The following is a 144,179-nucleotide window of genomic DNA, read 5'->3' as shown; positions in this document are numbered from 1 at the left end:
GAGTGACTGCATTAATCGCATGGGATAAATAAAGTTTTTCCTTCTCCTCCTCCTTGGGGGAGCCGCTCTGTCAAAGAACCGCCTGGAGCCGAGAACTGCCGCTGAACTGAGCGGCTCCGGCTCCGGCTCCGCGAAGAGCGGCGCTCTTGAAAAGAGCGGCTCAGAAGATTCGAACTTACGGCTCAGAAGATCCGGCTGTTCTGACTGGGACTATCTGCTCACACGACCGGCGGAGCTGGAGGAATTTGGAAAATTAGCCCCACCTGGCCCGGCAGTGCAGTTGCTTTCCCACGCCGATAATAGACGGCGCAAAACTGTATCAGTGCAACAGGTAGAAATACCACGGGTGAAAGAGTATAAATATTTAGGAGTATGTCTGAACGACAGCGAATGTTACACGCACGCGCATGAGGCTCACCTTAACACGAAAGGAAGACGGAACGCGGCTATAATGAAGCACAGAGCCCTCTGGGGATACAACAAATATGAGGTGGTAAGGGGAGTCTAGAAATGGGTCATGGTATCGGGATTTACTTTCGGAAATTCGGTTCTGTGCATAAAACCAGAGACCCAAGCGAGCCTGAAGGTAAATCAGATGGCTGTAGGCGGATTGGCCCTAGGGGCCCACAGCAAAACTACAAACGAAGCTGTACAGGGAGATATGGGCTGGTCGTCTTTCGAGGCGAGGGAGGCGCCTCGAAAGGAGCGACTTCGAAAGGAGGAACGACTTGAGGAGCGACTTCGTGACATGGAGGACGAAAAATGGGCTGCGAGAGAGTTTAAGTACCTGTATATGAGGAGCATGGATACGCGGTGGAGACGGAGGACCAGACAGCTGACCAAGCGATACGGAAAGTGGGTAGGGGAAGGTGGGGTGTACACAACGGTTAAAGCAGGTAAAGGCAGCAGAGACGAGAAAGTGGGCGCAGAGATTGGAAGCGAAAAAACCGTGGAGACCTATAGGACAGAGAAACTAGAAATTAGGAAGGAAGGTTTCTATGGCAATACGAGAGGCAGTGCATTGCTCTCGCCCGGGGTGCATGAGAACCCGGGAATACACGAGTACCTGCAGTCAGCAGGATGAAACATGTGCATGCTGCGGCAGTAATCGGGAAACTATAGACCATATTATCAGGGGCTGCACAGAGATACGACCACCGCGGGGTGAGGGGGAAACGACGTTGGCGGAGGCTTTGGGATTTGGGGCGAGCGGGAACCTCAACTTCAAGGCAATAGAGGTGACGAAGAGGCGACTGGAATGGTGGTGGAGGAAAAGTAGGAAAGGGATGGGTACGCAGGCGGAGTAATCATACGGATACGAATTTAGAACAGCGGGGGAGAAAAAAAGGGGGGTGGGAGCGATGAGAGTTTAAAACAGGGGGGAGGGGGAGAGTGGGGGGAGAAGAAGCAAATTCATTAGGTTAGCTAGGAGAAGGGCAAGTAAGTGGAATAAAACAGGCAAGTCGGTTGCTGACAACCGACGCCCTGATTCAAAGGGAGTGCCACTAATCACCATCATCGTCATCAGAGCCGGCTCATTTGACCCTGCTCTTCGGCTCTTCGGCTCAGTTGGCTCTTCTTCCTCCATGGTTGGTTCTGCCACGGCCGTTCAGCCTGATGTATCCTGAGGAATCCCGTTCAGCCTGAGGAATCCCGGCAGCTTCGTGTCAACTCTTACTCCACCTCATATTTCGTAGCACGCAGGGAAGATTCCTGGGGTGTATGCTGGGGCGCTGTTTTTTGTTCTTGACGAAGTTCGCGTTGCACATGCGCGTTTCGCTGGGCACGGGCTGTCACAGGTCCCTACAGAAGCTAATCGAGGACTCGTACAGAGACAAGATCCCCGAGTGTAAACCACATTCCGACAAAACAGCAAAACAAACGTTTATGGCAAGAAGTCAATCGGCGTTTAAGGAGTATTCACATGAAGGAGAAATCCACCGTGTGGCTCCTAAGAGTGCGCCGCACCGCACCGTGTGGCTCCTAAGAGTGCGCCGGTAGCCGATCGCGGAGGCCACGGTTCCTCTATATTGGCGGTGAGCGCGACCACGGGCGGCGCTACGAAGCGTGTCTTCGTGACGTCGGCTTAGGGATCTCGCATTTGTCGTCTGCTTCACTGGGGCTCGCTCTCCCTGCTGTTTCTTTGCGCGCGGTTGACTTTTGACGCTTGTCCGCACCAGATTTTGCGTATGCGCAACTTCTTATCATAATAAAAGACTTAAAATCACATACACTAGCTGAAGGTGTGATATAAAGTATAGTTTTAGATACCGCTCCGGAAGAAACATTGCCGGCGTCGCCCCATTTCTGCGAAGCCGGTCCTGTGCGAAGAGCGAAGGGTCGGAGCTAGGCGTCAGCTTCTGTATCGAGCAACCTTAGAAAAAAGGGAACGGCGAGAGTCTAATAACCGACGACAGCGAAAATACAAGACCAGAAGAAATTCCCGACACAGACACTTCCACTCGTGATCTGGCGAGCCCGTTGCTATGACGACGAGAAACTTTCTTCGTGAGGCTTAACAGCTGAAAAATCACTAATCTATCTCAAAGACAAAAGCTGTTTTTATTAAAACTTTGGGTGATGGTTATAAGGGGCTAATTGAAGGCAAAATCAATTTCAGAACACGATATCGCACCTAGGGATTAGCGACGAAGCTGTTATCATTGTGAAGCTGGCGGGCAGGGCGCCGCAGTGTTGGTTAGCTCTGCGTACGGAAGCTACGTAAAGACCGCAACGTGGAAATTCGAATCTCACGTACGTCCGTAAGACTCACGGCGACCCTTTGCATTTTGAGCATGCGCACTCATCATCCGTAAAAGCTCTACGTACGTGAAGCTTCTACGTACGCGAAGCTAAAACTGTCTAATTTACCAAAACATGTTACCCTTTATTAGTGTCGTCTTCGGTACACAAGACAATGCCAGCCGCCAGATAAACGATTAATTAGGTGAAACTCCTAAAAATAGATAGAAGGGAGAGAAGAAAACACCTAAAAACATACACCCAAAAAGACAAACCAACTATGAAAAATTGCGAGGTCTCCCTATCAACACCGAAAACGAAAAACGAACTATGTAAAGTTGCGTGTTCTCCCTATCAGCTAATGCCAGGGCACGCGCCCCACGGGCGATTTGTGGAAAAGCTTTAAACGTTTAATTTTTATACCAGTTCATCTTACTCAACTGCATCAGCAATGGCTACGTTATAACTGAAACGCCAAGACGGTAGCATTGTTCACGAGGATGAGGATGCATTGTCGTTGGTACGAGAGCAACACTCTTTCGGCACCATGCATTCACAGATTAAATGGCAACACTGACGAGAGACGAGGCGATGAACACGAAGGGTCACTAAAAATGAAGTTGAAAAATGCGCTCACATCCATGCCCAAGCTCCTTGCGCGCGGAAAGTCACATGGTCAGGTGGCGACCAAGCTGCAAAGAGCGCATGCGCCAAGCCGGCAACGGCGACGGCTAGCGAACGTGGCCGTCGGGTGAGATCGGCCGTCGCAGGCCATGTGATGCGTTGGTAAGGTGGCTAGAATTAGCGTTGGTAAGGGTACGGCGCAGTTGCGGTCAAATGAAGGGAAAACTCGCCGTGACGGCGAAACGCCTTTACAATATTAGTAAAGCTGTGCTTTAAAATGCACTACCCCTTCGTCGAAAGGAAACGATGAGGAAACGCGAAGCTTTTAAAAATCAATTCCAACACCAAACCAAGCAACCCAGAAGCGAGCAGACCCATTTCTTATCGCGACGGTTCACTGCACTGCGATTGCGCTCTCCAGTGCTTTACTGACACGGACATTTCATGGCTTTCCGTAGCGTTTAACCAGTGGTCGTTTGACGGAAGAGTGCATTTTCTGACCCGCCGCGGTGGCTTAGCTAAGGCGTTCCGCTGCTGAGCACGAGGACGCGGCTTCGATTCCCGGCCGTGGCGGCCGCTTTTCTGATGGAGGCGAAAAGCAAAAACGCCCATGTGTACGAGATTTCGGCGCACGTTAAACATCCCCAAGTGGTCAAAATTAATCCGGAGCCCTCCACTACAGCGCGCTTCATCGCCTGCGTTGCGTCGGAGCGTTAAACCCTAAAATCATTCAATCCATGAAAGGCTACACTAAATAACATTGTAATGTTTTAATTTTGTACTAAGTGTGTAACGTTCGGCTGGAAGCATTTTATCTTTACGAGGAGGTGATATGTTCTCGCTTTTCCCCTATGCTGCATGCCCCTGGTGCCATCGCTTCTTACCCCGGGCTTCATAGCCCTCTTTTCTATCATCATCAATGTTGTCTCAGGCGCATCATGTTAGAATAAGGGTTCAGTAGTTCAGGTGCAGCGTTGTGGGGCTTTGTCCTTGTTAATGCCGATAACCAATCCACAGAGAACGAACCTATTCCTTTGTCTTCTGCACGAAGTCCAATAACGCCATGCTGGGCCCTTTCTTAAATATCCTGAAGTGGGTCATCGGAGGTTTGGCATTTTTTTTTCAGGCCGATAGGGGATTTTTCGCTTCGGGGAGACATGCAACGGAGGGCCATCGCACAAGAGGGCCAAGTACAAAAGCTCAGACGCCTGATGGAAGACTTCGGGCGTCTCAAAGATTCCTCGTCGGGAGAGGAAAGCACTGTAGCGCGATCATCGGTGCCAATCTACCGCGAGCAGTCAGAGACTAAGCCTTTCAGCAAAAGAGTGACGGCTCCGTGGAAACAAAACAAATGTTTACGAAGCAGGCGGAACGTGCAAGGAAGCCACGGCAGACGTACTGGTTTTCCTGGCATTCAGCATTTGTCCATTGCGTTTGTTTCCGCATGCCCAAGCAGCTTTTGACTTGCCAACGCCTGCAGCCTTCATAGAATTGTCGTAACACGTATTTCGTTAATGGCCTCGCTGAATCTAGCGAGCAAACTGCATTATTTACGAAAGCATGTTCAGTTAAAGCAACGAATACACTTCTTCGTCTGTTTCATAGTTAAGATTACAATCTTAAGCTTACGAGCGAATATATTTTGTTGAATTAGAACAGCTTACCAGCGTTGGAAGTCGAGGAGTGGCTCATGCTTCCACAAGCCATACACTCCTCGGGCGGTAGCATTTCGGCTGGCGTACCCGCAAATTTTCCCGCCATTTTTTCGCGGGGCTACCGTGGTTGCCAGACCAGGACTGCCCTCTGTTGATTAGCTCGCATCATCCGTAAAGGCCGCGGATCTGTCAGCCCGCTCTGGTTACAAACCCCTGCGCGCTCGCGCCGCGGGCTCGGGCTTGAACCCGGGGTTTTTTTTTTTCGCTTCGTCGCCACGGGAGGTACTACAAACGTTTGGGGCCCGTTAAGGCAGTCCGTAAAGGGGAGGCGAAAAAAAAACCCCGGGTTCGAGCCCGAGCCCGCGGCGCGAGCGCGCAGGGGTTTGTAACCAGAGCGGGCTGACAGATCCGCGGCCTTTACGGATGATGCGAGCTAATCAACAGAGGGCAGTCCTGGTCTGGCAACCACGGTAGCCCCGCGAAAAAATGGCGGGAAAATTTGCGGGTACGCCAGCCGAAATCCTCGGGCTGTTTTTTTTTTTTTTTTGTGCGTGGGAAAGAAGAAGAGATATTCAGTCCGTGTACTGCACGTATAGGAGACACGGCTCCCTTCAAAGACAATGATGGCAGAGTTTTTCTCGCCTATGCGTCGTGCTTGTACGATTCTGGCGTTCTTCCTGTAGAGTAAGGTGCGCGTTATGTCCTCGGCAGTCTCAACTTAGGATGTTTTGGATGTCCCTTCGAACCTATAAACCCCAATTCGTATGAGCTATCCCCAATTACAGCCAGTTATACGCCATGTTTTTGTTTTGCCTTCCCTCTAATTTGCCTATTGAAATCGAAATCGCTTGTATAAAATCACGCATCAATATGGGCCCATGCTAAATGGGGTCAGGTACATCGCGGTGCACTTTCGCTACCACGATGCCACCGTCGTTGCCTTTGCAACGACATAAAGGGTCGACGTTGAATCCTGGAATGTGCGCATCTGCATGAACCAAAAAAATTGTTATTGAAGACAATATCGTTAACATTTTTAATATCTGGTCTCTTTGAAACGCCGTTATAGTATTGCAAATGTTCTAGCGAACAGCCAAAAAATTGTTCAGATGGTCGGTTGCTCCACACAACAAGTGTAACGTACCAGGTTAGGGTGATGAAGAAGCTGGGCTGGTAAACTGGAACGAATAGTTAAGGCATGGCAACAGCCCAGAGCATCCCCAGAGTCCTTGAAGGACTCCGGTACCACGAAGGGCTCCCCCACCTCCCCCCCGGCCCCCTCTCCTCCTTCCCCTTTCCTTCTTCTGGCTACCTCTTTATACCGCTAACTAAAAAAATGGTCTGTCCAATTGCGCAACTGCAACTGCGCCTAATGTAACTTACGGCGATCATTATAAATTTAAAATAAAACATGAATAACCTCACACGTGTAACGCTTTTCCACTAGCCTAGAAAACGAAACAGAAACTAGTAAGAACCACAACTTCGCTATGAAGTAAATTCGTTTATTTATCCTACAAGGAGCCTGACTGACTATTGGCTCAATATAAATGAGCCTATGAACTAATCATTACCAAGTTGAAAAAAGAATGCATTTTTCCAGGATGGCTGTGCTGTGCCTTAACGTGACGTCACAAATTTTCTCGTGATGTTATCCTTTTTAAAGGCTGTCGCACAACCAAGTAAGGCAACCCAAGACGATGACTTCTGTCGGTCTCTGCATAATGCGCTTCTGTGTATGGCCACTCTACCTATCTCCTCGGGTAAATCCATATACCCGTCTACTTACGACCGCCGCAGAAATAAATTTTAACGGCTCTCCCGTCTATGTGTGTGTGTGTGTTTTTTTTTTTTTTTGACCTAAAGTTTCTTTTTAGGGGGTCTCTCGGCGGCTGGCGCACCCATTTGGAGGGATCAAACTTTCTGTAAAATTCTCAGAGTGGTTGTGCTTGGATTAAGCTCATTTGCTGGCCACGGGCGAACCTATAGATCAAGCGACGCGGCTCTGCTCCGAGACATAGTGCTCTTCAGGCGAGCAGCAGCCTTTCGATCTCTCGTTTGCGACAAAGCAATGAGCTGTGTTAGTCAACGCTGAGTATAAAACGTCGACCATCCGGTGAGATATGGTCTCCAGGCGGTCCTGAGTTGGCACTGTCTTATCCTGTAGTCCAGTAGACCTCGGTATACCTGCTAGCAGATAGCGTGACCGACAGGATCGCACGTACGTGCAGTCTCATCGACGTAAGTGTGTGTGCACGCCTTGACTTTCTATCCCCCTGCTAAGTCCTAGTGCACCCATGCCGCAGATCAAGTGCGCATCGCCAAACTATATGCCTTTTAAAACACTGAAATTTGTCGGACTGCATAGGCACGGCGTGAAATCGAAGCCTTCTGCAGAAGCAACCAAGGTAATGGCCTTCCATTCAGGATGCTGCAGTAAGGCGATCGCGACTTGCAGTAAGGGCAATGACCCTTCATGAGCGCCATCCTTTCAGAAGTGTGCGCTATAATCTTATCACCAGCATGTCTATTAGTAGCAAGGACTGGTGAGCATAGCATATGATGTCGAAAGGCTTCTCGTCGCACCACTTCCCGGGCCTTGCACGGCTGCTGATGAAAACGTAGCAATAGTCCACTCCACGGTGGAGCAAGAAAATTCGCCCCTGATGGTGACCACACCGTTCAACTTTGAAGCCCCTCTTTTTTTCTCTTTCCTCTGCTCCAAGTAATCGCTCTCCTCGATCTGACGTCGCTATCTTCACTGAGCGTTTGTCGTCTCCCTCTACACTTTCAGTCGTACTCACGTTACGTGTACGTTTCTCATCAGTCTCCAATAAGTTTGGCCATGCAGCGCAACAAATAGCTACATCCGTGACAACCCCCGCAACCAAGAGCTTCTTTTTTATCCTAACGCTGGCACACTTCGTCCCTGACTGGGCCATATTAACAACTCACTGCAGGTGCAAAAATCAAAGCCCCTTTTTTAAAGGAAAATGGTTGAATGCGAAGCTTTCATGCAAACTGAATCAGTCCAAAGACAACGACCACGCAACGAACCCAAGCGGCCCGATGCGATGCTTGGGTTCTATTGGGTGATTTGATTCGGGTCACGCAGCATTTCTTTGGTTCGTTGCGTAGTCGTTGGCTTTGGACTTTGATTCAGTTTGCATGGGAATAAGCTTGGGATAATGGGTGAGACAGAGAAAGCTTCGCTGTAAAACCTGATTCGGGAAATGCAGTGATGGCAGTTAATTTTTAGCACTGCATCAATTATCTTTCAGAAATATTCAAAGAATAGCTTAGTCCTTCTGCAACTCGTTCCCGACTACTGACAAAAAAGTTATTTTGTTATCCATCTCGCTAATAGTTTCTTTTTGTTACACAACACTTTTTGTTACTGTTGGCCTGGCATGCACCTGGAAACCCTTGAAGTTTATTGACGGAGGGTCCAACATGGGCGTAAAGTGAATTTTCTTCTATCCTAAGGGTTGAAAGGAAGAAATTAAGGCGAACCTTTCTATGGTTCTACTGGTTCTAGGTTTCTACAAGTTCGTCCATGAGCACCGAAAGAGCATTGCAGGGAAGCCAACTCCTTGATGATGATGAAAATTCAAAACGTTTGGAGAGGCTTTTTTTAGGGTCTCAAGAAAAAAAAACATCAAAGCCTCTTTCTTAAAGAAAGATCGTTGAACGTGAAGCCTTCTCCAATGTAAACTGAAGCAAAGTCAAAGTCCGAAGCCAAAGACCACGCAACAATCCCAAGAAATGCTGAGTGACCCCAATCGAATCACCTAATAGAACCAGAACATTGCCTCGGATCGCTCAGCATTTCTTCGGTTTGTTGCGTGGTCTTTGGCTTCGAACTTTGATTTAGTTTGCATGGGAGAAAGCTTCGCGTTCAACTCTCTTTCTTGAAGAGATGGACTTTTATTTTTATTGTCTATCTCCTGGTGGAACAGAATGCACCAGGCGTGAAGAGCAGATAATGAGGCGTGCGTGGTGTGCCCTTGCAATATTTTGCCGATGTTATAGTCTAAATCGTGAAGTAAAAACTAGCGTTCGATGATGAATGAATCATAAAATGGAAAAAAAGGTCCGCCAGCAGACGTTGTTTGTCGCACCTATGGCGGTCCCCGAGATTTTGTACACGTTGCATCCACTGGCACCAGAGCTCCCCCAATGCAAACAAATTTGAAATTGGTCCTGCATGTGTCGAACATTACATTCCAACCAAACAGTATATAAAACCGAAGTGGCAAAAGTATTTGTTCTGCAGTAAACAACATGCTTAGACAAGTGTACTTACGCGAAATCATCGGGCAGTACGATGTCGTATTTTCAAACAAAACGGCCACTTTTTTGGACTTAAGGAAAATATATTATTTGTACTTTCGAACCCAACATCTAGATACTCCATCCACTGCTGGACAATCGTAAAAGTACTCTCGCAACCTCATATGCCTAGTGAGATGGTCGGAGGTTTCGGAAAGTTGAAATTCATCAAAACTACCGGTTGCCAGGCCCTTTGACAGGGCATTTCATTGAGCTGGCGAGAGGTCAATGCTTGGAAGGTTTCGCACAGTTCTGGTGAGGTTTCTGTTTGTATTTACAGATGGCGGACAGGTAATACAGGCTCCATGGTTTACTTAATTATTCAGTTTCTTAATAGCGCTATATACCTTATCTGGGAAAATTTTGCGAACTTTTATTTGAGATATGGCGGAGACATTCTTTGATCCTTAGCTATGCAAAAGGTCCGACTCTCTTTCAGTTATCCTCTGACTGAGAATTTTATTTTCTTGGCAGATTGAATTGCATTCGTCTTGTAATGATTAGTAATACTTTCAGTTAATCGCGAGGAAGTATTACTAGGCACCTGCTCCAACTTTTTAATGCTGGACGGAGAGAGTTCGGCGGAGAGAGTTCGGCAGAGGTAGGTTTTAGTCTGACCCCTGGGGGCTAGAGAGGTGGTCAAGTGCAGCGAAATAGCGGAAACGCGCGAGTATTCGCCTTCCAGCAATCTGTCTTAACCTTATTAATTGTTTTAATACTGCAGGTGGAAGGCGGCGTTACCCCATTTTGTGGATCCTAGTCAGGTTTCGTTTTCGGAGGACACATTGGCTGGAATATTGAGGAGGTTCTACGGGAGCACATCATTTCCCAACTACTGGCGATGCCGAGTAGCTAATTTGAGTGTCATCATGGCTTACCTATATAGCACAGTGGCTTTACGAAACTAAACGTGCCAGATAGTCTTGGCATTTTCCACCTTGCACGTGCCATGTGCATGAGCGTATGTGTTTGTGTGCTCCCTTCATTTGCCCTCGAACATTTTTTTACCGTCCATTAGACCACCTTGTGATCCATTTCCCGTATCGCCAGAGGGGCCTACATGCATGATGTGTACTTTCTTTTGTTGAACATTTTTTTACCGTCCATTAGACCACCTTGTGATCCATTTCCCGTATCGCCAGAGGGACCTACATGCATGATGTGGACTTTCTTTTGTTGAACATTTTTTTACCGTCCATTAGACCACCTTGTGATCCATTTCCCTTATCCCCAGATGGACCTAAATGTATGATGTGTAGTTCCTTTCGTTGACTTGTATTGCCCGTATTATAATAACGATTGGATGTTTTAACTATGCGTAACACGTATTTTTCTGTCGATGCAATGCATAACGTAATTCAAGTTAGGCTGCTCTACAGAGGTTGCTTACGCACTAAACACAGTGGGGCTATACTTGTGACAAATACTCCTTTATTGTGGGCGGGCGGGAAGACTTCGAAGACGGGCACGCGTTGAGCGGCGAATGAATGAATGAATTTATTGTAAAGAAGGAAAGAAAAGAACACCAGCAGGCGTAGTTTGTCTCACCTAAGGGTGGACACCGGAGCACCTGCTGGTGTGGGGGGTGTGGGGAATGGGGAAAACAGTTGTGCAGGGAAGGGAGGATAGAGAGAAGGAGAGGTTACATATATACAAATATACAGATCTAACAGCACATATATGTACAATATATACAAGGTAAACACTAAAACACGAAGAAAAAAAACTAAAAAAAAACAAGAAAAGAAAAACAAAGCACCCCAACAAACAAGAAAAAAAAACAAAGCACCCACACACACACCGTTTAGTTTATGTGGGGAGTCCTGAGGCATCCAGGTAGGACCCCAGGGCCTCATGGACTCCGTCCCGCTCTCTGGCACTGCCTGGCGGCCACAGAAATTCTTCGAGGGGCCTAGCCCCTCCCCCGAAGGCGGCCAACAGTTCGGTCCTTCCTGCCACAAACTGGGGGCACTCCAGGACCAGATGTGGCAGGGTCTGGACAGCCGCCCGGCAGTGCTGGCACGACGGGTCATTGATGAGCGCTAGGCGGTGTTTTCGCTCGGCTGTCCACACGCACTCCACGCGTAGGCGCAGGACAGCCGAGCGTTGATGTCTGGGCATCTGTGTGGCCCGGACGGGTGGTGGGGCCTCTCCAGCGGCCAACCTTGGGTCCGGGTGCTGAGCCCGTACATGTCGCTGTATCAGCAGGCAGGCGTCATCCGCAGCTGCGTGGGCTGCCGTGGGCGAAAGGGGCAGCTCGTGGGCGTCGGCGGCCAGTTCGTCTGCCCTCTCGTTGCCCTCCAGCCCAATGTGGCCTGGCACCCACTGCAGCCGCATGCGAATCCCCCGCTGGGCCAGCCGTGCCACCTTGTCCCGCACGGCCCGCACCAGGAGGGAGCGCGGGTCGCCCTCCTGGATCCGAAGTAGGGCCACTCGAGAATCACACAGCAGGGCGCAGCGCTCGGGGGGTGTCTCCAGCTCCAGTAGAAGGTCCAGGCCAAGGATTACGCCCACCATTTCGGCCGTGGCGGATGATGCGGCGTAGTGCAGCCGGGCCTGCCTGGTGGCCTCCCCCAGCACTGCCGCTGCCGTGGCCGAACCCTGCTGCTGCCGCACGGAGCCATCCGTGTATACCATGGTGTGGTCCTCCAGGCCGCCCCACACGACGCCCCGAGCCAGCTGCAGCTGCCCGCAGTGCGACGTCCGCCGCTTGCTACGCAGGCCCGGGATGCCAATGTGCACGTCGGCCTCTAGGGCAGGGGGGCGGCTGGAGGGGGGCCTGCTTCCACGGGGCCACCACCTCCTCGTACAGGGTGAAGATGTGCCCCCTGCACGAGTGGCGGTGTGTTAGCAGCATCTGCAGCAGGAGGCTGCCTCCCTCAGCCCGCCGCAGCCGCTCAATGTGGCCCAGGGCGCGCTGGTCCGCCGTCATTTGGAGCGTCCATGCCCCCGCCTCAGCCAGCGTCTTCGCACACTGGGAATCTCGAGGCAGGCCAAGGCAGGTGCGGTCGCCCCTGCGGTGGTCGCCCTCCAGCTGCTGCCAGCTGGGCTTGCGCAGGGTGACCAATGGTAGCCCGTACATGGCCAGACCCACAGCCGCAGCATTGTAGAGCCGCAGGGCCATTCGCTGCGAGCAGCCGCGATCCCGGGCAGCCATCTTTCGCACGGCCGTGGTGGCCATCTGTGCCCTGGCTCGGAGCTCCCTGGTGGCCTGCCGGAAGTTGACGCAGTGGTCCAGTGTGAGCCCCAGGTACGTAGCGCACACTGGACTTCCAGCTGAGCTCCTCGCCATCGATGTGCAGGCACCTGGCCCTGCGACGGGACTGGGCATCCGGGTGGACCAGCATCACCTCTGTCTTGCTTGCTGACAGCTGCAGGCCAACATTGACCAGCTTGGCCCTCACCGCATCCAGGGCCGCCTGCAGCTCCAGCACACTGCTTCGGCAGCTCCTCTTGGGGCCCAGCACCCACAGGGCCACGTCGTCGGCATACACGGACATGTACACCCTGTGTTCCCCGCCTCTCGGCAGGCAGTCTGGTAGTGCCGCCATGACCAGGTTGAAGAGGAAGGGGCTGATGACGACTGAGCCCTGCAGGGTGCCCACGTCCACTGGCCGGGGCGCCGACAGGGCGCTGCCCACCTGCACCCGCGCCGTGCGGCCCGTCAAGAACGCCTCGACGAAACCCCGCAGCTTGCCCGTGATACCTGCCTCCTCCATGGCCAGGGAGATGGCAGGGTGCTGAGGTTGTCGAAGGCACCCTTGACGTCTAGCAGCACCAGGGCTGCCACCTGCCTGGTGGCCCGGGCATGCTCCAGTGCTGCCACCACGTCGGCAATGGAGTCCATCGCAGCCCTATGCCTCCGAAAGCCTGTGAGCTGCTCCGGGATGAACTCCTCCTCCGACGTGATGGCCTCCATCCTGCGCAAGGCCGCCCGCTCCAGCAGCTTGCAGCCACACGAGGTGAGGACAACGGGGCGGTAGGCCGTAACTGCCCCAAGACCACGGCCTGGCTTGGGGAGGGGCCGCAGGATGGTCAGCAGCCAATAGGGAGGCAGCCGCCCTGTCGCCCAGATGCGGTTGTAGGCTGCCAGAAGCCTCGCGAACCCCACCTCGTCCAGGTTGCGCAGCATCTGGTAGGTGAGGCCGTCAGCCCCTGGTGCTGACTTCCGCTTGCAGGAGCGCAGCGCCCCACGGAGTTCGGCCTCCGTGATGGGGGTGTCATTGAGGGGATGTCGTCCCTCTGACTCCTCCGGCGCTGCAACCACCTGCCCAGCCGCTACCTGGTGTGGCGGCAGGAAGTGCTCCGCAAAGAGCTCGGCCAGCTCCTCGTAGCTGGCGTTCCTCCTGATGGCCAGGGCTGCCAGGGGGTTGCGGTTACCACGGGGCTTGAGGACCGACTGGAAAATGCCCCAGAGGCGGCGGCAGCATGGGTCGGCCTCCGAGCTAACGCATAGCTCGGCCCAACGCATGCCTGCTGAGGCGGTTGGAGTGCCGTCGACAGGACGCGTCCACACGGCGGTATGCCGTCCAATCAGTCCTGGCTCCGGTGCGCTGCGCCTTCCTCTCAGCCCGGTTCCGCTCCGCTCGCAGCTGCAGCAGCTTTAGGTCTGGCGTGGTGGCATCCTTGGCAACGAATCAGCTCCGCGTGGCTCGCTTGGCGCAGCGAACCAGGCCCGCGAACAGCTCCTCTCCCTCCCCCAGGTCCTCCTCAGCAAAACTTGTTGCTGAGCTAGTTGGTACATATTTTAAGGAAGAAGAAAACGTGGCGCAAACTAGACGTAGACGAAAGAAACGAGGTAAGACATATACAGGCGCCAACTTCGAACTGTTTATTTGAAGCAAACCACGCGAAATTTATACAAGTCTTATCTAAGCAGAAACAACAACAACAACAACAACAACAACAACAACAAAACAAAAAAACCAAAAAATCAACCTAGGTATAATCATGTTAACAAGTGTAAAAGGTGGTGACAATGGTTAAAATGGATAAGTAGAACACTGCTGAAAGAATGACAACAAATCTACGTCAGCCTCAAGAGTAATCAAGATGGTCCAATAACGCGTGCGTGCAATCCAGGCGCAGACCAAACCGAAAAGAGGGAAGGACAGCTGCGCGTGCTAAACTACACGCTGTGGTTTAAAAATGACATTTCTTTTTCCCTTAACGCTAGTGACGGCGTGCTCACACACTTTTCGCCGGCTCTTTTGATAAAAACCGCCTCGATCACCTCCCTCTCCGTTTTGTTTCTTGCTCTCCTCAGAAAGGTCGTCTTATCCAGGAGTGGCTCACACCCACAGCGCTTGCAGTGGTCTGCAAGGTGCCCTCCCAAGTTGCTGCTGACGGCCAACCGGTGTTCTCTGGCACGTTCGTTGAAGCAACGTCCAGTCTGACCGATATACACCCTTTTGCATTTCAAGGGGATGCTGTAAATGACGTTGCTAACACACTCGGTGTATAGCGTGGCGTGCTTTATTGAGCATGACTCCAGTATCTTTTGCTTCAAATAAACAGTTGGAAGTTGGCGCCTGTATATGTCTTACCTCGTTTCTTTCGTCTACGTCAAGTTTGCGCCACGTTTTCTTCCTCGTCAGCAAGGCAGCGCCGGAAGTGGTCCCAGTGGGTGACATGGTGCCTTGTGGGTCGCCTGTCCGGCTTGCCGGTTGGTGCGATGTGCAGCGGGTAGCGGTCTGAGCCCCAGGTGCTGGGCTCCCGCCTCCAGGTGGCCTCGACCCCTGCTGACACCAGGCTGAGGTCAATGACCGTGGCAGTGGTATTGCCTCGCCTAAAGGTGCACCACCGGTGTTCAGCACAGTCAGGTTGAGGCGCAGCATGGTGTCCCACAGGTGTTCTCCGCATGTGTCAGTCCGGCCATCTCCCCACATAGTGTGATGTGCGTTGAAGTCACCACAGAGGAGATGCCGGGCTGCGCAGAGGGACACCAGCCGATCCAGGAGGCTCGAGTCCCAGTGTTGGTTGGGGCGCACGTACACACTGCACGCAGTCACGTCACCACCCGGCTCGAGCCGTAGCGTCACAGCCCCACACTCCTGCACAGTCGTTGTCACCGCACTGGTATCCAGCACCGCGTGCTGCACGTCGCTGCGCACAAACAGTGAAGCCCGCGAGGATCCTGGGGGGTGGGAGGGGTCACCGCACACCACAGCCGAGCACTGCTTGCCGTCACATGCCGTGGGACTATGGTAGCCCGTGTATCCCAGCAGCGTGAATTGCCATCACCCACACGCACATAGCTCTCCTGCAGAGTCACTGCATCGCGCGCGTGCTGCAGCAGGTACGCGCTCAGTTCCGCATGACGCGGGCGGAGCGCGTTTACATTCCACTGCAGCACAGTGGGCACCGGAGGCTGTTTGCGGCGGCTCCTAGCCATGATGGGGCTCGGGGAGTGGTCGTCCCTGCACGGCCTGGACGCACAGGGGTCGGAGGGGGTTGTCAGCAGGCAGAAGCTCTCCCACGCTTCGAAGGACAAGGTCTCGGTGTTCCCGCTGCTGCCGTAAACTCCACAGCCCTCGTCTCGGCCGTGCTGGGGGTGCCTGGCTGCTCTGCTGCTGCTGGGCTGGGGCGACTTGGCTGCCTTGCCGCAGCTGCTGCCGCCCGGGTTCTGGCTGCAGCTGCTGCTCCTCGGGTGCTGGTGCATCGATGTCGCCGGCGCGACAGGGGCGGCTTGAGCTGCGCGGCCGCCCGCACGGCCGCTCGAGCGTCCACGCGAGAGGTTGGCGCCTGCGCTAGTGCTAGGGCAGCACACACTCGGCGCTCTTCCTGCCAGCGCGGGCAGGAGCGGTCGAGCACGGTGTGGGGGCCCCCGCAGTTAGTGCAGAAAGGCTTCGCTGCCTTGCCCATTGCCATGAGGTGGGAGCCCCCGCATCGCCAGCCCCTTCTGTCGCGGTTGCAGCTCGCTGTTGCATGGTCAAGCCCACCGCACCTGTCACATTGCGGCGGTCGCGGTCGATACGGCCTCACCGGCCGGATAGGCCTCCTGCGCTGGAGTTTTGGCGACATGCAGCGCCCCTAGCGGCCAACGCCTCTGGGTAGTACAAAAGCAGACGACCCTCGCCGCCCTCCATGTGTTTTCAATTACAAGCCAGAGTGAAAGTTGGTTGTGGCGCTTTGTGGCGAGTTTAAATGACTGCATATTGTATGAAATAGCCCTTAAAGTAGTTGCAGAGGCTAAACAAAATAATATCCGCTAAAAGAAGCCGATTTGTCGGCTTTCTTTTAGCGAGCTTTCGCGATGGTCGCGGCGTGGGACAGTATCGCCAGGTCGGGTGGTTTTACTGTTTCACGGCAGTTACAGTTTTAAGAGCGAATGCTCTTTATAAGCGACCCCAAACCATCCACCGCCGGCGTCGGCGGCGGCGTCCGCAGTGCTCTTTAAAGAAAAAACAGCATCCGGCGCCAGGTTTCGATCCGAGGACTTTCCGGGCCGCAGCGCGACGCGCTACCGACCAAGCCACAGACGCGACGGTGATATCAGTGTTAGACGCGCCTTATATCTTTAACGCATTCAAACTACGTCGTCAGCGGCGTGCGTTGGCGACTCAGCGGCGTTATAGCGGCTTGATAACTGCGTGGTGTACACGTGATACTACAAACCCGATGGAAGAGAAGGCGGCGAGGCGGTGGGCTGCGGGGGCCGAGCGCAAGCGCCGCAAGCGGGCCGACAACCGTGCATTCGCACTTTCACATTCTCCCCCTCGGGGAAATGCGGGGGAATTTTTCTTCTTGCGTGCGGTCGACAAAGGAAAGTTCACGAGTAGTATAAACACGGAACGCTGCTCATCCTATATCCTGAGGTAACCGCAAAAGGTTGCTTCAGCGGGAGCATGCAAGCGAACGCAAGAATTGCGCAGCCGACTCAGCTGACACAGCTGGCCTGGCACCGCCTTTGAAACGAGTGGAAATTTTGTTTCGTATTTTCGCAAACTAAATTATTCTTGCGTAACGTTTTACGCCGCACGATTTACGAACTGGAGGGTACATGTATACTAGCGAGTAGGTGGGGCAATAGCGCCAAATAAACAAATTAAGCGCTATTAAAGGACGCAAAACATGCACCAAATCACACGTACGCCCGCTGCCTGCAGAGATGTGCACTTCTATAACACCACGTAACACAGCATAACATAACACAGCTGCATACACGGCGCGGGGCCCCGAATATTTACATACGATCATCACTGACTGTGTTGGTTTTCTAGCGCAGGGGTCGTCGAATCTGAACGCCGACACGCCAGTTTTGACTTCAAATGGAGTTAGACAGCGAGGCAAGAACAGAGAATTGGCGTCCTCCAGTTGAATTGCACCCCCATCTTCACACTTCGCCAGATTATTGTCAAATATTATTAGAAATTCGCTGATTTTTTTCTCTTTGCATTCAAAGCCCCCCTCCTCCCCTCCCCCCCCCCCCCCCTTCAGATTTTCCGTCCAGCCCTCCGCCGTGTCGGCTGCATGGAACTCGGCCATTGCTGACCCTCATTCTAGGCTATTAAGTGCGAACTGGGAATGTATACTGCAAGAGCGTAATTAAGTAAAGCGAGAGCAAACAAGGAAAGCGAGCGCCTCTTAGTTCGCCCGACCACTTTGTTTTACGGCCACTAATTTCGGAATCGCAAAACAGATTTCACGCTTCTGACGGTCGCGGCAATTAGTCACTGAGACACGCAACAAAACGGAAAGCTAACGCTGCACCGTGTATCCGTAACGGCGACGCAAACGAGCACTGTTTAATGAAAGTGCACGCATAGTGTGCAGGTACGCAAAAGAGCGGCGCACCGCAGCAGGCGAGCCTGCGGTCCGCCGGAATCGCTGGCTTTTTAAAGCGCGATCATCACCGATTGCGTCACTCGTCTTGGCTGTTTTTGAGAAGTCTCTGTCACCTAGAGTATTAGTTTAAACTAGAAATTTCACTTGGTACGACCATCGATCGGTGAACCTGCGAGTAGCAGACGCCGTCACGGTCCCGGCACTTTCGTTGGCGCTGTAAACGTGTTAAGCGCTGCAAAGCTTTTTCCCCTAATGCCAAGTTGATCGCTGAAATAGATCGGACGCGTCGGGGATGAACTGGTGACCACGTCGCAATAAAGAGAACTTGTGCCTGAAAAGAAGCTTAGCCCACCTGCATGCACGCCCCCAAACCAAGTATCGCGCGTTTTGCGGCTGTCAGGAACCTCAGAATTACCCAGAAAATTCCCCCGCATTTCCCCGAGGGGGAGAATGTGAAAGTGCGAATGCACGGTTGTCGGCCCGCTTGCGGCGCTTGCGCTCGGCCCCGGCAGCCCACCGCCTCGCCGCCTTCTCTTCCATCTCTTCCATCGGGTTTGTAGTATCACGTGTACACCACGCAGTTATCAAGCCGCTATAACGCCGCTGAGTCGCCAACGCACGCCGCTGACGACGTAGTTTGAATGCGTTAAAGATATAAGGCACGTTACTGACATTCTCAGCGTCGCGTCTGTGGCTTATTCGGTAGAGCGTCGGGCTGCGGCCCGCAAAGTCCTCGGATCGAAACCTGGCGCCGGATGCTGTTTCTTCTTTAAAGAGCACTGCGGACGCCGCCGCCGCCGACGCCGGCGGTGGATGGTTTGGGGTCGCTTATAAAGAGCATTCGCTCTTAATAATCGGGAGCGTCGAGCTCATTTTGCTTCTGTCAACACGGGATCCTATGGGACCCACGCAGCTTTGTACTACCCGGAAGTACTGCCCGGAAGCCGCTTGCGTAGCGCCCCCTGGGCAGCGCAGGAGGCGCAGATACAAGCTGGCCCCCTGCGTACGGCCGACTGCACCGGCACGGGCGTCTCAAGGCCGGATACGACTGCCTCGGCCGTGATCGTCGTGTCGTCGACCACAACGACGCCCGTGCTGCTTGACGACGGCTCACGGGGGCTCACCTCGATGCCACAGATGGTAGCAGTGGCCAAGAGAGTCCCCATGGCTTCCTGGGTGGCCGCGTCCGCTGCAACGACGTTCCGCCGGCCGTTCACCCGAACATCCAGCACACCAGGCTGCACAGTGAGCTGCCCAGCGATAACGTCGCGCGCCAGCTTCGCGAACGTAGCCCCGGACGCCTTCGGCCGAAAAAGGACAGTCCCGAGGGCTGTGGGGCGTGGGGGTAGCTTCGGCCCCTCGTTCCGAAGCCTTCGTGCCGCTTTCTTGCGTTTTGAAAGCGGCACCACCTCCTCCCAGGGCGCTTCGGAAGGGTGACTGCGTTTACCCACGGCCTGCTTCCGGCGCTGTGCGCCAGGCCAGGAGGCTGCGCTGCGAGCGCCTCCCCGCCTGGGCCGCTCACCATGCTTGTTGCATCGGGCGCAGCGCCACCGGTCGATCCACCCCCGCGCTCTCTTGATAAATTAAACGGTAACTTGAGCTAACACCTCGAAACAACTTAAGCGATGAATTCAAACTCGAACATTGAAAGGCAGCCGCGGCTAAAGAATTCTCTCCCTTTCTGTCCCGGTCTACTTCCGCTCACACGGAAAAGGAACGCTAAGGCTGTTCCAGCAGTAGCTGTAAAACGATTTAAAATTGTCTCTTCGCTGGCGCGTTTGTGCGTGTTGAACGACAGGCGTTTTCGCGGCTCGCTTGACCTTGCTGTTAGCAAAGCCTCGAGTTCGTGCACGATTCTACTGACAACACGGGCTGGGACCCTGTGGCAATAGGGCTGTCTCACAAAGCTAATTGAAGGTCTATTGATGTATCTTTATGAAGGCGTGGGCATTTCTTCCCTTTTTCTCGCTTTTTCACCTGATGCGCTCCACTTGCTCCGGTTTCCTGTTTGGCTGCCTTGCACTGGCTGCGTACTCCGTTTTACAAAGCACTGTGCAAGCGCTGGCGGTAGTCACGGGACCTGTCGAGACGGCGTAGAGACTGGTGGCGCGCCGCGCTTCGACTTGACATCACCCTGGCAACGTCGACACCGTTTCGATTGCAATTCTTTTTTCTCCAAAGCGACTGCCTCCGCGCGCTCTTTCAGCTGCGTGGGTGTCCGCTCTTCTATATTTCTTGTTCGCTTGACACATCGACGCAGCTCTGCGGCGCGACGCGAATTTTTTACCGAGATGCCCCATATATTGCTAGCGCAATAACATACACGACGCCGAACTCTGAGTTCCTCAACGGGCCTTAAGCCTGGGACCTCGAGAAGCGCGTGAGTACTACGAATAAGAAGTACATAACGCTTCATTCACGTCTCATTGGGTTGCAGTGTTCACTGGCGACGGAGGGAATGCCCAGGGCATCGCGATCTGGAGCCGGATAACAGAGAAGGCAGAAAGGCTGGCGAGGCGGCATGAGCTAAGGACGTCGGTCGTCACCAAGCTACCACCTCGGCCTGCTGTGACGGCTACGCGGGCGCTACTCGGCAGCCATCGCAGCAACCGGCGATTCGAGCTGCTCCTTGCGTCCAGGAACATTGCCTTGCAAAGGCCACGCACCTGAGGTAGTAATGTTAGGGGCTCGCAAGTTGCGCCGTCCTAATTGTTTTCAATGGTGAGATAACCGAGCACCTTATATGCTGGCGGACACTTTAGAAGCTGGAAACTGAAGAGTGTGATATTCTATTTTGAAAATAATAAGACTGCCTGGCTGACAAGGTAACAGCTACCGTATAAACCGGAATATAGGTCGAGTTTTTTTCCAAAAAAATCCGCGCAAAAGTCACCCCTCGTCTTATATAGCGGTCATTGGCAGAATGTAAATCGTTGTCTGGCAACAATGTGCAAGCGTAGTCCGTCGCCATCGCCATTCGTGTCGGACTGCTCTCTCGCACTATCAGGCCTTTATTTGATTTCGCTTTTCTCTAGTTTTTCGTCTTTTACTCGTCTATTGTGCCTGCGTGCGTACATTTCTGTACGTCTCTGTTCCGAGATGAGTGGCGGCAGTCGACGCCAGTTCACCGCGGCGTTTAAGCTGACGGCGATCGAGTCACCGAGCAGAATGGGAATATGGCGGTGCAACGCCAGTTCGGCGTTTCGGAGAAACGTGTGCGGTACTGGCGGAGCCAGAAAGCTAAGCTGTGTGCGTGCGACCCCCGAAACTGATCGTTCCGTGGACGTCAAGCGGTGCACCCCGAGTTGGAGAACAAAGTAGCGGACTTCGTCCGGGAACATCGCTCACGATCGCTCCGGAGGCCATGCGCGGACCGGCTCCGCGAACTGTACAATGAGTGGATAGCCGGCGACAACAAAAAGACCTATACGGGCCGGTTGCGATCGTGTCAAGCTGGGTGTCCTTCTCTGGGCAGTCGCTGACCGACGACATGGTTACACGAGCGTTCAGGAAGTGCTCCATCAGCAACGCGCCTGATGGCATGGAAGATGCAGTGCGAAGTAGTCATCCTCGGACGACTCTGAGAGCTCGGACGAGTGACTTCTGCAGGCATAGTGAGTGGCAGTGACAGACGGGCGTCGAAAATAAATATAGACATTGTGAGTGCGCTTCTGTGCGGAATTATTTTTTTGTCAACTTTTCCCACCTCAAGGTAGGGGGTCGACCTATATACCGGGTCGACCTATAATCCGGTTTATACGGTAGTTTGTATGGCTTCCGCTACTTCGAATTACATTTAACTTGTGTCGTGAAATGACGTTCCTATTTAATGTATTAATAACGTCGTTGTTATTCCTGATGGTGCAAACGAGAAAAGAACCAAGAAACGGCTGCTCAGTTCAGTGTTACTTAACTAAAAAAACGTCGTGAAAAAGTCAGCAATTTTGGGGATGCTTGTAGGCTATGTTGTAAACTGCGAGCTGTATTTGGGGAAAAAATGGTTGCAATTACACGCATTGCAAAAATATGCCGTATTTTTCCTTCGTCACAATTTATCCTAACGACGAATGGGCGAGTCCAAGGTAGGCAGTTCAACGAACCGCAATACCCGACTTACGATTTTGTGGAAAGACGTGATCTGCGCTGAGACATCCCAAAATTGAAAACCTCACGCTCGCAATTGTCCCAGCGCAGAGCATAATCTTTCTAGTAAAATATGTACTTTGCTTATTTTTATCGTAATGATTGCTAGAATATGGAAGCAGACCAACGTGGGTTTTTAGCACTTCTCGTTGGAGTAAAGCGCACGAGCTCTTTACCAAACCATAATTCTTGTTTGGGTTAACTTAAAAAATAAGGCATTGTTCGTAAATAGTAAAGTTAAACGGTGGGGAGCAATGTCACCGGTTTTAATCATTGAACTACGTCGGCTACTCCTTTTTTTTTCTCGAAAATGTACAGTGCCGTCCACTTTAGGTGCGAACACGGCGCAGCGTGGCCGCGCTCCGCGGAGCGCCAGCGCACAGGCCGCGGCCGCGCATCGAAGCTAAGTGGCGCAGGCGCATAGGGGCTTGTAGGCGGGGCTTCGTGTCGTCTGCTAGCGCGCGAGTGCGCCGCGCTTGCTTTGCAGTGCAGGGGCCCTATTCTCGACTGCACAAATTGCCGGCATTTCGCCCATGTTTTTTTGCGTAAGCACGACGTAAGCAATCAGTGACGTGCTGCACCTATAGCTATGACGACATGCAGTGTAATTTGACGAGTCACTCATAAAGATCGCTACCATGGTATCAAATCTTGTGCAAGAAAGATATAAAAACACTTGGCATGTACTATAAAAATTAAGACGGTAGCTGAGACTGACAATAAAAACACATTTATGGAGGTCAAATTTGGCGCCAACACCACAAGACGATCGAGTAACGTTGATCCAAAAGCGAGCGAAAGGCGGATGTCGAGCTAAAGAACATCACACAATTTTTTTACCGTATCTATTTATTTCTTTCAATCGCTTTTATTAACATAGCTGGGCTCTCTGCTTCAATGCAAGCTTTCTTGCGTTATCACCTTCCCTGCCGCCACCGCCGCCACGCCATCGTCTGCTGCTATGTTACAAGTTTATGGCGTGATCACAGAAAAACACAGCCGCGACCATCGCTTCTATGACAGATAGAGCAGCGAAGCGCTACTCCAGATAACCGCGGTGCGCACCGATGTCGCCGATTCACTCATTCGTCAAGCTCGACTGCAATCAGAGCTGTAATGAACTAAATAGTCCCTTTTCATTGTTATTTTTCTCTTAAGTTCGATCATGTGACCCAACAGCTTACTAGGACAAGTATGGACAAATGCCATGCATTGGGTTCTCTTTGTCATGGAGAGGCTTGCACTGCCCTCTTCTGTTGCGGTTACGCCAAACAAATAATTTTTATTTCATTGCCAAACATAAAAGCAAAATACTGCATGTTATTTGTATGTTCCATGATTGCTGACTTGGAAGCAGTTGAAACTATAATTTGTTTCGGTAGGAAACATGCTTTAAACAGCGCACATGCGAAACTGCGCCTGCTGCAAATTGCCGCACATTTCGCGGTGCCGTAAGCCGGGGCAATATTGTGCCCTATTTTGCTTGTATTTTGCGACAAAACCAGCCGCCATTTTCAAGCTGTTACGTAGCACTACGTCACTTTTACGCAGCCTGAAGTTGCCAATGCATGACGTAATCGTTCCCGCCAACTGTTTAAATTACGTCACGCCTTCTCAGCCAATCACAGAGGGGGTGTGTATTACAAGCAGTATAGTTGTTGAATAGCAAAGACAGGCTTACGTTGTCATGTCCGCTGCATTTAGTCTTGTTTTTCATTGCCGGCCAAGAATTATGCGCCTTTAGTAACGAGAAATAAGGCAAACTTTAGAACTGGTGTCCGTAGACGACATGAAACGTCAAAATGACGACAGCACACACAACCGCTTTGTCAACCGGAAGCACGCGACCAAAATTGAAAGCCAATCAGAAAAAACTTCCGGAAAATTGCCTGAATTGCCGGCAATTTGTGCAGTCGAGAATAGGGCCCCAGAACTCATAACTCGAGGCATGCTTGTAGCGTCTTGGAGCGCCGCGACTTGGTCGCGGGAAAGCGCACTTTCCTCACTGCGACACGTTGTGTAGTTCCTGCGTGCGACAACTGAGCGCTTCCTCTTTTCAGTTCCACGGCCCCAGTTCCAAACATTTCAGGACTGCCTCCTCTACAGCGTTCTCTACGAGAGATGCTGCAGAGGAGCACTCCGTAAAGTATCGGCCGCCAGGATTTATTTAATGTGCACTGGCATTACGCAGCACATGGGTGTCTGTGCACAGGGCCGGCCTTACTTCATTCGGCGCCCAGTGGGAACTGCTGCCAAGGCGCCTCCCCCCTCCTCCCCGCCCATCAAACTCATTTTTACAGCGAAGCTATCTATGGCTAGGATCCAGAAGACCGTCTCCGACAACGGAGTGACATGTAGACAAGAATACCACGCGAGCGTAGCGCCATTTTGCGGGTCCACTAAAATCCTGGAATCGTAATAGTACTGTGCGCCACACTTTCCGTGTAAACAATCATAAAAATAATAAGAACGCCCGAGGGCCTTCATATTCTGATACAACACCGCTTGTATTTCCCCTGAAGAATTGTTTTCTTAGCAATAATTTTGTGCTTAGAGGTTAAGACGACTTTATTGGCCTTTATTTGTAAGCTGGCTTTTCCACACTGTGAGTTGAACAGTGAAGCCCGTCCGTCTACGAAGGGAAACGGCTTTGGCTCCTGTTAAAAACGGCTATAACTCCTGTTTCATTGAAACTATCCCAAAATCAGTTATCTGACAACTAGCCGCTAAGACGGCTCTACCATTACGCGAAATTTTATTTGCGTTTCCAAATTACATATTTCACTGTGAAGTTGTAAATAATGGGGCATTCCCTTCTGCTGTCAATACGTTGGCTTCTATGGGTGGGAAACGGACAGCCCATGTTTTTCCGCCGGAATAAAACTCTACGCCGTCCAAGTTTCATTCAGGTTATTAAATAGGAAGTACGCTCTATCTCAAATTGCAGACAAACGTGTATTATTTTGTGCAGTCCTTGAACTACGCCCCGGTAAAATAATATTGTCGCTCACCTTGAGGCTTGGTACCACACCTACGCTGGGCATCCTTCATCACAGAGAGGAAGGACAGTGAATTTTTTTAATGGGAAAACTTTAGTTAGACCCATGACTTCCTGTCAAAAATCTAATGCGTTTTCCCATAGAGCGGTAGACCGACTAAATAGCTCGAATAAAAAAAAGTAAAAAAATGTCTTAGGGCCTTTATATTTTGGTATGACGGCTTACAATCCTACTGAAAAGATATCTTCTTTGCTAGGCATTTGTGTTTAAAGGTGAAGCCGACTTTTAAGGTATCGGTGTAAGTTTGGTTTTTGTAAGCTGGCTTGTTCTGCAGTGAAGCAAGGACACCTACGAAGGAAGTATGGTTACAGAAAACGGCTTTAACTCTTGTGTTGTCAAAAGTATCCCCAAACAAAATTACATGACAATTACCCGCTAAGGCAACCCTTGATGCGTCAAACCTGGCTTCTATTGTGTGAAAACGGTCACTTGAAAATGGCGGAAAAGGAACAGTTATGGATAAGAGAATAAATGTACCGATCGTGAAGAAGGAGCAGAATAGTATAAATCTTGTAAATCACGTATCGGTATACATTTACATTCACAGGTCACAGACCATGTACTTTTCAAGGGGACAATGCTGCTAAAATGCACAAACGAAAAGAAGCTTGCCAGTGAAAAAAAAAATTTCCATTACCCAGAATATGCCAGACAAATGCAGTTACTCATCAAGGAGCTTGCGCGCTCTAGCGAGGCCCCGATATTGACTGAATGATTGTCTGAGTTCATCTGACTGATTTTAAAACTTCTGTTGACTGTCTGATCTTAAGTTAAGCAACCCAGCGGTGTTAGAAGGAGGAACGAATACGGCGGGCATTAAAGTGAAACAAGTAGTGCTTTAGCTACCCTCAAATAACAGAAGCCGGAATATGATCACAAGTGATAAAGCGTCCTTTTTTTTCGTAGAATGCCCCGTAAAATTCAGTTTTCAGATAAATAAAGAGATATTCTTTTTGTCTCTCCTAAAATAAAACCAACCCAGCCTTTAAAACAATGTCCGACCACGGAAATGCGACCTCCCTTCCCTAAGTAGCCAGACGATTGTATGAAAATTTTTTTTCCGTATCCATGCACACAGTAACAACAGAAGTAAAAAAATCTATCTTTACTCAGAAATAAGATCAATTCAATTTTATGCGTCACTTTTTTCTGCCGTACGTTTCGGGCCGATAACTTCGCAACTAGGCGCCCTTTCAGCGAAGTTATATCCTTGTTTGAGCCTTTTGTTTAAATAAGTGTTGGAAGGCAACAGTTACCCTTGAGTTAGTTTTGTTAATACTGTCTGTCAAAGCCTCCTCATGTGGTTTCTCGGAAGTTCAATTCCACCTTCGCACCCTCGTTTTAAGTGTAAAATTATGGGTCGATGTTTCTCGGTAGAGAATTAAAAATTTGCGATTATTTGGACATAGGCGTTTTCTCCCCCACTTCAATGTGCACCGCCGTGGTCTCTTCTTTTGATGGACGGAACACAGAGCCGGGTGGAGAGATCAGGGGGAATATGGGGGGGAGGGGGGGGGATGGGGGGGAGTGGGCGGCGTTCAGTGCAGGTCGGCGCCCCCTATTCGCCGGCGCCCTGGGCTAAAGACCTGGTCGCCCACCCCTAAGACCGGCACTGCCTTCAACAATACATGCATTTAGCTGGGGCCGTGGAACTGAAAAGAGGAAGCGCTCAGTTGTACGCAGAAACTACACAACGTGCCGCAGTGAGCAAAGTGCGCTTTCCAGCAACGCGGTCGCGGCGCTCCAAGACGCTACAAGCATGCCGAGAGTTAGGCGGGCTTCACTGCAAAGCAAGCTTGGCGCACTCCTGCGCTAGCAGACGACACGACGCCGCGCCTACAAGCCCCTATGCGCCTGCGCCACTTAGCTTCGATGCGCGGCCGCGGCCTGTGCGCTGGCGCTCCGCGGAGCGCGGCCACGCTGCTCCGTGTTCGCACCTAAAGTGCACACTAAAAATTTTTACGCCCAAAAGGGTGCTTCAGCTTGTCGCCGCAGGAGCACCCTAAAAACTGAATATTTTACGCCCTTTAGGGTGCTTGGATTTTGTCGCCGCAGGAGCACCCTCTGTGAAGCACCCCAGAAGACAGGTGCCTTATAAACACCCTTGTCCGCCTAAAAGTATCCTAGGGTGCTACTTAGCACCCCAATCTGTAGGAGCATCTTCTGCAAAAGCACCCACCTAAAGGGGTACAAAACGGGTGCGTCATCCTCGGTTCACAGGTGCAGCAGGTGCGAGACCACATATTGCACAATATCACACACGATTATGGTATGAAACATTTGTGCTTTCCAAGCTCGGTTCTGTGAGACATTCCATTGAAGCTCAACATCAGCTGATAATTTCCTTGAACTTGTGTCACCGATTGTTAAAACATCAATTTAAAAAGTCAGGAGCCACATCTCAGTACAGTTATAACTTTAGAGGTAGTTGATTACCCAAAACTTCGTAAAAAACCAATTATATGTTCACTTTGCCGAACTGCAGTACACATCCTTCGAGATTCACTGCAGAGCCTAACCATGCTGTGCAGTGAAAGCAATTAGGTGTGCAACACTTCAACCACACAAAACTTCCTTGAACCTTAAAACCCTTGGCTTCTTAGTATTGCATCAAACTTCCAATCAAGGTAGCTACCTGCAATGTTTAGTGCCTTATTCTTGAGCTGAGCAGGAAGGTTCAATATCAAGGAAGACCAAATGCAAAATGTATAGTTTCCTCCGTAATGCGGCTCATAATATAGTTCCCTCCGTACTGCGGCTCATAATCTACTTATAAAAGTTGGGTACCCAAGCCATTTATTTTCGTTTGCATTATTGTTTTTGCTTTACGGAAAAATATTCATATGGTACAGCACTTGCAAGGTTTGGTGGTATTTGGAGTTTTATAAACATACCTTTAGACTAAATGACCCCACATAGCAATAACAAGAACTGCAAACATCACAGAACAATGCATACAAGTTCCCTGGTGAAGCCCATGGTTGAAATGTAATGCCATTGTTCAGAAAACATTATTTTATCATGAGGCTAGCTTGTACATGGTGCCTTGCATTATGTCCCTGCCGGTGGATGTGGGGTCATTTGTCACTGTTGCAAATGAAAAGCCAACAGCCAGGGCCCATTAGTTTTGGCTAGTATTACGAGGTGCCTCACGGTAAGCATTCTACGTCGATAGACTTTTTTAGAGTTGACTAGAACTGAAATCAGCAAAAGATTCTCTACAAAACATTCATTCTATCCGCAGCTTTAGGGTTTGCTAATTTCCATAGTTGGGTTTCTTCTGCCTTTCTTAACATTTTTCTTTTGATAAGAAGGTGCACAACCAAAAGCAAAAAGCTTTTCTGTAAACCTTTGGTAGCTATATAATTGTTACAAAATATTTTACTCTAAATATGGCAGCTTAAACTGAGAATATTTGCATTTAAAAACATTAAAATAAGTTTAAATTGATCATAAATTTTTAGCTGTTTTTACGCAAAACTGTACATGGGATATGAAGTGCACCACAAGGAGGGCTTTGGATTAGCTTTAGCAAATTTGGGACATTTAAGGTGCACTGAAATCTCTACACATGCGCTTTTTCACTTTCTGTATCCACCAGGAAAATGGCTGCCAATTTAGACAGCGATTCTAAATAGTAGTTGACGTGCATTTTAAAATAATCACAAACATTATAGCCACAAAATTAATTTTTACAAGTTGTAGACATTGCCCGTTACACCAGACATTGGACTACACTGTCAAGAGCTTTGACATCTACAATGACGTCTACAAAGCAGGCTTATACTGGTAGAATGTTTCATACCATAATTACTGTGTGTTCAGAGCTCACGTGTGAAGTATGGATACTGCTGCTTCAGCAAGAACCGAGGATGAGCACCCTTCCTGGTTCTGAAAAAAAATAACAGAGGAAATGCCTTAAGCAGGATTCTGAAACGGGGTTGAATGAAACAAGAATGAACAAGAAATTCTTTCAAAACATGTAAAGCAATGCAAACAAATATTTATTTCAACTTATTTCTACAAAAGACCACCTCATGAAGACTGGTGGTGGGGTATTGGCTCAAAAAAAAAAAAAGCAGAGAGCACTTATACAAATGCTACAGGGAGCTTTCGCAGCCAACAATTGTTTGAACACACCTAAACTAATCACTGTTCAACAAACTCATAAAAAATGTTTGAATGCATAAAAAACCAGTGGTAAACACAGGAAACAGTTAAAACAGAATGACGGCACAAGTTTGTCCCGTCGTTCTCTTCTGTGTCCTGGGTTTTCCTATGGTTTTTCATCCATTCAAACATGTACCAGCTAGCCCAGTCCAACACCTTGGTATCATAAAAATATGGATAGTCAATCCTTACACAAAGTTGAAAAAAAAAGAAAGTATAAAGTAGGTGACAAAATTAAAACGACAGCAAATTGGTTGGCTTTTAATTTTAAATGATAATATAAAAAATAATGGCATGAATGAAAGTGAGCAGCACGCGAAGTACCTTGTTGCTAGCCCGACATTCCACTTTGAAGCAAAATGTCCGCTTTCAACACTACACAGGCTAAACATGCAATGAGGCATTCCTTTAGGCACACAAAATATACCATAATTGTTAAAAAAGCTACGAATCAGTTGAAAAAACCTGACCATGACAAATTGGAATTAGTGACTAGATACAGTTTCAGAAATACACAGCGACATCATATAAAAATATATGGTTCCCATACAAAGATTGATCATAACAAAAATTCAGGACATTTATCAGACTGGCATCAATGTGCAAAGCAGCTTAATGAAGGAAGACGGTCTTCACTAAAAACATGTTAATATTGGGAGCTCATGTGCTTCCCTGCAAGTTGGGTGTGTAAACCCACTGACATCTTAACTAACCCGCCTGAATCATCACTTGATAGACATTGAGGAATTTTACGAATTGGTTTATTGTAGCCAGCTGTCTAGTTTATTTCCCTATTTTTCTTGGCATTTCGTGTCTAATTCTAAATTTGGTGACTAGATAGCTTTTACTATGGTCATGCACTGGTGACAACAAATATTTGATTTTACTTTAAAAAAATTTCAGTTTTGTTTTATTGCTCACCAGCCAACGATCTGAAATATCAGAGGTGCTTAAAACGTATGTTGGCATTTCCTTCCTGCAGTGTAGTACAAATAATCATGACTTTTACCATAATTTGTTCACAAATCGTAATATGTGGAAAGTATTCAGCTTAATGAAAATGTCATTTCAGAAGCATGCACAATCAACAAGGCCTCAATGACTCTCATGACGTGCTCCACTTGTTTCTGTCACAAATAACCTGAGTGCAGACACATTCCACCGAAGACGAAGGTAACATGCCCTCTTGGGTGATGAATATTTAAAAAGCCTTACGAGTAAATTTGCTGCTGAGCACGTGAAATTGTGGCATTAAAACAAAAGATCCCTCTGCGGCATCTTTCACTTGGAGGAGCGCTTGACCACAAACTTTGAGAAGCTGGAAAATGCTCCATGAACCGCTCCAGCCAGCAGAAACGATGCAGGACACAAGTTGGTAGGCGGACCGTTGGCATCCTGCGATTGTGAAGATATTTCTGTTTAGTAGATGCTCTTCTTTTTGTACCACTGTTTATTTCACCTTTAACAAGCAGCTGAACTCCTTAACGTTCGCATAATAAAATGCTGCAATGCGGAACAGTTAGCAGGGTTACCTCAATTTTGCTTTTCTACGAATTAACACAATGTAGGTAATCTGCACACAACTACAATCAAAGTACAATTTTCACCTACTTCACTGCTAACATCAGCGTTTGACTGCTCAAGCACAAATACAGGTTAGACATGTGAGCAATCTGCTAAACGTATCCCCACAAACTGAACAATCAGGCATCAGAAATCGGCAAGGAAGGAGGTATCACGTTTAAATGGCACTTTTTTTGTTCAAAACATAAACAACACCTGGAAGCTTGAAGCGTGAGAGGGGGTCTTTCACGCTGACAATGTCAGAACATAGCTTGCTAGTGGGCACCTGCACAATGTGCACAATGTGTTTCTTGAAAATGCGTGCGAAAGTTTGATTGATGTGTAAGACGAGAATTGCAGCACGTTTTGACACAGGCCTTGTGGACGCTTCTGCCTGCTAATGTCAATGTGGATTCTTGCTAGTCGCCCTCTTCGCTTCTTTCTGAATATAATGCTTTAGGCATTATATTCAGGACAACGACTGCATCAAAACGTGCAGCAATTACCTACGTCCCACACATCGGTGAAACTCTCGCACACATTTTCAAGACACGCAGTGCATACATTGTGCATGTGCCCACTAGCAAGCTGCGTTCTGACATTGTCAGCGTGAGAGACCCCCTCTCACGCTCCAAGCTTCCGGGTATTGTTTATTAGATTCCATGCGCTGAATGCAAATCAGTGTACATTGGCGAAACGGGCAATCTGCACAGAAGATTAATGCAGCACTGGAACGAAGTGAACAAGGGCCATGCAAAAACAAGTCCACTGGCAGAGCACCGTGAGAGGACGGGACACGTGGTCGACTGGAACAAGACAAAATTACTGACAACTGAGTGCAATCTATCTTCTCGATTACTGCTCGAGTCCCTCATTGTTCAGACGACGCCCAACATTATCAACATAATGGATGGCAATCTGCACCATATCTATGCAAACTCATTGCGCCGCGTAATGCCCAATATATAGCTTCGTTTTCCACGACATATGCTCACCGTGAACAAGCAACAAACCGTTAAATGGCTTTCTTGACTTGGTCAGTGACCTACGTTTCATCACTGCAATAATGCTTCTACCTGCCTACACGGCATTCCGTCAAACACTGGACTACACCACATGAGCCATTGGCGTTCTTAACCTGCACCAGAGTATATAACCTTTCACTACTGCTATGAGATAGACCCATAAACGCACTTCAATATGGCCTTTATATTTAGCTCTTGGAAACATTATGTATAATTTTACCTTTAAGTTGCACCTGCTACAGCAGCTGGTACTATACCAAAAACATGAAAAAAAAAAAACGGTGGTTTAACACGCCAAAGCTACACTTGGGATATGGGGAGCACTGTAGGGGAAGGCTTCGCATTAATTTTGACCATCTGGGTATTTTTGTGCGCATCGAAATCTCCAAACACGGGCGTCTTTACGTGTTGCCTCCATCTGAAAAGCGGCTACACCAAGCGGTATCTAACCGACATTCGCCTCCACAGCACACCACCCTAGCCACGGCAGTGGGTTAAACATATGAAATAAAGCGAGTTTTGGAGTGCAAATGAAAATATTAATCACACGTCTTATTTTCCCAATCGATGTACCTTTTGAAATCCACCATGCAATCCCCCCTCCCCTACCGGCCTACCAAAACACCTTTGTCTCAAGAGGTAATCAGGCTGTTGTTAATGAAGTAAGTATTTACAATCCGAGACTTGCCACCGTTAAAGTCATGCACTTTGTTTTAGAGATAAGCGACATTAGCCATTTGCAGCACCAGGAGTTAATTGTGCTAAGATCAGATTGAAAGCATTGACGGTAGTAGTTGAAAGAAATTGTGTGATAAATTACAACATCATCTGCAAATAGACTTACATGGGAGGATATGCAACATGGAAGATAGACCAAGCAACCTGCCTGGGGGGACAACAAAGTGGCACGAGCAAAAGAAGTATATAGTTATTAGAAGTAAACTGCATTTGAGAAGAATGAAAATCTTTTGCTCAAGTGAGGACATTAGGGTGAAGTTTGAGAAGTAGTCTGTGGTGTGCAATGCGATTGAATGCTTTAGAAAAATCGAGAAAAACTACCGCAGTTTGTAAGCCTGTGTCAATGGATCAATGTAGATCGTGAACAAATCCTGAAAGTTGTGTTTCTCAAGTAACCCTTGTGAAAACCGTGGTGATACTCGAATGTGATATTGTGATTTTATAAATAATTAGCGACCTGAGAGTGGATGAAATGTTTCCTGACCTTGCATATGGTGCTTGTTAGGGAAATTTAATGGTGAAGTACCGTCTCCTGATTTAAAGACTGGTGCTACCTCGACTATCTTCCAACCATTGAGATTAGTGCCTGTCATGAGAGACTGCTAAAAAAGCGCTGTCAGAATTCTACAGACTGCGGGATGTACTTTTCGGTATAGTATGATTATTACCAGTATGATCTGAAGTAGACCAGTTTGTATTGCAAGTTTAAAACCATATCGAAAGATCCTAAATGTTTGCTTGGCTTGATTACATACGAATACTTGCTTCAAAGTCAGTTCAATTTCTCTTCTTGCCCTTTAGTCGTCAGCCCCAGATTCTCTTCAATATCTCTGCTAAGCAATGACACGCTCCATACGCACAGCACTGCTTCATGAAAATGTTTCAAATAATCAGAGGCCACAGCACTGCTAACAGGTATACATCATGGCAAGTTCCACAACATGCAATAACTAACCTGAAAGTACATAATCGGTGGGTGCACCGATATGGCAGCAGTGCCTGGACCGATGTGTCGAGCAAATGCGTTGACTTCTGAACGGGTGGTCCAAGCGGCCAGATGATGGATGAATGACCATTCCTGGCGGCAAAGCGTACGGAGCACCAACGAAAGGCCAGGCAGTACTTGGGTACAGCAGGTGCAGTGTCGGTTGGCCAAGGGAGGCCCTGGCAAAGCCTTTGAAACTGGACTGGAAGGCAGCTGACCCAGGACAGCCAGCAGCAGCACCTGCAGGTGCATAATCTGTGAGTGTGCTGACACTTGTTGAAATACAAGAAGAGCACACACAAAGCACGAATGCTTACATCAAGTAGATTTTTAATCGTTTAAAGACAGTAACCTCCAAGGCACTAATAAGAACATTCCCGGAACACCCCAAGTGAAATTTAGGTCACAGTAAGAATGTATTTATTAGACCCGCAGGTACTGTGAGTGGGGTATGCATGATATATGCAAAGCTAGCTACTGAGCTAATTTGCATGGAACGCATGCTAGCAGCTCATCTGTATCCCTTGCTTTCAATCGGAACTGGTGTGTGATAGTTGAGGCTCCTCCATTTCAATGTCTGACTTGTATCTGCACGTTCAATTCTCCAATATAAATCGAGTTGAGTGAGTGCCTACAGCTTTTTTGTTAGTCTCTGTATGGCCTGCGGTTTTGCGAAAATGAGAACTTGCGAATTGGCTCAATTTTCTGCACTAATTTAAACAATACATATGCCTCCGATATCAAGCCCCAGACTTCACGAGAGCTACTCTGACAGAATCGGCAGGCGCCTCGTAGGCGTTGTGAAATCTCCCCCACTACCCCGAGACTATGCTAACTCCCTGCGAGGCCACATGCGCGCATTTCACCTTCAATTTGCACGTATGTGAATTCTATACCTCTATGAACTCTCAGACGGGCGTCGTCATATTCGTGCCGGACTCGTGAAACTCGGCAACGTAAATTACCGCACTCGCTCGCTGGCACGCGGCCCGAACTCTCTCACCGTTTCCGGCCCTTGCATACTATTTTCTCCACCTTGCACTTTGTAAATTCTCATGTTTAACTACACCTCGTGCGCCCTCATCTCTTGCCTGCTTTTCTTCCAGCACAACTCCGTCAGCACCCGGTCGACGCGTACGCTGTCGGGGCGCGTTGGCGAGCGAGTACGGCAATTTCGCTGTTGTCGAGCTTCACGAGAACAGCACACATATCGCGGCCCGAAGACCGCGAGGCGTACGGTCGCCGGTCTCGCGAGCGCAATAGCTGCGAAGCGCACTGCACGGAATTCGTGAAGGGGGGGGGGGGGGGGGGGGAGAGATTTCACAACACCTACGAGACGCCAGCCATGGAATCACGTGTACGCGTTTTCACATGCACTTCCAGGGAACCTCCTGTTCATGTTATTTCTTGGTATACCGCGGGTATTCACGAGGGAGGACTAATCACAGCGTTGTGCCACTCACGCGAAATTGCGACTGCGATCTGCAACCGTAAAGGCACTGTTTGAGAGACACATAAACAAACGCCCCGGTGTTAAAGAGCCTTGCGTGATGTGAAATTATTAGCAGCCGTGTACCATAGCGCGAGCATCGTAGCCAAGGTCTAGCTTCAGCGTAAATTGATGCTGACTTCTGCGGAAACGGTGGACTGGGCGCCAAACAAGTATACTAACTCACGTAGGCTCTCAGAGCAAACGAGATGGGGGTATAGCGAATTACTGACCCATAAACACCAGAACTCATTCCAACCAAATACAGAATAATAAAAAATGCGTACTTACCCGAGCAAAAACGATGTTTCCAACGTAAAATTCTCCTTCACTGTCGTCTTCATCTCGCGGACACACGAACACGCTTTGTTCTGATGCAATGTCATCCACTTTTGACGCGCAGTATTTTATCCGGCGATGATCGTTCTTCCGGGGTCCCCATGTTCAACACACGCGTAGGTTAGAAGGGTAGACATCACCCATAAAGCTTCTATAACTATGATTTAAGCTTGAAATAGATAAAACAGATTAAATCACGCCACCAACCACTCGGCACAAAACGCCATGAAAAAACACACACAAAAGTGAGAGATAGTTGCCATACTTCAAATGCAACACCTCTATGTTTGACGAAAATTGTGTTACTACTGTAATGTTGGTAATTATCTTTCTGCTTTCAAAGTCTGAAATGTGTTTATAACTTAAATTTAAGGTTTTTAAACACAAAAAGTGAATACACATAAAGTAATTGACATATATACTGATATTGTAAAGAGGTTTGACGTTTGTTTTGGTTTTGTTTTCACGGCGGGCTTCTCAAGAGAGAACGTGCGAGAAAACGAGCTACTTTGGGTTTAGGAAGAGGGCGGTAAATGTCGGCGTGATAGAAAGCAAGGAACAGGTGCTTACCCTGGTCGTTAAAAAAGGAGCTAATGAAACCCTCACGTAAAAAAAAAAGAAAAAAGAAAAAAAAAAACGTTCGACGAGGAATCGAACCATTGACCTACAAAACAGTAAACGGACGCGTTAACAAACAGCTATGTCGGCGGGCGTGTTCAAGGCGCCTAAAACAACTCTGTACTTACGTAAGTTGTCAACGAATATTGTTGCTTGTGTCTAGTCATCGCCTCCTTTAACGATGGTCTAGTTTATGCTGCATTTTTGAAATTCTGGCTGTCCTAACGCTTGTTTCTCACGCACCGGTCTTGCAGACGAGGCCGCATTGCTAGCGCTGCAAGCGATTGAGCCAAAGCTCCATTATTTGACTCAAGCAAAGCTATCGCAGTCAACCCGACCTTTTCTGCGCAAGCCACGGCAGCCACGAAATAAATGGAATGTGCCGTTAGAATTATGGCGTTGATAACGCTTGTTTGACCGGCACCGTCTTGCAGACAAGCAACGTCGCTCTAATACTACAAGCGATGTCACTCCTGGCATGTCAGGCGCATCAAACCCATCGTGTAAAACGACTGCTAACAGTGCGAAAACCTCTGAGTTCGTAACAAGTGGGGATTTGCGGTGGCGGCGACGTAATAGGTACAGCAAGCAGGTAGGCAGAACAGCAGCGTAGGGTTACAACCTTTCCCCGAAAAAAAAAACGGGCCTTCCGGGGGGGGAGGGGGGATTGTGTTGAAAAAAGACGTCATGTTTTTTAACATGCAGTGCCATTTATTGTAGTGTTTTCTTAGAGAGAAATCAACATAACGTTTGTACTGAAAGTGATTGAGAGCTTGGTTAATCGCTCTGCATGTGCTTCACTGAAAAGTAACCGCAATTGCTGACCGCGGCGGTAGAATTTCGTTATTTTGTTCTTCCCTTAGGTCCCCCTCCATCTGAGGCAGCGCGCTCGCCCGCGTATTTTCTCTGCTCGCGTGTCTTTGCGCGACACGTATTTATCGTCTTAGTTGTTGAATTGACGCTTATAAAACGCCAAAACGGGCATAATCACGGCACAAAAGCCAAAAAACCGGCTGATGACGACTGGTTTTAGATATGGACCGGCAACCGGCCCGCTGTTTAAAAAAACCGGTCGGGCCGGTCCAAAACCAGGAAGGTGGCAACCCTACGGAAGCGACGAGCGAAAATGATTTTACACGACCGCCCCCGTCGGCCTGCGCAAAAAAGGAAGATAGAACCCCTGCATACACGCCCTCGAAGAAAGCTGTACAGCCGATTCAATTTGTTGTGGACGAAGAGCAACCGAGGCTGCAGCCACAAACGATTGCGCTTGCCGTGGTATGAGCCAAAGCATATCTTCACATAGTTATGTTATCGTCCGTCTGACTGTTACTTACTGAAGGGAAAATTCAGAACACAAACGTTGACGTCTAGAGTCTATGCCAGACATAGACGCTGCTGTTTAGGCCCTAAAAACCACCTTCAGGGCGTCTGTCGGTTCTGTCTGATGGCGCGCTCGCGCCGCTGATTACGAACGAGGCGTCTGTTGGCGTTGACTTATCGTGTTGGCGAGCCGGTAAACGCCATCACGGTTAAACTCCCTGTTGGAAGACTACGCTGTTGGGACGATAGAGTGCCGACAGAGCTTCTTATTGGCCCCACAAACGCCATCAAGGTTAAACTCCCTGTTGGAAGACTAGGCTATTGGAACGATAGAGTGCCGACAGAACTTCGTATTGGCCCCACAGGCGTGCTGTGAGCCCAACAAGAAAGTCTTGTTGGAATTTTTGCCCGGGGCATAATAATACGGGAACAAATTCTTAGGTAAATTCGATTTCGTTGAGGACACCGATGCCTCGCGTAAAAGTTTTATTTATAGGACTACAAGAGGCATTTTGTAGCCTTTCCTTCCCGTGCACCCAGACATCGAAACGAACCTTGTGATACACTCGAAGCAGTAGATTAGTGCAGAGTGGAATTTAAACATTCAGCACGTTTTGTTCAATTTACGAACAGCAATTTTAGAGCCTTTCCCCTGGTCTATGTGGAGAGTTCATATTTATTCTCTCAACGGGCGGTGAAATAGTGCAATGTGCGGTTTAAACATTCAGCCTGTTTTTGTGGAATTTTGCATGCTTGCATTCACACACCGTTCTTTTAAGCACCCTAACGATAAGGTGCCGTGGTAACACCCCAATCGAGAAGAAATACTTTTTAGCACCCCTGTAACGGTCGTAGCACCCTATGAAACTGTTGATTACACCCCTGAATTTCGGCACCCTCGAGGTGGGGTGCCCTAGCAATATTTGGGTGCTTGAAAGGTGCAAAAAGGGTGCAAAATGTTCAGTACACCCTCCTTGCACCTTAAAGGGTGTAAAAATGTTAAGATTTACACCCCTTAATATGTGGCACCCTCATGATTGGGTGCCGGAGCAATGTTTTAGTCCTTAAAAGGTGCAAACAGGGTGCAAAATGTTGAGTGCACCCTTTTAGCACCTTTAAGGGTGTTAAAAAGTTTAGTGTGTGGACGGCCCTGTACATATTAGCTGATACCTTTACGGCACTTCGTCTTATCATTCGTTGATTGCGCAATGCCAATGAAGACACTAAACTACTCGCGTACACCTACATTGTAAGGTCAGAAGTTGAATATGCTGCAATAATTTGGGACCCTTATCAATCATACCTGACCAAGAAGACTTGAATCATTGCAATACAAGAGCGCCCGCTTCATACATTACGTCAATACGTACCACATTAGAGCATATTACAGGGATGAAAAGAAACCTCGGTCCTCAACTTTTAAAAACAAGGTCAAAATTTATCGGCTTATATTCTTTATAAACTTAACCGCCACCATGATCCATTCACTGCCTCAGGAATAAAGCCCGCCCAACACACATCTCCGCGTATCGACCACCCCGACAAAGTGAAGCCGGAATTTTCCCGTACGGGCCTTCTCCGGCTTTTCTTCCTGCATTCAACAATAAGTGGTTGAAACGCCCTTCCACAGCATGCTGCCACCGTCACAAACCCCGAGCCATTTTCCGAGGAAGTTGCAGAATTGTTTTTGTGAGTAACAAAAACTCGCTCATTGTTCAGCACTCACTCGGGGTTCGGGCGTTGGCGGTGCTGGGCCTCCGCCCTGGCAGCGGGCTTAGCTGCACCGGCCGACGAAGCGCACGGCCGTTTGCCTCACTCGCATTTCAGCACTCACTCCTGATGGCTGCAGTGCGCTGACGCAGCACTCACTCGAGGGTTCTCTCGACGGCAGCTACGCTGAGCCTCTGCGTCGGCGGCGCGAAGTGCGTATGAGGAATGGACCGCGTACTGCGTCTTAAGCGAACGCACATCACAGTCACGCGCACGCTCCCTCACGTTTTCGGCAAGCGTCGCGCCGTCGAACGGCTCGCGGGGGCGCAGCATACTTCCCCTCCCCAACCGCACACTATCGGAGAGCGCTGGCTTGCGCCGCCACGCCGAACCGCCCTCCCCTTGCAATTTCGCGACACTCTCCTCCTTTGCTTTCTATCACTCGTCGGTCTTGCCATCGTTCGCTCGGTGGGAAGACCGCTTTCTATCACTCGTCGGTCTTCCCATCGACGCCGACGCGGCTGAGCCTATATGGACGGGCGCCAAAGGGCTGCGCCCTAAAAAACGTACTATGTCCCGTCATTGGTATAGGGCTCCTGTGCTGCCCAGGTGGAGCTGCACGGCAGTAGGCCAAACCGACCTCCGGGTCGTACACGGGGGTCCCATAAGATCTTGTGTTGACACAAGCAAAATGAGCTTGATACTCCCGGTTGTTTTGCGACATTGCCTCCAGCCCATCCCCGGGCCGTCCGATCTCTTCCGGCCATCAACTTGGCACAAGGGAAAAAAGCGTTGCAGCGCTAAATATGTTTACAGCATCGAGGAAAGCGCTGCGGCGGCGACGGCGCTCTGCCCCTCACAGGTTCACCGATCGATGGTCGCATGAAGTAAAATTTGAAGTAGAAGCTTCGTGTTTAAACTAATACCAGAGTCCTTCAATGCCTTTCTGGTCATGAAACTTCGCCATCACGCTAAGGGAGAGCTTCGCACGCTGCCGCGCCGCGGCGCTGGTGTTGATCGGAGGGCAGCCGGAGGCGTGGTCAGAGCGCGTTTGGCAGGGAACGGATAACAGAGTAAGATAAAACATGCTGGCCGCCTTATCAGCAGTGCGCTTTCGCTTTACGTGTCGTGGGGCGCTCAAATGGACTTATCATTTTGTGAGTGGCGAAAAAATTTGGAGCGAACAGGCATGCTGCTACTGCGTTCCTGCCTGCCGGTCTGGCTAGAGCGCAGCGGCGGCCGCCCGATGCCCTCCGATCTGTAGTGGCGCCACTCGCGGTAGCCTTTGTACCCGTACGAAACTTGGCCGGGAGTTTCATGACCAGAGAAGCATTGAAGGACTCTGATAATACACTTGGTGACAAAGACTTTTTATAAACGGCCGATTAAAAAAAAAAAAAAAAACGAGTAACGCAATCGGCGACGATCGTGCGTAGAAATCAGTGAGACCGGCGGGCCGCAGGCTCGTCTGCTGCGGTGCGCCGCGCTATTACGCACCTGCGCACTTATGCATGCACTTTCATTAACCACTGCTGGGTTGCGTCGCCGTTAAGAATACGTAATGAAGAGTCAGCTTGCCTTTTTATTGTGTCATGGCTCAGTGACAAAATGCAGCGAGCGACAGAAGCATCAAATCTATTTCGTGATTCCGAAAGTAGGGGCTGTAAAACAAAGCGGTCGGGCGAACGTAGTGCTCGTTCTGTTTCATCGTCTGCTCTCACTTTATTTGACTACGCTCTTGTATCATGTATTCCAAGTCGCACTTAATAGAAAATTTTAAGGTGGAGGGCCGAGTTGCACAGCGGAGGGCTGGGCGGCAAATCGGGTGGGAGGGAGAGGGGGATTTGAAGGCAAAGAGAAAAATTCAGCGAATAGCCGATAATATTTGACAATAATCTGGCTAAGTGTGAAGATTGGGGCCAATGCAACAGGAAGCGATCAATCCGCTGTTCTTGGCACCCGTCTAGCCACATTTAAGATCAAAACTGTCGTGTCGGACTTGAGATAGTGACAGAGGGAGGGGTGGGGGTCCTAACGACGTGCTAGGGGCCGCATTATACTGCTCTGCGGTTCGCATGCGGCCCGTTGTCCTTAGGTTGCCGACCCCTGCACTATAGAAGATAACAAACACAGTCAGTGGCGATCGTACACTTTGGGGCCGCGCACCGCGTATTCGGCTGTGTTATATTATGTAAATATAGAAGCACAGATCTACGCAGGCAACGAACGTGCGATTTCGTGCTTGTTTCGCGTCCTTTAGTTGCGCTTAATTTGTTTATTTGATGATAATGCCTCACCTACCAGCAAGTATATACATGGACTCTGCCGTTCGTAAATCGTGCGGTGTAAAATGCTGCGTGAAAAACCATCTAGTTTGCGAAAATATAAAACAAAATTTCCACTCGTTTTCAAGGTGGTGCCGGGCTAGTGGTGTCAGCTGAGCTGGCTGCGCTGCTCGCGTCCGCTTGTATGCTCCCGCTGAAGCAACCTTTTGCAGTTACCTTCTGTGTTCTGTGCTACTTGCGAACTGTTCCTTCATCGACCATACGCAAAAAGAAAGAACGATAATTATCGTCAGGAAGTTGAACCACCGGACCTGGCGACACTGACGCACGTCGGGACAATCACGGCAGTTTGCTCAAAAGAAAGCCGATAAATCGACTTGTTTTAGCGGGTATTATTTTTGTTTATCCTATGCAACTACTTTCATGGATATTTTATTAGGTATGCTATCATTTAAAGGAGTACTGACACAAAAATTTGAAGACGAGATAACTTGGGAGATGGATTGGTGAGAACTCACATACATCATCTGAAAAATATCAGCAGCAAATACACCCTAGAACATATTTAAACTCAATCGCAACCAAACAGCCAGCGGAGGTCCTCGTGAGATCGACGTGTACTTGGATGGGGAGTAAATAAACAACATCCTAACACGTCACGAGTTGGTGTTGCCGCTTCCGCACTGCCGGCGTTTCTCGCCGGCTACCCGCTCCGTTCGGAGGTCGGTGCTTTTGCTCTCGAGCTACAAACGATACGACCGTTGGCGGCGGAGGCGCCAAGATTTCGTTGGCTCATATCGGGCAGCTCGCCGCGACTTAATTTCTTCAGCGGTTCCAGGCACTGTTTTTTATTGCGTTTTTATTACACTGGACGTGAAAACGCGCCTGGCGCATGACAGGCGAACTAAGGGAGCCTCGTATACCACCAACCAGCACGGTCGCTGTGCGGGCGCCGGCCGCGGCCGCGAAATGGCGCAGGCAGGCGCAGCTAGCACGAGTGATAGCTTGTTACCCCTCAACTAAATGTTACTCATGGCGCAAACAAACCTGGAGATACGAGAAAGAAGATAATGATGCAATGGCAAAAATTTAAAATTAGGCATTTAGGGTTGACTTAGGTAACGGTTCGTATGATAGTACCCACGCCACTGGAGTACCCACGCTATGGAGTGTTTGTGTCCAAGTTAATCGCTCGCCCACTTTTCCGTTCTCGTGTCACAACGACACGCTCGGGAATCCTCTGCAACTTTCCCACCTGATACATACCGGTTCTTATATCTTACAAAGCATTCATCATCTTTACTGAATTTTCTGGTTGGGGTAATCGAAGGGTGCTCCTGCCTAGCGACGGCTCATCCCGCTCCCGAGTCCTGTCTAACGCGGAGCGGAATCACGATCTGCTTTTTAGAGAGAGACCCTTTCGCGCATGCAGGAAGACGCCAAAAAGTTATTTCCCATGCAATTCTGCCGGCCGAATAAAATACTCCGGCTTCGCATTCTGTGTATCCGCCTCATGCTTCGTAAGGGTAAGGACTAGCTGTCTAAGGATTTGAAGGATTGTACTTACTCCGACAGGGCGCAATAAATTTGTAGCTTATCTACTTCACATATATATGTTGCCTTCTTAGCGAACGTTTAACGTGCCAGGTGAACTCTGATTCTATTTTTACGTTTCTTTCCAGCACTGTTTCGTCTGGACGGCTCATCGCTGACATCAAAGTCGTCGCAGCCGAAATGGATGTCATCACTTACCCACTTGACACTTTGCGTGCTTTCTGTTTATTTAAATCGCGCTTGCCTGTCCCACGCCGGTGACCTCTCTACTCGTGCAGGAGCATAGGCGTCACCAGGAGCAACTCTATGATTCCGCCGTATATTGAGCCTCTGCAGCGTCATTTTTTTTCTCTGCCCAATGTCAACGTTGGCGTGATCACGTTGGGGCAGCTTGCGCTCATTTCTAGCTGTGTGAACCTGCTGAGAGCACTGATGGCGCGACTTCGGTGGCATTTCATTATATCTCGGTTGTGCTATACAGTCGAACACGGATATATCGAACTCCAAGGGGATCGCGAAATAGTTCGATATATGAAAAATTCGATATAAAAAATATGGGCACTGAGACCTCACCTATGGCGGAAGATCACTTACCGATCGTCGCATTCAATAATGACAACTAATTTCGCACTCACGACACAACAGGACGCTTTTTTTCCGTGAAAAAAAAATCGCTGATCTTGGCCTGCTTCTTCGTCCTGGAAATGAAATTAAAGACGCTGGTCTCGATCTTTTCGAGGCTGCACAACTAGTTCTAATTTTCTAGTTCTAGTTCTAGTTCTAGCTCTAGTTCTAATTCTAACAATTATAGTTTTAGTTGTAGTTCTAACAACTAGTTTTAGTTCTAATTTTCTAATTCTAGAAAATTAGAATTAGAATTATAACAAACTAGAACTTTGAAGGTAACAATTCCAAGGCTCTCTGAACGGACTCCAACAAAGCGCTCGCGATTGTCATCTCCGAGAGAAACAGTGATCTCCGAAAGGTGCGGGACAACTCGCCAAACAGCAGCAACAGCAGCAAAATGCAAAAGAAGGAGGAGGCCGTCAGCGCCTTCGTTCCCTCTTCCCTTTCCCGAGACGACATCGGGGGAAGACAGACCCAGAGAGAGAGAAAAAAAAATCTTTTTCGGCAAGCCGGGAAACGTACGCAGCCGAAAAAAAAAGAACGTGTGCCGTCGGGGAATCCTTACCTCACACTGTCACATTTTCGGAGCGTTCGGGCTTGTGTGCCTAGAGAGATGTAGCATACCGGGCTCCGTTTGCTAACGCTACGGCGGCCGGTAGCGGGGCCGACTGGGCAAGCGCAAATTCGTTCCGGTAGGGGGGATTAGTTCCGTGAGCCAGTCTTCGCCATGCCCGCGCATTTCTCCACATCCCCCTCAACCTCAATCGGGGGTGCAGCGACCGCCGAAGAGCACCTTCCAGCTCGCGCGGCGTTCGATATACCCAATGTCGGGAAAAATACGGTTGAATATAAACGTACGAATTCCTATACTTTTACACAGAATTTTCAAGGGGATAATTTATGAGTTCGATATAGACAATAATTCGATATACCCGTGTTCGATATATCCGTGTTCGACTGTATTCCTTTTTGGGCAAAATACAGCGGTTTCTTGGGTAATTGTTCGGTCTCTTCTTCCGCAGCCGACACACCCCAGGTTAAGCTGAAACTGACAGCTAAATGACTTCAAGCGATTTTCAAAAAGCATTCACTATACTCTTTCTCATATCATTCCCTTCCTATGGATAAACGAGAGAGATAGAAAGAGAAGGAATTGCACTTGCGCAAGCCCGCCTAGATTCGCATCGGCATGACACGTCTATGCCCTTCCCTAGTAGCAGCTTTCCAAAACTATATACGAGTCCGACTATATAACAACTACATAAGAATCATATGTGCCGTCACCAAATGTGCCACAGTTATATAGATTAAAGAATGTTTCTCGTATGGTTTATTTTTGCTATTCTCGAATTCCTTACCTTTTGTTCATGCAAGTTGGCTAGCTGCTGGTTTCTGCTGTATTAAGGTGGACGCCGCAGGTTTTCTTGTTACATGGTCTTCCCCCATAAAAAGCCGTCAACAAAGCAATCGTTACACATGTGACCACGTAACTGAATTTATGGTTATATAACAATAAACAAAAAAATTAAATTCTACTACTCCTTTTAAGATACTACGTCCCCAATTGCTTTCTTTTTTTTTTTGTCTCAAGCATGCCTGACCTTCACAAAGCAAGGTAATACAGTCACAAAACAAAACAATGCCGTAAACTGCTCAACAATGTATTTTCATGCTTTTAGTAGGTTAGGGTATACATCCGCGTCAGCGAATTCGTCACAAACGCAACCTCCCCGGCCGATAATGAAATGGTGTAGTTCTTGGCAAATGTGTGTCAACTATAAGAAAAGTGTGGCTATGTCGATAACAAATAAGAAGTGTCCCCTTGTTTATAATTACACAGCTGATGGAAATATCCTAAATCGAGTAACCGAGTACAAGTATCTAGGCTTGCATATATGTAGCAACCTCCACTGGGATCGACATATCAACTACATAGCTAATAATGCAATGATGAAATTACATTTTTTGAGACGTTCTCTTCGATATTCGTCATATGACACTAAACTTTTAGCATACAAATCTCGTATCCAACCCATTCTTGATTATGGAAACATTATTTGGGATCCTTACACCAATGTCAATATCCATAAACTAGATAGAATCAAAAACAAGGCTGTCAGATTTATTTTCAATAAATACGGCCCAACGTCAGTCTCTGAATTGGTTGCCAAAGCCGGATTGAAACAAACATCAGAAAGGAATAGAATTGCCCGTTTGTTGTTCTTCTTTAAGATAGTTAATGGTCGGATAAATAGCACCACAGGTGAATACTTAAACTTCTCTACCGGTTATTCTACCAGACAACGTCACAAACACACTGTCGTTCCTTTCCAGCCCAAAAATAATGTTTTCAAGTATTCCTTTTTTCCGCGTACTGTCAAAGAATGGAATGAGCTCGACAGTAAAATTATTGAATCAACCAGTATTGAGGAACTTGAAAAATTGATATCTGCATAGCCATGCTTGCTTTTTTTTTTTTTTGCTTTGCATGTGAAATCTTTTCCATGTTGTTTGAAGTGCATTGTTCTGTGTTCTGACTTCGGTATTGTACTGTTGATTTTGTTCTTGTACCATGTACACCCCCTCTGCTATGGCCCCACGTTGGGGCTAGCAGTATTGCTAAATAAAACAAATAAAATAAATTGAACACGCAACTCCGCCCGCTGAAGCACAGTGCCTCAAAAATAGTTGTATAATTTTTCGCCTTAGGATATACTGTTGGGCGGTATCCGTGCAGTGCGTACTCTTTTTTTTCTCCGTAAACAGGGATACGTCACATTATAGGATTAAAGACAGACGTAACCCTGATGAAGTGTTCCCCGCCCGCTGGCGCACAGGAGACCTCCCAGCTCCCATGGGCCTCGGTAAGTTACAGCGCTGTCGGAGCATCAAGAAGACAGTCGAAGGCTCGAAGGCACAAGCGGCCTTCACCATTTCGAAATCGCCACTTCAAAATCGAGCACTGCAGTAGCGAGGCCACCCGTGCAGAATATAGGACTCTGCACGTTACTATAGCTGCTACGTTGGTGCGTGCGTGAACGATGGAAAGGTCGTGAACTGATCTGCCGCGCTTATCTCGAACAGCGCAGTATTTAGTTCGGCCGTCCAGCGTTACCACAAAAATACCAAGAAAAATAGAGCGCACGTGAGCGTGCGCCTGGTGAGGAGCGCCGCCGTCGCCAAGTACATTTACTCAGCCGCATCAACACAGGCTACGTGGAAGGTTGCGTTGAAGTCTAAGGCTACATGGAAGTCTGGAAGGTTGCACTAAATGACATTGTTGTAATGTTTCAATTTTGTATTAAGTGTGTAACGTTCGGCTCGAAGCATTTTATCTTTACGAGGAGGTGATATGTTCTCGCTTTTCCCTTATGCTGCATGCCCCTGGTGCCGTCGCTTCTTATCCCGGGCTTCATAGCCCTCTTTTCTATCATCATCAATGTTAGCTCAGATACCCGCATCATGTTAGAATAAGGGATCAGTCGTTCATTGTGGGGCTGAGTGCTTGTTACTGCCAATCGCAATCCACAGAGAACGAACCTATTCTTTTGTCTTGTGCACTAAGTTCAATAACGCCATGCTGAGCACTTTCTTAAATATCCTGAAGTTGGTCATCGGAGGTTTTGCAATTTTTTTAGACCAATAGGAGTTTTTCTCTCCGGGCCAACGCCCAAGAGGGCCAAGTACAAAAGCTCAGACGCCTTACTACTACCACTACCTATAAAACAAAATATAATTCGCTTTGTATTCACTTTAAAAATAATCACTATTCGCACACCCCTGCAAATAAGAGTTAACAAATTCAACGCAATGTTGTTTTGCTCACCTAGGAGAACAGAGCTGACCACTTGTGTGACGTTATTAACATTTTTTCCACCATATGGGAAAATATTTACCACTTCAAGGTGGCAAGAATATTTGAAGGAGTACTGAAATCATAAAAGGAAGATGTGAAAACCACAGTTTGAAGTAACAATGACACTAGATTTTATTTCATTTTGCTCATCTGTACAGGAAAAAAAATTAAAACAGGCAAGAACATGTGGCGACGACGACTCATGGAGTGTTAAAACCGTATGTTAAGGATATGTTACTATGTACAAATATGTGTATGAAGAAACTAACATCGGCTAAGTGTTCGTTGTCATCGTTAGAGCATTCTCTGGGGGCCTGAGTCATGTGTTCTAAGATTGACGTGACTCAGGACGGGTGGTACAACGTTTAGCGACATGACACGTACATGATATGCACATTCTACATGATGCATTCTCAGGCGACGGTAACAACAGTGAATAACAAATTTCAGTTTTCCAACATGACTACATGTGTAACAATGATTAATTTTTTTTTTCTCCTGCGGTAACTACATTCCTGTTGTATCTGTTCCCCACAAGTCTCCCATCAGCGTGAGTACAAAGCATGCCGCTTTCGTTACGTCACATCCTCAGTATATTTTACAAAACAAGCTCTCCCTCTAACAAGAAAATCATCTTAAAACAATTTAAGCCAATTTTTTAAAGGGAAAATAATGAAACCAAAGAAAATATGCAAATCTTTTGTTCTGCATTTATTCAAGTTTGGGCGTTAAAGATACTTTGTTATAGTTATATTATTACCGCCCAAAACTGAGTCAACCACAAATCACACCATAACTGCAGCGTATAAAAGCCTCTCTTGGGTATTTTACGACATTAGGCGAACTCCTATATGACTTAGTGCAGCTGAGTGAAGCGCTGGAAGTGATTGTCAATGGACATTGAAGCATTTCTAATGCCGCAGTCTTTTTACAATACTTCAAGTTTTACGGCTCACCCATTTTGTGCCGGCAAAAATGTTTTGATGTCGTAGCTACCGATTGTGGGCAAGACGTCTGGCAGGGCTCTGTAGTGCTGTATTCGCCTTAATTTTTATTTCAGAATGTGGCCGCTAGCCCCATTTTCATATTCCGACCAACAAATCAAAGAGTTGCAACCTGGCTGGCACCGTCTAACCTTGTAACAGCGCAGAATTGTACTGAAAGGGCTATCAGGCAACACTGATGGGATTTGAACTCACGTCCTGGCGGTTCGTTATAGGTATCGTTAGTCTGTTGTTTGATCTTTGAAGGTATCTCTTATCTCGCAGCATAAAAAATTGGGTTAGTTCGCTGTTGCCGTACTTCCAACGTCCCGCGCTACCGATCACCCTTGAAATGAAGCTCTTTTGTGCTGCGCTTTTCAGAAAGTGTTTTAGTTGTGGCGAGGTAAACCCTTGTGGATAGGAAGTACTTGCAATAGGGCCTTGTTAAAGAGAGGCGGCCACCAAAGTGCCAGATGCCACTTTCAGTTTGAGGTCACTTATAGTGGGAGCTGTGGCCGCAGCTGAGAATTTTTTATCGCAATGAGGCCGCCCATTAAACCTAGATGTCTGTTACAGCTGTGCGGAAGCTTCCTCATTTGCGGATTTTTTATGCATTCTATAAAGTCACTGTGTGAACGTGCACATGTGCACAAGCATAAAAATATGGGTGAAGGTATGGACAGTGGGAGCCAAAGGCATCTCCTAACAAGCGCCATGTCACATTTCCACTAGCAACACAGTCCCTGTGGCAATAGATTACTTAACAATATTTGCTGGCCTTCGCTGTTTTTGCAGTAGTTTCGAGGTCAAACCACGCACTGCAGACAAGCACCGCCATCCCAACCGAAAGCATGGTCACACAAGTGCACATTTACTGCAAGATGGAAACGTGTGAGGCATGAAATATTTGTAAATACTTGAGTTTGCGTGTGCTGACATTGGGTTCACAGCTGGCTTGAGCACGTGAGTGGCTTGCTCTGCTTTGTTACCAAATGAGTGACCAAATTCCGAGGCCTTCAGCGGCGTAACCGTTTCTATGGCCTTGTTGCAATGACTGAGTGCATGAACTTTAAATAAAATAATTTTCAGCCAATCAACGGCCACCAGACAACGCTTTTGTGATATTCTGCATAGTCGAGCAGTCCATGCAATACTGGAGGGTTGATATTGTTATGTGCAGCCTCCTGACAAGTACAGGGTGTGCAGAAAATATGACTGCAAGCGAAAGAAGCACATTCAATGTCTGCTGAATTTTACATACACACATAGTAGTTGATGCCCTATAAAGTGGTATTATCTACCTCTTAATGAATAATTAAATCTGCCCACAATCACCAACATTAACATCATTCTGAAGAGGAGGCATAAAGGCTGCCAGATCTAGGGCGATGCAGCCTGGCAAGCTAAGGGGCAGTCTTCTTGCGATAAATGAGTGTCCAGCATGTTCCCTGTTTGGAAGGAAGGTGCCTGCGTCCTGCTGCTCAATTGATAACATATATGCGGCAAAACTCGTCTTTGGGACTTTGTGTTCGAGTGGCAAGAATCCAAAAGTAAAGAGCCGTACTGTTTGTCTCCTCGAAAGTGACTGTGACTGAGTGAAAGTTGCATAATTGCATCTGAATGCCCTTGAAGAAGACTTGGAGTGAAGGGCGACCACAAAATGAAGTGTTGCCTCAGAGTCGCACCGCATTTAGATTTCATTTTGGGAAGAGCCCCATAAAATTATTTGCCTACAAGAAGAGTCGGGTATGAAAAGGGAGTTTTTAAGTAACAGAAATAATTTATCAATGCACATCTCTAAGCAATCCTGCATCCAAAACAAAACTAAGCATCCTATTGGTCTGCTTACATGTACAACCCTGCAAGCGTAGAGGTGTGACAACAGCGGGTAGCATTTCAAAGCTAAATTTACAGTAGGCAGGCTGGCACAAGTGCTATGGTGTGCGCCAAAGCAGAATTTATATGGAATATTTATGTTGGCTCTAGCTGCTGCTGTGATAATTCCAACCAACAACTCATCAGCAACAGATCAGCCGCTTAATGTAACTGTTTGTGATAACTGCATGTTATCGTCTTTGTGCCCTCATCTGTACATGGTAGGCGTCTCTTAAAGCTTCTACAAAACATGAAAAAAAACTTTCAGTGCATGTCTGGTCGCATTCAAACTGGCAGGATCCGCGCCTTTTTCCCCAACTTGCCAACGGAAGAGTCCAGTTGCAGTGTATTGTGGCAATGCCTCTGTAGGCCTACTCTTGGGGAACAATGGTTCCGTGCTAATTTTCAGCTGTCCATTGCTGCTCACATCCCTTGCAGCAATGGTGGAAAAAAGCCCACTGTCCTCTTTGAGTTGCAGGAAATATCCCAAGCAGTTAACCGTTCAGGGCATTGGCGTGGCACGAAACGTACAATGTACATAGGTGTTCTGCATGTTCGAGCTGAAGGGGTCATTGTCAGTAGAGTGTGGACCCTCCGCCAGACATGCGCGAGTTGTCCAGATCGGAGCTGGCGCGGAAGCTCTGGCTCTTCTTCTGGTTGTATAGCACAATGATGAGCACGATGACGGCCAGCGCCAGCGCAATGGCCACGGCCACCATGGTCCACGCCAGCGTCCGGTACAGCGGCTCTACATAGCCAGGCGGCGTGGACAGGGAGTCCGACCGTGAGCCGTCTGCTTCTCCACCCCGCTGACCCAACAGCGCAGGTGAAATGCCCGCCCAGAAGCGAGTCGCTTCCACTCGGTACTCGGGGCCCGACTGCAGTGACCGGCCGATGCGGTACGCCGATACGTTGCTGGGCGTTGCGCGCGGCCAAACCGGGTACTCGAAGTTTGGGTATTGAGGCGCCATGCTGCGTGGAGAGGCAAGTAAAACCGCCATTTATCAGTTGACACGGGACAACAGGAAAGTTTTAGTGCAGAATTTCAGTCGAGGTTATTTCTTTAGTGCGTCTTGTTTCATACTTACCAGTGAGCAAAGGTTGCATGTTATTCTTGCATTGCCACTGAGTTAAAGCGTCACCATGGATTTTAACGAAAAACTTCTTGCACTGAGATCTTAATGGTGCACTTCAAAAGTCCCCCTACCTCCTCTCAGACATTCGACACGCATCATGCTAAGTAGGGGATACGGGTGCGGACCATAGTAACTAAATGCAAGTCTACAATTTAGGATGAAATCCAGACTTCCCGTTTTACGCTGATTTTTATTTAAGCAAATAGCAATCACAGCTGATTGCTGGCAGCCTTTATACGCGTACATGTATTTGACTTTTGCATAGGAATGTGCACGTTCAATGTGCATGTGCACGTTTGTGTGCGTGTGTGCATGTCTAATACTAAGGGACATCATACATTTCCCTTAAAACCCTTTGTACGCTGCAAGTATTTTGCAGTCATATTCCTCAAAGTAAGGCACAAGACTAAAAGGGATTTGGCTTGCAAAGAGTGTGTGCTGTTGCTTGGAGAAATGTACACAAACCTATCACTTCCGTCCCTTATCTCACGCTGAATGCCGAAGAAGCGAGTGCTCAGTGCAGAACTGATTCGTCGAACAGCGCGGGCCAGGGGTTGGAAGATTCATGATTATACCCTCCGCCGGCAAATTTATTACTGTAGCCAATTTTCGAATTTTAGGACAGAAACAGCACTCCATGAGGTAAATAATGTTCCCATGTTGACGACGAAATCCATAAAAGTATTATCGTGTGTAGCACTGATCAGTGGCATGTGTGTCTGTGTAATGGGGTGGGGTGCATGCACTACATGACTACACCACTGCATGCCCGTCACAAAATGCATAAAGTGTAGGTGCTTATGCACTGTGCCGTGGCCGCCACTTTGTATTGGAGCACTGCTCTTAAGTGCCCATTTTCGCAGTTTAGCATAGGCGTTGGCGTAACCAAGTAAACGGGATGCAGAAGGGGGGAATAAAAGAGAGCACAGTGGAGATTTAATGACGCTGATAGCAAAGATAGTGCAAGAAGGAAAGCAGAGGATGATACAGCGGAAGCGTGAGTAGAAAAGCGAATTGTCGCACGAGACGTACTGTGCAGTGGTGACCCGATAAGAGAAGGCACCTGGTCAGTCTGCAGCGACTGCTGTGAAATGCACCCCCAGGTCACCCAAGCGATTCCTTTCACAAAAACCCGATTAGTGAGGTATGCTCGCACCACATTCCAGCCATGCTACCCACAGCATTCCCTTAATCATAAAAAAAAACTCCCAAGCATTTCCCCGAGGGTGAACATGGTTAAGTGCGAATGCACGGGTTGATGCTATGAGGGGGAGTAAAGTTAAAATCCGTTGGCATTCGCCCGTGAGCGCGCGCGAGCCGACCCACGGAGGTCTGGCAGTTTATCGCTGCATATATAGGGGGGTACGCCGCGCCGAGCCAGGTGGCTGAGAGAGGAGGCGAGCGCAAGGGGAGAGGGACAGCGGCGCACGGCAGCTGCAGCCGAGCGAGGGGGAGAGAGAGTGTGACGTCACGGTGGAGAGAGAGGCGCGCGGCAGCTGCTGGGGAGAGGAGGCGCGCTGTGACGTCATACCATGACGTCACGGCGCGAGGAGGCGAGGAGGCGGAGCGAGCGCGGTCACATGGTGAAGTGACGTCACCGCGCCGTTGCTACCGATGCTCCTCTCCGCTCCACGCCGTTGCTAGGGAGAGGAGGACTGCGGACGCCGCCGCCGCCGGCGGTGGAAGGTTTGGGGTCGCTTATAAAGTGCATTCGCACTTAATATAAAAAGGGTGATCTGTAACTGTATATTGATGCATGTCTCTCTCAATTTCTTTGCCTCAATATATCCCAAATTAAAAAAAACCTAAACATCTGTGCTCGAATTTCACATTAGGGAGAACTGTAGTTGTCGTTTTAAAATCATTTTCACGCAATCTTGGCAACTTGAGACAAAATGTTGAGAAGGTAGCAAAATTCGTGCCTTCTCGGCCGAAAAGGCAGGAGTAGTAGTGTAAGAAAAAAGGGAGAGGGGCAATACAGCCGGTAGCAAACCTGCAGCTGTGCAAGTAAAACGTTGCCAAAGGATGTGTTAGTCCAAAAGACAAAGGAGGCATCCAGCGACGTGCGGCACCAGCTACAAGCCATCTGTGGTACCAGAAAAGCGCAAACCTACTCAAAAAGCTTGGCAAGGCTAGTTTAGTTTGGCATCTCCCACTGCACGCACATAGTCTGTCGCCCATGGTACATTTTCTTGCAAGTATGACCACATTGCAACAGGGTTTTAAGTTCGATTAGCTTGCGCATATTTGAATCAAAACAGTGCACAGAACGGGGCGCAAGAAGCAGGATACATACTAGGACTGACAATAAAGTATGGAAACTTGAGATTCAATCCGCTGTGAATATAACTGAAAGGGTAAGAGCTCTGTGAGGAAACATGACGCATGGTATGTGGATTGCAAATGTGAAGCCATGCACAACATTCCGTTATGATGCGGGTGGTCCTATTACAGCAAAGCTGTCTATGGCTAGGATCCAGCAGATCGTCTCCGGTAACAGAGCGAAGAAAACAAGAATCGCTAGCGAGCGTAGCGCCATGTTGCGGAGCCCACTCAAACCCCCGGGATCGTAAAACTGCGCGCCACACCCCCGGTACATCGAAAAAAATAATACAAAATTAAAAAGGTCCTAGGGCCATCATATTTCAATACAAGACGCCTTATATTTCCTTAAAAAATTGGTGGCGATTACGATACTCCCTATTGCGATATTTGGGCGCAGCTGTTCGGGCAGCTCGTTCAGCAGCTGCTGCAGACGACGCAGTTCCACCAGTTGCGTCGATCATTGCTCAGTAGGAACTGGCTGAGAACGCATGTGCGCGTTCCACAACAGCCGCTGCAGATGCGCACGACTGGTTGCGTCACTCGCAGTTCAGCACTCACTCCTGATGGCTGCAGTGCGCTGGGGTTGCACTCACTCGTGGGTTCTCTCGACGGTGAGCCTCTGCGTCGGCGGCGCGAAGTGCGTCTCAGGAAGGGACCGCGAACTGCGTCTTAGGCCGGGTTCAGACTGTTGTCGCAGCTGTCGTAATATCTTTAAATAATGACGTCATTTGACGTCTCAGCCAATCGAACTGTGCGAAACGCCGTTTTTTACGTCCATAGCGCACGATACGGCTGTTACGTGCTATGCTCAATCGCAAATGCTCAATCGCAATGCTCAATCGTGCACCCCTTGGACTACGACCCAGTCAAAACTCACGTTGAGGCTCGGCCCCGCAGCTTTGCTGGTCATCCTTCTTCACAGAGCGGAAGGGCACTAAATTTTTTTAGTCATGCAAGCCACTGCTGTGATAAGGGAGTGTGCCTCCCGACTCAAATCAGACCCAAGGAGCACCGCTGGTCCACTGTCGCGCCCATTTCCGCCTCCGCGTGTAAAAGACCAGATTTTCAGCATTCCGGAGTGATCATAAGGTATGTTTAACAAAATAACACCCGATATAGCGAGGCTACAAAAGTCACAAAAGGGCACGTGGTATAGTGGGTACTACTTCTGGTGCACGGTGACATATCTAGTACCAGATAGGCCCCTCTAGCTTGTCTTAAAGGGGCCCTAAACAGGGTTCCAAAGGTTGAGATTTTACGTGCGCTATCGTTGGAGTACTATGCAAAGAACGTCCTGCCGCAAAAATGGTTTCAAAGCGTTCAGTATTAGCCGAGTTATCGTTCATTAAAAAGGGCCCGCAACAAGGCCTGGCGCATTTCCTCTTTCACCGCGCCTCCAAACCACTGTGGAAGCGGAGACGCCACCGACCAGGCGCAAGACCTGGTCGGTGACACCAAGAGAAACAGGGTTGCGTCGAGAAGAGCGCAGCCATTGGCTCCTCTCGGCGGTACGTCACACTTCTTGTAGCAGACGACGGTCGCGACGGCCAAGCTCCGCCTACTACATCCGCTACCGCTCAGCGGGGTCGGTCGGTGGCCGGCCCGCATCGAACGGCTCCTCGCGCCGGCCGTGCTCGCGTCGGCGAAAACGAGCGGAAACGAGCGTTTGAAGTCAAGATAGGGGGCTTCCAAACTCAACATGCTCGCTTACGATAACAATTGAAGATTGCCACCAAAGACTATAGCGGCTCGCTAGCGTTTCGGCATGCGGCGCTGTCGCGGTGAACTTGTCCCACCGAGGTCGGGGAAAAGGTTTAGCATCGCCGCAGTTATCCAGACACTGCTTTGCGAGGCCGTGACGACGACGATCCCCCGCGCAATCTTTCACTGCACTATCACCCCCTTTCACGTATTTGCAAACTGATTTTCAGCAATGGTCCCGCTCTGGCGGGCGGTGACAAGTTTTAGCTGCTGCGGTGTATGCCTATCGTGCATACACCGCACAATGGGCTGCTTGTCTACCGTGCAGGCAGATGCTTGCCGCGGTCGCGCGTGTAGCGGGCGTTTGTGCCCGCAGAGATGCTCCGTGTTTTTCAGCGTTATACCTTGTAAACGACGCGCTATGTCTACAAACTCGGCTAAGCTCGTGTAACGGATGACGGCGATCTACATTCGTTCGTGCCGTTCCGCCGGAGCAGGAGCTCCGTGCGACCGCGTTTTATCCCTGAGCCGGGTACGCTGATTGGCTACAGCATTTAACGGGGCCCACCAATAGCGCAGCCGTGCTGTTGAAAGCTTCGTGCGTCACGCGGGTGCGTCACAAGCGCTCTGTCGCTCGTCAGAGCGCGGCAGTGTGGCGGCAAGGAAGCGGTAGGTGTGCAAGGAAGAAAGAAGGCACCTTTGTTGCTGCTTTACGCAGAGGTGTAATATTTGGTATACATTGTCGTGAAGGGGTACTCTAGCGATTGCGCGATTAAAATGGCGACCTTCAGAAGCCTATTTAGGGCCCTTTAACATTTTACGCTTCGTTTTTTAGATGCGACGGCATCTCATTCACTCGCCTTGTCCCTCCATACGGCGTTGTCGTTGTCCGTCCACACCCCTACCCCATTCTCCTCGCCGCGCGAGCTGCGCTCTCCGCCGCTCACCCCCTCTCCTCTCCGATAGGGAACGCTCTCTCGCGAGGGGCATTGGATTGGATTCGATTAGATTGGCTTGGCTTGGCTTGGATTTGGTTTGGATTGGATTAAAGTGGATTGTGTTGGATTGTGTTGCGTCATAGCCGCGCCACGTTGCGTCATAGCCGCGGCAGGGGGTTCGCGGCACGTTTCACGCGATGGGAGAATCAACCTAACGGAAACAACAACGGAACCCCCTACGCGTCGCATCTACACAGGGGTTCCCGCGAGGGGAGGTGGGAGTAATTTTTTTATGTCACCTTGCTCCTAGTTCTGCTCTCGATTTTGGTATGGTGCCTTCGTATGTGCCACTCGCCTTCTTTGGTTTATATTATTTCCAATTTATATTCACCTGTAGACACTATAAGGGGCAATAAAGCCTACTAGATATGCAATGGCAGGTGGCCTAGTTGAGGCGATGAGAATGATGTAAGAAAAAGAGTAGACTCGTGTACGCATGAACAGCACACACAGCTAAATATGAAAGCATTCAGTACCCTAGCACATTTTTATATGCAGCTTTTAGGCGCCTGTTCCTGGCTTATGCGACATAGCGTGCAACCAACAGAAAGAAGTGAATGAAGAGCACAACGGCGCTTTAAAGTATGACAATAGCAAAGAGTAGTGGGGGAAATAACAATACTGTGATGAGGAAAGGCACGGGGGTAATGCCTGCAGGAAAGCAAACGAGGAGCGTGCGGTGGAGGTGGGTGAAAGTGATGCCACGTTCCGGCACTGTTTGTCGGTGGAAACTGCTGTGACACTTAGCCTGAGACGAAGCTCAGCGTGACGCATGTATTCCAGGGTCTCCACCCACAGAAGCAATCACGCAATACGCCTGCTTCTCCCCATCACACAAACCTTCTACCTGCGCAGTTCTTTTTGTGAAATAAGCAATGCAGTCAGTACAAATTCTTTGTCTGCCACAGCTGATAAATGCACTAGTTGCCCGAGAAGATACTAGCAGTGCCAGTGCCAGCATCTAGTTGTGCACAATACCAAAGCAAACACTCGGCAACATCTATAATTGTGTAAATACGCTTGTTCCTGTGAAATTGTCCCTGTCAAACTAAAGCATGTCCCTGTCAAACTATACGGCAAAATCAAATTATCTCTACGGCTGCGCTCAAAATTTGCATTACGAAGAATACAGGGTGGTCGGCCAATTTTTTTCCACAGTAAGTGTTTTCTCTCTGGCATAGGTGATTTTACTTCGTGGACAGATGAGAAGAGAATTTTATTAGTACTTAAAATATTTCTTTCGCTCCTTGTTAGTTTTCCGAGATTTAAAGCTGCATTTCATGTTTTCAAAGACATTCTCAGGGACAAATCAGCCTGATTTTTTTTACACACTATGCACTATCTATTTTGCAGGGTAGGTTGTAAATCATTAATGTCACGGAAGTGCGTTGTATTATTTTTTAGAAATACTATAATGGCCTATCTATGTTTTACATGCGCTCTTTTACCAAAGGCTTCAGCATGACAGTTTGGGAAAGGGAACCACTATTTTAGGAGCATCTCTTGCTATGTAGTACGCACCCGCTTTTAGCAAAGTCTGTCCAGAGGTTGATAAGTCTGCTGCTGACAAGGGAGTCGAGACTGGACAGTGGCCGGAGTCCGTCGGCCGTCACATCGAACAGGTAGATGAGCTCATCGCCATTCGACACGCCTGCAAACCATCAAACATGCAGAGACTGTTTTATTGCCTTACAATACAACTGCTTGAACAGGATTACCAATGTCCCCAGAAGAGTACTACAACATAAATACTGAAATAAATTATCAACATCAAGACACCTAATTCCAGTAAACACACTGAAATCTGTGTCGCACGGTTTGCCATATCCACCTGAGATATTCTTGTTCAGAACACTGTACAAAACTGTAGAAAGTGGAGGCCAGAATGGGCATACTTATTCATGCTATGTTGAAATCAGCTGCCTGTCGTTTCAGATTTCATTTGGGGGAGACTTCCCCCAAATGATCACTAGTGTCAAATCCTTAATGCGCCCGTCAAGATGAGTGAAAAGTTCTTCCAGCATATTTATATCAACAGGTCTATCAGGCTGCTGATAATTGACCCTAAAAATTTTAAAAATGGTACTGCCGAATATTTCAAATAAGGAGTTGTTAATTTCACGTGCACTTCAGTACAAGCAAGGAACCTATTTTACATCCCCTCCTTGAAGAAAGCTTTGCATTTCATTGGAATTAGCAAAATTAAAATCGACTGATTTCTGTGCGTGCGACTGACGTGTGATAAGCTCTAGCTTGCGTTGAGATGAAGGGTATGATGTTACCAGTGTAAATTATCAGTGGATGTCATTGGTAAAGTCATGGTAGGGATTCAGGTAAGAAGGATGGCTTCAATAAGCTGAGGTCGAAGCAAGTGAGGACCACTGGTGAGACCCACCTGTGCCGAAACCATGCTTAAACATAAGATTTTTTCGATCACCCACTCCTCGGAAAAATTTGGGTTAAACGTCGATAAAAATTGCCACAAGGGAAGTGGATACAAGTGGGGGCCATTAGTCTCGTCCTCCACCTTTCGCCAGTAGAATATTCGAAACCCTATACCCATCCACATTTTTGGTGTTTTGTTTCTGCCATCTTGGAAACTGCACAACGGGTAGGGCGTTCCAAAGCTAGATGTTTCATTGTCATTGTCTGTCCAAAAGCTCGTAGTTCATGTCCTATGCTAGTGTAGTCCGGTATGGGATATCTATATATGGTCATGGCGCTCAACATTTGGTAAACCGGGCCAATTCCATCCTTCGTGGTATTCTGAAGAGTGTTGCTTATGATCTCTCCCCCAAATCCTATGTGTCCAAAATCTTGTCATTGCCAGATTTCAATTCCATGCTGTTCGAAACTGTTGTCCTAAAACATTTTTGGTTAAGCCACTACAAAATTCCCTATGTGCCTGCTCGTTGCCTGAGAACAAAGAATCCTTATGTTACACCCCGCGGTAATACAAAATACGGCAGAAGACTCCGTAACTATTATGTCCCTGCAATGTTTAATTCACTCCCTCCCTGCATACAAGAAGTAAAAACGAAACGTAGTCTCAGAAAGGCTCTTACACACAATAATGCGTGATCGGAATCCTGTAATGTTTCCGAACTTTTATTTCACAGTTGTTTTCAAGCTAATTACTTGCTACTGATGGCTCTGTCGCTGTCTGCCAGGCACTGCCATTGAAGATACGTTAAAGATTGGTTTGCAGCCTGGAAAACAAAATGTAGAGACCACACGCAGACATCTGGCTGCTAGAGAAGCGCTACCTTTTTGCGCTTGCCACGAATGGGATTCCGTTTTCTAAAGTCGGGAATACCAATTCGGTTGTGCTTTAAGAGGTATTACAAAAGACGAAAGAAGCAACTGGTTCTGATAAATAGCGATTATAAAGTTCCTTCAGATTTCTCACAATTCTCAAACTTACTAAACTACCTAGTTTAAATCGCTATAAATGGGAATCACTAAGCTGACATGCCAAATTGTTTCGGTGTCTGCGCTTGTGTCGGGCGGTGGTGAAGCCCCGAGCTAGCTAATCAGGATGTCTAGGTTCCGCTGTCTCAGCCTTCGAAAGACGCTCCTCTCCGTTTTCTTTCCGCCGACGCACGGCCGGGCTGCAACAGTGGTGTTCGCCGCTGTAGCCCGGCCGTGCCCGACGCTGCTGCATTCGGGATGCCGCCCCGGCGAATTCCAGGTAACGGCGACCGCGTTCGATTCCCGGCCACGGCAGGCGCTTTTCTGGTGGAGGCGGAACGCAAAAACGCCCGTGTGTGCGAGATTTCGGCGCAAGTTAAAGATCCCCAGGTGGCCAAAATTAATCCGGAGCTCTCCACTACGGCGCGTCTATCGCCTGCGTTGCGTCGGCGCGTTAAACCCTACAATCAATCAATCAATCAATCAATCAATCAATCAATCAATCAATCAATCAATCAATCAATCAATCAATCAATCAATCAATCAATCAATCAATCAATCAATCAATCAATCAATCAATCTCTGGTTTCACTCTTTGTAGAGCCACGTGTGTGAACTCAAGTGACGTCGCTTGGGCAATTGCCATGGGTGTCGTTTACAGCTGTGCTTTCCAACCTCCTCCACAGCGTGGATTGAAGGCAATTTTTTTTTCTTAGAAGTTATTAAATGTTGAAATATATTTGGGCTTGTGGTAAAGCTAATGGTAGACGTTTGGAAAGCGTAAAAACCATTTTTAAAGTACAGTGCCATGTGAATGCATCATTCATTTCAACTATAAAGGATTTTTGCCACTCATAGTACATGCCTTTTCTTTAAAATCTACATATTAACTTTTCTGCCTCTTAAATGCGAAGTTCCTTTTGACAATCCGCGTTGGTACGAATAAACATAATGCTGATAACAAGATGAGCCTACCTTTTTCTGAAGTGTTCAGCCTACATTATGCTATAATATGATTCAGAAATTATTCCACACGAAGCCACAGAAAAGATCTTCAGTGTTCGTCTTTCAGTCATTAACAGTCAGCCATGTATAACTTAAGTGTTTGCACCTCTTCAGTGCGTGTTGTGATATTCATTCCATCTCACTCCATGTACTTCGTCTTCCTTGTTAAATGAGCACTGAAAATACCACACAATTTTCAGTCCAGCAACACATACTGATAATCACTAGCAAGAATGCTCACTACACGGAGTGTGGCGTGATTAGGTGATGGCCGGCCAGGTGTCCGCGTCACTCAACCCCACCTCGATAAAAAGACCGCACCACTTATGCCCGCCTTCTTATCCCTGCCTTGCGATTTGCTAGAAACACCGTATTTCTTCATTTAAATCGTTACACTATCCGAATGCTTTAAACTCGGCCAGTGACTCGGCAAGTAGGCCACATTTTTATTGAGGAGGGTTCAAGCGCAACACGCCCCCACCCCCCATGATAAACAGAGGTTAGTTCATGTGCTTTTTCCAAACAGTTGTCGGCAAATATCGCCGCTTGCAGGTCATGTGTCTCCTCTTTTTGCACTACTAGCTACCCAAACGTTTGGCCGGCAGACGTGAACACTTCTTTTTCCAACCTAAAAGCAGGCATCATAACTCCCTCCTGCTCCCCTCATGACAGCATAAATGGCAGAGTCGTTTGTTAATCATGCACACGCACCCAGGTCGTAGGACTGCCTCTGGAAGCCCAGGCGGGCGTCCAGCAAGCTGGTGTCTCCGCGGTACTCGAAGACGTACATGTATGTGGCCGCCTCGAACCTGGAGTACTTGGCTAGCGCTGCCTGGTTGCCCGCCACAAACATGGCATCCGTCGACATCTGCACCGCAACCAGGGCACTTTTTGAAAGGCAGGCTCGGTTTTGTGAAAAAATGTCCTGTATCGGCTTCGCTGCAGTGCACTTTATTGAAGAATGATCACGAAGAAAAGAGCAAAGTAGGCCAACAATGAAGGTCTGCATATGAGTATATCAAAAAGAAAAAAAAAACAGAAAGAATATGGCAACCACTGGGACGTTACGCAATGCAAGCAGAGCAGTTTGTAATGCGTGATTTCACAGTGCCGATCAAGTTTCTGAGTCGAATTGCCATTTGGGGCTTTCCTTATTCGTCAAATTACCTTCTTTGTAAGCAGAGAATTGTTAATAGGGGGCATTGAAAAGCAGAACATAGAAGTTTTTGTTTAGAGTGTACACCCCACTGGTTGCTCGAGCCCAATTAGCTGTTTCCACAGCCAAATAAAAGGTACAATTATCAAGGTTAACTCGACGCACATCAGGCAAGAAATCAGAAAATGAACAAAACGTTGATAAATGGGTTGTGGTAAGGCTACGGTATAGTAAACAGTGAAGCCACTAAAAAATTGCGTGCAACGTGATCGCTTTCGCAATGTGACTTGCGAGCCCGAGGCACCCATTTTGCGTTTGTCTTACCAACAAAGGCACACAATTTCTTCCTCAATAAGCCGCAGTAATGTTTTTTGTGGTGAAGCAACACAAGCTATTGGCACTTGAGATGGGTTTAGTTACTTCATTCTCAAACCCCGTATGCGTAGTTACATAAAAAGTTAGTGATAGAATAACGGTTCATTCGGAGGCGTAAAACCACATCAATTCATCAATTTTGTAGTAGATGCATGCACATAAACATGCAAAGGGAGGTAGCCCTTTGCATGCAAAGGAGGAAGCATATATTATACACTCAAAAACAGCCATGATGAAATAAACTGAAAACCAAGGCAAACTGGTGGTGATCACATGGAGAGGACACTGATGATGACAGGGATCGGAAGGGATCAGGCGACAATCACTCACACCCTCTGTTGTAATATAGTCATCCCATTGCCCGTGTGCTCCGTGGCATCAAATTTACAACAAAAATCAACATGAAAACATGGTAGAAGGCCTTTTCACTTCCATTCTGGTACTTGAAGCAGAATAATGCTTTCTCTCTGTGTCGAAGCCTGCTGCAGCTTTTTGCCGAAAAACATACAAACTACAACAAATAGCAAGTCATATTGAATAGTGTGAAGACAAAATTTGTTCATACCAACTTAAAAATGATGTAACAACATTACACCCATTAACCCTTGAGGTTAAACTCGATGTGGCAAGGCGTTCAACCAAGGCGGCAAGTTTTCATCTTTGTCACAAGCAAAAAAGAGTCGACATACGTTGATGAATGCTCTGATGACGGCGCTGGTGTCGAGCGGGTTCACGTCCCGGAAGTATGTTTCATCTACAGAATCCACCACGTCGGGCGGCGGCCGGCTGTAGCGTAGGGCACTGCTCAGAAACCGCGGCAGCAACTGGTCGCGCACGTACGTGGCACTGCGCGCTGACCGGTCCCGCAGGTACGCCGATAGAACTGCAAGGCAGGACAAGGGTCACATTTATACATCCAATAATGCAGGGACGCAGTGATGCACCATGATTGCTCAGGTATGTGCACTCTTTCAAGTTTGCCAGATGGCAGAGGACCTAACATAAACATAAATCCAAGGTAAATATACATTCGCTTACATTTAGCTAGCCATCTGAGTAATAACTGACAAAACTAGATTCGAATGTTTTGGTGTGTCACAATGGCTGTTTCCACTTACTGGGATTTCAACAGCAGCTTTTTTAGTCATCATACAATACATGTTGCCACAAAATGATTCAAGCTATTGCATTTCTGCCATCTTTGAAAGAGTCCCCAGCCTGCTGACAGTGTGCAAGCGTACTGCGGGAAAATGTATAACGTAAGTGGAACAGGTGGCACCAGCGAAACTAACAGCATTCAGTGGAGTTATAAGTTAATGAAGGGGTGTGCCAATAGGATGTACCAATAGAACATATTAAAATATAGTCTATTGATACGCTTGGACTTCAGCCAAAGTTCAGTCTTCCCTTTTCCATGCCGTTTTGTTTCAGGAAATCTCTTTAGGTCACATTCACATCAAAGGCAAAATATAAAATGAGTCATGTCGATCATGCGTTGAATGACAGCTTTTGCATATGCTATATCTGTGTCACTCTCTTAAAGATGATCATTCTCGACACGCCAACTATAGGCCGAAAGTGTGCAGGTTGTTTTACTAGTTCCTTGTGCTGCACTAGCTTGGCTTAACAGCACAAATGGCAGACCAAGCTGATTTCCCTGTAAAGTTCTACTTGATCGAATCCATGCGCCCTGCGCAGCTGCAGTTTACATCAGCCGATGAAAAAGACTAGCCGTGTCCCTTTGTAATGCATGTCACAGCGAAGATGCCATCTGCTCCCATTAACAAGAAGGCAGTCCACTTAGGGAGAAATTTTCATGGGCGAAATAACCGATAACCGACCCTTTTACACCAAACTGCTTCAACATCCCTGCAGCAGGGGGTTAATTGAAGGGAGTTGGGGCCAAACTTCCCCAGACACACCTACTCCCCGGTGTTGGCAGTGCACCCTGGACCATGTCTTTAGAGAAAAGATAAAAATAAGTTGGGATAATATAATAAAAAATAAGTCATATTGAAAACGCTATTTTAGGTGCCTAAATAGTCCTTATGAGTACCGGTGAAGTAGAAAAAAGAAACAGCTTCTTCGTGATGTTTTTCCTTCACGGCACAAAGTAGCACTTCGTGTTATATTTATTTTTTTAAGATGAAGTTGTAGACGTCATTCAATATTTTATACATTTGCAACAACTGTCTGAACTTTAATACCTGAATTTTCAGCCCGAGCTACGAAACAGTTTAGCAACAGAATCTCAAGTTATCTACCCGCCGCGGTGGCTCAGTGGCTAAGGCGTTGCGCTGCTGAGCACGAGGTAGCGGGTTCGATTCCCGACCGCGGCGGCCACTTTTCTGATGGAGGCGGAAAGCAAAAACGCCCGTGTGTGCGAGATTTCGGCGCACGTTAAAGATCCCCAGGTGGTCAAAATTAATCCGGAGCCCTCCACTACGGCACGCCTCATCGCCTGCGTTGCGTCAGCGCGTTAAACCCTAAAATCAAATCAAATCAAATCAAATCTCAAGTTATCTCAAGTTTTAAACATTGCTGGTATCAGAACGGCAATATACTTAATTAAATAAAACATAGAGGTATTCGTAAAATAGACACCGATTATTTGGCCGATTAAATACGGAAATGTTCTGCAGCAACAGGGCTAATTGAACATTCATGTTTGCGCTGTTCAGTGTGCACAAAGTGCGCCTTGTATTGTGCATGCAATCATTATCTGTGCATGTGCTGGAAGCATTACTTTCTTGCAAATCCCTGTATATCTGCTTCCCCACAATGCTTCGCAATGACCGATGACTGGAATCATTGACGAAATTTTAGCGAATGGCGGGGCAGATCTTGCGATCGAATTAAAAGAAATGGTATGAGCGGCAACTTTTCACAATGCAAAATATCCAGCTCGTATTACACAATGCCCTTGTGCAGACTTCATTTTGAGCCAAATTGTGTGCCGGGTCTCAACTTCCACTGAATTTTCGAAATTGATTGCAGCGATTGGTCATTTTTGCAGACCCCGAACCCGCCGGATCTTCCGGATACCACTGTGGCGTGAACAGGATTAAAATTATTAATGCAAAAGCCTTAGGTATCTCATCAAACACGAAAAGTGACAGCAGCCATAGTTGTCGTCATCGGCGTCAGCACAAATCGTACCAAAACGGCCGCCGCCGCAAAGAGAAAATAAAAAAATATTTGGGTGAAATTTGAAGCCGAGTCGTCAGTGCAGCAGCCAGGTGCTCTAACCACAGTGTCAAATCCGGTACCTAGGCAATATGGAACAAGATTTAGCCTGATGCGTGCAGCGTGACAGGTGCACGTGGTGGCACGTGCATAGACACAAACAGAGGAGAGCTCTTCCTGTGGGAAAGCTGGAGCGCGAAGTGTGGCTAGCCCGCCTGTCAAAGTAATTCATACCAAAAAATGAATAAAAAGAAGGAAGAGCTACAAATACGATGTAGCAAGTAAAGAAGTCTTTGATAATTGTCACGCTTTCACCTTCCAACCACGTAAGCGGAGTTGAGTGGCTGAGAAATTTTCTTATTCCTCCATAGTGAGACACACGTAACCCCCTTCCCTTTTCCCCCTCCCACCGCAACAGGCCTACTGCCGTCCTATTCATAATAAATTTTACAACAACAATCTAAAAACACAGAAACAACTCTTGCTGCTATGGCTGCGGCACACCTGTCTCACTAGATGTTTAGCATACAGTTACCGTGTGAATGTTATTTATATCGTTTTAACGTTGCAAAATGCCATGATCGCTGCGACTCAGTGGTACAAGTGTGCTTTAGCCTACCGTTTGCGTAGTCCGGCTTACCAGCCCTCATAACACAAGCCGACACTGCGAATTAGACTGAAAATAATCACAACAAATCATTGTTGCACAAAGTTAAGTGCTTTCATTTAAATGGCTTGAATATCTGGCTTTTCGGATTAGAAATTTACACAAGAACAATTCTCTTCTGAAAGTACATTGTATACATCTCCCCTAAAGCTGATAAAAAGAATGTTAAAAACGGTAACTAGAATTCATGCCCAGAATAAATATGTCGGCATAAAATGAGTAAAATACATTGTAAAGACAATGTAAATGAGTAAAGACAAGAACACTTCAAGAGCTTGGCAACTTATCTCAACTATTACGTAGATGAGGTGCACCACCAGTATGGGAGTTGGCCATCAGTGCAGCCGTTACTTCCTTTCCTTAATTTCCCCTCTTTCTCTATCCTTTGTAACACTTTTGCCGGCACTTAAAGCTTGACTTGTAGATACATGTCGTACAGTGGTTCTAGACGTCATGTATCTACCGCAACCCTAGTTTTAGATGCGACGGCATCTCATTCACTCGCCTTGTCCCTCCATACGGCGTTGTCGTTGTCCGTCCACACCCCTCCCCCATTCTCCTCGCCGCGCGAGCTGCGCTCTCCGCCGCTCACCCCCTCTCCTCTCCGATAGCGAACACTCTCTCGCGAGGGGCATTGGATTGGATTCGATTGGATTGGCTTGGCTTGGCTTGGATTTGGATTGGATTGGATTGGATTTGGATTGGATTGGATTAAAGTTGATTGTGTTGGATTGTGTTGCGTCATGGCCGCGCCACGCTGCGTCATAGCCGCGGCAGGGGGTTCACGACACGTTTCACGCGATGGGAGAATCAACCTAACGGAAACAACAACGGAACCCCCTATGCGTCGTATCTACACAGGGGTTCCCGCGAGGGGAGGTGGGAGCAATTTTTTGTCTCTGCACCATGCAGGTCAACCCACCGGGGAAGAAGAAAGCCGTCTCGTCTCGGTTCACGCCCGCTATGAGTGGCACCCGACGAAACTCGCCGCGCTCCAACAGTGCAGTCGGCTCATCTGGCAGGAAGGCTCCCTGTGGGTTGAACTTCTCCACCACTGGCGCCGTCCTCACAGGGAAGTCACCAAACAGCTGCATGCAGTGGACACACATCGTAAGCACGAGCCCATCAATGCTGTCTGGTCCCGCATGCATTGGACAAGATGATTTTTTTTTATTTCATAGGAACCAGGTTCCTATTTAAAGCTTCCAATATTATACGAGTTTTTACTTTGCAGGAAGTGCCATCAATACAAACGTATGGTCTCTACTGTTGCCTCGTATATGGCTACCTCTTCTGCTTTCATTGGACTGTACTGTGCAGTGGCTACTACAATTGTTGACCATGACTGAAGAAAAACCAGCTTATCAACATTATTTTATTACACCTGACCAAATACAGCCCAAAAAGGCGTGTCTGAAGCTGCCAATGTCAGAGTTAACACAGAGAAGGGGCAACAACATTTTCAGTGGGGGTGTATGAAGTGCCTCGAAGCCATTTGTGTCTGTGCGATAACAAGATGTTTAACTTTATGACTTCAATAAGCCTAGTTTAGTCAGTTTGTAGCCCACAAAAGTTCTGCTGGTTATCTACATTATCAACATTCGCCTGCAGCAGAGGTGTACGTTTTTGCTAACACCAGCCGCGGTGGCTCAGTGGCTAAGGCGTTGTGCTGCTGAGCACGAGGGCGCAGGTTCGATTTCCGGCCGCGGCGGCCGCTTCTCTGATGGAGGTGAAAAGCAAAAACGCCCGTGTTTACAAGATTTCCGCGCACCTTAAAGATCCCCAGGTAGACAAAATTAATCTGGAGCCCTACACTACGGCGCGCGCCGTCACCTGCGTTGCGTCGGCGCGTTGAGCCCTACCATCAATCAATCAATCAGTTTTTGCTTAGTTGACACGCTGCACAAACTTCCCACGTCTAGAGCAGTCTGGAACACACTTGAAATCTTCTTGCCCAGAGAATTAAAATACAAATATGTACTTTGAGACAGTTTTCCGGGGCACTTTTGATAAACACACCTATTCCATAAATAAATGAAAATCGAACAGAACTAAAATGCGATGTCTTTTTCTGTCCTTCCATTTCAGTCCAATTAATAAAATAACATGTGCGCGGCGAAATATTAGCTTGCCTCATTAAATTGGCAAATGCACATTCTAGCAGGCATGATGCGTATTGTTGCTTCTGTATTGTATAGCTGAACTGCAATCATTGTATTACTTGTTCTGAGCACCCTTGGCCTTATGAAGGCCTGGGATTGACCAATGTTTTTTTGGCCTAACCCTGTATCAACAAAAGCAAAAGTAAAAGAAGCAGTGCAGAGCACTAATCCCTTGTGAGGGCTGTTGTGCAAACAATATACAGGGCCAAGAGGAAAAAACAACTTGTTAACTTCTATGCTTCGCTAATCGAGGGTGTGCAGGCTGCAACAGAGCCTTGTCATTCATCACCATGCCAAGTATCGGACATGCCCTTGTGTCGTACACATTCTTTTTACCTGGAATCGAATCCAAGTGACCTAGATATATAAGTGTACAGTAGCATTGTGTGTGTGTATGTGTGAATGTCACTGTGCATAAAATATTAATGAAACTACCTTTACAGTGTTTGTGCACTCCCACGTCTTTACATTTGTCGAGGTGTTTACTTAGTTGTGATTGGTTTTTCTTGCTCAGTTCTACGCCCTCTTATCATGCTTTCACATTTGTGGTCGCTGTTGCGTAGCGCTTTGTATCCAACTCCTGCCTCAGAAGGGGCTGAATATGTAGAAATAAAATAGGTATACAAAAATTAGGATACGTGGCAGTTTACGAGCTCTTTCTGCACTGTGGGCGCTTGCTTTGAAAGCGGCCTTATTCACACCTTGCTCTCCTGCTGTATACGCAGGAGCTCGCTGCTGGGCGTCTGCATGAGGCAGTCGATGAGTGCAAACGAGGGCCCGTCGGCAGGGCATCCTGCACCCTGGGCCACGATGCGCTTGAACTGCACCGGCTCAGGCTCCACGCTCCAGTCACTCAGCGGGCTGCCACTCTCGACGATGGCGCGCTCAAACAGCCCTGGGTGAGGACACCAATAGCCTCCATCGTCAAACACAGCCATGCGAAGGGGAAATAGATTAAGGTAATCCTCAGAAACCCAAGTTTAGCCAAAAATGCACAACCCTGCTATAAAAGAACACTGTTCAATGACACGTAAAAATATTAGTAGGTCCGAAACTGTGACTTCTTAAATTAGTTCGAGCAAAGGTCAAAGCGTAGACGTTTCGTTTATTTGGAAATAGGGCTTTTAGGGGCGAAGCCCCTTAGGGGCTGGAGCTGTTGGCGTCTCCTGTCATCATCGTCGTCGTCATCGTCGTTTTAATCGTCATTCGTCGCATGTAGTCACGGTACTAAAACACCGAGACACTCGTTTACACCTCGCGCTGGAGCGCTTCGTAACGCGTACTAAAAAAAAAACACCGGGACACTCATTTACGCCTCACGGTAGACAATTTCGTGCTTCAAGGACAGAATACTTTTACAGCAAAGCTGTATACCTGTACCCCCCAACGGTTTCATCTCCGTTGGCAAAAACACCAAGCCGTCAAAAATACACTTATACACTGCATGCTTCGCCCCTCAGCAGGTTTCACGTTAGGGGAGATGGCCCGAGATTTTTTTCTTTCTACCTGTGCCTGCATGACAAAATGTATTCTGTGCCTAACAGTTAGCAGCACCTAAGATGCCGTTTCTCTGCACATCCGGCAGCATAAGCGTGGAGTCTGTCAATCAGCCTAGAGTACCAATGGGCAACAAAGCTTTCTCCAGACAAAGAGACGAAACACAGTGAGCGAAGGTGAAAGGGTGTTCTCGTCATGATGAAAGCAACATTGGCTTATATGAAAGTAAGACTGCTTCCATTTATAAGACAATATGAAGGAGTGTTGAAGATAGACACCGTGTACTTTCAGCTCAACCAACAAGCCTACCTCACCACCCTACTTAATTCTACGTTGAGCTTGCCCAGAACGAAGTAAAACAGGATAGCTGTTGCAAAGCACGCTCAATTACATTCTCAGCACGGACTTTTTTACAAAAATGTAGCTGATAGACCAAATCAACCAGATGGTTAATTCTTTCACTCATTGACACTGCTCCTCTTATTGTTCAGGCAATTGTCAGTTTGTCGCACACGTGATATCTACAAGGTAGGAAAACAGAACGTCATTGTTCAAGAACAAGCAAAGAAATAAAGTAGTTAGTTCTACACTGGAACGCTGAGTTCATGCTGGCTGAATGAGAAGGTATAGGATGTGGCCTTCTCCACCACGCTACATCCTATGAAAGGTGACTTTAATGTAGAACTTAGTAGCGTTGCCACATTGGCTTCAGCTGTAAGAGACAGCTGACCTGGACACATGCTTCTAACTAAAGTGGCGATAGGGCGATCATGTTCTTGCATACGCTGACGACTGTACTGCCGTCTGACCAGTGCCATGACTGTTGCTGTACCTGCTAGTGTCCCTGAGCAATGATGCTGTGTTACAATCAAGTGAACAATGCGGTAGCCTAGCCTGGAAGTAGGTGGCCGTAGCTACTTACGTGCGATGTGGTAGGCCCCACCTTGGGCACTTCCATCAATCGTTCATGCAAAGGGTATAGTATATTGATATTATGAAGTGGTTTTTTAACGATTTGCATTAGCCCTGGAGACACTAGCCGTGCATACATGCCATGTACTGGACCCATCGCTAGCACATTTAAATTGTAACGATGGTAGCCATTAAGATGACCCAGTTCCTCTTTACGGTTGTCTATAGATTTGCGCCCACTCGCAGTTTTCCTCACCACCATCCATTAAACCGCTGAGAATAGAATCTCCATCTGAGATCCATAGCCCAATCTTTACCAAATTTTTACCTCCTGGAACGGCTTTGGTAAAACAATTTTACCAAGGCGTAGGGACTCCCCTATGCTGTTAATTCTGTAAGAGCAAAACGTTAAACTTATTGGCACAGCAGTTTTTGGCGCCCATCTCTACAAATTGCCGCAGAAGAGCGGTGAAGAGGCCTCGCATCGCCTCCGTACCTCCCATCAAGTGCAGATGGATGAACAAGGCTTCAAGCCATGATGAAACAACGGGAGCTGCCTCAATAACATGCTCTTGCACTTTTACTTTAAAAATTATTTATTAAAAGTTCCTTCTAAAGGTGATCTGCAGCTTCCTCTATCGTGAATAGGACGTTGTGACGTTAGCGGTATGTTTTCGCAACCGGCCTCCGCCCCCCAGCATACAGGGTGGCATGGTATAGCAGCCCGTACCTTGGCTTAGAGGCGAGAGGATGTGCAGGAAGACACTGACGGCACCCGAGCCCTGGCCGAAAAGCGTCACCTGTGCCGGATCACCGCCGAAGTTGGGAATGTTTTCGCGCACCCACTTGAGCGCAAGGTTTTGGTCCAGCAGGCCCAGGTTGCCCGGACACACGCTGTCACCCGTGCTCAGGAAGCCTGCGTGGGCAGCATGGGGGAGGGCATGTACGAGTTGGTGCCTCGCTGCTTGGGCTTGAAAGGACACAAGTTGCCTAGAGTCCACAAAAATTTAGCCTGTGTATTTGAATTTTAATAAAGGCAAGTTTTATTTTCAGTGATATTTATTTCACACACCTTATATTCCACATTCAACTGTTATCAAAACACTTCCCTGAGCTGTTTCCAGTTTTTGACAATTCCTAGTTTACTCCGCTCAGTCTGCTACTGCCCTGTGGGCACAGGCACTCCAACACCAACGTGTCAATCCAGTCTGTATGGACTGGCCGGGCCCATTGGCCCATTTTTAGCCGCGCTTAATGTCCAAAACATCACACAGGTGGCCTGTAAAGGGCGCACCACTGCATACAAAGTGTTACTGCGGTGAAGCATATTAACGACCACTTCTGAGATATCCCCGCCAGTTTTGGCTATGACTGTGTGGCCTCGGAACAGTCCCCTCACGTCGCTCGAATTAGTCATACAAGTATGCAGGTGGTTCGACAGCGTGATCGTTCACATGAGAGCAGCAGTACTATATGTTTGGAATGATGCCAAAACAATTTCCCCCCGATTGTTCCATCTATGGGATAGCTGTATCACGTGAAGGGGGGCATTCTAAGGTGGAATTGGTAGATTCACGTCTCCCTCAGCATCTAGACCCGTGTATACACTCTAAACAATTTTCATGAGGCTGCTTCCCCACAGTAAATTTAAAGGACTTGTCCATACATCTAAAAAGGCCAAGTAGGCCAATGACGACACTTAGCATAAGATATGATGCAAAATATCTGGTCTGTGGTGTGGCATTGCACAATGCAAGAATGGCACTTTGCGTTGCACGATCACATATTTTAACTCTAATCTTATGTCGGGCTTCGTCATACGCGAGATTTCCTCCCCTGCACGCACCAATTGGTAATTCAGGTACACTGCGGCAAAGCAGAGTATGGAACCTTTTAGATGCGACGCATCTCTTGCTCTGAGGCATGACCCTCCTGCGTCGGCGTCAGCATCGGCGGCGTCCGCACGCCACCTGTGCATGCGCGACTCTCCTCCGCTCTTCTCTCCGACAGCTGTGCGCAACACTCTCACTCCGTCTCATTATCATAAACAACAGCTGCGTGCGCGCGCTTCGCTCCGCTCCCGTCGCGCAAGTGCGCGCATGCGCGACTCTCCTCCGCTGTCTCCTCTCCTTCAGGCGCTGTGAATATAAAGCGGGTAGCGCGCTGCGGCGGTTCAGTCAGCGCTCGCTCTCGTTCGACTTCGCGTCACAACACGTTTCACCCGATTTAGAGAATCAACCCAACGGAAACACCAATTGAACCCCCCGAAGCGTCGCATCACACCAGGGTTCCCTCGCGGGTAGATGGGCGTAATTTTTTTTAATGCAGAGCATTTCTTTAACTCGCACTGTCACCCGTCGTCCCTCGGCGTTGTCCGCTCTCAACAACAGGTGCGGGCGCGCATGCGCGTGCTCCGGCGCTGAAAGAGGCGTTGCAGCAGCAGGTGCTACCTCCTTTCCCTCTACTGCACGCGCTAAGGCAGCGGCGAAGCGTCAGCGTCGAGCGGCCGATCCCGAGCGTCGAGAACGAGAGGCCGCCGCCAGTCGTCAGCGTCGAGCTGCGGATCCATCGAATAGAGAGCGAGACACGACTTCGAAACGTCAGCGGCGAGCGGCGAGCGGCGGACCCCGCGTTACGAGAACGAGATGCCGCGGTCGGCCTTGCTGACGTAGTCCACGACGTACGCCGCGCACGCGTAGGGGCCAAGGATGATCTGCAGGTCCATGTTGGAGTCGAGAACCCTTCCGATCCACGGGTTGAACGCGTTCACGCGCTTCTCGGCGGGGGTCCTCGCGTGAAGCACGCACGGACGCGACGCGCCAGCCCGCAGAATCTCCGAGTACTCCTCCCCGGACCGCACGTCGAAGGCGCGCAGGAACTCGTCCAAGCTCGCAAACTCCCCATGCTCCAACGCCTCGTGCATTTCGTCGTACTTGGCCTTCAAGCGCCGTCGACGCACCCGTACGACAACAACTACAACTACCACCGCCAACTACCACATCCTACGCCACATGGCCACCCCCAATGCTCTGCATTTACTCGTGTCCCTCGCGCGGGGGCATGCGACGGGGGCACTTTTTTTTAGAATCTCTGGAACCCACTCTCTAAGCACAGCACTAAAACAGCAGAGATGGGACCTCGCAAAAGACCTCCGCCTACCGAAAAGATCCAATCAAGGAGTAGCGCCCACTATGCAGCACAAATGAAAGATGCTATACGCCACTTCAAGTGGTTTTAAACATTCGCTTAAAAAAACAGTGCCTCAAAATTTAAACGATGGTGCCAAAAAGGTGCTAAAAGACGTAAACAGATGTCCAACATAAAACAATGTTCTTCAATTTCCTACTATAACCACCCTAGAAAAATTCAGCCATTTTCCCCCCTGCTTTTCATCACTGGAGCGCGGGGTGCGTTTGAAATGGATTTGATGGCACGCACCGAGGATTCCAAGCCTGTAGTTGAGAGTGACGACGACGACATCCTTGTCAACGAGCTTCTGTGGCCCGTATTGGCTGGCCGCCCCCGTCTCGAAGTTTCCGCCGTGCACAAACACCATGACCGGGTAGCTTGTCGTCTGGCCATTCTGGAACATGCGCACCCATTCAGTGAGCGCAGTGTTGGCAAGCATAATTAAGTGCACTAGAATTATGACAATGTCTTTCATGATCGTTGGTTTTGAAATCCTAGGTAGTTGCCATACCATATTTGCACGATTCTAACGCGCCCCTGATAGTAACGTGCAGGTAAGCTTAGATACAAAAATTTTAAAAATATTGGCTGGCGATTACGGTAGCCCCTAATGCGAAATTTGTGCGCTCGATATACTCTGGAGTGATCTCACGAAGTGATCGTTCGATATACTCGATATACTCGCGTTGTCTCATGGCGCGTCGCCACGGGGGACCATGCCTCGCGCCTCTCGCAATACTTTCATCATCCGCTTTCCTGCTCGTTTTATCTTCGGTGGCCTCTTCGTTCTTTAGGCTATCTTGTAGCGAGTCTCCGCCGGAAAGAATACCGAGTTTTAGCATAGGCATAGCGGGTAGCGGCTAGCGGAGGCTCACGCTACGGCGGCGGGTTATCGGGACCCGACTACGCATGCGCGTGCGGGGAGTGCGAGACGGTTGCCCTTCAGCGAAGCGAATGCGCGGACATGGCGAGGGCCGGCCCGCGGAACTAATCTACGCTACCGGAATGAATCTACAAGTACCCAGTCGAGTCCCGGTACCCGCCGCCGTAGCGTTAGCGGACGCTACCCGCTACGCTAACACTAGAGAGTAGGCAGTTTTAGCATATCGTTACCGTGTTTGCGTTACCGTTTACCGTGTTACCGGAAGCCGCTGGCGATGGTGAAGCCTGTGCCGGTAAGTTACCGATCGCGGTAACTCTCGCACTGCGCAGTCGACTCCCGCAAACACGGTAAACGGTAACGTAAACGCGGTAACGATATGTTAAAACTCTCTAGTTTTAGCATACCGGATACCGTCCGCTAACGCTACGGCGGCGGGTAGCGGGGCCCGTCTGGGAAGGTGAAAATTCGTTCCGGTGGGGGGATTAGTTCCGCCGGCCGGCCCTCGCCATGCCCGCGCCTTCTCTCCACTGAGGGGCAACCTCCTCGCCCTCCCCGCGCGCGCATGCGTGGTCGGGTCCCGGTAACCCGCCACCATAGCGTGAGCCTCCGCTAGCCGCTATGCTAAAACTCGCGCCGACTCGGCGCACCGCTCTCTCCCCCCCCCCCTTACACTTCGCCATACTTCCCTCCTTTTCCCTACTCGTTCTATCTTGTTTGGTTTGTCTTCGGTGTCTTCTTCTTTCGCTCGGTTACGACGAGGTACGACGTCGCCGTGAAACCACAGGAGCGGGCGCCTAAGTGCCGCGCACTAAGAATTTGACGCCGATTCTACCGCGATGATGTAAGAGACATGACAGCACGTTCCTGGCAGAAGACATTTTATTTGACGTACGTAACTGTGGCATTAATTTTTTTTTGTGCTTCATAAACTTGTGTATCCAGCTCCTGCGAGCATAAACACAAAAGCGTGGAACTTTGAAAGCCGATTTCGGTTTTGATCAGTCATGCGCACGCAAATGTTAAGCCTACTTTTAGCGAAAAACGGTGTTCCTTAAAGTCGTGCAATTACGGTAAATTACGCAGTCCGGTAGGTTAATATGCAAACAATTATTTTGGAGTAAAGGAAAAAACCAAAGGGAATTTCGTATTTTTAGTGCGACAATCTCTCGAATAAACAAGAAATGAGAAAACTCGTATTTGCTAACTTGGATGCTCTTAACAATTTTGCAAGAAGTGTTGGTCTTTTATTTCACAGGTAATTAAACCAAACGTCAGTGTCCCCCTATGCATTAAATACCTGTGCATTTAGACCTCGCCTCACCAGGTGATCTCCCTACCAAGGCTGAATTTCGATTTTGCGGTCTAAGTATTGCGACACCCAGTGGTGGGATTTTACTGACCACCGGCAGCCTGAAGGCCAGACAGAAGACAGTTCACCCTTGCAAGCAGATTTGACGTGTGGGGTAGGATTTATGCGTACCCTGTATCCCGGCGTGTAGATGTTGAGGAACAGGCAGTCCTCGTTGCCGGCAATCCTTCCGCGATAGTCGAACTGCGGGCATGCCGACCGGAATGCAGTGGCATCCAGCACTGAGCTCCAGCCAGGATGGATCACTGGAGGCTGCACGAGAGTGCGTCACACAAGGTGAGGTACACATTTGCCTGGGTCAAAATGGGTACGCAGATACCCTGAGCACACGGTGACATTTTGTTTCCGTTTGTACTGCTTGACTACTACTCAACATCACAGCGAGAAAGAGCGAGTTTATGTAGCTAATTTCAGTCATGTCTGTATGCAGCCAGTTTAGTGCAAACCGGCCAACAGGATACTCCCCTCCCTGTTTTTGTTACTATTTGGGGCCATGATAAGCACTCTCATGTTTTCCTTCGTGCCTGGAAGTACTGCTTTAGTTATCGTCAGCATGTAACGGCGCTCCATGATTTTTTCGTCAGAGCGGATACCTTTTTTACTCTGTGCCTTGCTTTTGTCGCTACTTTGTTTAAGGCGGCAATCGAATTGTTTTACATCTGCAACTGAAAGAAAGTCGACCAACAGCAGCTGGTCCTGTGACGTCACATAAGCGCACGAAGAATAACTGGGCATTGAAGAACATGATGAAAGGAGAAAAATCTTTTTACTGAGTTTCGGAGTTGTTAACGTGCGCAGAGAAGTCACATTTTGCTTGGATATCTCATGGCCACCTGATCTAACGACTGCGCATGTTTATTTACCGTGGTATAAGAGCATTTCAGATGTTGAATAAATTGTTGTAGGGACCCTTTAATATGCTTTATGCGATTCAGCAACCCAACCGGAGCACTTGATATTTTGACATTTTCTGCTATACTCTGCAAACAGCAGTACAGCCACACATAGACGTTTGTGCTATTCTAACCTATTAAATAAAGATCATTTTTCTTAATCTTATTCTTTTGTGTTGGCACAAAAGATTAACCTTTGGAAAGCGCGTATATTTAGCGTTGTAGCCTATGTCACAACTCCAAGGCAAGAGAATAAAAAATGAGCCACTTCTTTTGAGGGAATTCTTTACAGGTTGTAACTTGCACCACTAAAGCAGCATTGCAATGCGGGGAAGTAATTGCCTTGGAGGCAATAAACGTAGGAATTTTCCATGCCACGAAGGCTGAGTGATCAAGGCAGTTTAGTGTTGTTAATGAAGCTGCGGGTTCAACTCCTGTTCTCTGCGGCTCTACTTATGGCGTAGACGTGGGTAACATGGCACTGTAATTCCCACAAGTTGTCGCAACGAAAGAAATATTATTGTATATATTCAGTCTGCAAATGCCTGGGAGACTGCAAACATGTTTGTTATATCTGGTACGCTGTGAAACAACTTCGACTTCTGGTCAAACACAAATGCATGCAGCATACGATGTTCCGCAAACTGTTAGCTGATGGAAATAAGTTTCCACACTTGCACCTTTACAACACAACTACTTGTGCAATATAATACGAATAGTGAGGGGTGCAACAAATACCCACATCATCCCATTCGCTGCAAACGGGTTATTTTCTAGGACAACAGTTCAGGCAGAAGAACACCAGACAAAAGCAACTGAAAATTTTGTGCAAATGTTCTAGTACGCACCTTAAGCGAGAAAGTAAAATATTTGCAACTGTTTTCGAAGAACAGCTCTAAAACGTTCTGGCCGAGACTGGCATGTTTAAAGGGGCCACGAAGACAAAATGCAAGTTTCGTTCATTCGAAAGATTGCCTCGTTAGAACAACACTTTAACGCGAACTTCACCAAAAAATAAGCTGTACAATTAAGAAAATAGAGACTAGGCAGTTCATTTCCCGCACTGAACTCATGACGTATAATGGGCCGCTCGTTGCAAGTGGCTGAGGCCGGCACAATCCTACGCATATTAAACAAGGATTATAAGCTTGCAGAACCAGCTATTTGCGCTTAAATTAAGTGCACATCCTTTTATAGCAGTGAGAATGGTGGGGTAAACAATGAAAGTTACGAACTAACTCATAAGCATAGATGCACCAGGGCGTAAACGGCGCACACTATACCACCCGGAGCCGTACGGCACCGCCCGAAGCTGTAGTACAGCCGTTGGGCGCGTTGGGCTTGTCCGACACGAGACTGGCCGAAAATGCCCTTTCAAAATCAGTTTGTTTTCATTTTTGCAACAAAAACATGATTTCTGACGCGCGTTTGCATCACCAGGGTGTGGAAAAGGGGCGGGTCATCGCGCGTCACTGCTACCAAAGAAGAAGGAGCGCCTCTCGTAATCACTCTGCATCAGCGTTTGGTTTTTGTTATCAGGGCCCGAATGGTGAATTAAAAGATGATTTGGAATCATCAGGTTTGAACTCTGACAGTAATAATCCCTGAAATCGGTCGCAGATATCTACCAGTGCCTGTTTGCAGAGCTACTTTATGAGTTTAGGCAGTTTTGTTGCCTTTGCGCGCGTTTTTCTAAGTCGTGCTGTAGTTCTACTTACCACGGGACCATTTACAAACAGTTTACAACAGTTTCGGTTTCGTTTCTGCATCGCGGAACTCATAATTGCCGCTAGTACGCAGTTACCAAACTTCAAGTTCATCTGCCATGGCACCTTCAGCGTCCGCTACTGATCCTAAAAAAAAAGCACGCCGCTCCTGATTTAATCCCACGCTAACCCAATTTCTGCGACAATAACTTCCCATTCAAGTCAAAAGATAACACCCAGTCACCAGATATCAGTTGCGACAAAGAGAACGCTTCAAACCGGTCATGCACACCGTCAGCTGTTCGCCGGCCAGTTTCGTTTCCGTACGGGGGTATCTGCGGAGGTCTAGCATTGCTCCTTAGTGGCACTGTCTATTCGGACGGAGTCTTCAATAAGTTTTGTACTGTTTTTTTTTTTTTCAGAACTGTTAGGTAGCGCTGAAATGCAGGAGGCTTGTAGTGTTGTACTTTTTTATCGTGCAACAGCCACTCGGTGACAGCTTTCAGGGCACGGTTCTAGCGCATCGCACCTCATTCCTGCAAGCAGGGCTACAACAGCGAGTAAAAAGGTGATAATAAACCGAAACTTTTGACGTATAACTGACAGTGAACGTCAACAAGCATCAACCACCGAGTTTCGTTTTCAACTCCATGCAGGTTTTTCCGCATCGTGTTCTTGTCCCGAACGCTGTGCTGGCCGTAAATGCAAATTCAATCATTGACAAGAGGTTTTTACGTGCGTGTGGACCAATTGGTGCCTCTGATAATGTCAAACCGCCAGTTGTCTTCCAGTGAACCACCAAAAATTGCGCATTTTGAAATGAAGGTTGGGCTTCACTGCATAGCACGGGACGAACGCGTGCGAACGTATTTTTTATATCTGACGAACCTTTCCGCGCCAGTCAACATTTTTTTTGTAATGTGTTTTAGAAATGTCTCCCTAAAAAAATTTGTATTATGAATTTTTCTTTCTACGATTGGTGTGTTATGCGCATCTCCTTGTTTATCATTTTCTACGACGACTTGACAAAAATGTTGATTTTGATTTTTTTTCGCAACTATGATAAATAAAATTTTTTTAAAAACTGGTCTTGTTGGAAAAGGCGTTAAATTATGTGCATTTTAAGTCGCGAAAATGAGCGCCTAACCAATATGTTTAGCAGAAAAAAAAAAGTTTTCTCAGGCTCCTAAAAATCGGTCAATTTTCCGGGGTAACGAGTTAAGTGAGCGCTGATACGCTGCCATTGTTTGGAGCGATTATAGGTGTTCAAGGCTAAAAAAACATGTTTTTAATTCACGTGTTACTGAAAATCCATCATAAGTTTCCCAAGCCACAATGCAGAGCTTCAAGAAAAAAACTGAAGTTATCGCTGACACAAATGCGACCCTCAAGGGAACCATTGTAGAACTCCCAGCTAATAATATACATGTACACTCATACGCAAGTGGACACTATCGAAGGACAACTCACGGAAATAGTGTCCTTCTGCTGGAGTAAGCTAGCATGCCTTTGTTGTTGTTGCTGTTGTTGTTTAATATTGCAGAATGATCTCGCCTGAGGACATCTGTGATCTTTTCCGCGCCATGCAGCAGACTACAATCACGGATATGACAATTGCTTAAATTTAGTTATTAACGTGATAATCCCGCGAAAATAAGCGAACGTGGACGAAACGTTTGCTTATACATGTTTCATCCGTCTATTGCGTCCCGCATCAGCGACTGCTCTAGAAACTACGCAGATAAAAAGGATACATAAGTGTGACAAGTGGCTTGTAACAGTAAGATTGCATAGCCTGAGACGCGAATATCCCACTCTTGGCAGCATAAGTTGCTTAATAACGAGAAACTCCTCGGAACAGGGCCGGGCTTACCTCATTTGGCGCCCTTTGTGCATTGCTGGCTTCCCCACATTGCCTGTTCTGCAGTGAAGCATGGCAATCTACGGAGGGAGTGTGATTACAGAAAAGGGCTCTGATTGATTGATTATGAGGTTTAAATGCGCCGACACTACACAGACAATGAAGCGCGCCGTAGTGGAGGGCTCTGGATGAATTCTGACCTCATAGAAAACGGCTCTAACTCTTGTGTTATCAAAAGTATCCCGAAACAAATTACATGACAATTACCCGCTAAAACGGCTCTACGCGCGTGAAGCCGGGCTTCCATTGTGCTAAAGGGGTCAGTTGAGAATCGCGAAAAAGAAACCGTTGTGGATACGACAATAGATGCATCGATCGTGAAGAAGGAATGCAACAGTATATCTATCTCATAAATCACGGATCGGTATACATTTAGACCGTTCGTAGACGCGTTTACTTAGTGCGCAAAGAATCGGCGCATTCGCGCGTCTCTCAATTTTCTTTAAGAAGGCATGTTATATATTTTATAATTACCTTTTTTGCGATTGATTCTTTTCGCTTTTTAAGGAGGATGTCTAATCATAAAACACAATTGTCTTTGACAGTTCATTCACGCGAGCTATGTATTTCGTTGGCTGAAGCCTGCAACGCGGACCGCGAATCGATCGATTGATTAACGCGCCGACGCTACGCAGGCAATGAGGCGCTCCGTAGTGGAGGGCTCCGGATGCATTTTGACCACCTGGGGATCTTTAACGTGCGCCGAAATCTCGAACACACGAGCGTTGTTGCTTTTCGCCTCCATCAGAAAAGCGGTCGCCGCGGCTGGGAATCGAGCCCCCTACCTTGTGCTCAGCAGCACAACACCATAGCCACCGAGGGGGACCGCGAATCAATGTTAGGTTCTCATTCCTGACGCCGTCTGAAGCCAGATACGTCACAAACCATGCACATTTCAAGCAGATAATTCTGCTTAAAATGCCGAAATGAAAAGAGTCTTGCAGTAAAAAGAAGGTTATATTAACCAAAATGCCAGACTACTGCAGTTATCCGCCAAGGAGCTAGCGCGCACTAGCGAAGCCCCAATATTGTCTGATTAACTGTATGATTTGTTCTGTTTTATTTTAAACCTTCTGTTGACTGTCTGATTTTAAGCCTTTATAAGCAATGAACGAGTGTTAGAGGCACGAATATGACGGGCATTAAATCGAAACAAGCAGTGCTATCGCTACTCTCAAATAGCAGGAGCCGGAATAAGATCTCCCTACTGACGGGACCGATAAAGCATCTTTTTGTTTTTGTTTTTTTTGTAGAATACGCCCGTAAAATAAGGGATTTTTCTACAGTACCACGTATACGCGCGCCTCCTCATTGGTTGAACATGCTGTGCAGTGGACCAGACAGACACGGAAACCTCGCCGAAATGCGGAAGGGGGGTTAGTACTAAAGAACTAAAACAGCAGGTGCTCTAGCTCCAGGCAGACACCTCAGGTAACATAATGACTCAGGGCAAAGTTTCAGCATTAAACTTGATGACATTTTAGCGGGGGCATCTTTTGGCTATTACATAGAAAACGCACCTGTAATATTTTTATAATCGTGAATATATTCGGTGATGTATAAAAGTGTCTCAGCTGTGGTCTGGGGTGAAGAAAGTTTGGCGCACCACTTTTCCTCACACACATGGGCAAAAGTCTAGCGGGGCCAAATGATCCTTGTCAATATGAGCACAACCTCCTTAAGTAATGTTATAGACCACGTGAAGTTTGTCAGGAGAGGTAAGGTCTGTTAGCCTAATGCGAAAATTAGGCTTTCTCGTGTACGTTAAATGGAATTCTTCAGTCTCTTCTGTTTCTCCTTAAAACTTTCAACGCACACCAGTAAGTTTAGCCTTTCCGTCTTTAAAAAACAGCTCTGCTTAGAAATGTGCGTAAGAGGAGATAGCTGTAGCCACGGGTTGGCGTAATAAAGTTTTTGTTAAGTTTTTGTTCATGAACTTCGCCTTCCACGGGGTGAAGTTCATGACACCAGCCTCTGCTCGATAATTAAAGGTTTATTCTCCTCCTCTCTTTTAAAATAATACCAACCCTGGCTTTAAAATAATGCCACACCCTGGAAACGCGACCTCTCTCTTTCCGAAGTAGCCAGACCATTGTACGAAATTTTTTCCACATCCATGCACAGAAACAATAGCATAAAAAAATCTTTCTTTGCTCAAAAATCAAATTAGTCCAATTTTGTGCCTCGCCTTACTTTTTGGGCCGATAACTTCGCGACAAGGCGCACTTGCAGCGTAAGTGTCAGGAAGCCAAAAGTTGCACTTGAGTAAGTTTTGTGAATACGATCGCCCGAAGCCTCAGGGTGGTTTCTCGGAAGGCCAATTCCACCTTTGCACCCTCGCTTCGGGTGCGAAATTTGGGTGGGATTATTTGGACATAGCGTTTTCTCCCCCACTTGAAAGTTAACCGCCGAAGTTTTTTTTTTTTTTTTTTTGCTGGACGCAAGACAGATCCGAGTGTAGGGAACAAGGAGGGAGAGGGGGAGGGGGGGCGGGGGGGAGCGTTGAGTGCAGGTCGGCGCCCCTTTTTCGCCGGCGTCCCGTCTGGTCACACACCCCTAAGATTGCCACTGCTCCGGAATCACTCAGTAGCATAGTTTTCTGTACTATGACTAGCACTCTAAAAAATGTTTGCCCGTCTGCTTGGCCACAATGTGCATTAATGACCAGTTGCTGCCCTCAAGGGACAACATTTCGTGCATAACGCTTCGCTTCATTTGGTCCGACTCACAAGTGGGATCTGCGCTGTTATATCACGCTATGCAAATCGTCATTCCTGCATTGCGCAATGTCACAGCATGGACCCGAATTATCTAGTCAGATGTAACACTGCGCCTCGGAATTTATCCATTTTGGCCATCCGATCATGATATATAGTCGGTTCAGTGCACTGCAGGGAAACAGGCACGCGGACATTTAGGGTGTGGGGCATCACCAATTGTGAATGGCTGGGTGAGATTGGTGGAACCTGCATATTTAGGCATTTTTCTGAAAATAGCGCTAAAGTAAGAGAATGTTTGAGCAGAAATTTTGTATCTGGCAACTTTAGTTGAAGAGATATTTTAAAAATGGCCGCGCATCTGCTCCTTTCGTTGCAAATGTCGCCGAAAGACGGTAGTCGACTGGCACCCCTGCCAAGTAAAGGCCTCCCTTGTCTTTCCCGCTCAGCTCTCATACTGTTCCTCTCCCGTCTCGTTCCACCCAAGATAACATGCTAGAGGTTTGCTCAAGTCAATTTAAATTTACCGCGTTCCACTGCTCCAAGTCGGGTGTCTCGATGCCAGCGCTCCCGTACGGCGGAGACGCGCGTGAATTGAGGCACTTTACTACAACGTTCATAGCACCACGTTGCGCTACTCCACGAGCGTTCCAAGCGGAACGTGTATCCCACCTAATGGCACCTTTCGTTGCTATTGCCATTTGATTTCTTAAATACCACCAGGAGGTAGCGCTGGCAACAGCAGGCGACGGTTTTCTGGCGTTGATGTAGTATTTCATTTGCTATCGCAAAAACCAAGCATTTATGAATTTTTTAATAAAGTAACACTGCAAATATCACTTATGTATTGATTTGCTGTCTTATATTTGCTTAATGTCTTGTTCTTGTTCAACAATGTTGACGAGTACGAACACTGACACCGGACTTAGACGTTTAGATTTGGCTGTGAGCATATAAGGCTATTGCGCAGCATTCGCTTCACTTTGGCCGGCTGGCTGAATCGAGTCACAGACAAACAGACAGACAGACAGACAGACCAAAATTTCAGCGACTAAATACCCAAGAAATACTATCGTCTTTAAAAATCAAAGCAGTTCCACTCAACGTGAAATCTAACAAGTGCGGAGCAGTAATTGGCCAGCAGAGCTGTGGCACCCTGTCTGGACTAGTTTCAATGTCAGCCTGGCGTTGATACAGAAAGTAGTGAAGAGAGGGCTCGGCGACCCCTCAAAAGGCCCATAAAGAGATACTGGATTGAGCTTTTCATTAATTTGTGGTAATTAATGCGTTAATTCATTATTTTTTCTAATATTATATTATTGTGCACGTTTTCGCGGCCAGGCAACGGCAACGCAATGGGACTGACATCGGCTTCATAACGCGATGGAACCAGCTTCTATCCTGACCCGAAGGAGGGGTGATCTTTCCGAAGCCTCTGTACGGGTGCGTGACGCCGCGTGACTGTGGTGGCCAGATACCGTGACCCTGGACGAGCAACGACGACAAGCCGGGTCCTTCAAGTTCTCGCGCTTTAGGGGGCGACTGCTGGCCGTCCACTCCTGACATGTAGACGCTCGAGTCATGGCCCGAGGGTTAAAAATAGGGTCCCCTTCACCCCGAGTTGCTGGAGTGGCGCTGGCTACACCCCCCCCCCCCCCCCCCCCAAGTGTAGGAAATTTACCTTAACTTAAATACCCTAGAAAGTGGAGGGAAGCACAGCCACGCCGGTAGCGTAGTGGTTACCTCACCAGACAGAGTGAAAATGGTATTTTTAAAATTAGGCGCTGAGATTTACGTGAAGACCACCTATACAGTGAGTTTATGCGCTCAGGGGGACACAGAATGAGGTGGTAAATATTGATGTCGGTGGCTTAAAACTAAAATTGAATCATTAACTTTTTAGTGACCGCAGTAAGCTGGCATGCTTGTATTCAGAATAAGTTATACGCAACCGTTTTTCACGCGGTTTCATTTGGCATGATTTTTTTTTTAGCGCAAACGTACTCCGAGATATCGAACTGCGAAGTTTAATTGCCGTTCCCATGATTACGCATGCTAGACACTGAAGACCGGCGCAAAGCTCCTCCCCTTTGTTCTGTGTTTCGATAGCGGTTCCGAGTACTGCAGGTTCCGATTACGCCAGCCGAGACTGAAAGGGTGCAAGTTATCACTTTTGTCTATGCCTGCACCCGTTGTCCAACTAAACACCGTACACAGCAGGCACGTCACAAAAGGGAGGAGCCTTGCGCCGGACCTTACCCTCTTGCATGCGTAATCATGCGAACGGCAATTAAACTTCGCTGTTCGATATCTGGGACTACCCATGCACTAAAAGAATTTTGCCAAATGAACCTGATTGCGTGTAAGTTTTCAATGCAAACATGCCAGCTTAGTGCAGCCACTAAACAGTTAATTATTCAATTCTAGTTAATTAAGCCGCCGACATCAATTACTACCACCTCATTCTGCGTGTTCATGGCGCATGACCCCTCTGTAGACATGGTCTTCACGTACATCTAAGTGCCTAATTTTTAAAAATCCTGTCGACTTAACTGTGATTTCCCTGTATATATATATATATATATATATATATATATATATATATATATATATATATATATATATATATATATATATATATATATATATATATATATATCCGAATGGGAAATGAGGGGTTCGTTGAATTAATACAGAAATAAGGGATAAGGGTAGTCAGTCAAGAAAGCCAAGGAAAGCAAAGGGGAAAATGTCGTAGGTTAATTTATTATCACTGAAACAGATACAGTTTTTCGAAAGATAGAAAGAAAGTGGAGAAAAAAATCTCCGCCGGGTGGGATCCAAATCCACGACCTCCAGAATACACGTCTGGTGCGATGACCACTACGCTACCGGCGGGGCTGTCCTCCCCTCCACTTTCTCGGGTATTTATGTTAAGGTAATTGTTTCCTGTGCTTGGGGGTGGTAGCCAGCGCCACTCCGACTACTCGTGGTGAAGGGGACCTTCTTATTAACTCCCGGGCCGTGACTCGAGCGTCTACGACATGTCGAGAGCGGTCGACCAGCGTTGAACCTTCTTAAGCCAACTATGGCACCAAGACCGCCAGAACAGGGACCCTCGCTATTCATGTAGCAAATCAGAATGGGAAATGAGGGGCTCGTTGAATTAATACAGAAATAAGGGTAGGCAGCCAGAAATTCAAGGAAAGCAAAGGGGAAAATGTCGCAGGTGAATTTAATATCACTGAAACAGATGCAGCTTTTTGAAAGAAAGGAAGTTGAGAAAAAAAGACCCGCTGTGTGGGACCCAGGTGTATTTCTCCACTTTTTTTCTTTCCTTGAAAAAAACTATCTGTTTCAGCGATAATAAATTAAGCCACACACACACACACACACACACACACACACACACACACACACACACACACACACACACACACACACACACACACACACACACACACACACACACACACACACACACACACACACACACACACACACACACATATATATATATATATATATATATATATATATATATATATATATATATATATATATGCGTGCGTAACGGGCGATGTAAACGTGGCTACAGTAACTAACATAGCACATCAAAACAGGCGTGGATAACTTCATGCGAAGCCAATTTGCATGAGTCAGACAAACGATGCCACACCAGTGGCTGTTGTACACTTTACTTCTGACATTGCGAAATCTACCAAGCAGCTGGACTGGTTATTGCGCATCATTTATAAGGGAAAAATTCGGACTCGCCTGCTACAACGACCCCATTCAGCCAATCACGCGATAGTCTTGATCAAAAATGCAGCGAAAGTGCTCGCAGAACACATCACGGTGCACCACAGCGACCACAAAGCGCTTGGCACTACGATCCCTATAAAGCAGTCAAGCATTAGATTAACCCATCAATAGTTGTGTAGTGAAAGTTTCGACCGCTTCGCTGGGAGTCCAGTTTCGCAGGTCCGGGAGAGCGGGCGACTCAACTTTTTTTCCGCTTTGTTCTCTGGGCATTTCTACGAAGGCGCCACGTCATTATATGAGAGAGCAGTAGCGCAAACGTTACATTCTGGAATGCCGCTTTCCGATGACACACGGCTGGCGGGTTTCCAAGTCGTGTTGAGGCGTGGCCGCGTCTTAGCGAGCAAATAAGAACGCTGCCTGAAAGGGCTGACGGGGAGCTTCAAAGACCGTGAGGTGCTTCTCTTTGTCCGGGTGACATCATTCACAGAGGTCGTAGTAATGTTTCGCGCTCCCGCTGCCCGTTTGAAGAACATCGCACCGTGTTTTCAAGGGCGCGACTCTTCACGTTGCTTGGGATAAGAAGTAACTGAGGAAGATTTACAAATAAAATGATTCCAGCTGCGTTTATAACCCCGCGTTCCCGAACAGCGTTAAAAAAGTGATCCACTCTCAGCCCTGTAGACATGGATACGCCGACGTTTCCCGCCCCGTGTCCACAGCTGACACCGCAACACAGCGGTAACCCATGCATGGCTGGGTCACTAAAGGGTAATTGGTGAGTCACTTGAAATTAGTGTGACTTGGTCACCAGTGAATCACCAGTAATTTGTAGGGAATGGGTTATTGGTTGGTTTCTGCTGCGTCGTCACTGCAGGGGCTCACCAACAATGACCCTCGGTTGAGTCACGAGTTGTCTCTCGTAGGTAATTGGCAAGGTAATTCACCAAAGAGCTTCAGTAACGCACCAGTTACTGCTGCAATTGCTTTTCTGATTTATTCGGGAGACTGACAGACAGACAGACAGACAGACAGACAGACAGACAGACAGACAGACAGACAGACAGACAGACAGACAGACAGACAGACAGACAGACTTGAAAGAGCAAACGCGGGGGATAGTATTGTAATCTCAAGAACACGTAACCGAGAATGCTTAATGAAACGAAAGAAAATGATGTCTCTGCGCAGGTAAATGGCTGCCTGCATTACCCTGTGATCGTACGCCAATCATGCGGCGGTGCACGAAACTCGATCGCCGGCCGAAAGGCGAAAATGAGCGCCCCGCTCTAGCCAAGCGAGTGCCTTGGTTCGGCCGCCAATGCTTGACTCACGATCCTGCGAAACATCAGCGGTTTCCGCAGGTGGGCCGCGCGCTCCCAGCTCCGTATCGATCACAGCTGTACAGTCGTCAAAACTGTTAACGACAACAAATAAAGAGGTGCCAGCGTATGCATAGAGAGGCAGCTTGCGATAGCGCTCGGGCTGCTAAGACAAGCTGGCGCATGCGCTGAAGCACCCGAGTGCACTAGGGCAGCATAGTGAGTGCAGATAACCAGGCGCCAAAAATGCGGCTGTAGCTATCGTGAGCTTCCACTCTGTGCGTAGGCAGGCACCTCGTGTTTTGTTGTTGTTAACAGTTTTGACGGCTGTACGCTCTGTAAACATGGTTTCTTCCGCAGCTGAATGATGGCACCTCGAACTGGGAAAAAAACAATTAGTATCGCCTTCTTCTCTCTGTTTTCTTTCGTGTTCACGCCGCTTTCCCCGCAGGAGTCGGCCTTCGAGACTTCACATGATCGGTCTCGCCGTGCTTGGGACGTTGTCACGGAACAAACAGGTGGAAAGGGCAAACATAACGTCACGCGTAACAGCGCGTGTCGCGGAAGGATGCGCGCCCTTCTTTATTCGCTTGCTTCAGTGACCCCGGCTGTCTTGCCTAGAGTGCTCGAAGAAACGAATGGGCGTGGTTTCAAGCTTTGGTAAAGCACCCACATTTCCATGGTGCGCCCTCAGTGATGACTGGCTCTGCTGAGGAATTTGCTGCTGAACACAGAGTTTGAATCCCGTTCTGGGCAGCTGGTTTTCCCCCGCGGAGGTGAAAATAGAAATCACCCGTGTGCACGGCATTTCCACTGGCGTTGAAGAGCCTTAGAAGTGTAAATTATTTCGTCACCCTCCGAGGGGTACCACATGATCCAGGTATGCCTTCGGAGGGCAAGACCCCAATTAAGAAGCTTAATTTCTGTATTTGCTGCTGAATTCACATGTCTCCACAATGCGTTACGTCTACACGCCTCCAACTGCGGTGAACACCTGTTTGCCGAAGTTATTGAGAACCATCGGTTTACTTGTAATATAGTGCGGGGGCTACGTTAAATATCGTGTTGTTTAAAAATTGTTTCAAATTAGATGCATTTTTGTTCTTGCTCTTCATTTGAATTTTTTTTTTCAACGCCAACAATTCAGGTCATCCCAGCGCCCTTTCCCGGTTAAACCAGGCACGTCCCTCCCCCATATCTCTCTCTCTCTCTCTCTCTCTCTCTCTCTCTCTCTCTCTCTCTCTCTCTCTCTCTCTCTCTCTCTCTCTCTCTCTCTCTCTCTCTCTCTCTCTCTCTCTCTCTCTCTCTCTCTCTCTCTCTCATTTCGTGTGTCGTAATTACGCGTCAATAACGCACGAAAAAAAACATCAATACCTAGAATCAGAGAAAGATAAGAGAATCAACAGACATTTAACGACGGATATTTTTTTTTTTTTCAATTTAACTTGTGTCGTCACAAGTTAGAAAGGTTGACTGGTGGGTCATTTTCAACTATTCTGTACTAAGCAGTATTTTCTTACATGCTTGAAGGCGCGTGGTCAATTCTGAAGTTGTGATAGACCTAAAGACATAAAAACTTCATGACCGGGCGGTAATTGTTACCTTTCCGGTAATGGTATTCTCAGACCACAGGCACCTGATCATTATCCGTCATTTCCTGTATGTTGGCGTCGCAAAATTACCGTGGTGACTTTTGCAGGAACATTATTCTCTCGTTGAAAAACATGCATTTCGTCCTAGGTGTTCGCAATGGCACGAAATGGAATTAAAGTAGCTCCGGTGTGCTGCCCAAATATGCATCGGCCGATTTCCCGTGCCTCAGGCATTGAATAAAACAGCTGGCATTCGCAGGTTATTGGATAAAAATACAAATTAAATGTTTATGAATATTACAACGCAATGTAGGTTGCCAGAACCTACCAGAACAACGCAATGTAGGTCGCGCGTGAGTGAGTGAGTGAGTGAGTGAGTGAGTGAGTGAGTGAGTGAGTGAGTGAGTGAGTGAGTGAGTGAGTGAGTGAGTGAGTGAGTGAGTGAGTGAGTGAGTGAGTGAGTGAGTGAGTGAGTGAGTGAGCTCCGTAGGTAAGCTCATATCCGTGAAGACAAAAATATTCGTGAAGACAGTGTGGGCAGCCCACACTGTCTTTCACGGATATTTTTCTATGTTCTCGCAATTTTTATTGTGCAAGGCGAAAATCCGCATCTTTAAAACCTTCTAAATATCTGAGTGAGAAATTTATTAATATTTTCCCAAGTATCTTTGTCTTTCTGCTCACTTAAAGCTATACATATTGTATCCCTCAACGCCATAGTGGTTAAGTTATCTAATTTTTTTTTCTCTCACTGCACAAGGAAGGTGGGCAAAAAAAAAAAAAAAACAATGGCTTTACACCCGCCCCCTACCATTCCTCCACGTTCAGTGTTTCGAAGCAGCCGCCTTGTTAATGCTATCGAGGCTCTTGTACATCGAACGAGAGGTGGAAAAATGACCGCCAAATTATGTTGTTGCAACCCATTTAGCAGGTCACTGCTTACTGTCCATAGTATAGTTTTAAGGGGCTATAACTTCCGCTTCGCATGCATAAATGTACTACGCTTTCGAAGAAAGTTTAGAGCTAACTCGGAATCAGCAGGGCAACCCCCTCTTGTGTTTGAGGTTGGGGTGAGTGAGGTCGAGTTGGAGGTGAGGCCTATATTGTTCAACCGATGGCACAGTGAGCTTACCTAAGCAGACCACCGATACAAAGCAGAGCCGAAGTAGAGAAAAATAGCTTGAGTTAGCGTTGAGACCCACCCCCCTCCTGACCCCAAAAAAAGGTGTAAGGGTGGGGGAGAGGGACAAAAAAATTTCCCCACCTCGGCTCCATTAATGTTTAACGCGCTCCCCGGAGGTGGACGGATGCACTGAGCCCCGGATTGACATCGCGAGCTGCTTACGCATGCGCACAGCGGGAGTCCCTCGACGGCGTTGGCGGGCGCTGGCTGCATGCGCGCCCATGCGGTATCCGCGGCGGCCCCTTTTGTCGCGCGCCGGGCCCGGCGGCCGGCGCATCCGCCCCGTTGTGCGCGCCGGGCATCCTCGACTTGGCTCGTCTTCCGGAAGGCTTTGTGGGGCCCAAAACGCGAGCTTTTGCCTCAAATGCCTGCGGGGCCGTACGCAGCTTTCCCTCCCCCGCGCACCTCGGGGCGTACGGATGCGACACGGCCGCGACTTGTTTGTGCGTGCGTGCGTGCGTGCGTGTGTGCACGGCTGCGGGGCGGCGCCGACCACTGGAGAAAATAAAGATGGGAAAAGCGCGCGAAGACCTTGCGCGTGGTCGAAGGACAGTCCCTCCCTGCACGCGCATGGATGTGTGCGAAAACGCGCCAGTGATCGACACAAGTGCGTGCGGCCGCCCAGATGGCGACCTCGCGTCTGGTGTGTGAGCGTCCTCACTCAGTCGTTCGTCGCCTCATGGGGTCGCCATGATTTCGAGACAATTTCAACAGCAAAAACAACCAGACTGCGCAACTTTAGAAGTGGTGTAAGGTGGTGGGTCGTGTCCCTTCTGAATATCAAGTCCGTGACCTGACACGATGTTGGGAAAGAGATGGGGAGAAAAACGCCTTCGTCTTCTTTCCTTCGACGAGATTCCTTCCCTGTCCATGCTGCGTCCACGCCATCAGTCTTACTCACGTAGTTAGAACTACTCCGGCGATTTTTTTTACTATAATTATACGAAGGTGCATTTCTCGATCGTGTGAATGGTGTCGGCTACAGCGAAGTGAAGTGGTGGCGATTATTATCGTAAATGCGTGTGAGATACGAAGGTGACACCCCCCTCCCCCCCTCTGCCCTACAATAAAAAAAAGAGAGAAGAACGGCACCAACGAGAACTGGAGTGAAGGAAATATTAAGACGTATACAGTCAAACCTGGATATAACGAAGTCGACAAAAATTCGCAAATTTTCGGTAAATGCAGGTTTTCGTTATATGCAAGTTTCGTGTTAGGGCCTCCCCTGAATGAAGCAGTAACGAAACCAAAATGCTAGACATCAGTGATGGTGAACTCACCCTTGAAGGATTTCCTTCACAATGAAAAACTGCGTGATTTGTGCCTGCTGCTTTCCCACGAGCTTAGTCATGTCCACGTCTGCCGGCGACACAGGACTCCACCAGGTTAATCGTGGTGTTCCACAAGGAGGAGTACTGAGCCCCACCCTCTTTAATATTGCCCTAATCGGTCTCGTGGACGAAATGCCTGAAGTCGTCAGAGTCACTATGTACGCTGACGATATCTGCATCTGGACTTCTGGTGTAACTCGACCGCAGCTGCGAGCCCGTTTACAGCGAGCCGCAACAACGACGTCTCGGTATTTGTGCCGTCAAGGCCTGAGTTTAGCGCCAGAAAAATGCGCCGTTCTTGCATTCACCAGAAAGTCGATGCTCCGGTATCCTATCATTATTGAGGGGACACTGATACCTTACGTCACGCACCACATATTTTTGGGAGTGACTGTAGACCGCGGTCTGTCGTGGACGAAACACATAGCCTCGTTGAAGGCTAAACTTGCAAGCCTAGTACATGTTCTTCGCTTCGTGGCGGGGATGAGGTGGGGTCCATCTGAGAGCGCTCTTCTCCAGTTGTACCGGAGCCTGTTTTTGGGGCATCTTCGTTACAGCCTGCCAGCCATTTCAAACCTGCGAACTTCTTCCCGGCGCACATTGGAGGGTTTGCAAGCACAAGCCCTCAGAATATGCTTGGGGCTACCACGATGTACCTCTACTGTGGGCACAATTGCCGAGGCACGTGTTTTTCCAATGGATGCACTTCTTTTGGGCGAACCCCTTCGAGTCTACCTTAGATGCTTCACAAGGCATGAACACCATCCATTATCGGCTCTTCCTACTACATGTTCGAGAAGTAGTTTTGCGGCAGCCATTTTGCAACACCAACATAAGATCCCATCAGGTTTCGCCCCAATGGTGGTTTCCCAGAATCCTCTGTGGGTACTATCAAAACCATCAATTTACCTTTCCATCCCGGGAATTGGGAAGAAGTCCTCTTTGCCATCAATAGCCCTCAAACAGTTGACTCTAGCGTTCTTGACAGACAAGTACGCCGGAACTGTACATGTATATACTGATGGCTCTGTGACTGCATCCCGGTCCACCGCGGCTGTGGTAATTCCAAGCTTATGCGTTGCCCGAGGATTCACACTAGACCACAAGACAACTTCTACTGCCACTGAGTTGGTTGCCCTACGGGAGGCGATTCGTTTAGTCTCCCGTGAATCACCTCAAGCTTGGACCCTGTTTTGTGATTCCAAGCCAGCACTCCAGGTCCTCAACGGAGTTACGAGGCAAGGACCTTATTATGCCCTTGCTGCGGAAGTACTCGAATTATGCTCATTGGCACTGCAACAAGGACATGTCCTCACCATTCAGTGGGTACCAGGCCACTGCGGGCTAGCTGGTAACGACTGGGCTGACCAGGAGGCGAAGAAGGTTTCTGCAAATGCAGATGTTGTACGTCTGCCCTTCGCAAGGACGGACACGACCGCCCTTCTGTTTACCATTCTCCGCCACGCCTCGGCGAATCACTGGTCCCATCCTGACAATCGTCATAGAAGATTACACCGCCTGGACCCCGACTGCAAGTTTCGGTTACCTCCTGGTATTCAGCGAAACTACGCCACGCTGTTTCACCGACTACGGCTTGGCGTAGCCTTTACCCGTCGCTACAAGCACTTCATTGGCTTTACGAGTGACCCCGACTGTGAGACATGCCATGTACCAGAGACTATTTCGCATGTTCTCTGCCACTGTCCACGCTATGCGCAACCTCGAGAACAATTAGTGAGAACATTGGCCCGTTTGGACTGTCGTGTGGTGTCGGAGGAAGTGCTGCTGGGACCTTGGCCAGACGCGAAGCGTTCCTACAGTGCATTTAAAGCTGTGCTGACATTTCTGCGCAGCAGCGGCCTCTCAGAGATATTGTAGTTGAGGCCCGTCCGACTTAACTTTAACACATACACCGTATCGTTATAGGCATCTTCTATACATAGCCCTTCATTTATTTCTCCGCCATCTTCATCTCTCTCATCCTCTATCCACAATCTTTCCTCCACTTTCCCTTCCCACACACAGAATAGCTGGCCAGATATACTACCGTCAGGCCGACCTTTCTGTGTTTATTTCATTTCAATAAAATTCCTCTCTCTCCAACACGACACTCCAAAGAAACAAGGTCACTTACAGGTGTATTCACAAACGTAACATAAGTGCCCCTTTTGCGTTTTCACACTTTTCGGTGCATCAACCCGTTTCAAGGACCAAAGTTATACTGTAAGGGCGCCTTTTCGCGAACTTGATGGTCTTTGCCGCACTCAAATTTGTTGAGCGGGTGCTAGCTGGGATACTGTACTGGGCGGCGACGTTCTTCTTTCTCGCCGCAGGAGACCGCATTTAAAGCTGCAAGTTTGTCTTCAAAAGACAAAACTTTTCGTTTTCCGGCACCACTCATCACCGACGAACCGACTCCACAAAAAGCGGCGGAGACGCCAGACTACATGTGCACGCCAGCAGGCAGGCCTAACATCGATTTAATCGACACCGCGATCAACTGGAAACGCGCGGTATGCGCTGCTAAATTAGTGCATTTCTCCAGCCTAATTGTTTTTTAGAAAAATTCAAAAAAAAAAAAACGATGTCTCATCAGCGTAGCGAATTCGTTACATCACGGTTAAGCGTCGCAACGCCTTCGTTACATAAAGGTCGCAAACACACGGGTTTCAATGGGGCTGGAAATGGGTTATTTCAAACCTTCGTTAAATCCAGTAATGCGTTACATAGAGGTTCGTTACATCCAGGTTTAACTGTAATCCTTTCTTCTCGGTCGTGTAATTTTGGCTCACTGATGCTCGTCAGCTTGTGTTAAAAGGGCTAGTTCCCTCATGCTATCTGCCTGTTCCAACGGGTACTATTGCAAGCTATGAAAGGACGGTTGTACTTCCATTCGTGCCATAATTTAAAATTACAATAAAGCCACCACCATCACATAATATTTTACAAGTGCGTACGCTAGTAACAGTACACCGAATCGCAAGTTAAAACGATGGCCTTGAATTTGTGTCGTTTTCTGCATGTTATGAAAAAAAGTTTGCAGCTAACAAATCCAGATAAAATAATTATATATGAATAGAGCAATTCTGCGGTACCCCCAATGTTAACCAAAAAAAAAAAATGGCGACCACCAAGAAAACAAAGCGTCTTTCGGAAAAAGTGTTTTGCCGCGATCAATAAATGTAGGCCAAAGAGTACATGGCACGAACATTAACTCCTCAGCTAGACTATTTAAAAAAACTGCTTTAGACTTGTATTTCTCGGCGCATGTTTTACAGCATTAAGCTGCTTAAGTAAGGGTGCGAAGCGTACACAACAGTCAGCACTAGGCTTAATACGGGTACCGACGTGTCAGGGATACACCAAACCTTCTTCTTCCTTCTGAAAAAAAAAAAAAAAAGCTTCAGTGCAATCAAGTAAGCGCCATAACGACCCATTTACACATTGTCTCGCGCGATACAAAGAATAGAGTACCGATCTTCTTACTCTGTGAACTTTTTCTGTTAAATGGTGTCATCAGCCTCAACAGAGTAAACTATTAGGGAGTTCTAGTACAGCGTTTGTTGCCTTTGCGTTCGCTAAACGCAATATGTTTGCATCATGCTACGTAAACACCGCACGGGGAGTTTTAGTAGAGCGTCTCATCAGTTTTGCGTAGCCTCACGCTATAAGGTCCCTAAAATTACTAAGGTAGCGCCAACTGCTCCCTCCTTCTCCGCTGCCCTCCTCTTTTTTCTCTCCCCTCACCCGCGGCGCCGCGGTCCCTTTACCTGACGTTCAGGAACGGTGGACGAGCACTACTGCGCATGCGCCAACTAGACATCAAAAAACAAAGAAAGCGACTTTTTTTTTTTGCCGGATGTGACGTCATGATTTAAAAAAAATGGCAGCTGTTGTACGGTTATCTCGCTGCGATCTTCTCGCCGTGATTTTTGTCTGCCGTTGCAGCGGTGCATAGGTGTTCGGCTTGCGATTGTGATAAGGGCGCTCTCGAAGAACTTCTGGAGAGCACTCACGGTGGTGTGCAGCGTGTGATTGAGACGCTGAGTGTGTGCGGCCGCCTTATTTGCGCGTAGTGCGTTACGACGGTGAACACGGGCGTTCTGCATCAGTTGTGCCGCCTCGATTTGCGAGAGTGATATGAGCGCGCTCGCGACAAGCTTCTGCGCTGCATTTCATTAGAGCACCGTGTTGAGGCCGCTGGGCGTTTCGTCTCCGACGTGCGAGTGCGCGTATGCCTTCAACATCAAACGGCGGTGCTATCATGGCCAGCCGCGAACGATCGTTCGCACGAAACTCTTGTCGCTCACCACACGGTCATTGACTAAGAAATATCAAGACAAGACTATTGCGACCGGCCAGCCACGAACGATCGTTCGCACGAAACTCTTGTCGCTCACCACACGGTCGTTGACTAAGAAATAACAAGACAAGACTATTGCGACCTACAAAGGTGATTCCTGCGCGTCGCTTTGGTTCGTCGGACCCCGTGTCTTGTAATCGCTGCGTGCTGTCATAAGCTCCGGGACATTATATTCAGGAGGTCATGGTCTTGCTGCATATTCTTGTTAAATCATTGCAGAGGACTCTTGGCGCGCAGAAATGAAAAGTTTGTAATTATCCACGTTAGTTTCGTTGGTCTCCAGAGGGTTGCTTTCCTGACGAGCGTATTGATGCGTATATCGCGGTATGGGAGCTGTACAAATGTGTTGACGGATGTGGAGGGGCACACTTTGTAGCTGTTCTTGGGGCGCTGGATATACGAGGAGTTCAAGGGTGTCTCGTCTGGTAGGTGGTTGAGGCGGGAGGTTTGGGAGTGATGGTAAGCTTCGTGCAGTTTATCTAAGGTATTATGTACTTCCAGTTCGACCAACTTGCACGTGGGTGTCGAGAGGGCACTGTTCGGTCTGTGAAAATATTTATTTCGCCCACCGCCATATTTGGTGCCCGTTTGTGCTTCTGCTATCAGCCTTCGTCGTGTTCTGCTTGATCCTACACAGTGACAAAGTTTGATAACCGTAGCGGGACCCCGCACTACATGTGGCAGTGGGCCAAATTAACATTCTCAAATGCTATTTCCATAACACTGTTGGACACGAATTCTTGTAACTTTGTTCCTCCTGTGGCTACACAGCCCGTCACCATGATGCACAGCATATACTGAAAGTCACATGGTTTGTTGTTCCTATTTCAATGTATATTGATGGTACAGGTGCCGTCAGAAGTAATTGGAGCACGGGAACTGTGGCCGAACCGCATCGGAGCGCCGTGTAGCTGCACCGGCGGTAAACGAAAGGAGCAGAACACGCATGCGCGCCTGCCGACGGTGATAGCCCATCTATACTTCTCAACCCATTTCTTTTAACGCGGCTTCGAGTGAATTATTCGCAGCATACTGGTCTCGGCGATGGCGCTGATAGCAGAGGTGGTATCTGGCAGCGTCGCTCACACACTTTCAGCGCCCGCGAGTTGCTGGAGAAGCGTCGTAATCGCTAGGGTCTGAAATGACAATTTTTCTTTTCTAATATGTTTAGGTGGGTATGCTATCAGCGCCATCGCTGAGACCAGTATGCTGCGAATAATTTGCTCGAAGCCGCGTTAAAAGAAGTGGGTTGAGAAGTATAGATGGGCTATCACCGTCGGCAGGCGCGCATGCGTGTTCTGCTCCTTTCGTTTACCGCCGGTGCAGCAAAACAGCGCTCCGATGCGGTTCGGCCACAGCTCCCGTGCTCCAATTACTTTTGACTGCACCTGTACATAGGGCAGACAAGGCCCTAACAGGCAGTGGTGGGAGCATGCCGCATTGCTGACGACTTGAACAGAAACCGATTTGGTGCTCCACTCCAAGACTCAATGCACGCCAGGTGGCTACATGCCAGAATTTGATACGACGAGAGTGCTGAAGTTGTATGGCACAAAACAGGAATGAGAAATCTTTGAGGCCTATTGTGATAAAGGTGGGAGACAGATGCACTATAGAATACTGAATAATTAGTGTGAAGTGTGCAGCAGCTGTAATTGCTTTTAACATGTGGTGTTAAAGCAGTGTCACATGAAGGTTTTGTTTACTTTGTAATCACTCTCAGAGGGAAATGAAGCTTCGTTGATGAAGCTCATTCCTGTCTCTATCCTTTCCTTGAGTCATGCCTGACATTTGACCAAAATTTCCAAGATGAAGTCTCAACTAACCTGCGTAGCCACCTTCGTTCAGTTCACTGTTTTGATGCATATTTAAGCACAAAACCCTGGGACGTCTACCATTAATCACTCATAAGAAACCCTTGATGCCCGCCACACTCACCACTACCACTTCCACAACTTTGCAAAAAACAGATGCAAGCACAGCCACGACAGATTTCACCGTGCTTCCCAGTAAGCATGTCCCTTTATCAAGAAGGATGCATCACACCTCAAATACACTACGACGCATGCAAAGGCTAGTGATCATCTACCTCATCTGGACATCACGCCTTTCTTCAAGGGAATGAGGCGGCACGCACTGCTGCCCTCAAATTTACTAGCCACGGATTCGTAGAAAGCAGAAAAGACCTGCCAGATTCCCTCACCAACCTCTAAGTCCAAAGCCGTTTTACAGATGCCTACAAACCCACACATACTACAACACAACATATTACCCAACAAGTGCCCCTATGAATGCCCACCCTGAAAAGGAAGGAAGGAGAGAGAGAGAGAACAAACGCTTATTTCTAAGTCCAGGTCCTAATTTGAAAGTTCAATTTACCGGATCTGCATAGTACTCCTGAATGCCTGGTCCTAATTTGAAAGTTCAATTCACCGGATCCACGTAGTACTCCTGAATGCCTGTGCGGATCCGGTGCATGTGTTTGTAGAGAGCTTCCTGGGCAGCCTGGATGTTCACTTTCAGTGGGGGAGACAGCCAGAGCTCCCAGGAGGTGATGAAAGCGAGGGATTGGGTAAGAGATGGTGGGGTGAAGTCCCAATTAGAATGAGGGATGGATGGGTAGGAAGAACAACTGGGTCAGGAAGGATGGCCAGGGCGCCGATAGATGCGGTGAAGAATGTGATGGGAGGGGAGTGAACAGGTTTGAGCCTGTCGAATGAGGCACGCAGCCTCACGAGTTAGACGGGAACTGGGGGGTGGGTACAGGGTGCGTAATAGGCGTTGGGCTTGTAATTGGTAATGGCGGGAAGCGCGGTGTTGAGTACGAACCGTCGGCGGGTGGTACAAGGTTGGCCAGGACATGGGCAAACCCGGGAAAGGTACTCGGGTGAGCGCGTCTGCTAAGGCGTTTCCGCACATGCCAGCGTGGCCAGGAACCCAAACCAGTGTGAAGCGTGGCCGAGGATTCGATGCAAGTATCGGAGTGACAAAATCAGTGGTGTGTGGGTGGGTCTTATGGTTAGTGAAATTACGAAGGGCTGACTGACAGTCGGAGAAGATATATACTGGCGTGGTGGGAGGAACATTAAGAGTAGCGTGCTCTATTGCAAGGGCAATGGCGTATTCTTCGAGGGAGGTCGAATCCGGTGGAGAAAGAAAGGAAAGCAGAAGCCATGCCCGTTGAGTTTGAGGGGATGTGGGAGATAGTACAGGGAAGACAGAGCGGTTAAGCATCCAATCAATTGCACCCAATGCTTATCAGTGATTTCAAATAAATGCGTCAAACTTGCATGAAACACCTTACTGGATTTTTAACTCTCATTCATGAAATTATTTGTGTAAATTATACACTTATACTGAAGTGACCAGGCAGTATATTTGAAGGTGTGTGAACATTCGCAACTTACAATACTGTGCGAGTACTTTTTGATATTCGATTTGCAGCTCTGTTTCAAATATTTGAAATTTACAAATAGTAGAGGAACGAATGTTTGATCTATCTGAAGACGTGCAAACTTTCAAGCTTCACTACATGGTAAGACCTTGCGGGTTGGTTTTTCTGCATGACACCGAAGCCGTGCCAAAAGCCTAATGCAGAAGCCTTGCACCAAGCAAGTGTTTGCTGACTGTGGTGTATGTTAGGTCAAGTGCAACACTACGAAAGCAAAAGTTATAATCTAAAATAGGTTTCCTATAAATATAATAGCAGAAGTGAGAAATAAAACGTTATTGCTGGCTTGTTGGTGAGGTCCCACCGGCAACTAGCCTCCTTTCAATCATTGAGGAGAGTGGGGGGACTGCTGTCTATCATATTTAACATGCTTAGTGTGTTCACAGTATTTTGAGGAACCCATTTTTCTTTATGGCAATGTATGCAAAATTCTTGTTGCACTGGTTTGCATGTCTATGTTTTATTTTCTCTGTTACATTAAATTTTTTGTATGTCAAGCGCAAGTACCTGAACAGAGATGTGTCTAGTTCTGACTGCCTAAGCTGTCTTTTTTGGTGTAGTTGTGTTTTATACACTCTAGAAACACCAAAACAAAGATAGTGTGGTTTGAAAATATTCAATTCGCAGCCAGCTTTTACTATTCGTATTCAAAAATATTTTATTGAATTCACAGCCAAGTTTAACTTGTATTCAATTCGCAAACGCAAAGTTGATAATCACACACCTCTAAACATATATACAAAAGGTAAGTTGTGGTTTGCAGTGACAAAAAACACTCAGCTGCAGTGGCGTCGCTAAGGGGGGGCCGGGGGTCACTGGGCCCTGGGTACTAGCCCCTCGGTAAAGGGGGGGGTGCCACTTGTGCTCCTACAATGTGTGATGCGGACGTCAAAAACTGGAAGACAACTGTAACGATACCACAGCTTTGGCCTGTTCAATTTACGTCCCCACCAGTCTATTCAAACTTGTTTCCTGGTACAATGGAAGAAAGCGAGGAGAATTTTGGCAACCAGGAATGTCGCAGTAGTTGAGGATGGGTGTGGCTTGAGGAGTTAATTGGCTGCAGGGTGAGCGGAGGCGAACAAGGAACGATTCCTGGAGAGGGGGTGCGTCGGTATACGACTGCGACGCTTGGAGGGGTGTAGCGAGCGAGCTTGCTTTTCAATGGGACGACAGGGGCCTAACAAAGCCCCTTCATCACGTCCACAACTACTGTTGGGGTGGCGGACGAGATCAGTAGGGAAGAGGAGTGAAGGGGGAGGCATCCAAGCCTACGAGACTTTGGTCATGTGTCCTCGGCGGTTATTTACGTGGCTTTTTTTTACGCACATGAGATGTTGTGTACGGGTCATGGTGAATGTTTAGCATTTTCTGGAGTCTTCGCAGTGACGCGTCGGAGACCGTGTACCCCGGTCCGGTTGTCATATTTTCAGAAGGAAACCAAGGTGAAAATGACCTGAAAAAAAAAATATGGGGAAGATTGAATCTTGAGGAAGCGGGGACTGATAATTAAAAAGAAACGAAAGTAAGTGTGAAACATGCAATGAAGGTTGGTGCGGGGGAGCTAACTGTACAAAGCCTGTGTTGGGAGGAGGGGCGCATGTGGAAGAGGAGGGGTGGGAGCTCAGTTGTCCAACATTAGGCGAGACAAATTGGTTGTCGCGATTTCCCCTTGGTTGCACCAGATTCCTTCAGTGCTTGCACTAACCAACCAATTTGCGATTTAAGCAATCGCGAAGGATCTGATATCGGGTGTTGATAGCTCATATTTTTTATGTCGTTGACTTTCCTTCATTGTGCCCAGTGACGCAGCCAGCACATGTCAATTGTACGAAGATGGCATTATATGGAAGGGGCGTATCCCATGTGGCCCCGTGTAATTAAACTAAAAGAACAACGAACGAGTAGCTTGTTGAACAAATTATGCAAGAAATAGAACAGTTATGTAGGCATTTATTTTATTTGCCTAACTTTTAATCAGGTAAATCTACATTTTTTTATTTCATTCCCCTATAAGTTGAGAGCAATATAAATGAGTGCGTTGCGCACATAAATAAAGCGGATAGCCGTGTGTTCATCGTCTTTCCATTTTATCATGGTTTTCGTGTGGCCGTCCCAAGGAGTTCTAAATGGAGAAATATTTGAAGCTGATGACCTAAATATTTTGCTCTGGTAGGTTCATCTTTCGAGGTGGAGGGTGAGAAAAAAAAGGACAGGACAACGAATTAAGTGCATAACAAAAAGATAAACACCAGCTACGTCACCCACTTTCCATCATTAGGCATTCGATCCGCTGAGTGCTCCCATCCCGGCAGCGATTTCCCTACACCCCCCCTAGGGGGTGTGTAGACCCCCCTAGTTTTTCTGGACACCCCCCCTTGAATCCCCAAATTTCACTCTTGTCAGTCCTTGTATGGACCTTTTTCAGTATCGATCTGCGCATGCGCGGGCTGCCCGTCTGCTATTCTTGGCAGTAGCCTCGGGCAAAATAAACAAAAGTGCGCCCCCCGAGCTTGCTGTTAGCGTTGCACGTATTTATTTCCTTTTTTTCGACAGCTCGTGGCAAGTTCGTGTGTGCACACAAAAAAGGCTTTCAAAGGAAAGGGGCAAAGTGGTTTGAGGCTCTTTCATTCGCAATAAAAACGCTTTGTGTTTCTGTAAATGTATAAATAAAATTTCACGCTTTCGATATTCGAAGATTTTTTTCAGCGTCTTTATTTGGCATGTGCCCGGTCTTGAAATGCTTTTGTTTTTATGGACCCTGGGTGATTAGCGCTGCTTTCACGCTGCGTCAAGTAAGATGTGTGCAAGTTTAATTATAAGAACTGCAAATAAATAACATATCGATTCGTCACGGGGATGAGCGTTTGGTTAACAGACGTCTATTATTTAACTAGTGGGTTAGAAAAACAGCTTTTCTAGTTTATAAACCCCCCCCCTTGATTCGATGCCTGGGGAAACCCCTGCATCCCGGTATATGGTGAAAGGCAGTTTCTGTGTTAGTGAAAGCATTCTGCTGAGTGCTTTGTGAACATTACTAGAAAAAAAATGTTAAAGACTGTGAGACAAAGGACAGGACGCCCGGTGTCGTATACACGATTTTTGAGCGGAGTGCGCATTGGGGAGGAAAAATCTACTGGAACGACTCAGGCAGCACAACGACTACGTCCGGCTGCAAAACCGTCGCCCAGTACTGCAAAAAATCAGACCACAAAAGAGACTTCAATGAAACACTCCAGAAGCATGACCAACTGGAGGAAAAGATGCAAAGAACATAAATCCTTCCCTCCGAACCCTCCCACTTGTGTACATGCGGGCACCGCGCTCCACAGCGAAGCGCTTTGTGAGTGACCGGCGCTACAACGCGACCCCAGTCACCCCTGAAGGAAGAGGGAATCGAGATGGGTCCCAAACGTCTTGTTCTTGGTTATTACTTTTGGTTGGAGAGGGCGATATTATTTCCTCAGCTACAGGGAAAAGGTTGTTTCATCTAGGATCTGTCTTGAGCTAGTCGACTGTACAACGACGTCAATGAAATCGTCACCAACACATCGGGATGGGCACAACCAAACGGTTGTGAGCCAGCGTGTGGCGCTGATACACTCGGGGCCATACGAATCTGATATTTCACTCAAGAGTTCTTTCTTTATCGCTTCGTAACCTCCTTCGATTCAGATTTCCTCCATTGGCTGGTGGCTGCTTCACTAGAAAGCCCGAACCTCACATTTTATACTTTATACTGGTTTCGTTTTCCCAAGATGCCAATGTCAATTAACTTATTTGCAAATGTGTGGTGGAATCTTTTTACAACGTGCGAAAGAAATGACAACATTGTCACAGACAAACATCCACACGACTAGCCGTGCACTGGCCGCTTAGACGACTCATGTACGGCCAGTCGTCTCTTTCAACGCTAAATGTTCCCTTTCTATCTGCTTCCATTCTCAGTAATCACATAACCATAGAAATAAAGATACCCGACAATGCATCTATTTCAAACGTACTAAAATTCTCACTTAGAGAAATTTCCAGCAGTTGCATGCTGCCACAGAGGCTGCCTTTAGTGACAAACGGGCAGGCGCAAGCGGTTTTTCCTAATTTATGGGGCGGCCGTTTCTTTCACATTATATACCACTTTTCGTGCACAATACTTGGAAATACCTTTTTTTTTAAAGTCCGGCTGTTGTTTATTTGCTGGGACAACTTCTATTTCTCCCCCAGCCTTCTTTCACCAGGCTCCGCCTGTGGTCCGTCAAGCATAACTTGTTCAAGGTGTGTTCCTAGACACAGGGAAATTGATGCGAATGAAGCGACTATTTGTCTTGCATGTGTTGCCTTTAAACAGCCCTATCATTGCTGGCCACCCTCCTCCAGGCCCGCGGGACATCTGCATGATTTAGTCGACACAGCGGGCTGCAAAGCTTTCCGAACGCCTCTGGCGACCACCTTATAGTGTCGTTTTCTGACGAGGCCCAAGACTCTCACACCTCCATTGCTCTTGCAGGCATCCATTCGCTTGGTATCGACTGTAAGATGTGGTACTCCCACACTGCTGCATATCAGCCTTCACTTTTCCCCTACCCTACTTTGGTTTGGCGCATCACACCCTGTGCTGCCGCAAGTAGCTCTTGGCCACTCCTTTCTCGGCTGCTAATGGTGTTTTCGTGCTCACGAGTGGCACACCATGATGCTCCTTACTGTTAGGATTTTTATCGATGCCTAATTCACTGAAAGGGTCGGTGTTGTGTATCAAGATCTGCACCAGAATCGTCGTCTGGGGTTCTCTAAACCAAGCTCGTGTAGCTATTATTGCCTAAATAACACACGGCTTCTTATCTTGCTGCTTACTTTTCTAATATATTGCCAGTTCTTTATAAATAACTACACATCAATTATCCTGTGGCTTCATTTCGCATCGCATGTCGCATATTATGCATGCTTGCATTGACGTTTCGAAGCCCATGCATTCAGTAGCTGTAAAAAGTTTTTTTTACATTGGTATCCAAATGAAAGACACAAAATTTGTCGAGAGCAATCGCTTTTGTTGCGTGATGAGAGAAATGCCGAGTGACAAGAGTGACAGAAATCGCTTTTGGTAGCTCCAGTCGCAAGTGTGAACAAGCCTTCATATGCTAACAATAAAAGACATTAATATTACCAATAATAACAATAACACTAGTTTTATTATTAATAATTGTTTTGTATATGTGAGGGGGAGACAAATTTTCTGGGCCCCGGGTGCAAGTTTACCCAGCAACGCCACTGCTCAGCTGCCATTGCCATCACTTCTGGAGAGAGAAAAATGACAAGCAAAACCTCATCCCTGACTAATTTCAGTTTTAAGTTGTAGTGGTACTTTTGTGCTGTTCGACAAGTAATAACTTGCGGTAAGATTGCTGCAAGCAAGCCCTGAGTCATGCTAAACACAGAAGAAATGAACTTGAAAGCATTGCACATCATAAGATCTGTTCCTAAAATTACCAACTGAAGTACAATATTGTTCTTCGGCATGTGACAGCACACATCAAGGACATATTGGGTGACCTGTCCAGCATCTGTTGAATGCATGGCATTATACCAGCTTGAAAGTGCCTTAGAAGGGATAACTTTAAAAAATGTAACTTGAGAGGGCCCACGAAAAAAAAAATGCTTGGCAGTGCAACTAGTTAATATTTTCTCATTCACTACTTGAGGCCTGGATGTGTATTATTAAGGCTTGGTTCCTACAGCCGGTAACAAAAAAAAAAAAAAAAAAAAAAACACCTTTGTCCTGTGCGCAGCCCTACTTCCCACCGGGTTGCATGTCCTATTATCAGCTGGCTTAATGTTTCAGACAAACAAAGTCAGATTATGGTAGTTACTACACCTTCGCAATGGTGAACATTACCTGCCTGCCTCACGACTCCGAACACACAATTATACCTTCGCACAGGTTAACTCCGTTGTACTGGGACAAAAACACCGCCCTGTGGTCTACGTAGAAGTGGTCTTAATCGACCACATTTAGGGGAAATCCCCAAGGTGGAGTATGTTTCTGTGAAGGAAAGTTTGACATCCACTTGGACCAGGACGAATTTTTCTTGAACTGCGAAGTTTCTGAGAAAGCTGTATAGCTTTCCTTTGTAGCCGTATGGCTGCATTTAGATGGATGTCAAAGTTTCCTTCACAGAAGTGGTCTACGTTTGCAGTGGCTAGCTTGGTTACGATGGGAGTGGTCATGCGCCATCCCAGTGCCCTCGTCTGACCGGCGTCGCTGCCTCTCGCCACGGTACGTAGGCGGCGAAACGGCCAGCAGCCTCAACACGGCGCTCTAATAAAACATAGTGCAGAAGTTCGACGGGAACGCACTCATCGCTGTCGTAAATCGAGGCGGCAGAACTGATGCAGAGCGCCCGTCGTCACCGTCGCAACGTACTACGCGAAAATTAGGCAGTCGCACACACTCAGCGTCCCGATCACACGCTGCACACCACCGCAAGCGCTCTCCAGAAGTTCTTCGAGAGCACCTTCATCACAATCATAAGCCAAACACCTATGCACCGCTGCAACGGCAGGCAAAAATCACGACGAGAAGAGTAGAGCGAAATGACCGCGCTACAGCTGCCATTTTTCTTAAACCATGACGTCACATCCGGCAAAAAAAAGTCGCTTTCTTTGTTTTTTGATGTCTAATTGGCGCATGCGCAGTAGTGCTCGTCCACCGTTCCTGAACGTCAGGTGGTCCCTTTAACTCCGCGGCGGGGCCGCCATATTTGTTGGCTACCTCAGAGCAGACGCCCTCGCAACGCTTCGGGCCGCTCGCTGCAGTTTTTCGTGCAGTTTTCTCTTGTTTTCGCGCCGCAATCGCTCTTTGGTAGCATTAATAGTATTTCTAGAGCCCCGTTTTACCAACACGCATTAAGTGAGGCTGTTTTGTTGTATATTTTTGTCTAGAAGGGGATATTTGCGGGGTGGATGCCGCGGGCGCATACGGACAGCGCGGTGTTTGTTTACGTGTGCGGCATGCTCAGGATAGTTCGTGAACGCGAAAGGATCGAACGTGGACGCTTCAAACTGCTCCGTTACATAGTATTTCTAGAGCCCCGTATTACCAACACGCCCTAAGTGACGCTGTTTTGTTGTATATTTTTGTGTAGAAGGGGATATTTGGATATTTGCGGGATGGATGCCGCTGGCGCATACGGACAGCGCGGTGTTTGTTTACGTGTGCGGCATGCTCAGGATAGTTCGTGAAAGCGAAAGGATCGAACGTGGACGTTTCAAATTGCTCTGTTACAGTAATTCCGTTCTTGCATTTGCGTGATTAAGTTGTGGTCGTGCAAGCGCTGCACAGAGGGCTTGCGCATGGTTCGCGGTGACCTTGGTTCGCGGCAGTTCGAGCGCTGCGCTGGCTTTTTTGCGTTAGTTGTAGATCATTAGGCAGCGCTCAGTATGCGTCCCGCATTAGCTACTGACATTCATGCCACCCTTATTCCGTGCACTTTCCGGTGCTTTGACGCTGTTGCAAAATATGTCACCTTCACGTCGTTCAGGCTGCTGTCAGGGTCAAAGTTCTCGCGTCGCCTCGTTGGCCTCGCCCATGACGGCTGTACTTTTGGCAGTGCGTCCGTGGCATAGCAATGTTCGTGCGATTGGCGTTCACAATTACTTCGAGTAAGGCCCTGTCGGGCATATCTGGAAAAGGCTGGCACAAATAACGCGCTGTTAAAGAATGCGCTCAGCTTACAATTAGCTGTAGTGCCCAGTTTTATAATAACTACCGTATTCCAAGGCCAGAAGTGCGCTAACAAGCGCAATTGTGAATTCTTTTTATGCTGTACAGCTAACATTGATTCATGTGTGGGCTTTGATAAATTACAGCTTGCTACAGCCGAGCTGGCCGTGACTGCACTGACCTTATTCGAGCAGTCGAAGCCACAACAACTCGGCATCGCGAAGCTACATAAAGTGACGCCGACGCAACACTTGTTTGAAACGAGCAGCTGACTCTTCTTTTGTAATCGGTTGTTATACGCTGGCGGCTTCGATAAGGCCTGCTCCGAGGCAGCTGAGCCTAAAATGGCGAATTTAAATGGACAGTGGCGGCGAAGAGAAGAAAAAACAAACAACGCGGGGACGAGGTACTACGTCACTGGCCGTTGGCCAATGGCGTGCGGCGTTCGCCGGCGAAAAAGAAAATGGCAAAAAACGAAGGAAGAAAGGAGCGCGGGCGAGGGCGAAAGGCGGCGAGATCTAAAGATGGCGCTACCTTAGTAATTTCAGGGACCTTACACGCTAATGCTTACGGCGCCATCTGTCGAATGTTTTCTGAAATGACTCGCCGGCTGATCTGCCAGTGGTGTGCCGGAGTGCTTGGACATTTTACGACTATCCAAACAAGTGCTAACAAACGCTTTCCCGTTAGTATTGAATGCAACACGGCCATAACACGACATGAATATTCTCTTGCGTGAGTATGTTCCACTAAGAAGGCGTTAAAGCCCCGTGGCACTTCTTTCGTGCAATCGCACAGAACGCCCTGAACCGAATACCCGGGTTTGACCAATACATTTTATTCAACTTCAAAAAATCCAGAGACGCGTTTTGAACAAGCGCAACGTCACGACATGCGTTGCAAGTCTGAACCGCGATTGACAGGCGATCGGATGCCTCCTCGTGCCCGTCGCAAATTTGGCACTCACCTCGCGCGCGGTTTGCGGACAGAAAAGCAAATAACTTGGCGGCCGAGAAAGCATTTAGACACGCACACTGTACATACCCGATGCGAGGTTGAGTCGCACGTCGCTCGAGAAAGATAATCCCAGAGCATGGGAAGCACTGTCCACCCGCAGCAGCAACACGCCGCATTTTATGGCGAAGCGAACGCGTCCACAACACACACACACACACACACACACACAGCTTCGGTCACCCGCCGCGGTGGCTCAGTGGCTAAGGCGTTGCGCTGCTGAGCACGAGGTCGCGGATTCGATTCCCGGCGGCGGCTGCCGCTTTTCTGATGGAGGCGAAAAGCAAAAACGCCCGCGTGTACAAGATTTCGGCACACGTTAAAGATCCCCAGGTGGTCCAAATTAATCCGGAGCCCTCCACTACGGCGCGCCTCATCGCCTGCGTTGCGTCGGCGCGTTAAACCCTACAATCAATCACAGCTTCGGTCGCTGGCCTGGCTACAAATCTTCGTTCGGACAGTCAGCGATGTCACGACGATACATAGCTGCGCGAGGGCGACGTGCTAAACACTCGACGTATTGAAAAACACAGAAGCAAAGAACTTGGTCCATCGGAAGCAAATAGCGTCTCCCCGTCTTCCGTCCGCTAAACGCCGAAGCGGCTTAGCGTGCGGCGCATGCGCAGTGTGAACAACGCAAAGGAATAGCGTTCGCTAACTGTTTGCGTACGGCTGCGTACGTTATTCTAAAACTCTCTATTAATACGAAAAAAATATTACAAATATTTCCAAAATTGCAAACACGGTGCCACTGGTCCCGCAAAAAGGTTTAAAACATGTTTTGGCTACGATATCTTATGTAGCCTGGCGCAGCAGTTCATTGTTAGGACGACAATGCGCAGGCACGGGCAACAAATAAAAGGCGGCGGGCGAAACCTACCGCCGCGCTATATCTCGACGTGGGATAAACGTGGGATAACATGTTGGGATAAACGTCAATCGTCCTGCCTGCCCCTTCATCTGAACCACGCAACACCACAGCTTACATATCTTATGCCATTCGTACTTGTAAGGCGAACCACTGTTGTGCATCTCGCGCATGAACGTCCCCATTTGCGCCACACCTTCTTCGGAGATGCTGGTACTTGCATTGCGTATAGCCGCCCCACACTCAGCTGTCGCTTGCTGAATATGACGTGGTGACATTAAAAAACACACACACGCATGAAATTGCGATTACGGCTATTTTATTTTTTAGCAGCGCTCCGTCCAAATGAACGTCACGCATGCACCACCCAAAATTAGTAGCTAGAAGAGCCTGTTAACGGACAGCTCTGCGAATTACAGAAAAGATCTTCCTGGGTATTCACCAGGGTCGTGCTCCTGTATGTAACCTTTATCTCCGAGGCTAAAAAAAAAAGAGCGCTAAAATATAATGTACTCACCAAGAGGGGGGTATATTCAGCCACAATGAATCCCATATACGTAGATCAACATTTCGTGATCATTTTCTTATGCTGACACCATTGGTGAGCTCAAACCGATATTACAGGGGCAACATGAATGGGGGCGTGTAAAGCCCGTATACATGAGGCTTTTTTCGTCTGCGAATTCGATAGAACGAACATTCGCACTTGCGAAGTTCGCAATGCCTGGAAAAGTTACATGGTCTGCGAACGCCGCGATTTTCGCATTTCAGAGGCAAATTGTTTGCGGGCCGAGTTACGTCTGCCCCGAGCAAAGGTCGTTGTGATTAAAAAAAAAAAAAAGGTTTTATTTTACTTTCTGGGCAAGTTATTTCAGACTGTTCTGGAGTAAATATGAGCGTATTTGCGGTTTCATATAACAATCGCCAATTACTTATCAATAAACGCACACATAGCAGAGAAGACAAACACAGCAAGAAACCCTGGTTTCGCTTGTTGTGCGTGCCTAGCACACCTCTGCTTACCTCAGACGGTTATTCTTGGGTTCTTCTGTACTTCTACCCTGCTGTGATGTCCGCCAATTGCGCCGATACCGATTAAGCAATCGTTGAAAACGGCGCGCGACATCGTGTTGTGACGCGCGTGCGTTTGTTTTGGTGCGGCTTATATAAGCTGCGCCATCTGACTGCTATGCGTGCAGATGGTGATGCCGTGACGCTCACCTAGCTGTGTTCCTATTGGCCGCAGGTCCGGCCCGCCTACGCCGCACGAGCGGCGTTCGCGGGGGGTGCTCGACCGTTCCAAACATTTGGAACTTTGCCGCAGCAACGAAAAAAGGTCGTTTTGCCACACGAGCGACGCCGCATCGAATTCGCAGGGAAAATCGCACCATGTAGAATGGGCTTAAGACACTCAATGCTCGGCAGCAGTAGTCATACCAAACACGCATAAACGCGAGAAAGGATGGACGGAGAGGGGAAAGGCGACCGATCTCCACCGTGCTGTTAATCAGCACTTGAAGGATTTCTTTCTGCCAAAATGCGTTCGTTTCACACGTAAAACTGACGACTTTTAATGGCCGATATTGGAAGTACGAAAATCTGATATTGAACATGAAATAAAGGAATGGTCGTGTTCTTTTCACTTCGCTAGTGATGGTGGCTTAGTGGAACTGAAATGATCGCAAGTGCACAACACATACACACAAAAGGGGTGTGTGTGGGGGTGGGGGTATTAGAGAGCTGCGAAAAAAATGCGTCCGATATTACTTGGTATTCATCTACGATATAACCCATGTGTGCGCAGATTCTTTACGATCCCTCCCTTGATTTCATCTGCGGCCGCATCTTCTTTATTTGTGACCCCACACGAATAGCTTTGCAGGAAAGTGCAGAGTTTTGCTAGTGCAAGTGTTTATGAAATTAGCATGCTTATGCTTCTACAGCAGCCCTTTCTCCAGTGGTGTACATAGAATCCGGCAGTATTTACTGAAGCACCTCATATGATTGTAGACAGAGGGTATTTCGATACACAACAGAAAGATGCGGTTAAGGCTAACCCCTCTCCATTAGCGCTAAGAAGGTTGGATTATATTGGATAATTATTCATTGAAACGCGCGATGGACGGTTGACATTTCAGTGCTTACGCTGAGGCGCCACTGCGACAAGTGTTACTTAGCCATCTCAGTATCAACTGTCCATTGATTAGTGCATTCGCTCCACGTACGAAGAGTATCTCGAGCGAGGACGTGTAAAAGCAGGGGCAAAGATACATGTATAATCCCACTGCGTACAATATGTCGATGATCCGTCCTTCAGCCGACGATGGCGCGAAGGCCTCGCGCGCCTCAATGTCCTCAGCCGAGCACAGGAGTTGAGCTCGCGCTGGGCCGACCGTTTTAAGAGAAAGAGAGAGAGACTTTACTTCAAAAGGAGAGCACGAATCTTATAGATCCTGTGCTTGGGTAATATCATTAGTCCGGGATACTACATGACTCAGCCGCTTCTCGAGCACTTTGAACTACAATCCTTTGAGAATGAAGTCTTGAGCAGTTCAGAAGGGCTGCCTCCCAGGCTTCTCTGGTGGGAGAAGCCTGGGAGGCAAACTTGAACCACGTGGAAGTTATCGGAGATATCTCCACAGAAATGGCATCGCCCATCCGTTTTGGGATCGTAAAATTTTAGAACGCCAGGAGATAAAGTTGGGGTTTGCAGGCTGCGTAAAATATGTTCGTCTTCGCTACATAACCCTTTGGCGGGGGCAAGGTAGTGCCTAATATTTTCTTTAAAATCGTCTAGTATTTCTTTGAGCCTAGCAAGAGGTCCTCTGGATCCTGGATCATACGGGGCAGGGAAGGAGGGAGGGGGGACGAATTTCAAAGATCTTGGGCGGCTGCGTCCGTAGCCTCATTTCCTTCGAGACCGTGATTTCCAGGAGTCCCGATGATGCTTTTTGGTCGGAGTGAGAGACCTTGGTTGCGTTAGAATGAAACAGGAGTGATCTCCCCAAGAGTAAAAGAACTGCAGGCTTTGCGTGAGTCATTGATGACCGTTCTAGAGTTTGACTTTAAGGAAGCGTATTCGCATCAGTCAGTGTTGGAAAGCCACGTACCCCTGTACAGCAAGACCGAGGTGGCCGACGCGCGCCTTAGTTTATCGACCAGCCTTCACTGTAGTGCCGTCTCCTTAGTACAAATCTAATTTGACGCGTGCTCATTTGACCCAGAAGGCACACACGCAAGACATACGCTGAAAATTAGGGGAAATCTGACCAGAAATACCAAACTATTTGAGAAGGACGAAAAGGTAAAGAAAAAAATTGGCTCCAATCCACGCTGTGAAGGTGATTGAAAAACAAAGCTTTAAACGGCACCCACAAAAATTCCCCATGCGACGTCACTTGAATTCACATACGTGGCTCTACAAAGAGTAAAACTAGAGATTCTGCCAGCCGTTACCTGGAAATCGCGGAGGCGGCGTCCCAAACACAGCAGCGTCGGCCACGGCCGGGTTAGAGTGGCGGACGCTGCCGCTGTAGTCCGGCCGTGCGTCGGCGGAAAGAAAACGGAGAGGAGAGACTTTCGAAGGGTGAGACAGCGGAACCTAGCCACCCTGATGTGCTAGCTCGGGGCTACACCACCGCGCGACACAAGCGCAGACACCGAAACAATTCGGCATGCGAGCTTAGGGATTCCCATTTAAGCCAATTAAAATTAGTTAGTTTAGTAAGTTTGAGAGTTGCGAGAAAGCTGAGGGAACTTTTATATTCGCTATTTATCAGAACCAGTTGCTCCTTTCGCCTTTTGTAATAGCTCTTAAAGCACAACCGAATTTGTATTCCCCACTTTAGAAAACGGAGTCCCATTCGTGGCAAGCAGTGCGCAAAAGGTAGCATTTCTCTAGCGGCCACATGCCTGTATGTGGTCTCTAAATTTTGTTTTCCCGCCCTTTAAACCAATCCTTAACGTATCTTTTCCGCACGACCACTTAATTCCGTCGGGTCCAGGTTACCCAGGAGGTGCTCTCAAACAAGTTAATCAAGCCGTGCGAAGGAAGCGCGCAATGGACGTGAAGCTGCGCCAAAGCAGGTCCAAAACAACCATCGCTAAAGCAGACGAGAAAGACGTACCGCCGACGCACCCGCCGGCGAGCAGGCACCTCCACGCGGGGAACGCGGGGTTAAGGTCCCTAGACCTTACGCGGGGTAAATTCGGCGCGCCATCTAGAGTGTGTTCCGTAAGCGAAACCTTCCGCCGTGTTGGGAGTTTATTGTCCCGCACGCCGCGAAAGAACCGTTGGCTGAGCGGTAGAAAGCTTTGCTTTAAAAGGGATATATTTATTACTGCCATGGAATTGCTTAAGTCGAGAACGAAAACCGCTGCTGTGCAGGAAATCCAGATCTTTGAAAGCGTAATTTCGACTACTCCTGCTTACGAACAAAAACAACTGTATCTGCCGAAATGAATTCACGCCTTGGAGGTGCCCACAAAAGACCAGAAACGGACACTCAATTACAGTGCACTCCGAGGTTACCGGCACAGCCAGGGTAGCGCAACTTTCACGGAAAGCATGCTTGGACCTTTATGCTTGGAGCCGCAAATACCAGCGCGGTTTTAGGCCCAAGCAATCCGCGTTGGTAGAGTTTATGCTGGCCTACAAGGATACGAGTGACGTCGTCTGCCCGCGAGTTGAGCAATAACGCTCCGAACATTTGAATGCTGACTGGCAGCCACTAATGGGTCGTCGTCATGGTCAACTGCTGCGAAAGCACTACTCTTCTTTCTCGAGGACACCGCGGTGTGCGGGCATCCGCTGGATTTGACTTACGAAGCAACCATGAAATTCCCGACTCTGAAAAACCGTTCGGCATTCTGGTCCCGAAGGAAGGCGAAGTGTGTCTGAGGAGGCGGAGACAACAGATGACAGTCTGTTGCTGTGCTGTCGACCAGGCCACTTTTGAGCGTAAAACAACCACTGGGAGGTGAGCAAGCGCTGTTCAAATTGGTAGCAAGCTCTGCGATTGACCACAAAATCATGAGGCTCACGCCGGCCGGACTACGAATGCCTGAGCTTCGGGATGGTACATGTACGCGACTGGTGCAGTGTCACAAATCGGTTGCACTGAAGCGTCAGTGTGCACCACACCAGGTGCCATCTGGATTACCTAGGGCGCTTAGGAACAGCGCGACAGCATGAAACGTAAGGCGCCGAGGCATCGTCGCATGCACCCAAATGTCTACTGCGGGAGACAGCTCTCAAATGGTGGAGCACTAGAAGATTGGATCACTGCGTCACACACAAAAAAACAAGATAACACCAGAAAATAAGCCCGGTTGCTCCGAGAAATCAAAATAAGGTTATTTTTGAATCTTTGGAACAAACGCCATAAAGTCAATACTAGGTTCTACCAACTCCAGTGGGAAAGCTTCAGTGGCATACGCAGGATTTCACCTCTGGGGGGTAGGGGGGTGTGAAAAATGAAAAGGGAAAGCATGAAAGAGGGAAAAGTAAAAAACAAGAAATCCTGAAAAGGAAAAAGCCGAAGCAGGGCATTACATAAATTAAGAACACAGTCTCCGACATGACGTCGTACTCCACATAACTTTCCGATTGTTGTTTTAATTCTTTCCCCGCTGAAACTACAAAGGGGCTGATCTTCGGGATGAGACATGTATTGCAGCCACGTGTGGTTGGTGCGTAGGTTATGCACACAAAAACAATAATGCGTAGTCATTATTGTTGACAGGCAGAGCTATTCTCGTCTTTCATCAGCCTGGTATCCTAAATTTCGGGGAGGCCTCAGCCTCCTCGGTCCCCCATACCCATTGTTGTGGTGGTGGTGGTGGTAAACATTTATTTCGCTATTTACTAGAGATAGGGACGGCCTGAATGGCTGACCCTTTACAATGTCTAGGAGGGAAAAAAGCCCGTGACCCCTGTGGCTTCCGCGGCGGCACGGGCACTAGTCACGAGAGCACGTTGGCTCCCTACGGTTGAGCAGCCGAGCAGGGCAGCCTCTCAGCTCTCTCGAGAGGAGAGGAAAATGAGGGTAAGCCGGGTGAGAAGGGAATGCCCACACCATGTGGGCATTCCAACCTTTCGCGGGGGTTGGAAAGCGTCCGTGCAGGGTTCGGTAGTGGGAGGTTATTGTTGAGAGTATTTCATCTTCTGCTTATTTCTATTTTGGTTTTGTTTTCTGCTTTTTTTTCTTTTCAGTGTTTTGCTCTTTTTTTCGCGTGTTTCGCTCGTCTTTTTCCGAGTTTAGGTTTTCGTTTTCTTGTGTTGCTTTTGTTCTTTTCCTGTTTTAATCAACTCGATCGGGCGCAATAACTGCTCAAATTGCCCGATTTCTCGCCAGTCTCCCACATGGGTATGCGCAGCGAAGCAAGGAACAACAATAATCATCCAAGAAGGCTGCTGGAGACTCGCCTTCGAAGCCTAGGACTGCCATTGTCTCGATGTGTCACGCCGTCCACTCATTCGTTGAAGAGACAGCTCGTCTGCCGTGCTGGAACTATTCGGATCACGTTTAGTTTTATTTTGTATTCGCACTCCTCTCTCTTTTTTTCTTTTAAACTTACCTACTAAATAATTTCATCTGCTCCCCAATTTGTCTTACCTAATTGGTTTTCACGAGCAGTGGAGGGCTTCCCTGGCCAGCCCAGACCCGGATACCCAGCTCAGCCTGGTGACCCGAGCAAGGACAGCCAACCGAAGTCAAGGCATCCCGGACTAGGGATGCCTTCCGCGGTGCGAGGCCCATTCATCAGCCTCTGCTCGACAAATAAAATATTTACTCTCTCTCTCTCTCTCTCTCTCTCTCTCTCTCTCTCTCTCTCTCTCTCTCTCTCTCTCTCTCTCTCTCTCTCTCTCTCTCTCTCTCTCTCAACGAAAACAAATTTTTAGTGGCCAATCCTCCTAAGTGGGTACGCGTCATTTGACGTGCGTGACGCCCAACGACACTGGACGACGACATCCCTGGCCCCTAAAGTCCTCCCCATCCACTTAAAAACGCTGCGTCATTCGAAGTACCTGCTGTACAACGCCATCAAAGGCTGAGTGGAGAAGGAGTTGTGCTGCTGAGCCCAAGGACGTGGGTTCGATCCCGGCCGTGGTGGCCGCTCTTCAGATGGACCGAAAAGTAATAACGATTGTCTTTTTGAGGTTTCAGCGTGCGTTAAAGAACCCCAGGGAGGCCAAATTAATCCGGAGCCCTCCACTACGGCACGCCTCATAGCCCAGGTGTAACTTCGGCGCGTTAAACCCCAAAATCAATCAATCAATTAAACGCGACAGCAAAGCACAAGCACGCATTGCTCGTTGTAAGGAGGATACAAACGTTGTACTTGGTCGATGTGCCCCCAACGCGCGAGTCTATCGCTCTAAGGTGGATATTACCGCTGCCTCATCCTCGCATTGAGGGCGCTTTCCGGCACACGCCCTTCATGTGCCTGATGGGCGAACGACTCACGGCAACACACGGACTCGCACAATGCGGGACAAATAGTCAAAGCGGGCGACCGACCTCCGTTTACGGGCACCCCTCTCTCGCGGTTCACCCAAATTGTCTCCTCCGTTTTCACATTCGGCCTGGCAGTATACCACGGGAGCCTGACACAGAAATTAAAGAAACACTGTCGACATGGTCCGCGCAAGCGCATTCAGCGGGCCTCGGCCACAGGGGGATGTTTGCCCTTCGGGCGGTGGAGCTCGATGGCCTTTTATGCGCGTCCGCGCGCGAACCGCAGCATCGCATGGAAAACGCGAGCGGATGACGTCCAACTTTGGCTCGCGAGTTTGCGCGCATCGGCAAGTCGCAGCGTCCCGATCGGGGCCAAAGTGCTCCCCGCTAGCGACCTCGGCCGTTGGGCTCCGACCGGGACACGGATCTGTCTGTGTGCGCTCGATGTCCCCGACACACGCGCACACATGCGCGCACCAAACAGCAGGCAACGCGCTTCCCGAAGGCGTTCTCAGCGCGCCGCAGTTGTTCCCCGAGCCATGTCCAACACGCGAAAACGGTGTCAAATCGTCACCTCGCGAAGCGGAACTGATTCTCTAAGGAGAGGATGCGTGCACGGGCGGTGCCCGTTTGTTTTAGACGCGGGAGACAAACGGAGAGAAAAAGCGCGAAACGGGGCTCAGTTTCCGCATGCGCGCACGCCGCCAGACGCACGCACCCGCAGCCGCCGCTGGGCACCCTCTCCTTTCTCACACCGCGTTCGCTCCCGGTTTTCACGAGGCGGCGGCTGTGTTGGCCGACTTTCAAGCCCCCGCAGCATATACTTTTTTTTTTTTCTCTCGCAGACAGCTTTATGGTGTTTTCCGACGACAAGCTTCCGCTGGCTAGGAAGTCATTACTTTCTGTCGATGCAATCACTTTCCGTCACTCGTTTCGCGCGTTTGTTTCCATCTTTCGATACGACGTTCTTGTTGAGGCCAGCCACTTTCCCGGCCGCACTTGTCATCTTGCTAGCCCTACTGTTCTGTCCTGGGCAAGCTACGGGTCCGCGACTTCGGTACCCGATTGGTGAAACAGCAACAAAGAAGCCGTTTCGCGGCCAGTTATTGACCGACAGCTGCTGCCAGACCGAGAACTCATACCTCAGCTTCTACATGCTGAAGAGCGAGCGATGGCTTCGTTATTTTAAATCGTGGCCGTGGTTTTCGCGGTCATTTTTTTTCCAGCTTGCAAAACTGTTCGCACTTTAGAAATCGCAAGAGCAGCATTTAGTGGTGGCTGGTGCCTGTGCGTGATCAAATCCCCGCGAAAAACAAAACTATAGCCAAGACATTGGCCAACCACGAACTGCTTTACGATATCTTACGAGTGAACGGCTTCGTGAACCTGGGCCCTGCTCCTTGTATGTGCGCATTGATTCATTGAAATTTTTCGTTTAGGTTCCGGCGTTACGATGAGTTCAAATGGTTTCCATTCAATGAGTCAAGTTATCGTCCAGCCACAGCGCCTAGCATGGCCACTGATCCAGCCGCTTCTAGTTCCGAAATAGGCGCATTGCTGGGTAGAAGGGCTAACGGCTGAAAAAAGAACAGCAAGAGACGACGCGCTCGGAATTCTCTGCCGGCGGGCGTTGACTAGCAACGCTCTCTCTTCTTGCTGCCGGGGAATTCTTCCATTCTGTGGCCTTGATTGGCAGGCTCAATACTGACAGATGAGGTGGAGAACCTAGAGCTCTGGCGCTAAAAAAAATTGTCATTCCACTCTGTGATGATGATGGTTCGTGTTTAATGGCGCAAGGCCAACAAGGGCAAAGAGCGCCAAACAAGTTATTTAATGGTTATGCGACCGTAAATGCTGAAACCTGTGAGTAAAAGTAAAAGGGACGCAAAACAAAAGACAACGGAGATGGCTGGTGTGTATAGGGCCAGGATGAGTACACGTGATATGACAAGAGCTGCAGAAATTTTACCTCAGCTAAAAACTGTATAATTCAGGGAAATGTTTGTGTCGTGTTGTGAAGTGCCTTGCATGTGATTATTATGTGGACTACGGATAGGTCCTTTCCACACCTGCTACACATCGGTCGCGAAGATCCAGTGAGCAGGTGGGAGTACGTTACATGTGTGTGGCCTATCCGCAGCCTAGCCAGGGCGACTTCAGTGTATCTGTTGTGTGAGTCAGTTGTGTAGCGTCCCAATTGTGGTTTTTTACGTGTAGTTTGTTGTCTGTTTGTTGACTCCAGTGCAATTGCCATGTGTTACGAAGCTGTAGTCTGATGTGTGTCTTCAGGTCGGTGTAAGGCACTGTTGTTATGTCAACTGTGGTCATGAGAGCAGCAGCACCAGCGATTTGATCAGCGGTCTCATTGCCAGGGATTCCACAGTGCCCTGGTACACAGCATATAGTAATTTCAAGATTTGAGGCATATGCCGTCATTCGAACCTTTAAAAGAACATAGATCATATAGTTTCCAGACGACCTTCCTGATGACAGTGCCTGCACAACGCTTAGGGAATCTGTGTACACGATGGACTTGGGAATTTTACATTTGATGATGTGATTTGAAACTAGAAAGATGTCATACGCTTCTGCCGTGTAAATACTGTTATGAAAATTCATTGTTTTACTAACGCTAAAATTTCATTCACTCTGTAAATGTAGAGGACCAGTGCAGCTATTTGTGGGTTACCAATTGGTAACGGGAGTGAGGTGCACGGGAAATCACAAACTATCACACACCTCAAAAGCGACACTGCCGAATCGATGGGCCACAAGGGCCCGCTCAAACCGCACCTGGGAAGCGTTGAGCTAAACTGTTGCCGGCCGACGTCTTGAGTTTTCCGCCTCGCAGTATGCGCGGTCCCGACAGGCATCGCTTTGCGGTCGCGGCCCGATCATCACCGGCGTTCTCCTTCCGCCGCGTTCGCTGTTTTCTTTTTTTAACAGCCAGCAAAGTGTTTTATTCCGGGATACACAAAGGTTTTACTGGTGTCATATCCGTCACGAAAATGACGCCAATACAACGAAGCAAGCGGCCTGTAAAGGATGCATCCCTGCGCACACGGTCTTCTTGCGGGGAAGCAACCTTTAGAACTAAAGAGTATGGTATACTTAGGGTTGTTCGTTTACGGGTTTTATATTTTAACACCAAAGTGTTTTATTCCGGGACACACAAAGATTTCACTGACGTCATATCCATCACGGAAATGACGCCAGTACACCTTTGCCGAAGCGACCCGCCAGCTGGACGTCGCTCGACACCCATAAGATAGCCGCCGACCCGCAAATTATGCTCAGCTGTTGCAGATTTCACTGCACATTTCACTTTCGTGTTTTACCGATTCCCACGGCAGAGAAATCAACCACAGTTTTTTTTTTTTTTTTGAGTAAGCTTCACTGTGCAACACGCAATGTGGGAAAGCCAGCCTACAAAGACCAACCTTACATTTAAAGTTGGCTTCACTTTTAAATACCAATGAATTACCGAGAAAACATTTTTAAGGGCAATATACGCCATCTTATATGAAAACACGAAGCGCCGGAGGCGAACAGGTGGCCGAAAGGAGGGGGTGTACATAGAGTGCGAGAGGAGAACACGTGCGGCGTGCGGTCAGCCACGGCAGGTGCTGAGAACACCGGCCCGGGAGTTGAAAAAAACGAGCGGCTCTTCTCGTCCTACGGAAGGACGGACGCGCGGACGGACGGACACACACACAAAAAAAAACTGTTGCAGCTAGCGTATAACAGCGTCGCTGTAAAAATGACAGCGGATACCTGCCACTCTCGCTTAAAGGATGAAGATTGGTTCAATCGCGTAAAGAGCATTCCCCGCGTAAGATCATTCATTCGTCTCATTTTAAGAAATGTGAGCCCGCACGGTATAGCTACAGTAGTAACTTACCTCTTTGCCCGCCTCGGAAATTGATTCGCCATTCTCTCCTATGGCCTTCATCACTATCCAATTGCCCAGCCCGATAGGCAAAGGTAGTTTTAAAACTGCAGGTAAAAGCTAATAGCGTTACGAGATTGGGAACTCCTGCGCTCTTGTAGATTATTTACAGCGACAAGCCGTCATAAAATGGGACTTCGTGTGGTTGCATCAGAACGAGAGTTACTACAACTGATTTCTGCAACCATACGCACCGCTATTTTCCGTTGCATCGACTGCAATTAAGGAGGCCTGCGATTGCGGCTCCGCCCAAAGTAGTCTGTAAGTAGGCGCCTTTTAGTGCCTCACACGTTTTCGCTTTCAGGAACAGTTATGCCCCAAACAACAGATTTTATTCTGAGCGTTAAAACAAAGTCATGAAACGTGTACTGTTAAGCCTAACGTTGCTTTTAAAGCAAAAGCCAAAGGTAATGCGTAACATGAATATTATACAAACAGCAGGCGCCCAATGGGGCCACTAAATGCCGATGATGGACCCCTGCCGTGAGAACGCAACTGCTGCATTCGGCTTCAACAAAATTATGTCAGAAACGTTTGCCCAGATATGTTTCTTATACAAAAACTGCGAGTGTGTTTATTTCTGTGGCACTCCTTTGCGTGAGGAATTCGCATCAAGACCATTCCGAAGAAAATAGAAGGAAAGCAAACTTAAGGGGCCGCGGCCATTGGCGTTCGCCGCCCGCGTCCCGTTCGCGCTCGCACTCCTCACTTGGTTCTCCCTCTCTGTCTCAGTTTAGAAAAGGTGGGATGGGAGAACGAGTGGCCAAAAAACCTGGCCCCAGAGTAAGTATATGAAGTAATCAGCCCGTCAAAAATTTCATCGTTTCAGCAGTTCAAATAACTGAGTGTTTTTTTTTTTTTTTACTAGAAGGCTGTAGGTTAGCTGAAGTTTCTTCACAAAGGCGCTAAATCTTCGAGATCATGCCCAATATTTTAAACTGAGAAAAAATATATGAATCGGGCCCCCATGTATTTTCTTGCATTTGTGCCGACAGGAGGATGCATGCATACTGGTACTAAAGTGCTAGAATGACGCTGAGTGTACGGGAGGCAAGACATGCCGTGTTCAAAGTATGCATAGATGCGCAGTCGGACATCGGTAACGCGATTTTAACTTATTTGAGGTTTCAGGATATCGAAGGAGTAAATCTACCACCATAATAAATTAGTTAGTCGATTTGGGCTCTTCACGTCATCCAATTAATCCTTGTCCATGATACATGCGTCTCCCACGCCTTTGTAGATACCTTGCTCTCTTGAGAACACCCCTCCACTATATTATCCACAAAAAAAAACGTGTTCATTTGTCGGTACGAACCTGAAAACTTGAAAGTTTCGCTTAAATTAAGAGGCGAAACAGGCATGCACGCGATTGGTGTATAGACACAGAAGGGGCCGGGGGGGGGGGGGGGTATTTTGGTATATGCAAAGGACCTATACGATGTGACTCAAAAGCAATGACATTTACGTGACACACTGCATAACTTTCCGTGGGTGTTGCATCTGTTGCTGACTGTGCATCCGGTCCAGGTTCGTAATTTACCTTTGGCTGAAGGCTATAGCGGAGTTGCCCGGGGGACACTTAGATGACAGGTAGAACTTCCTGCAGCCGAGACTAAGTACCGGGTACTTTCCGGAGCAAAATTGAGAATCAAGTTACTGCATTAGCTACATTAAGTCAATGCGTTGCTTGAAGGCGCACTTATGTCTTTACTGCAACGCTCTGCGCATGCGCGGGTATTTCTACAGGTGGGGACTCCATTTCTAATGACAGGTACGCTGTCCTTGCTCAAGAAAGACATGTTTGTGAATTGATTCCAAGTTCTGGGAAAGCATTTCCGCCGACGGAAAGGTATATTCGTCTGCAAAAGTCCATGAGCGCAATTACCACAGACCCCATCAGATAACGGCATGCAGGCACAACGCCCTCGGTGGCACACAGCCAGGAGAAGGCGCCTCCTCCTTCAAGGACGGCAAACTCGCTCGCGGCGCTTGCGTACGGATTTGTGAATGAAACGCGAGCTAAGTTTTCCGGAAACCGCAAATAGAGCTTCGAGGAGGCCTAAAACGGCGACTGGAGCGCCTGTTTGCGCGCAGGTTAATGGCAGGCCGGCGCCGTTGTTTCCGTCAATGAACACGTCCGCACCTCGGGTTCTCCCCTCTTCGATTTTCGCTGTTGCTTTGGTGCGCGTCTTATCTCTCCCATTCATAAAAGCAACACGCCGTTTATAGAACCATGTAATTGTGTCCAATACGCCATTAATACCCGCGAGAATTTTTATCGTGTATTTTCCCAATCCCCTCCTGCATTTTCGTTCCTTTTTTGTTCTAATAGTCACCTCGCTTTCCCAAGTCGATTAGCTACGAATTCACTGCTTGATCCTCTCGCGCGGCCTTCAGTGGCTTTCGATAAACAAATGACGTTACTTGTACCGAGAAAGCCCAGCTCGATTACTCTCCTTTGCGATGATCCAAACACTGATTTTTAAGCGCAATCCTTTCTGTCCAGATATACCTTTCTTCGTGTAAGAGTATCCAGACAGATAAATCACGTTCTTAAAATATGGCTGCGTGCAATACAATGGAGGTTAGCTTGCGGTGTACCAAACCAAACTCCTCAATGTTAGACTAGAAAACGCCAAAAATAATATGTTTGCGGCACTGATAGCCCTATATGAACACGTGGAAACACGTGTGACGTAAACATCTGTTGCAGACTCAAAAAAAAAGAGCCTCTTGTAGCATATAAAATCTAGGGCTTGATGAGCTGAAGCTGCTTCAGGCCTATGCTCGGGAATAAATCAAAGGAATCTTGAAGACATACCAATAGTCGTGTATACATTGCCGCCTTCGCCTAATACGGCCGACTGGAAATCGATTCCATGGCTTTGCAGAGGGTACGAAAACCTCTCGTATCCAGACCGAGCGCAATTTAATGACGGAAGAAAGACAAGTAACGCGAACGCGCGACATGCAGGTCCACCCTTTCTGCTAATGCTTCGCAACATGCTGGAATGTTTGCAAAATTTTCTTAACAATACGACGACCCTTGGAAATACTAGGTTTGGTTGCAAAGCTTTCTGCACGGAGAATTGCCTTTCCGCTCTCGCTATAGTGTACCCAGTTTCGCAACTCATCGGCGCTCCCTCCTATAGAATGTTTAAGAAACGAAGTAAGGGTCTACAAAGCAAAATATTCCCACCAGCCTATAACAACGAAACTCGTTTGGTGCTTGCAAGCTCGTACGGACAGCAGCACCATTTGCTATATCATCCTCAGAAAACACCGAGTCGCTCCGGCCAGCTAAAGGTTCGTTCTGGCAGAACTCAAGAGTTTTCTTCTTAATGACATTCTTTTGGTAGATAAAGCATTAACTGTTACCTATTTTTAAAAAGCAAATTTCCCGCTGTGCTAGAGACACTGCCAAGTGTATGAGGAATTAACCAGATATCCTTTCGAGGGTGGCTCAAGGGATGCGGCGCACACATCGGAGGTTCAGTCGAGCGAAGCGGATCGTTAACTGTATCTATTGCTCCAATAAAGCGAGTGCGTATACGCCATGGTTAGCAACACAGCTTACTTCCACAGGCCACCTGACCACCAGTGCTCGGTATGAAACACCTGCCAAAGCGACGGGCCTTCGCCCCGAAGGCAGTTCTGACGGGTAATCACAATTTGAATTATGCATTCTTGCGGAATTTTTCTAGAGGTAAGTTATAATGCAACATGTTTCAGGAGAGTTTTTTCTTGTTTCGTTATTTTGCCGTTTGACATATGAAACGTAGAAGAGTGGAAAGAAAATGGGTTAGGAAAGTAAAGGAAGAAGGGAGGCATGAAAATCGAAGACAGTATAAGGAATTCGCAAAGGGCGTCATCTTTTAGGGGGGGGGGGGGGGGGGGAAGGGGGGGGTATAGGAAGGCCTTCCATGAAGTTCGCTTTCACGCAGTCGCACAAGAAGGAGCGTTAAGGCTGAGAGTTACGCCACCTCACTGCGGATGTTTTTTTTTTTTTTTCTTGTTCTTTTGTACGGTTGAGGTCCTGTTCAGGCTACTGCCAACGAACTAGTTCCCATACGGCATCTTATTGCACGTGATGTACCCGGCAGGTTACGATGTCGAACGCAAGTATTGCCCGATTCCAAACATAGTGCGGGAGTGTGCGGGCACCGACGTAGCACCTATTGCCAAACCCAGCAAGGAGCAGTGCCCGGGCCCAGCTGGCCATCCCCCACCATGAAGACCAAACCTGGCTGGTGGGCAAGGCGAGGGGGACGGCTGCAGGGCCCGTGGCATCCCGGACTACGGACGCCACCTAGCCAGGACGGAAAGCAAGTCGTCTGCTCTCCGTAGTAAAGTTTATTTCTACAAAAACAGTGCAATGTGCCTTTCTAGGTTGAAAAAGGAACAATCAAGGGTGGCGGCCGAAGGCTTGCAATACAGGTTAAAAACAGACTTTCTAGCTTCATTACGGAAGCCTTATTCACATTGGCTAAAAATGCCGAAATGAGATTAAAGGGACACTGAAGAAAATACTTCCAAGTCTTATCTGCGGCTGTATTGGAAATTTTAAACCATTCAACCCGTTATTTCACTATTTAGCGTAAGTCTAGAGCCTCAGTTCGTCCGTAATTGGCGGTAGAATGAAAGTGTCGTTCGCGGCGGCCGCCACACCGACTACCGTAATGACGTCACCCTGCTTTCAATGCATTTTCAGCCTATCCCAGCCTTTAAACGTTGGACTTTCACCCATTTCATGGTAAGCATCAGCTTTCTTTTTTTGTTCACGCACTAGTTGCATAGGCTAAACATCAGCTACCTACTGAGTTTAGCACTGGGGGCTTTCGCCTAAGGCGACGTCAGTAAATCGGCGTGGAGGATAGAGCAAGGGAAACGGCACTTTCGAACGCCCCTTTCTCGTTAAGAAAATTCGCGCTATTCGGCCACAAAAGCTCAGAACATGGCCTACGTATTCTGCAATTCAATCCGGTAAGGTAACTGGGCAGTGCTTACAACCCACCATTTCAGTGTAATTTTAAGAGCTCGACCATAATGACCGTAATCATCATTTAACATTATTTGGTCGGTGTCGCTGCTCATTCATTTACCTATACTTTCCGGACGACCAGACGTAATTTCCTCGAACAGTCCCATAAACCAACACATATTTCTAAATAACAGTTTCTCGCTCACCTCTGCTGTGCGCTTAGGCGTCGCGTTAAGCGTGCCCAAGATTTAATTTACGACGATAAGTGGTGTACCGTCACCTTCATGCGTGTAAGAAAGTTTGGAATAGCTGTCATATCATTCTCACATGCAGGCACTGTAGTCACCTTTGTGTTCGAGATGTGGTCGCCACAATCCGAATCCTAAGGAGGTTCCAAAGGAATTCAAGGCTACCCAAGATATGTCCCTCATAGCCCAATGCATGCAATACCATGCGCCACTGCTCCTTTTAGCTTCACCCGATTACTTCAATGGCCAAGGGCCACGACTATGTCGTTCTTAGTTCGCCACAGGATGGTAGGATCCAAGGCGTAGTACCAGGGGCCAGTTGAATGGCCGTTTCATCTGGTACTGTCGATCCCGCAGGCTCTTCGTGCCCTTCGCTACATATCAATGCCAATCGATTTCGCCGCGTGAACGTCGTCGCGCGCGGACGGTTCGCCGCCAAGGCGAGTATATGCTCCCGGCCTTACGGGTTGTTTACGCGCCGAAAACGGTTCTGGCCGGACGACACGGCCGGCGCGGGGATCTTGAAAGCGGAAGACCGGGATAATGTGCAACCGCCCTGCGTGGTGCTGCGCACCTCAAACCGACGCGCTACAGAGCGCATGCGGTCGCACGCGTGCGTGCGTGCGTCAAAATAAACTGAGCGGAAACGAAGGTCTGACGGGAGGATCGCTGTGGCTGCCGCATGGAAAGCCACCGCCGCCTCCTTCACGTGAGCTGTCTAATACGTGGCGGGCGACAAGAAAGAGAAGCGGGCAAACAAAGAAGGACAAAGCGCTTGGCGAAGTTGGGCGCCATCGAGCGCATGATGTGGCGCCGCGCGCGCGGCTGCGCCCCTGGACGGCCGTGGCAGTGAATCAGGCTTAGAGGGTTTCGCACAGCCGCCCACGGAGGAGTCCACGGCCAGCCACTTTGCAGCTGAGACGACCGCGGTCTCTGCCGAAAACAGGTGCGACCAAGACCTTCGCGCGCGCTTTGTCTGGACACACCCCCTCGCTCTCGAGAGCTGCATATGTCTCCCGTTTACGACGGTCGGCCCACTTGTTATTCGTGCTCGTCTGAGGCCAGTGCCATCCCATTTATAGACCAGGCCTAACTTGGCTAACCCCTCAGCTTTTCTTACTTTTTTTTACGTCCCTTTCCTGGCTTATACTCTTCTCGAATTCTAATGAAGCTTATGGATTTCGTTCGGTAGCGAAAGGTTAAGGAAAGCGGCTGTAAATTTCGTTCTATGCAAACACGCTAAAACAATAGCAGCCCCTTTGAGCCGTCATGGGGAACCTGCGGCCACGCGAAGTGTCATTCGGCTGTCTGGAGTGCCGTTGCGCGGACACGTTCATTTGCCATTTCTCTTCGCTTCCAAGAATAAGCCTGCCCGTGATTGCAGGACACATCTGTAAATCTTATCCTCTGAAACAATTAACGTCACCTTCGGTCACCAAAAACATCCCGCTAGCGCGGTCACTTTCGTTAGTATGCATACGCGAAACATGCTCTTTGTATGCAGCGCTCGTTTCGCGAACTGCACGGCGCTGAAAAGCAATGGTCTCTTCTGAAAATGCTTAAAGAGAGAAATCAGTACATAGCGCAATAATTGTGCGCCGGAATAAATGACTGTTTACTTGTACACACAGCCTGGTTTTATTGAAGACTGACAAATAAACGACTCCTCACAAGCAATGTACCCCCCCCCCCCCCCTCAAGTAACTCTTAAATGGGTGTATTTTGAATTTCTTTGCTGCAGCATATTGAACCGAAAGCAGCACTGACTTGAAGTTACATTGTTACCGATATTCACTGGAAAAGAGGGGGAGAAGACTAGTTGGTTCACGAATGAACTGAATATTAACCGCTCTCTGCAACCTCCGCGCTAGCTACGAGTGAACACCAAACTTCGGGGGCACGCCGTTATTATCAGTAATAAACGATAATAAGTATTTAACTACAAGCCGTCAGGAAATAACGGCTGAATTTACGTCTTACAGCAGCTCATAAAAGCTGCTAGGCGACAATGGTCTTCAAAGTGCATATAGGGACATCGTATCAAGGCTTACGGGCGGGCTGCACCGTCAACAGTGGCTCTAAATAAGGCTCCGAGAGAACGGCTAGGCAACAAACCTGTCCAATACGAAGTAGCTCGCGTCAAATTTCAGACCGACGACAAAACAACCGGAACGCAAAAAAGCTACAATAAAGCGCACATCAAGTAATCGGAGCCATAAATGCTGTAAACTGGACAAAAGTTCTCTCTCTCACGTATACTATTCGAAAATAATTGGAAGTACCAACACGCATCTGTCTTGCGAAACGGGTCGCTTCCTCACCCTTGAACCCAGCTTACACTGCTGCGTCACTCGCATTTCAGGTATACTTGCGGTGTGACCACATTAAAAGGAGCTGAACACGGCTGATTTGGCCCTCACGCTCATCACGCACGTAGCGCAGTAAACCCTCCTTAAAACGCGATCTTCTTGACATGAGAGTGACTTTGTTGTAAGCGGTATTTCGTTAAAATCGGAGTCTCCTGTTGGGACCGTGAAAACTTCAAATAAAGCGAGAATTTGAACAAAGCGCTTTTGTTATAATGAGCGTTCATTATACTCTTGGTCGCCCCAAAGGGCGATACGGGAGCTGCATGTGGCGAAAAAAAAAAAAGCACCACTGCGTGAACGAGCCCATTCCTTCGGACGGTGCTTCTTAGTCGTTGCGTACTCGAGTTGCTTCGGCACGCTATTAATTAAGTCGATGATATTTGCCGATCATAAGGTTGTGGCTTTGGCTGTTTGTTAGTTCAGCAATAAAAACAACGCAAGAAACGTACTGTGAATACAAGGAGCTAAAGCTGCATAATGGGTAAGCGGTTATTTGCGGGGTTCAGGTTGCCATTCAAAAAGAGCGAGGCGACATAGTCGGTGTATTACACCACCATTCAATGACATTGGCCTGGCCTCGCATGATAGCTACCTCGATAAGGAGGACATTGCCGGAATGAGCGCTGTGTTCTGCTTTGTTATGATCATTTTACCTGCACGCCGTTTCAAAGCCCAAACGTGAGTCTTATACGGTACACTCGCATTCAACTCTACCCCTTCGTTGAGAAAATTTAGGCTGCTCCAGTGTTTACAACTTGCAATGCGCATATTATACGCGCTGCCTACTTCGAGCTGTAACGGAGCGGTCCCGTGACAAATCGCGAGCCGCTAGAACGCTATTCGCATGCACGGAGCACAGAAGATATAAGTATGCTGTAAGCTTACTCTGAGCGAGACAGGAGGTGGGGAAGGTGTCAGAAGCCGTTTCGCGAGTTCTCTCGTTACGGCACATGAGCCCACACGCTCGCTTTCCCGTCGTCGTTGTTCGTTACAGCTCACGTAGCTTTACGTCCTGAAGCGTCGCACGTGCTGTGCCGGACGCAACGGTGTACAGCTTCCGGATCCGTCTGCACCACTCACTCGTAAAGAGCACGGAAACGGCTGCGAACAGACTCGCTCCTTTTTTTCTCTCTCTCTTTTTTACATTGTGGGGCGATCTTTATAGCCGCTTATGCCTCCAGTATACTTTAATGGTAAAAATGTGAAATAAACGGGGTGATGTGTATTGATGTAAAATCATCTGTAGGACACAACTGCGCTACGTGGTGCTTTGTAGCCAGCATATGCACGTGAGCTATAAATTCAAACAAATAACGCCGCGTAGTGCTAATTGCGAACAGTTTTCTCGTTCGGAAAGAAGCAAGAAATGCTGTGCCCTTGGCGTTATTCTGACCCAATTCGAGCCTCAAAGCCGTGAAAATTCTAAAACGAGTGTGGGGGGAGTGTATTTCTGATGGATGTGAAATATAAAAACAAGCTGCCTTTAAACACGACGCTTTGCGAGCGATTGAGAAGTCGGGGAGAACAAAACTAATCCCGTTCGCAAACTAATTCCAAACTAAATCTGGATGTACTACTATGACGCGTCTCTGTGTCTTACAGGTATTTATTTTGACGTATCAAATCTTGTTTTCAAGCGCGTGGTTGTGGTGGCGGTTGTGGTCGATGGAGGGGGTCGCTTTGGGGGTACATAAGGTAAGCGTGGTTATTCTCGTTAAACGGCTTCGATAATTATCGCTATAATTCGACACTTCAGTAATCCTAATGCGCGTAAATTGTCGCAGTAAATGTGTTTTGGTTTCCCTCTAAAATTTTTGCGATAATGAGGAGTGCAGGGTGCGCAGTAGCATATTACGAAAGCGGATCATCGAGGAGGAGAAAAAATTCCCGGAAATGATCGGGGGACGACATGAGAAAGTTCTGAGCGCAGGGGGTTAGAAGCGGATCGGATAAGGGGACGGACATACTCCGATATATGCCATCCAAGAACGGGGGCAAGCATTGAAAGATAAGAATGACACGGAAACTTATCCCATGCAATCCCTTTTATCGAGTGTCGTTTATACACACAGCTGAATGCACGTAACCCAACGAATCGATTTTCCTCCGTAAGGACGTTAGTGCGCAACCATGCAGTGCTAATTCTTCTGACGCATAGGGAGCGGATTAGGGAACATATCAAGCGGCAGTGAAAGGAGAGTGTTCAGAAACCGGGGTAAATATCTCGCGAACGCAAGCACGCAGCCACACTACGTTTTTTGCTACATAGCAGCTGTTCTTTTTTTGTTGTTGCTGCTGTTGTTGTTGCAAACACAAAATGGGTGTCCGTGGGTGCACCAGTTTCAGCCTTGAAGAGTGCACGTAAAGCAAGAGTTTTAGGAAGAACTACATAGTTGTGCTTTCAACTTTGGTGAGGCGACTAATTTGCGCCATCGGCGAGATTGCGGCCATGAGGATAGTTCGAAGATGAGCGAAAAATTTTAAAACAGGAAAATAAATATAGCGCTGTGCGACAGTGATGCTGTCCGTCTTTGTTCGTTATGTGAAGTTGATGAAGGGAAGTAAGCGAGCAGGGAATCGGAAAATTACACATGCAACCGCAAACATTTTTTTTTTCTCCGATAACGTGCCGTTTTCCTCAGCGGTGCTCTCGCAGACCCAGAGTGCCATGGCGAGACATCGGCGGTCGCCGTTGGGTCCGCAGTTGCCGTACATGCTTCCCGTATGCGCACAGTGCGGGGAGCATGTACAGGAACGGGCTATCGTGCTCGTCGTGCCGCTCACCTTGAAGCGCAGCGGTCCGAGAGGCGCGGCGGCGTACGGTACGCCCAGGAAGGCGACCAGGCCTCGGCCACTGGGCGTCCTCATCACGCGTCCCCGGAGCACGCCCTGCGCGATGGTCAGCTGCACCATGCGCTGTGGCCTGAAGCCCTGCTGCTGCTGCTGAGCCGACGGGTGGCCATTGGCGGGCGGCAGCTGGAGCGCCTGGTTGATCAGCTCGGGGCTGATCTTAATGCCGTTGGGCAGCGGCGGGTACCGGTGCACGGGCTGGAAGCGGGTCCTCGGCGAGAACTGTTGCTGCTGCTGCGCGGGGCCGGCCAGCGCGGCCAGCAGCAGCAGCAGCAGCGGAGCCGGCGCGTGGGGCATCGTGCGGTCGTCGAGCTCGGCCTGCGTCGGCGGCCTGGTCCATGCAAGCGCGTCCGCTCGGGGATGCCGCGTTTGGGGCCGTCGTTGTTCGCTCTCTGGTTATGGGGCCGGATGGGAAGCCGGGAATACACCGCGGAAGGTGAAAGGGGAACCGGGCCACGTGACCGCACCCCTCACCTCGCGTTACGCTACCTCGGCTCGCCGCCCGCACCCTCTGCCCCGCCCGGCCGTTAGGATGCTTGACACAGCCGCCGCCGCCGCACTCGCCACGCTGGTCGCGATGCGCCACCGGCGAGCGAGCGCGTCACAGCTGACGACGCCGCGGCCGGCCTTGCCCGTTGCAGCGGCACCAAAGCGCGCGCCTTCTCAGAAGTCCCTTTCAAGTGGACGCCGGGGGCTTCCTTCGATTTGTACAATCCTTTCTCTTTTCTTTGTTTCCTGGTACACTTGTCTCTCGTGTGCGACAGCCTTTTCTGCTCGAGTGCTTTCCTTGCGGCGATTTTATTGCTCCTGGCCACCGGTGTGGTTAGGACGCCAAGTAGTACGAACAAAGCTGGCCTCGTACTATACCTAAGGCCGTTCTTCCGCCAAGGAACGATCGAAGACCAAGGCCTAGCTGTTACGGACAATGACAGATTGCGCCAGCATGCGTGTGGGAGGCATCAATGGAGCGTGAGAGGGAAAGAAAGAAATAAAGAAAGAAATAAAGACAGACAGACAGACAGACAGACAGACAGACAGACAGACAGACAAGCATGCAGGCAGGCAGACAGACAAACAAGCACGCAGGCAAGTCAAGTAGTCGGCTTCGCTACAGTGCACCTGAATTACCAGTCGCTGCTTTCCAGCATGTGACTTTAACGAATAACGAGGTCAGGTAAACGATTTAAGTTGAAAATTTTATCTCAGCTGCGACATGTTGCAATCTAAAACTTAATTTCTGACCCGCTTTGCAGCTCCTTTTCTGTGCGAGTCATCTTATTGTTCTACTCCAATCGTTTCATCCCACGGATTTGTCATTTTGGAGCGTTATGAGTAAGCAGACCCACGGAGGGTTTTCATTGAACATGATCTCCGCCATCAGGAGCAATATAAACTCCTTTAAATGTATACATGCCTTAAAATGCGACACACTGGTAGAAAAGCAGACATTCACCTCAAGCGCTTGAAAAGGCGAAGAAGCATGCCCGGTATCAGGGCCGTAACCAGAATTTTTTTTCGGGTGGGGAGTTATGGGTTGTAGACTAGGAAGGCAAAATTTTAGCCAGAAGTAACACTACCACTCGCTTTCGCGCTGCCTGGAAAATAATTAGCGACCGTCCATTCTGTGAAGATGGGTGACCTGGACGCAGTCGACGGAGTGCACAAAACGAACCCCGTTTGTTTGTAATTTGCGATTGAGCATGCATATACTTCCTAGCCCTTCAGCTGAATGAAACTTGAAAGGACTCGAGCTTTATTCTAGCGAACTAGCATGGGGCTGCCTGTTTCCCTCCCGCGTCGTAGGCATCTTACTGTCTGTGTAACACAACCCAATCCGCTCGACCAGTGAGACACCGACAGGTCGCGTTCGGCTGTTTGACGTCCACGTGTAAGCCCCCGCCAGCACAACGGACATGTCATCGGTGGGGGCACGAAACCTATAGCTTCGCGTGCTCGCCCCCCGCCCTCCCTCCACTCCCCGCCCATGCACGCATAAACCGGCAATAGCTTATGTGCACGTGCTTAAACGTGAAAGACGCCGGCAAATAGGGAGTTTTAGCTGACCGTCTTTCACGGTCCGCTCCGCTCCGATAGCAAGCGGAAGCGCCATTGCGCATGCGTGGCGCGTTTGGGCTCCGGTTGCGCTGAGCGGGCCGCCGATACCGGAGCGGAGCGTCGAAAACGGTCAGCTAAAACTCTCTAATAACAGGCGGGAAAGAGCTAAGGGTTGGCGGTGGCGAAAAGGAACGCCCGAGCGGCGCCGAGTAAAGCGGCTTCACCGGAATGAAAAAGAGGGAGGGGGGGGGGGGGGGGTAGACATATATTGCTTCGCAGTAAAAATTTCGGGGAGGGGGGTTTGACTTTTCGGCTTTTCGCATGCGGATGACTGTATAATAAATTGTAAAATAACCAACTCCGACAACTCCTTTTCACTACAGTGTGACCTCAATGCCGTGTCATCCTGGTGTGACAACTGGATCCTGAACCTTAATCCAATTGAGTGCATATATATGAAGATTTCTAACGCTTCTAATAGCCATAACCAGCCTCAATACTTTCTTAATTGTTTTTCTGCAAGCACATCGGTGTTCAGATTAGTAACGAGCTATTATGGCATAAGGATACTGGCAATATCACTTGCAACGCTAACTGCATGCTTGGCTTTTTGCGCCTAGGGCATCGTGTTGCAGAGCTCAACTACGTGGGCCCTATTCCCAACCGCGGCAGTAGCGGTCCCAGAGATCGGTTTTGGGGGGGGGGGGGGGGGGGGCGATTTTTTTTTTGGGGGGGGGGGGGTGGGGGGGGGGCGAGGCAAATAAAAATCGCTCTCCTCCTTGCGCCAATTCTGCGGAGGGGGTGATAACCATGGAGGCGTGTGCGCGTATGCGGTGCAACCCCCGCTGGGTTTTAACTTCGCGCAAGTGGAATGCTTAAAAAAACTAGAAATAAGAAACTGAGGACCTCTTTGGGGGGGGGGGGGCGACCGCCCCCTTCGCCCCCCCCCTTGGGACCGCCACTGAACCGCGGTGGCCACTTTTCTGATGGAGGAGAAAAGTAAAAACGCCCGTGTGTTCGAGATTTCGGCGCACGTTAAAGATCCCCAGGTGGTCAAAATTAATCCGGAGCCCTCCACTACGGCGTGCTTCATAACCCGTGTAGTTTGGGCACGTTAAACCGCATAATCAATCAATCAATTAATTAATCAATCAATCAGTCAATACAGATTTTTGCGTTTAAATTTTTTGCTAGCTCCAGTCTTTTTTAAAACTGCTTCTATAGAAAACACTTGTGAGAAAGAAGCTTGAGTATGCGTCAACGATTTGGGACACTCACCAGTTATCTATTTCTTCTTTAATTGAATCGGTACAGAACCACTCAGCACGTTTTATTGTTTCTAACAGCTCCCGCAAGGCAAGCGTATCTACTACAGGTACTAAATCTAACCTTGGGCATTCTATCTCACCGATCAGAAGAAATGTCTCTGGCATCTGTGTTTTCCATAAAATCCACTTCACCAATCCTGATATCAAACACGACCTTCGCTCACCACCTGCTTACATTTCAGAACGCATTGACCACAGATTTAACGTTAGCGTACCGAGAAATGCGTATTTTTCAGTTAGTTTTTTACCGGATACAGCCTCGGCCTAGAACCACCTTCCCGGCTCCATCACCAGCAACCCTGACTCACCATCGTTTAAGAATGCCATTAATAAATATTTTATAACTATCCCACTGCTCTTTATAACGCCCTTCGAGGCATTGAGAGTATTGTAATAAATAAATAAATAAATAAATAAATAAATAAATAAATAAATAAATAAATAAATAAATAAATAAATAAAAGTGTGATGAATCTCGGCCCAGATTCACGAAGCTGTTGCGACATTACAAATCGTAAGAGTACGCTTTGATCGGCCGGAGCCTTGGCCCTCATCTCGCCTTTCGTGGGGTATGCGAACCATGAGCGGACGCCGGCCAGTCTGAAAGTGCTCTTTTGATATCTCACGTGCGAATAGCTTTGTGAAACTGCGCCCTTGACCTTCACATCCGCAACCGGAGTGGAATTCACTTCCAGACGGGTGGCAAAGCGGAGTGTGGTCCATTTGAATTTTTAGTCCCGGGCTCACTTTGGACAATGTGGTCATCTAAATTCACGTGCATAGCCCCTCCTGTCTGAGGGGAGCGCTTGGACTGCCCGCGTATTATCCAGACCACACCGAATACGAGAAACTCACCAGTTCTTTGAAGTCGTGTGATGGCGCGGAAAGGACTGCTCCCTACTGCTCGCACGAGCGCATGGACGCAAAGTCATGTTCAGTGTAATATACAACGCTCATTAGTGTTCAGGCGATAATGTCGTAAAGACAATGACTCTTGCCATAAAGTTTTTGTGAGTTTTGTTGTATTTGGAAGCTATGCACCTAAGGTATCGGGAAATATAGGCATAAAGTGCACTTGATTGTTGAGCCCCCGGTCCAAAATGTTGGTTTGGTGTTATAAAGCTATGAATACCATCATGCATATGAACAGGCATTGACGAACCTTCAGCATCAATCTATTTAGAGAAATCAAAGGTTTCTTATTTTATTTTATTTTATTTTATTTTATTTTATTTTATTTACAATACTGCTGGCCCTTGCGGGCTTTAGCAGGGGTGGGAGGTGAACAGGTGAACAATACACAATGGTCATGCAAAAAACAAGTCCAGCCGTCGTTAAAAGTCCTGTGAGGATCTGCATCTTTTAAACACCTCGGGAGGAAGCGCATTCTAATCAACAATAGATCGCTCCAGAAACGAAAACTTAAATACATCCACCCGCGGTGCATATGCCTGAACAATAAATGAGTGATTGGTACGAGCCGACACCCGTCCTGGGCGGCGCAAGTATATTCCAGGATCCAGTTTGTAGTTTTTATGATATAGGACGTAAAGGAATTTCAAACGGGCTATTTTTGTACGTGTAGCCACTGGTTGAAGGTCAGCCCTAGCAAGTAAAAGTGATACAGACTGTTTTCTCTTGTAATTTGAATACATAAACCCCGCTGCCAATCTTTGGACTCGTTCAAATTTGTTAATTCCAATTTTAGTATGCGGATCCCAGATGACAGCTGCGTACTTCAGCGTTGGTCGAACAATCGTCTTATAGGCCAACAATTTAACACAGGGTGTTGCATTCCTTAGTTTCCGTCTCTGAAAAGACAGCTTTCGCTTTGCCAGTCCTGTAATGTTGTCAATATTCTTGTCCCACTTTAAACTGTTGAATAAAGTAACACCTAAATATTTAAACTTAGTAGAACTCTTAATTTCTCTGTTGCTTATTGCGTATTTATAGTTTAGCATGGATTTTTTATTCGAAATCGTCATGCAAACAGTTTTATCGAAATTAATTTTCATGTCCCATTTTTCACACCAGTTATCAATACATCGGAGAGCATCATTGAGGAGCATGTGATCAGCAACACTTTTCACGTTACAAAAAAAAAGACAATCATCTGCATACAACTTTGCATCAACAAAAAGAGTAACAACGTTTGCAATATCATTCATATAAATTAAAAAGATTGAAGGGGCTATTACAGAGCCTTGTGGCACACCTGAGGGTACGCTTAAAAGATATGAACGTGCGCCGCTTATTTGCTCCTTAAACGTTGCTCCAGGATGTAAGAATTCCCAAATGTATAAGCGATATTACTTTTGACATGAGCTCAATCTTAATTGCCAGGCGGTATGGTCAATAGCAGCGTTTATAAAATGCAGTGAAATATCTGGAGACGAGCACTTCCCTCCTCCGCTCCACAAAGGTTACCCGAACGTTTTTGGTAAATAGCTGCCGCCCCGCCAGACAGCGTCCCGTGCAGTCATTGGCTAAGGGAAATCCCATTCTGCTCCCTGCAGTTAAAATAAATTGAGTCTAACAATGGGCACACAGTTTCACGTGCAGAGCATGGTATGGGTAAAAATTGCGGTCTTTTCGCTTATTTTTACAAACGTAGATTGCTTCTCCTACGGTTGCTTCTTCCCTTAGAAGCAACCGTAAATAAGTGTCTAGTTGTTTTCACTGTGCACAGAGAAAGTTAGAACTAAAATAATACAAGAACGATTCTATCAACTCCAAGGTACAAAAAGGTGAACGCTGTTTTTTTAAGAAGGGCGCAGGGGCATCTTAACGAGCGTAGCTTGTATTTACCAAGTTTCTTTGAGAGAGCGAGGCGCTCTGTGCTCCGTCTGTTCACGGCCGCAAGCGCTGCACAGCGCGGTCATATATAGAAGTTTCAAGGGGCGTTCCGATTGCAACCGCTTTCATAATCACCCAGCTTAAGACACTCGTAAATTTACAAAGCTTTAGGTTCTGTGGGTGCCACAGACGCTTAACGAGCGTACAAGAAAGGTCCTTCAGAGGCTAGGAATACCGCTCGAAAGTCACGACGTCAGCGTGTTTTCTCCGTATCAGCTATAGTGGCCCCGAGCAGTGGGGCGTGGCTTGGAATAATGGCAACGCCACTCCCTCTCCACTTCCTCCTGCTCCCGGAGAGGAGGCCCTGCTTTTTCCGTGTTGAAAGTCGTGAAAGTGCAGTGCACGCAATCTCGTTCACGCTTTCGCTGAGCAGAAACAGGGTGTTGTTCTTTCTTACGTTGCGAATTGTCGCGCTGAGAGGATGATCGAAGGTCGTCTTTCTCCGTCTGCCAGTCACGGGCGTAAATCTCGTTTCCCTTGGCAGCCAAACGACTGTCGACGCTTATGTCAGCGTGGTTATGCCTCGCGGGCTGGGAAGAGCGGGGACACGGGGTGCAATAGCTTGGTTGCACTGGGAAAACCCGGCACTCTTCTTTTTTTTTTCTCTTTACCGATGTGTCCGTTGATTGGGTATGGCTGCCCTGACAGGAGCGACGGAGCCGACCATACGCAGCGGAGAACAAGCTCGTGGCATTAGCGGTGGCTGTCACCAAGTTTGGGTGTAGATCTTCGTTTCAGGGTTTCGAGATGTACCGCCCACCTGTAGCTGAATCAGCCACAACCCTCAGCGAAGACGTTTTTTACACCAGTATGGATGCGAACATATTTTGTTCGATGACTTCATATCGCCATTTCGGGAAGAATTAAAACAGATATGAGACGTGACAAAAAGAAAGGCTTGCAGATTGTGAGAACATTTCTGAAGACGTAGTACAGGAATATAATAAGTGACACTGAAGCAATTAGAACTCGTATTAATAACGCAAGCTAGTTTTGTAACAAGGATTTGCACTAATACAAAAAGAGCAGTGTATGAAGCTACCATTACAGAGGTTTGGAAGCTGTCCACACGGCAAAGCGAGGGTGAAAAATGCGAGGCGATTATGCCTCGTGACGCGAAATAAAAGCACCTCTTTGGTTTGTGGTGCGAACACAGTACGGTACGAGTAAACTCGTTCGTTGCACCTCTGATTTGCACATGCGCATAGCGACGTTTGTGAGGTGGAGCAGAGCACTGAACGAGAACGCAGCGCTGGTTCCTCACGCTAATGCCGCTTCTGCTTGACTCGCACCGTTAATCCGCTCTAGCAGATTTGCCGACACTTTTCCCGGACTGAAAATACGTTGGTGCTCTTTGTACGCGTTTTCTTGATCGGGCATCCAGTTTGGGCGCCTCATTTTGTCAGGACAAAAACAAACAGTCGGCACAGGTTAAACAAAGGTCACGCGGGTGAACACTTGCCACCGCTACAGGAAGCGCGCCTTCTCAGAGGAGAGCGGTCGAGAGCGAAAGGAAAGTGGGTCACGTGACCGAACACCTGTCCCTCGGAAGGGGTTTCATCGTGCAGGTGGGAATAGGCACGCTGTCGACCTGTGTTCAGAGGTAGATGGGTGACACCAAACAGCCGTCAACGTGAATGTCTTTCGCGCTTTAAGATATTCTGTGCGCAGTGCGCAGAACTAAGCGGGTCAAGCAGTGAGAACAGGATTGGGCGCTTTGTGAAAATTAATTATCAGTATCTCCACTACATAGATCAGCTTCACTTCCGTTGCATGTCCTGCTGCATCCCCTAGCATCAGCTTCAGTGCCGAAGTTTTCTCGCGTCCTGGCACGCAAATATGTGCGATCCGAACCTGCCTTATTAGACATGCTGGCACAGGTTGACACAAACCCGCCAGTTTAGACATGCTGGTACAGGAAGCTCGAAAATAACCTCGCTTGCTCTGCGTTGTGTTCATGGCAGATTGCTTCCATACTCCATGGGCGAAATCTGAAAGTGGTCACTTCCTGACGCCGCTTCCACGCGGAGTTTTACAACTGAGATAGATCTAGAAATGTGGACTTTTGCAGGGAAGCGGTTTGATAGCCCACCAAGCCATTTCAATGCTTAATCATTTTTGCCGAGTAACGTAACACGATCTGCCCAAAAATGCGCAATTTGCCAAGTTAAGACGTTTAATCATTATAATTGTGAATGCGTCGATCACTCTTTAAAAACAGCTGGAAGAAACAAATTATACCCAAACCAAACAATATTTCGCCGAATTTGGCTATTGATAGCCAAATCTGGCGTTAAAAGATTTTAAAAGAGCTGAAAATGAACTCATGCAATTACAAAGGTCTATGCAATCGAGCACCATCACGTGGTTAACTTGTACCCTTGCACTCTCTGCAACCAAATAAGCAACCGTGTCCAATACATTGAGCCATCAACTCTTGACAACCTCTCCTATCTGCCTTTCCGTTCAAGACGCGTTTATAAATACAATGTCTACCCCGCGTGTCTTGGGCTCGAATCTTCAGGGCCTCTCGTTCAGCGACACCATACATTAGTTCCTCGAAGAAAAAAGGCATCACAACCACTGCACCCTTCAATCGCATTTCCCAAAATTCCCGTGCTGCCGCATCCATGATGACTCGCATGCTGGTCAGGGCATTCTTACGCCCTGAATATACTTTGTCAACCTAAACTCATCTGTTACAAAAAGTCGGTCTGAGCCCTCCTTGAACCAATCAAACACGTATGCGATCCCTAACCGGTCTATACCATGCCCTCACTCCTACTCGGGAAACACAGCTGAGCACAATTCATTAATGAGTCTATTAGCGTCGTTAAACTGATCTCCTAGAAACAAGCCTCAGATGCCGCTGCTCTTGCAGCGTAAACGGCAAATTCACCAGACCCACAGCATCTACCACTATCTACCTGTATGTGTACATTGACTGGAGCATTACCAATGTACTATAACACTATCTAACCGAATGCAACAGCGCGTGCATGCGACCACGCATGGAAGTTCCACCAAGTAGCATATACCCGGCCTGTTGCTCGTCTCGTCACCGAACTGTTGGTGCTCCGACTCCGCTTTTCACGAACGCTGCCAGCACTTCGTCTGCGCTGATGTTTGGAGATGGAAGTTCATTGGATTCCTTTGAACATTACTATAACTCTCTCCCAGGTTGCTGTTCATAAAGGTGCACCCTTCAACAAAAAGCAGCCGCATGCTGCCAGAGGACCTGTGGGAGAAGATCCGGGTCTCAAACGAAAGCTCTGCATGACCGGGTCAAAACTACGCGTTGTCAGTTTGCTGCATACCAACACTCGGTGTCACGAGGAAATACCGCCTTTTTTGTAAGCTATACCCCTGTTGAGGTTACCGCTTTGCACCTGCCAGGGAAGACCATTCAAGGAAATATAGTCTATGCAATGGAATGACACTTGAGCAGGTCTCCTGCAGCTTCACTACCCCAAGCGAGCCGGCCTAGATGTGAAACACATCGCCGGCAGAGTTCACACACTCCAAGCAGCTGGGCTTAGCATACGCCTTCAGTGCCTAACATCCCATGTCGGCATGAAAAGCAATGAGACAGCTGACGTCTTGGCCACAGCTGCCCACAGTCCTGACACCCCATTCTCCCCATACATCACTCCCCTGGATGCCGTACTGTAATTTTGGTCGTCAGGGACATATACGCCTCGAGCGCGGCCTGTAGGGGCTAGGGTGCCTCGATGCGCGCCCGCTCCGCTGAGGGTGAGGACAACCGCGTCGTCTGCTAGCGCGACCGCCATTTTCTTGCATCCGCTAGGCGCGGGGCGCGCGTTTGCTGCGTGACGCGCCTTGATAGTGCTGGTCTCGCTAACAGTGTGGGTTTGATATACATTCTTTTTCTAGCGTAGATGAACAGAAGAGTAAGGTTTTGGTGAAGGATTCTCTATTTTGAGGTGATAAGTGAAGGTATGGTGAATGCCTTTCTTTTTTTACGATAGGTGACACGGTGGAAAACTTCACGCCGTCGTGTCATACCGACGCCGTGAACTTGCTGTCGTTGCGTTTATATATAAACATAGCAGAAAGTAGGCGGAGTACACGAAGGAAGGGAACTGCTGCATATTCAAGTGTGAATGTCCGGCACGCTTACAGCCACTGAAACTATTATTCGGTACTTACATATACAGGATTGCCTGGCGGCAAAGTGTGTCATGCATGCACTGTGCAATCTGAACGTGATTGATTGATTGGTGAGGTTTAAAGCGCCTACGCTACATAGGTGATGAGGCGCCGTAGTGGAGGGCTACGGATTAATTTTGACCACCTAGGAATCTTTAACATGCGCCGAAATCTCGAACAAACGGGCGTTTTGTATTTTCGTCTCCATCAGAAAAGCGGCCGCGGCGGTCGAGAATCGAACCAGCGTCCTTGGGCTGCAATCTAAACATAAAGGCTTACACGGATGTAGGAAAATCATTTAATACCTTGAAGCAAAAATACACTATGCACAAAGTGATGAACGACATCCTCCACTGCTGATTCATAATACATTATGTACAAAATGATACAAACACACTTCACTGCAGTTATAATACAGGTAATGATGATTATGCTCGAATGTTTTCGAACTTGCTCTTTGAGGTTTTGAATTGCGTTCTCAGCATGTGTGTGATGTTCTTGAAGTGCGGTGTATCTTCTTTCCAGGTCTGCCAACTGCTTTTTCAACTCAGCTCAATCCCTTTGTGTCTCACTAGCTGTGAGAGTTTTATTTGTCGAGTTTGCAATTTCGACATTCAAAGCTTCGACACCTGGGCTGTTGAGTTGGAGGTTTTCCGATGACGTCTCTTGTGATACCGTCTCTTGTGATACCGATGGCGTCTCTTGTGAGTTGACTCGGGGAGGATTTCCGCTGTCTGATGATGCGTGAAGTTTTTCAGCGGGGTTGTCCACCTCTTCATTGTTGGATGTGGGCTCAGGCTGCGTTCTGTCTCCGGGTGGCTTTCGCTGCTTTGGACCGATTTTTAAAGTAATGTACGCACTTATACGAAAACACGCAGTGAATGAAATGGTAAACGCCGACCTCTGATTGGGAAAGGCGTTAGCACAGCATTTGGCTTCAGCTCCTTCCATCCATCTGCACGGATTTTTTCAAAACAGGATCCTTCAAAGTGAGCCTGCACGCTAAATTGTCAATGTAGGTGCCTTTTGCTCCCGAGAAATAAGAATAAATGACGTGAAATCAAGCCAATCAAAGAAACCGGCATCCATGCGTATCGGCTCACATCCCCACATGATTCACATAATAGAGGTGTAATTAACACATTTCTTTTCACCTCCATGCGCTACTTTTATGACATGATAAGCGTCAATAAATGTCTTAAATATTATAATTTTTGCGCACAACAAGATTTATAACAGACCTTAAGTTGGGACAACACGGAGAAACACGAGCATAACGCGTCGCATGCAGTTTTACGCTTTGGGATATATCATTCACACTGCCAAAAAATGGGCTTTTGGGGAAGTAAGCGTGATGCGCCGGGGTGACGCTTCGGGACTGAGAAAGGTCGCACACCTTTTTACAACGAGCGCCTTATTTCGTGATACAAAGTGAAATGACTAAAGATGCAAAGCGCCACACGTTTTATATCGGCCCCCCGCTTTAAGAGGCCACGTCCGTTTGCATCGATCAAAATATAAAAAGGCCGCAAAAGCATGATGAAACCTCCAACATAAACACGTAAAACCGTGCGTCTGGTATCGAGAAACAGCCACACAGACAAGCTTACAATAGCCCC

At 48.1% G+C, this 144,179-nt stretch overlaps 1 protein-coding gene and 1 long non-coding RNA gene across 2 annotated transcripts; both read right to left on the bottom strand.

Moving 5' to 3' along the window:
- Window positions 1-29,326: 29,326 nt before the first annotated feature.
- LOC144145172 (uncharacterized) lies at window positions 29,327-37,105 on the bottom strand. The gene is made up of 3 exons (XR_013317447.1): window positions 35,604-37,105; window positions 33,794-34,063; window positions 29,327-30,907 (listed from the first exon to the last, which is right to left on the bottom strand). It is a non-coding gene; the product is annotated as an uncharacterized LOC144145172 (long non-coding RNA).
- Window positions 37,106-47,738: 10,633 nt separating this feature from the next.
- LOC144145168 (cocaine esterase-like) lies at window positions 47,739-132,685 on the bottom strand. Its single transcript, XM_077676678.1, has 10 exons — window positions 132,086-132,685; window positions 76,566-76,706; window positions 74,452-74,596; window positions 71,744-71,929; window positions 69,306-69,499; window positions 67,365-67,530; window positions 63,279-63,472; window positions 61,770-61,926; window positions 58,164-58,293; window positions 47,739-51,454 (listed from the first exon to the last, which is right to left on the bottom strand). Exons 1-10 carry the CDS (start codon window positions 132,446-132,448, stop codon window positions 51,058-51,060), a joined length of 2,073 nt encoding a protein of 690 aa, XP_077532804.1. The 5' UTR covers window positions 132,449-132,685; the 3' UTR covers window positions 47,739-51,057.
- Window positions 132,686-144,179: the final 11,494 nt, after the last annotated feature.

This window comes from Haemaphysalis longicornis, unplaced genomic scaffold, assembly GCF_048455015.1.
Source record: "Haemaphysalis longicornis isolate Haplotype H1 unplaced genomic scaffold, Haemaphysalis longicornis Haplotype H1 scaffold_1, whole genome shotgun sequence".
Classification (NCBI taxonomy): domain Eukaryota; kingdom Metazoa; phylum Arthropoda; class Arachnida; order Ixodida; family Ixodidae; genus Haemaphysalis; species Haemaphysalis longicornis.
Note: the sequence above shows the minus strand (reverse complement) of the source record. Positions and strands in the feature narration are given on the sequence as shown.

Coding starts and splice junctions, on each gene's coding strand:
- LOC144145168 (XM_077676678.1), bottom strand. CDS start 132,448: ATGCCCCACGCGCCGGCTCCGCTGCTGCTGCTGCTGCTGGCCGCGCTG. Junction 76,707..132,085: donor TCGGACCGCTGCGCTTCAAG/GTGAGCGGCACG, acceptor ACTCTCGTGCAG/CCTCCAGTGATCCATCCTGG. Junction 67,531..69,305: donor GTATACAGCAGGAGAGCAAG/GTGTGAATAAGG, acceptor CACTGCATGCAG/CTGTTTGGTGACTTCCCTGT.